The following is a 144,179-nucleotide window of genomic DNA, read 5'->3' as shown; positions in this document are numbered from 1 at the left end:
GGTTTCCTCATTTTCTACTTACTTCTTTATGAGGTGGTTGGGGATGTTTTTGGAGGAGAGAGAGAGCTTTGTTGAAGGAGATAAGGCAAGGAAGGCCACACATATCATTATCCCATATTCTACAAGATTAGAGGAGAGAGAAGAGAGCAAGAAAGGTGTGTTCTTGGAGCTAGAAGAGGGGAGCTCGAAAATGGAGGTCAAGGCTTTGATTCCTCCTTCCTCTAGTGCATCAATGGGTAACTAAACCTCCATCTAGGGAGGTGATGAAGCTCTACCTTGTAAGCATGTCTAGTTTTTGATTTATTTTGGGGAATGAAATGTATATTTGGCTAGTTCCATGGTCTAGAGCATGTTACAAATTGTAATGAAGATTTTGAATGTTTGAATGACTATGTTGATTTACATACTCTTGTCTTAGATTATTTAATCTCATAGTTGTATGACTTATAGTTTCATAGTGACAATGGAACTAAGATTATGGAACGGTTTTAATGGCATGGTTTTGAGTAGCTTGTTAATCCATAGCTTAAGAATTTCTTTTGATGAGTTAATCTTGTGACTTGATATCATGTGCTTCCACCAATTGATTAATTGTTTGACAATCTCTAGCTTAGTGAGCATGTCTAGGGTTGCATCTTAGTTTAGGTAACTCAACCATGTGAAGCTTTGATAGGTTGTTCTTACTCTTTAATTAATTGAATTTCTTGAAGATATTATAGTAGTCATGTATTATTATATATCAAGGTCATTTCTACATTAATTCCCCAAATTAATCATATAATTAGCTTGTGTAGAGGTTTGGAGTGGACTCACTTCCCTAGACTTCCTTCTCTAAATCTTCTCTTTTAATCTCCTTCAATTTATTGTTTTATGCATTCTGAATTTGTAATTTAGTGACAAACAAAACAAACCCTCTATGAACACCCCTTATCACTCTAAAATGACTCTAGACACTTAGGTTGCCATAGATTAGCGCAGTCCCAGTGGTTCGACTTACCCGACCAATAGCCCTATTTTACAATGATTCGTGCTATTGCGAAGGTTGATGTTTAATTGACCAACCGATCAATTTTTGGCGCCGTTGCCGGGGACTGCAAACGGTTTAGCGACCAAAGTTCTAGGGTTAATTTTAGTTTGAGTGTGAATATTGTGTCTTGTGAATACTCCTTGTGTATTTTTGATCATCTTCGTGTTTGTGAGATTCTAGGGACTCGAAACTCGCCGTGGGAACGCTAGCAAATTGTAAGTCTAGAGGCCCCCAGGTAAGTCTCGTGACTTCTAGTTTCGAATTGTGGATATTGTGCATGTGTTAAGCTTAGAAGTAGTTAAATTGTAAGCCCTTGTCGAGGCTATTTCAATTGTTTTATATTTTGTGTTCAAGCATCGGTCCTTGTCGTGGCCATTTACATTTTCTGTCTTGATAATTGAGGAGAAAGGGAACATCGTATGTGGAGTTATGGTTGATGAATTGCTTTGTTGAGTATATGCTTTGTTGTTGATGTTCGGTCGTAGGTCACTTTCCTTACCCACAATCGATTCTCCCATTGATATTAACTCTCTTAAAAGAACTCTTAGACAGAACCTTAGGGAACCCACTCTTATAAGGGACCTTGGAACTGAATTCAATATAATGGGGGATAACGTAGGAAATCCGGGGAATGAAAGGGCTGAAATTCCTAATATCGAGCCAATGACTCTTAGAGATCATTTCATCCCTACCACCTATGCTTCTCCATCTTGCATAGTGATGCCAAACATCGATGCCGCTCAATATGAGATCAAGTCTAGTACCATTCAAATGCTTCCATCATTTCATGGCTTTGATAATGAAGATCCATATAAGCATCTTGATGAGTTCCTTGAAATCTGTTCGACCATCCGGTTGAGAGGTTTTCCGGACAATGCACTTCATCTCCATCTTTTCCCATTCTCCCTAAAGGATAGGGCAAAATATTGGTTGAACTCCCTCGCTCCCAACTCTATTACTTCTTGGGCTCAATTGCAACAAGAATTCCTTAAGAAGTATTATCCGGTGAGTAAAACCAACCAAATGAGGCGTTCAATTCTAAGCTTTTCTCAAATTGATGGAGAACAACTCCATGAGACTTGGGAAAGGCTACAAGATCTTCTTCGGAAATGTCCTCATCATTTGATCCCAAAATGGCAATTAGTGCAAGCTTTCTATGCCGGTTTGACCGACACCCATAGATTTATGGTTGACTCTTCTTGTGGTGGGATGTTCATGTCCAAGAATGCGGATGAGGCTTGGACCTTACTTGAGAATTTGAGTGAAAATTCACTTCAACACAATTCTCGTAGGGCTCCGACCTCAACCACTCCAAAGAACACCAATCCTTGTCAACCAAAGTCAATAAGGGAGGAATCATCTCAAGTGGATGCCATCGCTCATAAATTCTACCAATTGATGGCACCACATCTTCCTCCTTCATTGTCTCAAAATTCGGCAAGTTCGGTTTGTGCCTCATGTAATAGTCCATTTCATCTCTCGGAAGATTGCCCCACACCGGAGCAATTTCCCAATCCCAACCAAGAGCAAGCTAATGCCATGTTCTCACGGCCCGGGAACAATCCATATTCCAACACCTACAATCCGGGTTGGCGAGACCATCCGAATTTTTCGTGGAGGCAACAAGCCCCACAAAATTCCCAACTTCAAAATCAAGGGCCTCAAAATCAGCCCTCTTCTCAATATCAAGGTAGGCCTTTCCAAGCCTCTTCAAGCTACCAACCTCCATACAATCCAAATGTCTCCACTCAACCTCCTGTGAATCCAATTGATGAGATAGTGGCTGCAAACAAGCAAATGATGGAATCATTAAATGTGCAAATGATGGAATCATTAAACAAGCAAATCATAGATTCCAACAAGCATCTCTTGACATCCTTGCAACCTACTCTCCAAATGGTTCACTCCCATACTCAATCCATAGCTAGGCTCGAAAATCAAATGGGACAAATAGCTAACCAAGTGAACCAACTTCTTCAAAAAGACAAGGGTAAGCTTCCCGCTCAACCATTTGAAAATCCTAGAGGAATGCATGTGATTGATGAAACCCCTCCTCCGAGTGGGCCGACTCATGAACAAGTTCAAGCTATCACCACCCTTCGGAGTGGTAGAGTGGTTGACAACAAGGTTGATGGAGACACAAGTGAGAAAAACCCTCCATTGAAAAATCCAAATTCAAGCTCTTCAAGTCCAAATCCAAGTTCTTCTTGTCCAAATACCATTCACGGAAGTCCCACGCATGTCACCCCAAATGTGGAAACTACTTATGAGCCAAAAGCTCCGTTCCCTCAACGTCTTCAAGAGTCGACACATTTTGGGAATAAGAATTGCAAAATTCAAGACATGTGGGAGGTCTTTAGGCAAGTAAAGATCAATCTTCCTCTCTTGGATGCTATCAAGCAAATTCCTCCCTATGCAAAATTCCTTAAGGATTTGTGCACTCAAAAGCGCACTTCCAGAAGTCATTTACCAAAGAAAGTGAGGTTAACCGAAAATGTTAGTGCGATCATTCAGCACAGCACTCCTCCGAAGTATAAGGATCCGGGTGCCCCCACAATCTCTTGTGTCATTGGTGACAACAAAATCGAGAGGGCCCTCCTTGACTTAGGAGCTAGTGTGAATTTGATTCCATATTCGGTTTACCTACAACTTGGTTTGGGAGATCTAAAGCCAACTCCAATAGTGTTGCAATTTGCTGATCGATCTATTAAGCAACCACGGGGAATTATTGAAGATGTGATCATAAAAGTGGACAAATTCTACTTCCCGGTAGACTTCGTGGTTCTTGATACGGAACCAGTCCATGATCCAAGAAAACACATTCCCATAATTCTCGGACGTCCTTTTCTAGCTACAGCTAATGCTTCCATTAACTGTAGATCCGGATTGATGGATATCTCTTTTGGGAATATGAATGTTAAGCTCAATATCTTCAATGCTGTGCAACTTCCTTCAGATGACAATGAGTGTTTTGAAATCACTATTGCTGATGAACACATTCAAAATCCAATCCCACCTCCTTCAACGGAGGATCCCCTACATGCTTGCTTGGTCCCTTTTGATTTTGAGGATTTTGGTGTGGACAAATCCATTCGGGAAGTCAACTCCTTGCTTGATATTCCATCACCATTTTCCTCTCCTTTATGGGAAGCACCAAATCCATCTCTATCGTGGGATTGTCCATCTCCTTCCATTTCTTCACCGGAGTTACCTCAACATTTTGAGGGTGAACCACCGGACAAAGGTAAGGAGAATGTTGACAAGTTGCTGAAAATTCTTCCAATCATTCCAGCCCAATCTAGAATCATTGTCCATGATACTCAACCTGTGAACAAACCATTTGAGTACAATGAGGTATATGACTTGGAGATTGCAAATATGGAAGGTCATGATCCTACCATTGTTAGTCAAAACAATGACATTCAACGAGCCTCCATAATCTCGAACAAGCAACACCTTTGCTTAAATCTGAAAATAAAAGAAGTGAGATTAAAAGCGATGCTCAAATCCTCTAAGGCCAAACTTGTTTCTCTTCGGAAGGATCAATATCCCTCACCATTCATTGATCTAAGTTTGAGACCATATGAAGGAGGCAAGTTGCATACGAAGCGTTAAGGATCCATCTCTCCAATGGATCCTGATCCTGGTTCGTCTAGCTATCGACATTAAATTTAGCAAAGCAAGGGAAGAAATTCTTTCGATGTTCCAAGCTTCCCTACCTTCTCAAATTGCTCGTGCCTTGAAATTTTCTGGGAAATGGTTTAGAAAAGCCAAAAATTTGATTTTTCTGAAATGATCTTCAGTTGCGTTCCGCAATTTTAGACTGGCCTCTTAGACCTTCTCAGCTCTAATTTTCATTCCCGGAAATTTCCATCGCTTTCGAGCAAGTTCATAGGATCTTTGGCATGCAACTCATGTGCACAACCTCTCATTTTCAACGCATTGTTGGATCATGGTTCCCCAAAATTTTCCATGCATTGGAGATGAAATGCAAAGTTTGAAAATTTTTCATCTAGGCATTAGAAATGTTGAGCAATTCGACAATTTTTCCAAAAATTTTCCATCCATGCAGTGGAATGGACTGAATTTGCAAATTTTAAAATTTTTTCCATGCTTTAGAGATAAAGTGCTAAGTTTCAAAAATTTTCCATCCATGCATTGGATTGGAATTCTCTTGCAAGGCTTCAAAAATTTTCCCTACATTAAAATTCATTGCATGCATTCTTTCATTGCATGCATTCATTGCATGCATTCTTTCATCTCCAAGCCACTGAATTTCCATGCATGGACTCCATTTTGAACAACTTCCATTTCCATGTTGCTCACATTCCATATTCCATTGCAACAAATTCAACTTCTATGGTGCTCACTGTCTTGCATGTTTTCCCTTTCACTCATTGCTTCAGTCCTCACAGCCGAGCTCACCCCCTAGCCTACTGAGCCAATTTCGTGCCCTCCAAATCCCATTCAGATTGCTCCAAATTACCACACCAATTTTGCATGCTCACTGCCCAAGTTTGGAGTGCTCTAGCTTCCATTTGGATTGCTCCAAACTTCTCCACCATCATTCCGAGGCTGCTGCTTGTATTTAGAGCACTCTAATTCCATTTTAGAGTGCTCTAAATGTGAACCAATCTCATCCCAAGCTACTGCCTTCATTTAGAGCACTCTAGCTCCCATTTGGAGTGCTCTAAATGTGAGCCACCATCCCTCTCGGCCTCACACCATTCAACCACCATCAACCTCACTTCACCACCCTCATCTCATCCCACCATGCATGCAACCCATAACTCACCACCATCAACCCCCCAACCTTCCTCATCTCTCTCGGCAAACCTCAACCCATCAAACCCACCCTCTCGGCATCTCCATCCACCACCCCAACTCTCACTCAACCTCATCTCCTCTCCTCGGCTGCCAACCCTTCTCCTCCACCAACTTCACAACCCAACCACCCTCAACCTCACCACCCCATGCAAACCCACCTTCACCTCCTCCACCTTTTTCCCCACTCTCCTCTAACCCAAGCACCATCATCAACCTCTCATCCACATCTTCCATTAACCACAAATAATGGGCCTTGTGTTCTCCATTGTTGGGTAAGTGTCTACCCTCTTTTTCTTTCAATTTTTGATCAATGGAGGATGGGATTGCTTGTGTGAAGGATTTGTGATTGTTTGGGAGTTGTGCATTGCATTTGCAGGGCCAAATTTTTGGATTTTCTCATCTCTAATCAACCTTTGGCCCTCTTCCTTTTTGTCTTGCACACCACGTGTTTGACGAATTGCCTAAGCCAACTTTATCTCTCTAAATGCACGGCTTTTGGCATTGTTTTGTTTTCCATTTTACACTTATGACTCATGTGTGCCAATTTGTATTTTGTATGGATTTTTACCTTGCAATCACATTCGTCTTAGTGTTTTCATTTCTGTTTTGATTTTTTTTCTTAAGAGACCTATGCTTTCACCTGTGTACATTAGTTCTGTCTTGATAGGTCTTCATGTCCAAGTTTGGGGGACGCCGTTGCGCACTCACATGGCTGAACATCTACGTCGTCGTCACTCCACTTGGTATTATTGTTCTTTTACCCTCTTTGCGCTTATTTTGATTTACTTGTCTTCTCACATTGAGGACAATGTGACATTCAAGTTTGGGGGTGCATTTATGTATTTTTAGTTTTACATTTTTGCTAAGCAATGATAATGGAATTTGAAACCTGTTGGAGATGAAAGCATATGTTTAAAACTTTGTGTATAGAAGCAGCTGATATTTTTGAAAATAAAGAAAATTTGAGTTGAAATGATCATATAGATTCAAATTAGTCTGTATAAATGTCTTAATTAAATTCTCGCTGGATTTGACACTCTTTTAAGCTTCACAATGCACAGATGCACATTGGAAACTTAACTGTGAGGCATGCAACTTGATTGACCTTGACCTTGCCCTAGTTAATCTGATTTGATGAACCTAATGGATGAATACTTTTGGCATGAATCTAAAAAAAAAAAAAAAAAAAAAAAAAAAAAAAAAACTTAGAAAGAAAGAAAATAATGATCAGTTGACGTTCGTAGCCTTTCCAACTCGAGTTATTAAGCCCTAGGAGTATCTCTGCACTTAGCACCCTAAAACCGTCTGGTTTGGGAGTTGTTGGCCTAACGCTTGCTACAGGGGTTGGTTAGAAAGCTTAAGGGACTTAAACATTGCACGGTCATTCAAAAAAATAAACTGGTAATAAACATGGTTCGTTGGAGTTCGTAGCCTTTCCAACTTGAGCTATTAAGCCCTATGGAGTGTCTCTACACTTAACACCCTAAAGCCATCTGGTTTGGGAGTTGTTGGCCTAACGCTTGCTACAAGGGTTGGTTAGAAAGCTTAAGGGACTTCAGCATTGCACAACCATTCTATGTTTCGCTTGAGTTACAATAAATTGTCAACAAGCAACAAAAGTTGTCTTGTAAATAAAATCATGCCTTAGGGACCTCATTTAAAGGGGAATTCAATGATTTGAAAACTTGCGCTTTGGAATTGGAAAAGAAAGTAAAAGCCGCATGTTGAGAATCTAATTCACTTTCACTGAAGCTAGAGTTGATTTCCATTCAAGAGATGATAATTGAGTTATTTATATAGACTTTGATGTTGATGCATGTATGTGGAAATGTATTTAGCCAATTTTTGTATCAATGCTTCATATATGCAAGGTAGTCTTCCCAATGACCCCATCTCCAGCTCTTTTTCTATTTCAAGTTATTTTTTGAGCAATGTATATATCTTATTTTACCATGGATGATATTTTTGCAGTAGCAAGCCCATGGTTGTCTTTTCATTAAATTTTTCATTGTAGTTTTGCTAAGGGACTAGCAAAATGTAAGTTTGGGGGTGTGATAAGCGCCGAATATTATATATTCAAGCGCCCTAAATTGCATTAGTAAAGTCCGTTGTATGTTAATTTATGTAGATTATCTTCATTTCTATGTTTTTATGCATTTTCAGGTCCATTTGCCAAAAAAGGAGCAAAATCAAGGCTTTGTGGAGTTTTGGCCATCAAAAGGCACAATTCTGAATTTCTGGCAGCAGTGGAGTCAGGACTTTGCTCACCATTTTGACCTTGCAAACTCGAGAACTGGACTTCCATTATAAAATCGCATATTTAGAGCTCTGAATCAGCTTTCCAAATCTTCAAGAAGTTCGTCATTCGGAACTCGGACCAGAGAGTTATGGCCTTGTTACCAGAGGTGCGCAGAACTGCCTGGCAGCAATGAAATTCTGCCTTGATCTTCATTTTCGACCAATCATCCTTGAGAATTGGTTCTCCACCAAAACATGAAGTTTTTAGAGCTCTGAATTAGATTTCCAAATCTTCAAACGGTTCATCATTTGGAGTTTAGAGCACAAAGTTATGGCCATTTTACCAAAGTAGGTCCGGGATGAGCAAACCAAGCATAGGGCATTCTGGCCAATTTTCGAGTGCTCGAGGCCTAATTTCGAGTGCTCGAAATTAGGGCAGATTGCTTCACGAGATCAGCAGTGGAGTTAGGACTTTGCTCGCCATTTTGACCCAGAAAGCTCGAGAACTGGACTTCCATCATAACATAAAAGATTTAGAGCTCTGAATTAGCTTTCTAAATCTTCAAACGGTTCATCATTCGGAGCTCGGAGCAGAGAGTTATGGCCTTGTTACCAGAGGTGCGCAGAACTGCCTGGCAGCACTGAAGTACTGCCTTTCTCCCCATTTTCGACCAACCAGACTTGAGATTTGGGTCTTCATCAAAACATGAAGTTTTTAAAGCTCTGAATCAGCTCTCCAAATCTTTAAACCGTTTGTCATTCGGAGTTCGGAGCGCAAAGTTATGGCTGTTTAACCAAAGTAGGTCTGGGCGGAGCAAGTGAAGCATGGGCATTTTTACACTAAATTCGAGCGCTCGAGGCCTTGCTTAGAGTGCTCGAATTTGGGGCAGAATTACCTTCGGGAATTCTCATTTTGGCAGCCACTTGTGCATTGGTTTCCTCATTTTCTACTTACTTCTTTATGAGGTGGTTGGGGATGTTTTTTGGAGGAGAGAGAGAGCTTTGTTGAAGGAGATAAGGCAAGGAAGGCCACACATATCATTATCCCATATTCTACAAGATTAGAGGAGAGAGAAGAGAGCAAGAAAGGTGTGTTCTTGGAGCTAGAAGAGGGGAGCTCGAAAATGGAGGTCAAGGCTTTGATTCCTCCTTCCTCTAGTGCATCAATGGGTAACTAAACCTCCATCTAGGGAGGTGATGAAGCTCTACCTTGTAAGCATGTCTAGTTTTTGATTTATTTTGGGGAATGAAATGTATATTTGGCTAGTTCCATGGTCTAGAGCATGTTACAAATTGTAATGAAGATTTTGAATGTTTGAATGACTATGTTGATTTACATACTCTTGTCTTAGATTATTTAATCTCATAGTTGTATGACTTATAGTTTCATAGTGACAATGGAACTAAGATTATGGAACGGTTTTAATGGCATGGTTTTGAGTAGCTTGTTAATCCATAGCTTAAGAATTTCTTTTGATGAGTTAATCTTGTGACTTGATATCATGTGCTTCCACCAATTGATTAATTGTTTGACAATCTCTAGCTTAGTGAGCATGTCTAGGGTTGCATCTTAGTTTAGGTAACTCAACCATGTGAAGCTTTGATAGGTTGTTCTTACTCTTTAATTAATTGAATTTCTTGAAGATATTATAGTAGTCATGTATTATTATATATCAAGGTCATTTCTACATTAATTCCCCAAATTAATCATATAATTAGCTTGTGTAGAGGTTTGGAGTGGACTCACTTCCCTAGACTTCCTTCTCTAAATCTTCTCTTTTAATCTCCTTCAATTTATTGTTTTATGCATTCTGAATTTGTAATTTAGTGACAAACAAAACAAACCCTCTATGAACACCCCTTATCACTCTAAAATGACTCTAGACACTTAGGTTGCCATAGATTAGCGCAGTCCCAGTGGTTCGACTTACCCGACCAATAGCCCTATTTTACAATGATTCGTGCTATTGCGAAGGTTGATGTTTAATTGACCAACCGATCACAATGACATCCCCAAGTTTCTAAAATCAACAAATTGTGCAACAACGTATATATCAGCATGTATATACAAGATAATCAACTATCTACCATGCACAACCAAATTTCAAAACCTATACAATACATGCTCTAAGTCCATAACTAATATGATATGATAAATGTCGAATCTTCAGTGTGCGATTCGTTACACGCTATGCTTGAAAGATGTTAAATACGAAGTGTGCAAATCATTACACAAGGCAACAATATATTCAATAAGAAAAACACATTCTCATGAGTATAAACATAGAAATTATGTTATCCAATGCTCAAAATATAACCAAATGAATATACAACAAGTCCATGTCCAGGATTTTGATATAGAAACACCTTTCAAACACAATTAAATCCATGGCTCAATTAGATAGAATTGAATTAAATAAAAATAATTAAATTCCCTAGATTCTAATTCAATTCCAAATAATCTCGAATTAATACATATTAAAGAACATAGCATGGTCATCACCTATATCCATTCTAAAACTCAATTAGGTTATTGGAACAACAAACTAAATCTCTAATTAAATCATGCTAATTTAATTACCAAGGTTCTAAAGCAACTTCAAATGGTCCACAATTAATATATACTAGTAAACAAGTCATGGCCAATACAAATATCAAGTTAAAATCTTAATTAAGCTAATGGGACTACAAAATAGATTTCAATTAATTCTTTTAATTAAAATCTCTAAATTGTCAAACTTAACCAAATGCTCTCAATTTAACATATCTTAGAGAACATGCCAAGGACTAACGTAATATCACATTACAAGCTTATTTCATGCAAGTTACACCTATGTAAATTAAACTTTCACTAAAGTTAAATATAAAATAAAAGTTGCAATTCTCATGCAATTAATCCCAATTTAATATATGTGAACAACCATACCAAAGCTTAAATTTCTAGCATGCCACAATTCAATTCCAAATTGTGTATCACCATGGGGATTAAATCTTAAACAAGGAAATTAATTAAATGAAAGGTTTCAAAACCTAACCGAATATTCTAAATCAAATATATGTGAAACTATATGGCATGTAAGTGAAGAATATCAAGTCGGAATTCAAATAGAGTGAATAGTGCACTCGGGGCAAATTAATTAATCAAATTAATTAAAAATTACTAATTTTCAAAATACCTCCAATTACTTTCAAATTCAACTATGTTGAAGAGCATGCTAGGGCCTAATATAATATGCCATCACATGTTGATTTAAAGCTAGATAAGGCCACATGATTTAATATTTTATTCAAGATAAATATTAATTAAAATCTTCAATATTATTCCAAATAATCTAGATTTAATATATGTCAATCTACATATCAAGGTGTAATATAATGTCAAGTCACAAGTTTAAAACATGCTATAATTCACCGGAAAAATTAAATTTCATACTAGAAAATAAATAATAAAAAATTATAGATTTAATATCCAAGCATGCAATTGAGTTAAATAAGCATCACTAGCATGTAATAGAGCAAGAAAGTAAATTATAACACCCCCTACCTCAATTTGAGATGAAAATCCCAAATCCCCATCGAAAAAAAAGTGTTCCGAATCCGCCGAAATCAAAGGGTTTTGTCGGGGACAACACGATCTATATGAATCCCCAAGAAGCCCCACGAAAATCCAAACTTAGCCTCAAACTCAAACTCAAAAAATGGCCAGAAATGGATTCTAATAAGGGGGAAAGATGAGCATCGCCAAGACGAGCACAAAACGCGAAGGCACTATGACTTTTTAACAAAGGGAAGAAGGTTTACATGAGAGAAGAAGGGTGGCAGCCACCTTGGGCAGCCATGGCAGGTTCAGGTCATGCATGAAGGGAGGAGAAAGTGAAAAATGAAATGTCTCACCCCCCTTTTATAGTAAAACCCTAAAAGTGCCCCGAACGGGCCCCGCCAGGTCTAGAAAAGTGGAATTTAAGCAAACGCGCTCAAACGGTGAAACTCCGTGAACGAAAAAGATTCAAAATGAGAAAATATGAACAATGGAAGAAACTGTGTCAAAAACCAAGTCCAGAGCAGAAAGTTATACCCCGAACAAGTTCGGCGGCAACCGGGTCCCGAAACTCTGAAACTGGAGAAAAATGACTAGAACGGAATTCTAAGAGTCCACGACTCGACGAAATGTGAAAATGAATCCCGTATGAGGATTCAGGCTCCAGACGAGGCATTTTGCAATAACTTTCGTTAATTGCACAAGCCCTTACAAAAAGGTTTAACTACGAAACTGCCCCAGAATGAAAATATCTTCCAAAAGATATTTTCTTAGATACCCCTGAAATAAAATATCTTCAAAATATATTTATAAAAAACACCCAAAGAAATGAAAAAAGATTTTGAAGAATTGTGAATCCATGCCCCTATGGGCACCGGGAACAACCAGAGTACTTTCTTGCAAAAGTAAAGATACGTATTTTGAGAAAACCACTCAAGATGAAGGCATGTGAAGTCAAAAACCAACTCCGAGCATGAGAAGTGAGGTTATGCCAACAATGTGACAAATGGGGAAAAGACAGAATAGGGAAAAAGACGAAACAGGGAAAAAGACGAAAGGCACATAGTGTCGAAAAACGAAAAATGTGAAAATGACTCGGTCCTCAAAGGAAGTTGTCAATCTACGAAAAAGAGTCTAAGGAACCAATTCCGAGCACTCGAGATGACACTAAGCGACACGAAACAGAGCTCAGAAAAGAAAATTAAAAGAAAAAAATTCATTCGTAAAATTTCAGGAAAAAGGAAAGGGAGGCAAATGACTAGGTCGTTATAACTGCTTATAGTTTGTACTCCAAAGCATATTATAGTCATTACTACTATATTGCCAATTCTTGATGCCATCACTTCACTATGCTTAATGATAAATGCTAAATGAAGTTGTTTAGGCCTCTCACCTTTTTTAGATGACAAAGGGGGAGAAATATGTGTGATGTGATTCAAATACTTGATGTTATATATATCATTATCTTATTATGCTTACATGTCAAATAAATGATATATATCTTTTAAATGGAAGCATGTTGACAAGGGGAGATTTATTGAAATCTCTTAGAGCTTAAAATGATCTTATATGCATGTTAATGTCTAAAATTTGTGAAGAATGTACAAGCATGCTATTTTATAACATTATGTTCATTGAATGCACTTTGATAGGGGGAGCATTTTTCAAATGCTACTCCACTTGCTTATGAACACATCAATGTTTTGTCATCATCAAAAAGGGGGAGATTGTTGACCTTAAGAATTTCATCCAATGACAATCTAGAGGTTTTAATGATAACAAACCATTAATGGTGTTTAAGGACTAATGTTTACATTGAGTGTTATAGATTATTCACATTCAAAGGATGACCTCAATGAAGCACGAAAGATCATTCCAAGTATTCCATTATTCAAGATCACATTAAGGAAAACAATGGATACAAAAAAGACATGAAGTTGCAAAGAACTAAATGTAAAGTCCATCCAAAGATAGCTTGGACTACAACAAGCAAGAAAGCAACTCAAAGAAAGGAAGAAAGCATGTCTACCTAAAAGCCTATACGATCATGGACAAAGCGTGAAGAAATGGGTAGATAGGATGGTGAGTGTTTAGGATTCAATGTCAAAGTATTTATGAATCCATTTGAAGCTCATCTCTATAGGACCATGTATATCATATCATCATTTATATACTCCTATATCCATTAGCAATAGACTATGCACTTCATTCAGATACAATTGACATATTGAGTTTTTGCTAAAAAGTGAGTTAGTTCAAGCTTGCATAAGCTTTGAGAGAACTCATCACTTGTGCTAGAATGCTAAGACCATGTACATCAATTATATAATTTATATTGGTCATCAATTAAGGCATGAGAAGCCTTCATTACCATGAGTTGGTAACGGACATTAGAACCCCAGAATGCGCATCATGAAAAACTGTGTTTTTGGCTAAATGTGAAAAATTGATTTTTGAAATAATGATTATTTCAAAATAATTTTTCCCGGTAATAACTCTTTATATTTAAACTAGCCTAAACTAATTTTATCAGAATTTTTGACCAAGTCTACATTGGTCTACATAAGGATTCAATTTTACCAAAACTGTCGGAAACCAAATTTGTACTAAAACTGAACTTCTACATTTTTATTTAGTTGGATTTCAATTTTCTAGTATTTTTTATTGAATCTAAATGGGGGGTACTTCCTTATGTACATTATAAACTTAAAGTAAATGGACATATAAATTAAAGTAAAGACATTTTACTTAAATGTTTTCAATGCAAATAAGATATGTGCAGATGTCCTGTGCATAGACTGTTTCATCTGTTTTCTTAGAACAAAATTTCTGAAACTGAAGTTCCATTTCGGCAGACCGAAATGGAGAGGTAATATGAATCGGACGACCGATTCTCAAAGATAGTTTTGGAGCATAGGAAAAAGGAGTTTCGGTCGACCGAAACAAAAGGAAAATTATTTTGGCCTACCGAAACAGGAATGACAACCAACCTTAAGTCATTTCAAACGACCGAAACATAAGGGTGTTTCATTTTAGTCAACCGAAACTACCCAAATTTGAATCTGAACGGCTATTTTGCCTTGAACCACGTGCCCAATAGCTCTAATTTTGAATTAGGTGTTGAAACTCTATAAATAGAGTAAGGGGACTTTGGGATTGAGTGTTGCTACCATTGAGAAACATTATATAACATCCAAAGAGGTTTTGTTCTTCCATTCATACATCCCATATCATTATAAGAGTATTGTGCTTCATTGTCTTCATATATATACTCTAGAGTGAGCTAAACTTTGTACATCAAATCTATGAGAGATTATTGAGAGCTTTGATTTGCATATCAATCTTTGAGAGATACATTTGTATGCAACAAATTTGATCTTCAATTTGTAAGGGCTGGTGTGGCCCAAGGAAGAAGAAGCAAGCTAGCTTCATATTTGTAAGGGTTAGTGTGACCCAAAGGAAGACTAAGAGAGGTTGTCTCTTAGCAAGAAGAAGCAAGGAGTTGCTTCTAATCAAGGTTTGCTCTCCACCCATAAGGAGGTGCCATAGTGGATTAGGAAGTCTCAAGAGGGGTCTTGAGCCGAGGAGTAGGAGTTTCCGAACCTCGCTAAAATCGCCGTGTGAATGTTTGCAATCTCTCTTCCCTTATCTCCTTTAGATTTATGCTATTAATTGTTTATGTTTATATCTTGATTATATCATAATTGTTAGAAGGGTTTAGTAGAAATTACAAATCCAAAAATTGGCCATTGTTTGCCAAAGACTCTATTCACCCCCCCTCTAGAGTCTATACTTGGACAACAGGGTCCACTAGATGGAAACCTGAGTTGTATTCTTAGAGGTTTTGGGAAGTTTGGATTATTTTAATCTTTAACGTTTAAGGATTTTATATTAATAATTCTTTCAGCTTTATTATTTATTTCTTAAATCTTTTTGTATTCTTGCTTGTTTACATATTAATTGTTTGGTATTCCCTCGAGTTTGGGCTTGGGCCTAATCAAACCATGTCTCGAAGTCGAGGGGTATCACAAGATGGCTTCAATGCCTACTTTTATCATATGGCTTGGCCTGTGATAGGTAGGGATGTGACCAAAGCCATTAGGAATTTCTTTGTTAGTGGCAAATTACTGAGAGAGGTTACTCCTATCTTGCATTGGTACCAAAGACCCCTAACCCTTCATCTATTAATGATTTTCGGCCCATTTCTTGTTATAATACCATCTATAAATGTATCACTAAGGTTCTGGCCAACAAACTAAAGCAAGTACTACCCTCCATCACTGACCCTTGTCAAAATGCTTTTGTGAAGGGCAGACATGTAGGAGACAGTGTGTTCCTAACACAGGAACTTATTCAGGGTTACCACAGACCTCTCTTTCCACCTAGGTGCACAATCAAGATTGACCTCATAAAGGCCTTCGACTCAGTGGGATGGGATTTTCTACTGAATGTCTTAACCTTGCTTGGGTTCCCTCCTCCCTTTATTGAATGGATTCAAGCATGCATTACCTCCCCCTCATTTACAGTATTGCTTAATGGAGAGTTCCAATGGCACTTCCGAAGGGTCAAGGGATTAAGGTAGGAAGACCCAATTTCACCACTTCTCTTTGTTGTAGCCATGGATGTTCTCTCCTTTATCATTAAAAGATTCATTACTAACAGTCCAGATTTCAAGTTCCACTCAAGATGCAAGACCCTAGGCATCTTTCATCTCATCTTTCCGGATGATCTCCTATTATTCTGCCATGGAAACTTATCTTCCATCACCACCCTCAAACAAGCACTTGATCATTTCTCCTGGCTCTCATGACTCTCTATCAGTTACTCAAAAAGCTCATTCTTTGTCTTTGGTGTGGATAGTGCAACAGTTGAAAACATTAAGGTGCTCCTTGGTTTTGACTGTAGCTCTCTACCTATAAGGTATTTGGGCATGGCACTTATTTCTACTAGACTCAATGCTAATGACTGTAGAGGGCTAGTGGAAAAGATCACAAAAAGAATCAACTATTGGTCCATAAATTGCCTCTCATATGCTGGCAGGGCTCAACTAATTCAATCCGTGCTTTATAGCATGGTTAACTATTGGTCTAGCCTCTTTATCCTACCCATGTCATTCATCACTGCAGTTAATAAACTTATATGAAACTTCCTATGGACAGGTACTAACTTTAAACACACGGGTGCTAAGGTCAATTCCATTGCTTGTTGTCAACCTAAAGAGTGTGGAGGACTCGGATTCAGAGGACTTGAAGTTGCTAACAGAACAGTTGCTCTTAGACACATCTGGACTCTCTTATCCAATACAAGGGACAATCTATCGGCTCAATGGGTAAGGGTTCAGCTGGTTAAAAATAGATGTTTCTGGACCATCAATATCCCGCAGTCTTGTTCAAGCAATTGGAAGAGAATCCTTCAACTGAGTGGATTTGCTAGATCTATGATGAAGATGAAGGTTGGAAATGGGGCCTTAACTTTCTTTTGGGAGGATAGCTGGTTGCAGGATAGACCTCTATCCCTAAGAGTTTCAGAGGATTTTATCATTCACTCCCAAATCCCACCAAATGGAAAGCTCTCTCTATTTGTCTAAGATGGGCAATGAACCTTCCCACAAAACCTTTTTAATTACTTCCTCAAGCTTGCCAATATTGAGGCACCATCTGAGTCTGTTAATATTTTCATCCAGACCCCATCTCCCTCAGGAATTTTCTCGTTAAGCCATACAATGGGTTGGCTGGATGTACAGAGACAAGCAAAACCTTGGACTCACCTTATCTGGAATAATTTCTCTGTACCGCGTTGTGATACCCCTCGACTCCGAGATATGGGTTGATCAGGCCCAAGCCCAAACCCAAGGGAATATCAAACAATTAAAGTATTTAACAAACATAGAATACAAAATGAATTAAGAATAAATAATAAAAGCTAACCGAATACTAAGTATAAATCCTTGAATAATTAATTCCATAATAAACCTCCAATAAACTAAATCATCTGATACCAGTAATTAATTAAAATTACAACTTGGGAATCCATCATGTGAATCCCTAATCCATAATCCATCTAAAATAAAATAATATGACTAACACATAAAGAAGGAAATCCTACGTTAAGATAGAGGAGTGAATAGATCGTCTCTGCTTAGCACGAACAATCCTTAAGCCTAGAACTGACGAACACCTGAAAAATAATGGTGGTTCTAATCTACTACATCCCAAACAGAGACTCAGAAGTCATATACATCCTAGTCAATCCAACAATAACTACATAGTCCATATATATATTGATACACACTAAACGAACCTCAATAGACCTACTAGGGTACACAACTACACTATAGTAGACAACATGCAAAACGCACATATAATGGGCATGAGTACCTAGACCTACTATGGTACATAACTACACTATATCTAGCTACACATCCCTTGCAATATACGCACCCTAACCATGATCCTGAGAATCAAAAAATATATACATCAGATTATTTATTAATACAAATGTTACCATAATATTAATTAATACTACTCTCCTTTTAAAAAGGTAATTTAAAATATGTTAGTATATAATCTACGTATATCCTTATTATATAAATATATAAAATATATACATCGGATTATTTATTAATACTAATGTTACCGTAATATTAATTAATAAACTACTTTCCTTATATATATATATATATATACAACTATCTATGGGTAATTATCCATACCTATTAAATCTCCTATCCAAGTAGTCCATGGGACCTAATTGGTTGGCCAGTACTACTAACCATAACCATAAAATAAAATAAAATATTTAATCATTTAATCTATAATTAATTACAATTAATCAAACGCATCATTTAAGCACACAATCTAATTAAACAAATAATACATAGACAAATAACCAATTAATCGAGTAATACTTAATTCAATTAAACACATAAGCAATTAGCAAAATAATCAATTAAACAATTAAAAATGCAACTAAAACAAATAAATAAATACCGAGACAATCCTTTTAAAATTTAGGGGTATTACACGCGTTGTAGGTTTTCCCTCTTGCTTGCAGTGCAAAACAGATTACCTACTCTTGACATAAGTAGTATGAGGTCATTCTCTGGCTCAAGAACATGTTGCCTCTGCAACTTGGTTGATGAATTGCACAGCCATCTATTCTTCGCATGCTCGTTTACCAGACCCATTTGGATCGCTCTCCAGCAGAAATGCAGATTCCACTTGCCCTTTTCTTCTTGGTTCAACTTGGTTGAACGATCATCGCAGCGCTGGTCGAGAAGGGATTTGAGGTCACTGGTGAACAAGCTTATGCTCGCCACAACCATCAACAGGATCTGGCATGAACGCAATTGCAGAATCTTCACAAATCAAATATCAACACAGAACATGTTGTATAAACAAATCACTGACATGGTTCGATTAAAACTACTCACCTTCAAGGTCAAAGACTTTCCCTTTGCTAGGTGGCTGCAATTGGACTAGGAGTTGCCGTCATTTATTAGGCCACCGCCTGAGCCACCGGATCAATTCAATTAGGGTTTCAATTCCTACCCTCTATTCTCACCGGATGCACGTAGAAGTTAGACACACATAGTTTAGGGCTTCTTAGACTAGAAGTGTCTTTTTGATACTGTTTTGGGTTGGCTCAAATTAAGGCTCTGTGCTTTGGCTAATGTCTGTGTTCTTTATTTGCATTTTCATAGTGGTTTGGTTGGGGCAATCCATTTTTCGTGGGCTTCTCGTGGAAGGCCTTGTAACTCATATTTTAATTGAAAATGAATCTTACTTTCTGAAAAAATAAAAAAATAAAATAAAATCAGCTGTTTCTGGTCCACTGAGTGCAACCATGCACCACTGTATCTTTTGTTGTGGAAAATTCCACATAATTATAAAAATATATAAATTACAATAACACCAATAATCAAATAACAATTCTTTCATTAAATTATATAATACATCAATTTAACAATATGGATATAACAGTGAATAAGAACTTAACATAATAAATAGGGTAAAGTGCAATAAACCCCCCTCAACTATACCTTAAGTGCAACTAACCCCTCTCGACTACAAATAATCCCCTTCAACTATGGTCTTGGTGCAGTCTTAGGACAGAGAAGGTTTTTCCGGTCATCTCCTATCACCGAAAATTGGAAAAGTCTATTTTACCCCTCTCATAAAAAGGGTGCCACTTCACAATAAAAATGCCACCGTTTCCTTCAGCTACTTAAATGAAATTCTTCATTCTCTTTCTTTCTTTTTAACGAGAAATTATTGCCCAACTCCTCCAATTTAATCTTCTGATCCTCAGCACCATCACCATCGAGAGAATTATTTGCGCAATCGAGAGAAGAATGTAGAGATCGAGAAGAGTTACCTTAGTCAGGTGACGAGTAATTGTGAGTATCCAAAACAACAGAACCGCAATTGCGTGAACCCTGAGACGATGCAAGCCTAGAAATTTGGTCGTTGTGAATTTTAGAGTTGGGTGAGGGGTAATCCAAAACCCTAGCAGCGGCAACGGTGGCATTCAAGCACTTACTGTCGGATTTATGCAAAGATTCGCGATTGAATCCACCGGATTCCGGTAATGGAAAGTTCAAGAACCTAGAAACATCGGAGCAGTGATCCTGAGAAAATCCTGACGACGGAGAATTAGAAAGATTGAAGGTGGGATCGGCATAAATTGGATGGCCAGGATTGAGGGTAGCGGAGTGATTATTGGAACCCTAGGAAAGGCGTGGCCGGAAAGGGTGGAGATATCTGGCGGTGACCTGGTATATCCCATGGACGGCGACCGTCCTCTACAGCTTGCTGGGTCACTACAGTAGTGACCCCAACATGTAGCAACCCAAAGATCGCTACCATCCACGGCGAGAACCAGGTCACAAAAATGACCTGGTTATATTCTTTCACGGTGACATAAAAATCGCTATGGTGTTCTGATCAAGGCTGTCGCCGAAGTTCATGGTGTAGACGTCGTTTTAAGTTTGGTGTAGAGATGAAGCTCTGCCTTTTGGTCTTCAATGGAGATAGAGAAGAGAGAGAAAATTGGGTGAAGAGGAATTAGGGATAAGGGTTGAATGGTCATTTAATTTAAATATGGTACTCAGGGACTTAATTTAATGGCCAAAAAATTTGCCAGTGGTCGGATTGGGTAAATTGCCACCAAACCCCTAAGTTGAGGGGGTTAAATGCAACTTTAGAAATTCAAGGGGGTTTTGTGCTCATTGGGGTATAATTGAGGGGGGTTTGTTGCACTTTACCCTAATAAATAATTCAGAATAATGTAATATTAATATTAGCTTAAAAATATAAATTAAGAAGTAAAACGATAATAATAAAATAGGTAAGAAAGTGCTGGCTTGATTGTCGAGTCAAGTGTAAACACATAGACCTAAAGTTGATAGTCCTCCTCTTCGTGCGAGTATTGGTGAAACTAGTCAACTCCAAGATACAACCCAATCAGCTCGCAACGGCGTCTCCTCTATATGCACGACCACAGGAAGACTAGGTCCAAGTCTATATAAGTTTAGTTGCTCATAAACTCGATATGTAAAAATTACTGTCAAGGAAATAGGCTGATGGCCTTATACGCAAAAGTCTAACTTGCTCTGATAAATTACCATACGTCTCAGCTCTACCTATGATACCTATGATTCTTTATATAGGAAGTATATATAGAGAGAATAAAGATGTAACGCTTAAGGTAACATAATGATAGACATAATGATTGAAATAATATACCAATAAATATTATTTAAATCATATAATAAATATAAATATTATGTAACTCATATAATAATAATTATTATTATAAATATAACAAATTATATTAATTACTATTTATATTTTTATTAAAATATCCATAACAGTCCCCACCTATTTTAATAAAAATAAGAAAAATAATATTGAGCAACTTTATACTATGCAATCGGTATATGTGCTTTCTGGGCTTAAAACTATACTTAGTGTGATAGTCTCCATTTGAGGAACCCGAATGAACTAAGTCTTGAATTCGGTTCCTTGAGCCAAACTTCAACATACCACACACATAGTATTGACTATAGACTTGGTTTGCGGGTTAGCGCGATTAATGGTCATGTGCTGGTATCTTGATTCTCATGAAAGTTCCTAGGGAACAGCCTAACTCCCACGGTCGCGGCCTCACGACTTTCAGTTAGGTGAATCCTCCAAGGGTATATGTGACCTATACCTTGCGAGAGTATGCTCGCCTTGAATTCATTCAGGGCAAAGCCCTTCCTTAACGTCACATCACAACACGGATGCCATAGGGAAGAGTAGGAAATAATCTCCTCGAGAAACCTCCTAAAAAGAGTGTTGTCAATGAGTCACGCAGTGCAGATTGTTTCTACCCATTGAACCTTTCGTCATGTGATTAAATCGCCAATCAGAAGGTTGGGTTACTTCCGTAGGTAACTCCCCTGGGGCTTAGGCCCATCCCCCTCGACATATATAAGACTATGTCTTAAGAAGATTCTTGGTCTTTTTCATTTTCTTTATTAACAATCCAATAATACATCACTGAATAGTACCTCGTTTGAGAAATTTGAGATTGATAATTTGTTAGCTTGGATTGTTAGTGCATCCGGATGCATTTGTTATTCCTTTATGTTAGTTGCGACATTGCAATTTAGGAATTGAAAATGGTACGAGAGAATTAAAGCAAGACACTTGCATGCGAGCACACACACACCACATGGGATGAGAGAACCCGGGCAAGCCCGTGCGATCTCTCTCTGCAAAATAAAATTGTCAATTTTATTAGGACTGCCCTACCATGCAAGCACATCCGCTATGGTAAGGTCCATGCATATAATTACATATATATATTATTTATCTATTAGTCTCTCTCTCTCTCTCTCTCTCTCTCTCTCTCTATATATATATATAGATATATATATTAACAAAATATTCATCTCAATATTTTTCCACTTAGGTTCAAGCAGCTCTAGAAGGCAGGCTTAATCCTTCGCACGCCGTTGATGTATCCCTTCAGCTTTGACTTCATCCCATATCAGCAGAGCCTTTTCTTTCTTTTTCTCTTTTCTTTTTTGGTAGCCAACTTTTTATTGCATCGTGTAGCTGATTTAATAGTGTCTCATGAAACCACAAATTTACTGTGTCAGTTTACTTGAAACTTGAATTAACTTTCATACATAACAATAACTGCAAACTTTAATAGGCTATTTCTCTCATATTTATACACATTCACACATATCTATATATATCAATGCAAAATAAAGAGTAATTAAAATTTCATCAGTTATATATCATAAGCAATGATGAATACATACTTAAGAGTAGTCATTGTACTAATGTATTAATACTCTTAAAATTTATTATATATTCACAAGTCAATAATCGGAACCAAATAATGTGCTGTCATATATTTATTGGTTTTATCAGTATCAAAAAACCTATTTATATAAATAGTAAATCAATTACATATAAGAGCATTAAAAAAAAAAAAAAAATCATAATTAATTGTGCAAATACAAATGTTTCAATTCACTAAGAGTCATATTATAAATATCATACAGAGGACGCGAACAATAAGGCATACTCCAATGGCTAGTAAATTTCATAACATATATAACTGAATGTGTCTTAATACCACCTCTTAAGACTAATTTGAAGATGCTATATATAAAACATATATATATTTCATGCGTGTCTCAACAGTAAAACAATATGTAATAATTCACTGTTCAAACATGTAATTCAACAAGGAAAGCGTATGTAATGAACATTATGGAGAGTTTAAATATAATTAATTAAATAATTACTACTACAATATTTACGCCCCTTATACAGTAGTTAATAGGAAGTTACCAAAATTTTAAAAATATGAATAAAATTCAATTTAATAATGTTATAATTGACATATCAGTTTGTAGCAAACACTATTCCAGAGATTTTCCCCAAATACAATATTCCAGACATATCCCATTTATGGTAATCAATATAATACAATTATAACAGACTACCGATATAGAAAGTTAACATACCAAACACACACACGTATATATATATGGTCACTTTCTTAAATCCAAAAAACACTCATTAATTAAGTAACTCTTTATTTCCCATTCTATAACTGATACATATATATTCATTCGATACACTTAACAAAGAAATTACTACAACATATATATTCATTCTATAACTGATACACTCACCAAAAAACTATAAGGTTAGCAATTTGTTACCATTATAAATTTCCTATTTAAACATTGCATCAATTTCCCAACAAATCAAGTCAATAAAAAATTATAATTCATCCTTTAATTCCTAATAACAAGTAGCATCTACATAATACACAAATGAAAACTGTCACATAAATAGGAATGCAATCATTTTCAAAAATCTACACCATGGATCAATTAAAGTAATAAATAACTTGCTTAATCCATATCAATTTACTAGAATAAGGTAGGTAACTTCAACCAATTAACATATGGGGATACTCAGATTCATACTAACAAAAAACACCAAAAAGAATAATAATATTTTAGAAAGAATCGATAACATATTAAATCAAATCAAAGAAATACATATCTACTCCATTTTTATATTATTAAGAAAAGTATCAACTTTAGACTGTTGTGGAAAATTCCACATAATTATAGAAAGATATAAATTACAATAACACCAATAATCAAATAACAATTCTTTCATTAAATTGTATAATACATCAATTTAACAATATGGATATAACAGTGAATAAGAACTTAACATAATAAATAATTCAGAATAATATAATATTAATATTAGCTCAAAAATATAAATTAAGAAGTAAAACGATAATAATAAAATAGGTAAGAAAGTACTGACCTGATTGTCGAGTCATGTGTAAACCCATTGACCTAAAGTTGATAGTCCTTTCCTTCGTGCGGGTATTGGTGAAACTAGTCAACTCCAAGATACAACCCAGCTCGCAGCGGCGGCGTCTCTTCCATGTGCACGACCACAAGAAGATTAGGTCTAAGTCTATATAAATCTAGTTGCTTATAAACTCAATATGTAAAAATTACTGTCAAGGAAATAGGCTCACGGCCTTATACACAAAAGCCTAACTTGCTCTAATAAATTACCATACGTCTCAGCTCTACCTATGATACTTTATATAGGAAGTATATATATAGAAAGAATAAAGATGTAACGCTTAAGGTAACATAATGATAGACATAATGATTGAAATAATATACCAATAAATATTATTTAAATCATATAATAAATATAAATATTATGTAACTCATATGATAATTATTATTATTATAAATATAATAAATTATATTAATTACTATTTATATTATTTATATTTTTATTAAAATATCCATAACATCTTTTACCTACACTTCTATATATATATATATATATATATATATATTCCCATCGTCATGACAGTTCAAATATTACACAGAAATTGCTCATGTCATTTATTTACATAAGAATTGAATTGGGAGTTCTGCTCTCTCTCTCTCTACAGAGACAGAGAGAGATAGAGAGATCTAATAATAATTCATAACAAGTGTTGGTGAGTGTTTTTGAGAGGGGTAGGAGGGCAAGCATTGTGGTCTGGTCATCTCTGGTACTTGGAATAAATCTTCAAAAATGAAGAAGCTAATTAAATACTCCCTTATATATATATATATATATATACTACATTAGGCAAGTCCCCACATGGTACCCCTCCCTATACATGTGGATTAAAAATAGTTTGGAAAAATTCTTTAATAAATATCGACACTTTTTATATTACGATGGCTTTATTTACTTTGTATGAATGTAAACTAAAACAGGTAAATTTCCAATAAACCTCCCTTTTCTATTTTTACCAAAGAACCCCGCTCAACTATTCAAGGGAATAAACAAAATATTACAAATAATCTATACACGGAAAGTTTATAAAACAATGATTTCAGAAATATAAGATTTGTTCAACAAAACATCCTACCCATAGAAAAATATACAATCTAAAAATCTACTACAACAATCTTATTTTATTTATGTATATAAAAAAAAACAATACTCTGAGTTATTTGCAAGAAAAAAAATTTCATTTGTCTATGGAGCATAACATAAAATAAAATAAAAAAAAATTAACCCAAGCAGAAACTGAATATTCATTTTGACTTCTTTTTTAATGTTAAATGGTGAGTCTATAAAAAAAATGAAAATACTTTGACACAAAATATGATATCTAATGAAATCGATCTTTGTTTGGCTAATTTTTAATATGTTATGCTCCATGTGTAAATGAATACGTGTGTAGATTTTCTTGCAAATATGCCGAGTATTATATACTTTACCCTTTAAATTATATTCGGGTTTTTTTTTTCTATACTTCACTGTTTAAATTATAATTTGCAGTTAAGATGTTAGTTATATTTTGAATTTTTGGGGCATACTTATTAACTCCCATCTTTTTTAACAGATGTGTCCGAATTTGAGTTCAGCTCTCCCGAAAAAAAAATAAAAAAAAATAAAAAAAAATAATTAATACATTGAAATTTAAAGTGGAGGTGAACGGTGAATGTTTTAGAGTCCACGGCAAGCCTCCAAGTTTGAATCTTTGTTGTCTGGAGAAGTGGATGAACACCCACATAAGTCCAAGCAGACGATGGTGCACGCAAAACCTCCAGAAACCATAATGCATTGTTAAATAAGGACCCCAGAGTCCCACTGTGGGGTGTAAGCTCCTTGTGGAATTATAATATGAGCTCAATCATTCACTGCACAACCAATTTCAATTATTATTGGAGACAATTTCACTTTGAATACTCTCCTTAGTTGCGATTTTCTTCTTCAAAATTACTTAGGACCTAACATTTTCACTAACCTAACTGTTATGGACTTGTGTAGGTTTGCAAGTTTTTAACATTTTTTTTCTTTTCAAAATCAACCTCTTTTGGGACTCAATGTATTCATTGGTCTGACCTTTATGAACTTATACTTACTCTTAAATGACCCATAGGCCCAAGGGCGCAAATCATCTGTTGTGCGATTCCCATGTTGTTTCCCACAGTGAGCGGTAACTGGCCTTGGTTTGGCCACGTTTTACTCCACTTAATAGACACTAAGATTGTGTTTGACAATTGCACCACTATTTATAAGTAACATTTCACCACCATTTATAATAACATCACAGAAGTCTAAAAGTAATATCACATAGTCTAAAAAGTAGCATCACCATTTGTAAGAGAGTAATTGTTGACAGTCATATATCTCATAATCCCCTTCAAAATTCTCTTTAAATTAACATATGACTATTTTTTTTTTGATGTTCTATTTTTATGATAAAATTTAACTTAAAAAATATATAAATAATATGTTGAATTGAGTTATATTTATGTGTGACTATTAGTTTTTTAGCACTATGTAAATACTTTTTTTTATGGTGAAGGTGGTGAGTGTGACAATTAATATTGAACTTTGCCAAATTTTTTTTTTTTGATGGTGAAGGTAGTGTGTGTGATAATTAATATTAAATTTTGCTAAAATTTTTTCAAAGATATGTTAAATAATTTAAAACTAAGTACATGTGTTTTTAATATTTTGAAAAAAAAAAAAAAAAAAAAAAAAGATGTGGCTCTTTTCGTTATTTTTGGAAATAATGAGTGTTTGTTTATGGTCTAAAATTAATCCAAGTAATTTTAATTTTGGTTTAAATTGTTTAAATTAACATGTTAAAGTGTTTTTAAAATACTTTAATTTCAAATTATAACATAAATGATATGTTTGAATTGAGTTACGTTTGTATGTGACATTACTTAGTTTGCATTATGTGCATACCTTATTTTGAGGGTGAAAATACTTATAAATGGTGGTGAATTCAGTTACGTTTGTATGTGACATTACTTAGTTTGTATTATGTCCATACTTTATTTTGAGGGTGAAGATACTTATAGATGGTGGTGATGTTACTTTTTAGACTATGTGATATTACTTTAGACTTCTGTGATGTTACTTATAAATAGTGATGAAATGTTACTTATAAATAGAGGTGCAATTGCCAAACAGAGTCTTAGTGTCTATTAAGTGGAGTAAAATGTGGCCAAACCAAGGCCACTTATCGCTCACTGTAGGAAACAGCATGGGAATCGCACAGCAGATGATTTGCGCCCTAGGCCCAACGTTCTTGTAGGCCTCACCCTTATACACTTATGCAAACTCTCCTCATTTTCAGAGGGATTGTCTCTGACGCCGTTTGTCGCAACTCGTCTATTAACGTATAAGTATTGTTCACTTTCCACGCTCTGCTTTCGATGCTCACGAATTTTGTCAAAATACATCTGCATAGCTAATAGAGATATAGACATATAAACCGCAATAATTTCACTCCTGACGATATGAGCCATCTAAATTTTCTCTAATTTTAATTTCTTGACACCAATCCCATTAAACAGAACATAACATAAAAGTAAAAGAAGTAGAAGTAGAAGTTCAAACATGCATTCATCAAAGTAGACTCATACATGAAAAATGTGTTTATAAGCAAAATTACCTGGCGCACCTTCATAATTAAATTCTAAGAACTTTATGAAATTTGATATTGACCAACTTTTGTGGATCCCTTTTATATTTATAATAGGGAACATAATATTTAGACTTAATCACTAAAATCTATTTTTTTATAATATTAAAAAAATTACTATTTACTTAGAAAAAAAATATATTACTAACTTTCACAAAATTAATAAATAAAAATTAACTCGATCCCGCAAAGCTAATAAATATTTTCAATTTGAAATCTTTTAATTTTTATTTTAGAAATCTATATTTATGCAAATGAGCTAAACTTTCAACGAACAACCTAATTTGTGTTTGTTTGAAAGCTCAAACACCTGTTTGTTTGGTTCGTTAGTTTGTGAACACATTCGTGAATAGGCAAGGCTCATTTTAAGCTCAATATATATACAATGTTGTTGTTGTTTTTTTTTTTTTTTTTTTTTTTTTTTTTTTTTTTTTTTTTTGGATAGTAAAGCAAACACACACACACACTTTTTTGCCCACACCCAGGCTCGAACCCCTCCCCTCTTCTTTGAAGATGAGGAGGTCATACCATTAGGCCAAAGGCCCTTTGGTTATATACAATGTTGTTTAATTGCTCCTCGATGAGCAAGGAATATACTCACTTTTTAATCCTGACCGTAGAATATAATCTACGGCAATTAGTTAATCAATTTTCCTTTTTTATATTTTAAAAAATTTACTTTTGTTTTTCTATTACCATTATATATTATTAACAGAAGATAACAAAACTATACATTAAATCTAAACTAAAATCAATTTTGTTTTTTATTTTATTTTACTTATTGTTACTTCTCGAGGAAAAAAAAAAAAAAAAAAACTTCTTACAATTTGATATTAAAAATCCAAACCCTTTGTAATATTAGAATAACCCACATAAAGAGACCCAATTAACTGTATATATATAACAATCCTTCCAAACAATTAGATATTAAAAATCCAAACATTATCTTACTTAATAATAGGGTTGATCACGGATCGGATCGGTTCGGTTTGGAGGTAAAGTTCAATCCAATCTGGTTCCCACGGATTGGTGAAATTTGAAACCGAACCAATCCGTGGAGACCTTTAATCCGAACCAAACCGATCCGTGAAAATAACGGATCGGATCGGTTCGGTTTCCGCGGATTGGGCTTTTCAAATAGCTCAATATGATTACACTTTATGGCCCATTAAAATCTCAACTTTGTAATTAAAAAAACTATAATGGCTAATGACTTTGGTAACCTAAGGTTAACTTAAAGTCTTAAATAATGAATAAAAAAAATATATAGAAATACAGTAAGTATATATACAGTTATATATATATATAATATAGTAATATATAATTAAGGTAACAGATTGGATCAGTTCAGTAAATGGATCGGATCGATTTTTCAGGGCCCAATCCGTTAACCGAATCGGAAATATCGGATTGCTATTTTTCTAAACCATCACCGAACCATGAGATTTGAAAACCGAACCGAACCACACGGATCGGATTGGTTCAGACTGGATTGACGAATTGACGGATTATTTACTCACTGTGATACCCCTCGGATCCGAGACGCGGGTTGATCAGGTCCGAGCCCAAACACGAGGGATATTAAACAAAGTATTTAAATCAAACACGGAATACAAAGTGAAATAAGAAATAAAATTAAATAGCTGGAAGAAACTAAAAGTAAAATCCTTTATAATTAAATACTTAGAATCTGATAATCCAAAACTCCATCAGTTTAACAACTCGGGAATCCATCTCTAGTGGACCCCTAATAAAAAAAATCCCAAACTGAATGAAAGTAAAAACTGAAAATAAAATCTAAATCTAATATTTGGAAAGAAGTCCTACGTCGTCGGTAGAATGGAAGATGTCTCTGCTCAGCACGAACAAGCTCTAGACTGGAAATATCTGATACCTGAAAAATGATGAGTGGGTCAGGCCCACATGCAAGTTCTATACTACTACTACCCAAGCGGAGACCCGATACGCATGTATATCCTAACCAATCCAACAATAGCTAATAGTCCGTAGATATATATATATATATATATATATATATATATATATATATATATATATATATATATAATCACACTACAGGACTCTCACTGGATTACAGGCCCGTCTCAACCTGATTAGTAGGCACCATGTGAAAACGCACCCAAAGGTGGGCATGACTACCTAGTCCTAGCAGGGTACACATCCAACCATCATAGCCATCTATACATCCCAATGCATATACGCTCCCTACCCAACGACTCTGAGACTCAGGCTCATATCGTGGCATCATAAAAATATATTTAAATTCCATTCCAAACCAAAGTGTCACTCAATTATTTATTGATCTGACACAGAAGACAGGTAGGACTTAACTTTTGTAGTTAATCCATCCCTTATTCCAGAGTAGGTAGGACTTAATATTTTTAAGCTAATCCCCCTAGTATGTCACCGTCCCATACCGGTGCATACAAAACATCCATCCAGAATTGATAATATATATGACAGCATAACATATCAACATCAACATATCCAATCATAAGCATAACAAGAATGTTTAACTAGCAGGCTTGCTCAACACATCCAGTACCTGATTCTCCAACAAATTTTAAATGCAGAGAATAAATATAACCATCCTGTAACTCACCATAAGCATAATAATAACATTAACAGAATTTACATGCTTACTTGTAATTACTCCTCAACATCCCACAAGTTGGCATAAATAATTTTTGGTAATCATCAACCAGTTCCTTATTAAGTATTAACTTCATTTATATTAGTTAATAGGCTTAATCCCATACCACTGATATATGATTTACATATCAAACTCCTAATTCAATTGCTAATTTAAAATTAATCAACTTGAATCATCTATAAAATTTCAACCATGTAAACTTCCTTAAAAGTATCTTGCTGACACTTATAAATAAATATAATCATTCCGTAATCCAATAAACTTAAATTAAATTACAGGAACATGATTTAACAGTATTACCATTCCCAGATAAATTGCAACTCATAGGGTTATGCACTTAAAATCCTCTGCCTCCAAAAACAGTCCACAAGTTCACCTGAAACTATAGCGGTTTAAATCTACCGATTTCTTTGTAATTTATTATGTATCATCACACCCACAGGATTTCTAATAGGACTTAGATGCTACTAAAACATCCCTGCATAGCTCCTAATAGCATCTGAAAACACCAAATTCTGAAACCCGTAGCCAAAACCATCACTGAAAAGGCGAAAAACTGAAACCTGTTGAAGGAGCCGGCTCCACACAAAGTGGAGCCGCCTCCATTCTATGATAGAGCCGGCTCCATCCTTAGATTGAGCCTGCTCAATCTTTTAATGGAGCCTGCTCTATTCCTCCTTCCCCTGTGCGTCTTCTCTCCAGTTCCGGCGGTGTCCGACTTCTGTATTCCTCCAACTAAGTTCATTACTGATTAAAACTAAGTCTTAAGGAGTTCCAAAGTTAATTAAATTCATAACTTATTAACTAAATCATATGGAACAAGAATTACACAAAACAACTTATAAGTGGATTAAAATCCATACAAGAACACATACTGTTTCAGGTATCTAGCCCTGCGTCCCAGATTAATTTTAAGATTTCCCACTATGTTTTAGAACTATTAAAATTCTTAATCCATCAATTGACATCATTAAAATCATGAATTAAGTAAAACAAAACAGTAAAACAAACAATACTGTAAAACAAACAATTTAACAGATCATAAACATATGTTTATTAAACAATGCAAGTATGCGAACCAGATTTGTTTTAATCCTTATTTCATCTTGAGATTGTGTTAGGGATGCAGAGAACACAGGTCAAAGAGGTAGAGCTAGTTATAAAACTTGCCCGTGAGACTCGGTTCAGAAATCTCAGCGTTTTTCTTCTAAGTTTTCCCAGCGCCCCTTTGGTTTTCCTCCTCTCTGTTTCTTCTGTCTCCACAACGTGGTTAGGGTTCTAAACCCTTGACAGCCTTATACAGATATATTTATAGGTTTATAAGTTTACACAAAACCCTAGCTTAATTTAAACCCTAAACTAAATCCTTAGTCGGCCCATATGAAACCTAATTAATGCTTAATTATGTCGGCTACGTGACTTCTAAAACCAAAACCCTTAATTAATCCTACTAACATAAAACTTTATTTATAGAAAATCCATTTATATTAAATTAAATCATTTAACAATTAATTCAATTTCAAGAAAAATAATTAATTCTATTTAAAGAAAACAATTACATCCAATAATTAAAACCCAATTAAATAAAATAATCAAACAAAAACAAGTCATTTAAATAATTCATAATGAAATCAACAAATTCACAACTAAATCAATAAAACACAATTTAAATAATTAAATAAATTCCAGAATTATCCTTGTTAAATTAGGGGTATTACATTCACCCCTACTTAATCACCGTAGCTTTTTCAATGACCCAAGTCCATTTTACCATTTAAACTAATTGTAATTTCATTTCACATCATTTTCCTTCTATTCACGCTAATTACGCTAATGAGAAGATCAAAGAATTGCCGCACACGAACACTATAATCTTGCGAAATTAAACAAACAACAAGAACACACATATTTTTACTTGGTTCACTCAAAATTTAGGATTACGTTTAAGGGTTTTAGGGATATCACTATGATGATCTAAACAATGCCAGGGTTCAGAATAAATAAATACATTCGCACTAGGGCAACATAATAAGTACAGAAATTATCAAAATACCTCCCAAAAATTCCTGAAATTTGGCCTTAGTGTACTATATCAATCAAGCTCCACATTAGCTCCACCAAACAACAACTTGAGGTTCTCTACTCCTCCTCTCTTGTAACATTAGGTTCCACACTCGCAATCTTGTTTTTCACGAGCTCACCAAGCATATAATGGTTGATTGCCATTTTATTCGTGATTTGTTGGTGCGGAAACAAATTGTTACGCCCTATAGTTGTTTTGACGATTAGTTTGGTGATATATTTACGAAGCCTTTAGGTTGTAGTGCATTTCAACTACTGTGTTTCAAGCCCTATGGCTCCGTTTGGATTGAGGGATTCAGAGGGATTTGGAGAGAAAAGAAAGAGAATGATAGTGACTTGTCTGTTTGGATTAAAAGAATATGAGAGAAAAGAAAGGATTCAGAAGGATTTGGAGGGATTTGGAGGGATTGCAATCCCTCCAAATCCCTCATATTGTATCCCGCCAAAATTGACAAAATTTGGAGGAATTTGAAGGGAAAGGAAGACAATGACAGAAGTAGCCTTGTATATTGTAGTTTGCAGTTGCAGAGAGAGAGAGAGAGAGGGCAAGTTCAGAGTTGAGAACGAGAATAGAGGGATGGAGGCGATTGGGGAGGCTGAAATGATTTGCTTTCTTTATATATATATATACCCTAATTTGACAGATAGACATACTGAAATATATGGGTTTTGAACTTCTGATTCTTGTAGATTTTGTAGTTTGCAGTTGGAGAGAGGGAGAGGCCAGGTTCAAAGTTGAGAACGAGAATAGAGATGGAGGCGATTAGGGAGGCTGAAATGATTTGCCCTAAATATATATATATATATATGTGTGTGTGTGTGTGTGTGTGTGTATTTCTGGTGGCTATTAATTACAGCGGGGTTAGTTAATTTAGAAAAAAAAAAAAAAAAAAAATTAAAACAAAACCCCATTACATTCAAGATAGCAGTTGCAGAGAGAGAGGGGGGGGGGGGGGGGGTGATAGAAATGGAGGCATTGCGGAGGCTGAAATGATTTGCCCTAAATATATATATATATATATAGGCCATCATTCATGGGCTTATAAATTACAGACCTTGGTTAGTTGATTTAGAAAGAAAAAAAATTAAAACAAAACCCATTACATACAAGTTAGCAGTTGCAGAGAGAGAGAGAGAGAGAGAGAGAGAGAGAGAGGGGTGGGGAGAGTAACAAGAACAGAGATGGAGGCATTGGGGTGGCTAAAATGATTTCCCCTACTAACCCCACAAAAAAAGGGTAAAACAGTAATTTTAATTATTATTTTCTTTTATTTTCTCTCCCCTTTGTTATCCAAACAAGAATATTACCCATTCCTTTTTTTTTTCTCCTATCTATCCAAATATGAATATAAATTATAGCTTTCATTTTCTTTCATTTCCTTTCTTTTCTTTTCTTTTCTCTTATAATTCTTTCCTTTCTTTTCTCTCCTGTGTATCCAAACGAAGCCTACATGTTCAATCTGTGTGCTCCAACTTGAGGAGGGTGTTAGAGAGTTGGGTTATTAGGCCTTATTGTATTAAAGGCAGTTTTATTTTCTTGCTATTTATATATAATTTTAGAGTGATGTAGAATCTGTCGTAGGTTTTATTCTACCCTACGAGAATAATGTTTCTCCTCTTCTCTCCCTTTTCTTCTCTTTTTATTTACTCACAAACCCTATAACACAATCTCACAAATTTCAACTTAATCTTGATTCATTTATATTGTGTAAAGAGTTTGAAGATGATAGAGATCTGAAATTTATTTAAGTTCAATGGTGATTTCCCCAGGTAGATGGTACCTCTGTGTATATGTATATATTCACGGCCCTATGTAAAATATTACATTACTAATTAAAGGAGTGCTAAGGGCAGTTCTATTTGTTGCATATGATGTATATATCAATCAATGAAAAAACAAACCCACAATGAAAATGATTCATCCAAGTAATTGCCTACAGTTCAAGTTCTAAAGTTTGACCAATGGCCAATAATCTAGCGGTATCAGCCTCTTATCTCTCAAAGAGAGGTCACGAGTTCAAGTCTCAGAAGAAATATATGTATCTAAGTATCAACGAGAAAAAAATAATAATAAATAAATAAATAAAATTAAAAAAAAAAAAATTTTCCTAAAGTGTGCAAGTCAAATGAAAAGTCCATTTGAACTCCGAAATAGGCTCTCATGATGCCACCCACATGTCGGGATGAAATAGGCAAAGAGCGGCGAGGTCCATTGAAAGTGGAGGGCTAATTTGCTCAACTCTTGGGGCTTCGGTCCAGTTCTCGGTTTCGACTTCGCAAGGTTAATTTATTGAATTGAAAGGACGTTCGAATCCACATGCAACAATTAGATGGGCAACAATAAATAACAAGTAAACTTTGGGATGGTCAAATATCAATTTCTTTTTAAACAGTTTTTTAGATTTAATTTGACCAAATGTACATGTTCATTGACAATTTATGTTATCAATCCACACCCAGTTAACTTTAAACATGTCCAATAGACAATATTAAAACAATTTATGTACCTTTAACCCCAATCATTCACAAATGTTTAGCCGATTTGACCCAGATGTCAACACTTTGAAATATAAATAACATGATTAATTTTTTTGTTCAATGGTAAAATTCTAGTGTAATGTACTTATGAGGATTTTTGAATTTTTTTTTTTTTTTTTTTTTTTTCAATAAGTAAAATTGTATTAGAAGGCGTTCAAAAAGGAACGCGTCCCAAGAACAGTACACACTTCTGAGGATAGTTTAAGCACATGTCAGGCATAGAAGACAAACAAGTATGAGAGTCCGTCTCACATTCACGAACTATTAGAGAAAACAAAACAGTCTAAACCTTGGTGACAAAATACCAATGAAACATCAATTGCCACTGATAGTGTTACTAAAACCACTGGAAACACAACTAAATTCTGGCTCACATTCAAGAACTATTAGAGAAAACAAAACAGTCTAAACCATGGTGACAAAATACCAAGGAAACATCAATTGCCACTCACAGTATTACTAAAATCACTGGAAACACAACTAAATTCTGGCTCACATTCAAGAACTATTAGAGAAAACAAAACAGTCTAAACCATGGTGAAAAAATACCAAGGAAACATCAATTACCATGATAGTGTTACTAAAATCACTGGAAACACAACTAAATTCTGGTTTACATTCAAGAACTATTAGAGAAAACAAAACAGTCTAAGCCATGGTGACAAAATACCAAGGAAACATCAATTACCACTGATAGTGTTACTAAAATCACTGAAAACACAACTAAATTCTGGCTAAGTCATGTTATATCACTGTACCTGAGCATATTAAGATTAGAAGCTACATTATCGGATAATCAAACACTTCGATCGAAACCTGGCGTAAGGCAGAGAGAAAGCCTGGAAATATGTGCCCCAACTCCATGGCTACATCTTCTTCAAGATATATCTAATTGAGACAACACAAAAAGTAAAATGGCATACCAGTTCCTTAAATTTCTTTGCATGGTCACAACCATGATGGGTTGTATTATCAACAAAACGAACCAAATCAGACATACAAGATTTGTATTGGTTTACACTTCCAGCCTCATTTTCTTGATACTGTAGAACCTCATGAGGAACACACTCTTGTCGCTTTTTATGAGCCATGCGAACCTTATCTATCCAATTTGCCTTTCCCCATGGATTGATCAACTTTTGATTGATTTTCTGGTCAGTGTTAAAAGTATAATCCATGTGATGATATCCCAAATGATGGCAGAGAGCCACAAAGTATTGAAATCTCTCTTTCTCATTCAATAACAAAGGGTGTTTCAATAGCGGGATGCTCTGTAAAATTAACATGACCAATTACTACTAACTTGAAGCAATAAATGAATCTAAGATTGAAAAAACTAGTATATACTAAGAGAAATAAATGAAAAACTTCGAGCAATAAAAGAATGTAAGGGCAATAATTGAATAGATTAAAAGAAATGTTAATATAAAATTCAAAGAACATACTTAGAGGTCTTGTAATTGTAGAATGGATTCCAATCGTGAGGCCTAGACGGATGATTGTTTAGGCCAATATGACGGAATATGAACTTTTTGAATTTTCCAAGGTCTTCCGTTTTGTTCTGCCTTCATTTCATCCATAGAAGGAATGATGAGATGCATCTTTCCTCCCCGCATAACATATGAGCCATCATGTAGAACATTTCCATGGGCTCTACCCATTTTGCATAGATACCCTATTGCATCTAGAATGTTTATGGAATTGATAATAAAAAATTGTATTATTATAATATACTACTCAAATAAAGAAAGGAGTTTTTTGAAATAAAAAAATATTCTTATCTCATAATCGATTCAATCCAGAACTCCTTGAATTCATAGTCGCCGAATGTGTTTACAAAAAAAGGCTGACTCTCAGCTTCTATGTTGTTTCCAAGCTTCAACCACTCAACAAAATAGGAATCAAATCCTTCATGACTAATCACAATCACTTCTTGGTTGAAGTCCACACCAACATCAGTCTGTCTCAACAGATATGGAGTTCTGAATTCCTTCAACATCAGTATTGAATCAATGGCCACTCTCTCATATCTTCATTTTCTGCGCAAACACCAAAATCGAGCATCTTCTTTCATTCGTCCATGTTTTACTATTACTCCCTTCCACAGTTTTCCCACCCAGGCTTCTTTGCATTCAAATTCAAAATAATAGCTCCTCACACCAGATCTGTAACCTTCTAGTATTGATTCTTTATCCTAAAAATTTCAGCATTATAACAATTAGAACTAAATTTGAATTACAAATTGAAATAACATTAGGCTAGAACTTGAATTATACCTTAGCTTTTCCGACCGAGTCTTAGCCTGTTCTCTCATCTTTATATATGAACGGTCTATTTGGTAATCTTCAAGATCAGGTAAACAATCATACTATTAAAAAATAAAAAATAAAAATAAAATCCTCTAATTGATCACAAATCACAAATCACAGAAGTCAGTAACAATAACACAGAATAACATAATTGCAACCCCTTAAGTAACTAAACAGTGTATGTATATCAGGGTGGAACCCAAAATCACCACTGATTTTGCATTGTTCCTTCATACAATATACATTCACTTGGGTTGCATAATTAATCTCATCAAAATATAACATAAACAAAAAAAAAAATTATCTTTTAACAGTAATCACTAAGGTTACAGAAGTGAAACAATAAGAAAGTAATTAACATTTGATGAAACCCCCAATCTGCAACCAATTTAATGAAACAAGAACAATTTAAAGAAAACCCCCAAACCCCCAATTATGAACCGAAATTATCTACCATGCAAATCACGACACAAACCAGCCAAATGATAAACCCTAACCCCCAAAAAAGAAATGTAACCCTACCGATATATAATATGGTCAAGATTACTTACAAATTGATGACGATCAGCAAACAAGCACAACACAAACCCTAGTTTCTGCAGAAGAAATTGCTGTGATTCAGACTTTCTTGTGATTCAGACCGACCAGGACTTGCCCTAACCTTTTTTTTTTTTTTTCATCCCCTATCGGCCTCAAAATTTGAGGCCCTCAATACCCAAACCAAGACTTGCCCTAACTTAAATTTTTTTATTTTTTTCATATATAAATGTAACTAATGTATCACGTCATAATATTACATTAAAATATTAACGGGTCAGTTACTTAGCGATATCAACCTTTTATTTATCAAGAAATTAAGATTTAAGTTTCAAAATAGACATTTATACGTGAATACTAACTAAAAAAAATAATAACATTATAATAAAATATAATAATAATTTTATTATAATAAAAATACTTAGAGCTATATTTATATTTAGGAATGAATTAAAAATAAAATAAAATAAACAAAATTGTTTTGACCTTAACTTCATGTTTAGAAAAGAGTTAGAAATATAATAAAATAAAAAAAAGTAAAGTTGTTTTAACATTAAAGAATTCTGAGCATAATATAATTTAGGATCAAATATTCTTACACACCCCCCCTCAAAAGGAGGTCAGACGAAACTTACATATTTTTTTTTATAAAGGCACTCCCCCGCTAAAAAGACGAAATTACTCTTAATATTAAATTCAAATTTATTATAAAATATCAAACATATTAAAAGGACACAATTACCCCCAAAAAAACCCAAATTCTCTCACAAGTCTCATCTCTCTGACACCTCTCTCTCTCCTCCTCCTACGCCGCCTCTGTGTGTAAAGTCCTTTTTCATTATATATATGTACCAAAGTGTTTGATAATTATAAAAGGCAGTAATTTCGTGAAGAAGACGAAGTCGAGAACTGGCAATCTGAAAAAGCCAAAGTAACCGATCTCGCCGGGCGGGATTGTGAGTTTCCTCAACTCTCTCTTCACCGCCGGAAACTCATAGAAGGCGAATCCTTCGCCGGAGACTACTATGCGAAACAATTAGACGGTGGATTTTGCGGCGGATCGAAGACAAGCAGATCGGCGACGGATCGAAGATGCCGTCGATGAAGAAGACAAGCAAATCGACGGTGAAGTGTTGTAAAGTCCTCCCGATCCAGGGGTAGGCGCCAGAGTTAGAGATGGTCCGGGAGCCATCGCGTCTAATATAGGCAGAACCAGAGCTGAGCCGGAGCTATGCCATCACGTCTACTATCTGAACGGCAGCAGTGCCGCTCCGGCGGCAAGAACAGATTCGGAATTTGGGGGGGAGTATGGCCGAAGGCCGGAACCGGAAGGACCAGGATACTGCTCTTGGCATGCCCGAAGGTCTGAGTTTGAGCAACCCAATTCGAAGTATGGATCTGAGTATGGTCTAGCACTGTCTGGTCCACCGTATGTCCATTGAGAGAGGAGACTGTCGATATTTTTAAATTTTTTTTTTTTACTTTTTTTTTATGCATAAATTCGTGAGGGTAAATTGGTTCAATTTTTTAAATTGCAAAGTTAAACAGTCCCCTAAACGGTCAAATGGTAATTTGATCAATTTCTCATGTAAAGATTGTCTTTGTTCACTTTTGAACTTTCAAGAGATGTCTTTATCCAAAAAAACAGATAAGTTTCATCTAAGTGTCATTTTGACAAACTTCACAAGGTGTTAATGTACTTTACCCTATAATTTATTTTAATTGATAATTTATAGGATTTATTTTAATTGGTGCCTTATTTTATTATTTGGTAAATTATTTTATTATATTATCTATAAATGATTTGAATCATAACTTGTTTTAGTTGTTCTAATAGTTTTATATAAATTTTTTTATTTTAATTCCTTTTATTTATTTTTTTTTTTTTATTTTAATCAATTATATTAGATATAAAATAAAATAGAAACAGTAAAGTTGTTTTAACCTTTAAAGAATTTCAAGCATAATAGTATTTTTTTTAATTGGTAATTAAGAGGATTTATTTTAATTGTTAACTTATTTTATTATTTGGTAAATTATTTGATAATTTATTTTATTATTTGGCAACTTATTTTATTAAATAATTACTTATTTTATTTTTATAGGTAACTTGTTTTAATTGTTGTAAAATTTTATAAAAACTTTTATTTTAATTCATTTGATTTATAGAAACTCTTTTATTTTAATTCATTTCATATCAATTAATAAATATTTTTGTATATTAATAAATAAATACTAAAATAATGAAAATTTTTACACTTTTAATAATACTAGGAAAAGGCACGTGCAATGCACATGTTGAATGTCTTGTAACTTATACTAATTATGTATTAGATTGAAATTGATATAAAAATTTATCATATAGAGTTTGTGAGTTTTTGGAAGACCCTAGGTTATATTTTATTTTGTTTAAATATATCATTATCTAATGTGATAGACTTTTATATAAAATAAAATAGGTAATTTGTGGTAGAGTTATTTTAGTTTATTTAAATATATCCTTATTTAATTAGATTTTCTTTTATTAAAAAACTCATAATAAATAGATAAATACACGTTATATGTGATAAAGTTTTAAAGAGAATAAAATAGCTAATTTGTGGCGGAGTTTTATCATACCTTTCTCGGCCTTTTGGTTTTGAAACTTTTTAAAAAAAAAAAAAATTCATAATAAATAGATAAATAGGTAATTTAGGTTAAAGTTTAATAGAAATTCTTTTAAAAACTCTTTTTATATTAATTAATAAATATTTTTTTATATTAATAAATAAATACTGAAACACTGAAACTCTTTACACATTTAATAGTAGTATAGATATAGATATAAATATTCAGGAAAAAAAAAATAGATATAGATATAGATATATCGGTTATATGCGATAGAGTTTTATATAAAATAAAATAGGTAATTTATAGTAGAGTTTTATAGAAATTAATTTTCTTTAAATATTTCCTTATCAAATTAGGTTTCCGTTAATTGCTAACTTATAGGATTTATTTTAATTGTTAAATTATTTTATTATTTTATCTATATATGATTTGAAACATCCTGATTGAATTTGAATTAAACAATTACCTATTTAATTTGAATCGGTAATTTATTTAATAATTTGAAGCATCTTGATTGAATTTTAAAAAAATAATTTTCTATTTAAATTTAATTGGTAAGTTATTTCATTATTTGGTAAATTATTTTATCTATTTAATTTTAATTGGTAATATATTTAATAACTTGAAATTAACATCTTGATTGAATTCCAATTAAACAATTACCCATTTAATTTTAATTGATAATTTATTTTATTATTTGGTAAATTATTTTATTTTAAAAATTAACTTGTTTTAATAATGATTTGAAAAACCTATCAATTAAACTATTACCTATTTAATTTTAATTGATAATTTATTTAATGATTTGAAGCATCTTGATTGAATTTTAATTAAACAATTACCTATTTAATTTTAATTGATAATTTATTTTATTATTTTGTAAACTATTTTATTAAATAATTACCTATTTTATTTTAATTTGTAACCTGTTTTAGTTGTTTTAATAATGATTTGAAATATCTTGATTGAATTTTAACTAAATGTTAGCAATTAACGGAAACCTAATTTGGCAAGGAAATATTTAAAGAAAATTAATTTCTATAAAACTCTACCATAAATTACCTATTTAATTTGAATTGATAATTTATTTAACAATTTGAAGCATCTTGATTGAATTTAAAATAAATAATTTTCTATTTAAATTTAATTGGTAAGTTATTTCATTATTTGGTAAATTATTTTAGCTATTTAATTTTAATTGGTAATATATTTAATACTTTGAAATTAACATCTTGATTGAATTTGAATTAAACAATTACCCATTTAATTTTAATTGGTAATTTATTTTATTATTTGGTAAATAATTTTATTTTAAAAATTAACTTGTTTTAATAATGATTTGAAAAACATATCAATTAAACTATTACCTATTTAATTTTAATTGGTAATTTATTTAATGATTTGAAGCATCTTGATTGAATTTTAATTAAATAATTACCTATTTAATTTTAATTGATAATTTATTTTATTATTTTGTAAACTATTTTATTAAATAATTACCTATTTTATTTTAATTCGTAACCTGTTTTAGTTGTTTTAATAATGATTTAAAATATCTTGATTGAATTTTAATTAAACAATTACCTATTTAATTTAATTGTTAACCTATTTTATTATTTGGTAAATTATTTTTATTTTATCTATAAATAATTTGAAATATCTTGATTGAATTTCAATTAAACAATTTGGTAATTTATTTAATGATTTGAAACTAACAATTATTCAATTAAACAATTACCTATTTAATTTTAATTGATAATTTATTTAATGATTTTTATAGTTTTTTTATTTATTTATAAAAACTCTTTTTATATCCATTAATAATTTTTTTAAATTAATAAATATTTTATAAACTCTTTTTGTAAATGTACAAACAAATTTATAAGTATGTACGACAATACTTATTGTTGATATGGAGGGGAACCTGTAAAGTTATTAACAGGGATAATTATTCGATCTCCACTATGAAGTTTGTATATTCATAACAAACTGTAACACACAAGAGTATACATATGGTCCTTTCTTTTATATGTACAAGTTATTAAGAGTACAAGTTATTAAAAAGGATAATAATTCGATGTCCACTGTTCTAAATATTTTAAGCAAACATGAAGTTTGTATATTCAAAAGTCATGCAAAAAATACATAACAAACTATAAGACACAAAAGTATACATATATGTTTTGGATAAAGGTTGATTAGGACACAATAGTATATACCGTCTATATCCATATAATTATACAATTATATAAAACATCAAGCTTCTTTGTTGGTTGGATCCAATGACTATTGGAGCTTGATCTTGAATCGGACTGTTGACAATCGAGGGTTGAGGGCTGAAATGACGAAGCTTGATCTCGAATAATGTAGTTTGGTAATTCTTCAAACTTGTTGAATTTCTCAATTTCTTACCCCCTTGTAGGATGATGACATGTATCTTCTGATAATGACATAATTATATTGTGATAATTTTCAATATGTATATATATATTATATTTTGTGTTAGAGTTTTATAGAAACTCTTTTAATAAAAGTATAGATTTATTAGGTAAAGTATTTTTGTATTTTGAATTTTATTAGGTAATTTGTAATTTGAATTTTATTAGGTAATTTGAAAGTGGTGATTGATTTTATTAGGTAATTTTTAGAGTTTTATATAAACTCCTTTTTATATTTTTATATTAATTAATAAATATTTTTTTTTATAGATAAAAGGTAATTTGAATTTTATTAGGTAATTTTTAGAGTTTTATAGAGGTTTTTTATTTTATTTTTTATAATAACACTTTTTATATCAATTAATAAATATTTTTTTATATTAATAAATAAATACTGAAACGCTAAAACTCTTTACACATTCAATAACAGTATAGAATAGATATAGATATAAATATACAAAGAGATATAGATATAGATATAGATTTATTTTAATCGGTAACTTATACAATTTATTTTATCTATAAATTATTTGAAACATATTGATTTGTCCAATATGTTCTTTGATGATATTTTTATTTATTACTCGGAAGACATACATCATATTGCTCCAAACCTGATATTTATGAATGGAAAATTTTCACGTCAGAACTAAATCGTTTGAACTTCCGAGGGTTTTAATCAGTTATTTTGGAAAGAAATGATGAATTGATTAGGTGGCTACTGTACGGTACTATACAATTAGAGATCCATGATGAGCTGACTTGTCTTTTTTAGATTTTATGGTAATCTGAAACGCTCTTCTTCTTCTTTTTTCTTAAGGATTTATGGAGGAAAGGTGGCAGATGGGTGGCAGATGTATCGCTTTGTTGGTGGTTATTGAAATTGCCAGACTTGGAATGTGCCGAATCTTGATGAATGAGCTTGAAAGGGTACCTGTTGAAAAAAAAAAAGATTAAGCAGTAATACTAACAAATATTATTAGCATATTTGTAATAAATAGAATATTACTCAATGTTATAAATTAAGAAATTATTAATTAGATTAACTAATTATTGTAATCAGTTTTTTGATTTGTACTTATATTTTTTTCTATAGAAAGAATCTTGCAAACTTATGAATGGTGTATTTCTTTTCCTTTCAGGCTTACATGGTATCAGAGTCACCATTCGTGTCAACCTCGCCTGATGCATGATGTATGTATAAATATTGCCTAGTTTCCGTATACCTAATCAGGAAATTTATGTAGTTACCAACAATAATGAGAAATGAGTCAGTTCTTTAAAAAACCAGAACGATGTGACTTCTTGAATTTATTATACTATTGTGGAGGGAAAAAACTCCCTCCAATAAAAAGCGCACACGTCACCACTATCCATATCTATATTCCAAGGACATATAAGGCCCATCATACTCAAACCCAAGTTGAGGGTATTTACAGTCCAAGATCATTGTTATTTGTCCTCCAACTTCCATCAAGGCCGAATCAAGAAGTCATCAGCCCAGCTTATGAGTATTTAACATCCGGCCTGTTACTCAAGCCCAGCCGGATCAAAATATATTCGGCCCAAGAATGCACAAGTCCTACCATTTGAAGGATTTACTGTAGAAGGAAAATTATGATAGGAAGTTCTGTACAAGGCAAGTTCTATGTATGGAAAATCCGACAATAGAAAAAACTCTGTTAGAAAAGAATGGTTCTATAGAAAGAATTGGAGGGCAAGCAACGCGAGTCCTACCATAATCTTGCAATCTTTTGTATATAAATAGAGGCTAAGACCTCCAATAGAGGATCAAGCAATTTACGCTTCTCTATACACTGTTTTTATTTATTTTTATTGTTTTTTGAGTGAGTTGTTTTATTTTTCTCAATCATTATTGGTTGAGCGAAATTTTGCACCTACACTTTGGCGCCGTCTGTGGGAAACGTATAGAAATATACTCCCACTTGTTCTTCAAATTAAATCCTTTAGTCGTGTCTGGAATGTCAAACGGAGAGTCAGCAATGAATCAACAAATAGAATTGATGCAAAAGATGCGAGAAGAGTTCTTGCACCAATTTGAGACACTCCGGCAAGTAAACGATACGAGTGTCGCCCAGATAGCTGAGCTTCAATAGCAGACTCATACGCTGCACACGGCCATGGCCAGGCTAACGCCACAACCACCACCAGGCGATGCTGCGGCACCACCCCCACCCGGAATTTACCTCCGGTTCACGAGCCTCCAGCCAACGAGACACCACCCAACGGGGCTCGACCTAGTGAGGTTCAGCAAAAGTAAGGGACGAGGTCCGAGGCGGTTGCTTCGGATAATCTCCCGCATCGCACACAGGACGAACATGCCGAGTCTAGCCATAGGCTTACGGTATGGTCCAATGGCGTTCCAGATGGCGCACGTGTACAAGATGCCTTCGACAAAAAGAAGCTCTTGAGAGTCCAGACACCAGCCGAGATGGCTAGAGAGCACAAGAACTCCTTGGTCAAGACCCCCTTTACTGACGAGGTGTACCTTGTGGAGAGGCCGAAGAAGTTCACTATGCCATCCTTCACCCAGTTCGATGGGGCAGGAGACCCCTCTCGGCATCTCGATCATTATGCGCAAAAGATGGCACTGGACGATCATAACGATCCGTGGATGTGTAAGGTTTTTCCTACCAGTTTAACCGGAGCAGCGTTAGAATGGTTCAGGAATAGGCCACACAAGTCTATCCCTGACTATGAGACCTTGTGCACTATGTTCTTAGCCCAGTATTGCGGTAATAAGAAGCAGAAGAAAAGTATCGCCAGCCTTTTCACCATAAGGCAAAGGAAAGGAGAAACTTTGTAAGATTTTTTATCCAGGTTTAACATGGAGGCCTCGGAGATAGCAGATTGCCATCCTGCCACGGCAATCGAAACATTTAAGTTGGCAATGATCCAGGGAACCAAGTTTCACACATCCTTGGTCAAATATTCCCCCCCGGATATGCAGACTTTGAACGCTAGGGCACAAATCTACATTCGGTTGGAGGAAAACGTAGCTCACCGTGCACAGCACGCTACCCTCGTCACAGTGGAAAACAAGTCTCGAGAGAAAGCTGTGAGCACAAGGATGCAGAAGGTTCCTCATACCGCCACACAAGTCACCCAAGCGTCTGAGAAAAGGTGAAGGACAGAGGACAGGCTTACCCCTCTCCGTACTACCTTGGCGCGCCTATTCCAAGAGAATAAGACGAGGTTCGCGACTCCTCAGCCCATGAAACAACCCTTGGAGCAGAGGGACAAAAGCAAACATTGTGCCTACCATAGAGATTATGGGCATACCACCAATGACTGCAGGTCCCTACAGCGACAGGTAGAAGCATGATAGCGAGAGGAGAATTGGTGGAGTATCTCGCCACGAAGGAGCACGTAAAACCTCGGGAGGTTAACCCTCGACGGGTAGAGGGCGGTTAGGTAAAGGTTATCCATGCTATACACGGAAGGTCAGAGGATGATGAAGAGTCTGAAGAGTTGTACAGATCCAGGCTGAGAGAGGCTCATAAGTTACGAAGATTGTCTTCGGTAAACACGGTTGCACCAGGCAGCATCAACATTGGATTCGGTAACAATGATCTTTCTAGAGTCCAGCGCCCGCATGAGGACCCCTTGGTCATCAGCCTCCTGGTAGCGAATTACATGATCAGGAGAGTGCTGATAGATCCGGGAAGTAGCGCCAACATCATTACAAAAACAGCTTTTGATTAGTTGGGGGTTTCACCATCGTCCATCAGGCCAACTTCCGGCCCCCTAATGGGATTTGACGGTACTAAGGTGAATCCGCTTGGGGTGATCGATCTATCCGTTAGTGCAGCAAAAAGAACTCTGAAGGAAAACTTCGTCGTGACAGAGATTCATCCATCTTATAACCTCATTATGGGGAGAGGTTGGATCCATCGTATGAACGGAGTCCCCTCTACACTTCATCAAGTAATGAGGTGTTTATCTCCGGATGGCAGGGAGGTAATCGACCTCTGGGGAGACCAGGTTGCTGCCAAAGAATATTACATGCTAACGTTACACGAAGCAAAGAAAGCGTCGAAATCACCTCAGTCAGAGGCGAATCCCAAAGACGCAATCAAATAGCAGTTATAGTATCCTCTGCCCAAGTATCTCAAGGCAGAGGAAGAAGCCGAAGCTGAAGCACCTACCGAGGAGTCCCTCGAAGCTATAGAGGTAGTCCTTGGAGACCCTCAGAAGATCACCTACATTGACTCATCTTGCACAGCCGAAGAGAAGGAAGCATTGATCAGGGTCATTCGGTGCAATTCGGATGTCTTTGCCTGGGATCACTCGGACATGGTGGGGATCAATCCTACAGTCTCATGCCATAGTCTGAGGGTTAACCCAGAGTTCAGGCCAGTCAAGCAGAGGCACCGACGGTTCGCACCTGAACGGAATCGCATAATAGCCGAGGAAGTAAATAAACTATTACAAGCAGGATTCATTCGAGAGGTGCAATACCCACAATGGCTCTCAAATGTAGTAGTCGTTCAAAAGAAGAATGGGAAATGGAGGGTATGCATAGATTATACCAACCTTAACAAAGCTTGCCCAAAAGATAGCTTTTCTCTGCCCAAGATTGATCAAATGGTGGATGCTACGACGGGTTATGAAAAGCTCACATTCCTCGATGCATACTCCGGCTATAATCAGATTCCCATGAATCCTGAAGATGAGGAGTAAACCGCTTTCATCACAGAAACGGGCACTTACTGCTACAAAGTGATGCCCTTCGGTCTAAAGAATGCCGGAGCCACCTACCAGCGACTTGTCAATAAAATTTTCAATAATCTGCTGGGAAATACAGTTGAAGCCTATATCGATGATATGGTGGTCAAAAGTATACGGAAAGAGGACCACCCGAAGCACCTCCAGGAGGTCTTTGATACTCTCAAGAGATACAATATGAAGCTGAACCCCACCAAGTGCTCCTTCGCCGTCTCGTCAGGACAGTTCCTTGGGCACGTCGTAAATAAAAGAGGAATAGAAGTAAGCCCAGCTCAGGCAAAGGCACTCATACAGAACCAGGAGCCGAAAACCCGCAGGGAAGTGCAAGTTCTAACCGGCCGAATTGCGGCTCTCAGCCGGTTCATATCCCAATTATCTGATAAGTATAAACCTTTCTTTGATGCTATTCGATCCAAAAACAAAGATATGTGGGGACCTCAGCAGCAGAAAGCTCTTAATCAATTGAAAAGCTACATGACAAAACCCCCAATCCTTTCTGTTCCAACGCCCGGAGACACTCTCATCCTGTACCTGGCAGTATCAGCTGTAGCAACAAGTGCGGTGTTGATCAAAGAAGGAGGCAAGGTTCAGCACCCAATCTTTTACACAAGCAAAACGATGACGGATGCCGAGACACGGTACAGCAAGACAGAAAAGGTAATCCTGGCGTTAATTTATGCCAAGAGGAAACTTCGACATTACTTCGAGTCTCACAGCATAGTGGTACTTACAAATCACCCTATACGGGCTATCCTAGCTAAACCAGACCTGTCTGGTCGAATTACAAAATGGGCTATTGAACTTAGCTCTTTTGACATCACCTATGCACCGAAGGTATCTCACAAGGGGCAGTCGGTAGCGGATTTCCTACTAGAGTACGAAGATCAACCTGAGGAACCGACACTTCAAGAGCCATACTGGGAGTTACGAGTTGATGGCTCTTCCAACCAGAAAAGGGCCGGGGCCGGGATTGACACCACAACACCCGAGGGTACCAAGCTGCAGCAGTCAATTTTGCTAGATTTCCCATCTACTAATAACGAGGCCGAGTATGAGGCGATGCTCGCCGGATTTCGGCTAGCTAAACAACTACAGGTACGATGTTTAAAAGTTTTTAGTGACTCACAGCTTGTGATCAATCAAGTGACAGGGCAATATTCTCCCAAGGAGGAACGTATGAAGTCGTACAAAGATGCTGTAGAGAGTGCTATCCGGGAGTTTGATCAAATCGAGTTCCATCAGGTAGCACGAGATGAAAATGCCGAAGCAGATCGATTGGCTGCAGCCGCATCATCTTCAGATGAAGAGTTGATTCGGCTTGTTCCAATCGATGTTCTCGAAGAGCCCAGCATTAATCCCCAGCAAGAGGTGATGGTGATCCCGGAAGTACCACGCGAGCCCTGCTGGATTGATCCAATCAAGGCCTACCTCAAGGAAGGGGTTCTCCCGAATCAGAAAGCTGAGGCAAGGAAGCTCAGGCTTACTGCGGCTAAGTACGCAATCATCAATAACCAGTTGTACAGAAGGTCATTCTCCGGTCCCTATCTCAAGTGTTTAACCCCTACTGAGGCTCTCACAATTCTAAGACAAGTTCATGAAGGAGATTGTGGAAACCACTCCGGAGGAAGATCCCTTGCACACAAAATTCTAACCCAGGGGTATTTTTGGCCATACTTAGCTCGGAATGCCGAGGAATACTCAAAAAGATGTGACAAGTGTCAGCGCCATGGTCCAATAAAGCATCAACCTGCCGAAGGTTTGCACGCCATGGCTAATCCATGGCCGTTCGCCCAATGGGGGATTGATATAGTAGGACCGTTACCCAAAACCATGGAAAAAAAAGAGCATGTGCTTCTGGCTACGGATTACTTCACCAAGTGGGTGGAAGCTGAAGCCTTCTCTAGCGTCACCCACGAAGAATTAAAGCATTTCATTTGGAGCAACATTATTTGCCGGTTTGGGGTACCAAAAGTCATCGTAATGGACAATGGTAAGAACCTCGATAACAGAAGTACAAGAAAGTTCTTTAGTGAACATGGAATCCTGCAAAAATTGGCTGCAGTTAGTCATCCATAAGGCAATGGGCAAGCTGAAATAACTAACCGCACGATATTCGGGTGCTTAAAGAAAAAATTGGAGAAATTGAAGACAAAGTGGTACGAGAATCTCCCTCAAGTGCTCTGGGCTTATCGAACCACTCCAAGACGGCCCACGGGAGAAAGCTTATTTGCTATGGCATATGGATCCGAAGCTGTCATTCCTACCGAGTCCATAATCCCAACCCTTCGGACATCCTTGGTACTGGAAGGGAATAATGAGCAACAACTTGAACATAGCCTTGATCTTGTGGACGAAAGGAGAGATGCGGCAGCAATTCGGCTCGCGGCATACCAACAGCAGGTGTGTAACAGTTATAACAAACGCGTCAGATTCAGGAGCTTTGTGGTAGGCGATTGGGTTTTGAAGCAGGAGACAGCTCATGTAAAGAAACTGGAACCTAATTGGACCGGACCCTACAGAGTTACCGAAGTAGTGGGGAAAGGAGCATATCGTTTGGCCGAAGCTGGCGGACGTCCCATTGTGCGTCCTTGGAACGCAATACACCTGAAAAGGTATTTCCATTAGTTAAGATTGTCAATTTTGCTACAAGTTCTTCACAAATAAGGCTGAATATGTCCACAGTCAGCCAAACTTTTCTATATTTATTTCTTTTTATAAAAATGGGGGAGGGGGGGGGGGGGCATACGACTCTATGATTACGCAACTTTTATGCGCATGCCAAGTCGCACTATGCGTTAGAAGTAAGCTGCTAAAAAGCATTTATTACAATGATTTTTACAAAAAAAAAAAAAACAAACAAAAAACAACAAGCACACAAGACACAAAACACATGAATTATGGCCTGTGCTTAAAACTTTCTATCCCACATCGATAAAACAGTATGTGCTACATTCTGTTATATATGGGAATATTCAAATAGTTAATTACGGTGTAAGGAGGGCCCACTGGTATTTAAGGCTGTCAAGCTTAATACCAGAGGCATTCCTTACACCGACTTTTTTGACAAAACTTAGTCTATGTCCCACATCGGATAGAAATAGAAAAGAAATGCGGTTCATATATGCGTGGTCCACAACATTTGGCTGCCAAGAAGGGAGTATCAGTGGAGGCAGGTCTCTAAAGTCAACAAATGGAAAACTTCACAGCCACTGTTACTCGTTTTCTTCGCCTCCTATCATTTTTGAGTTCTCGGCCTCATGATAAGTGGTTTGAGGAAAAATATAAAACAAACCTCCCCTCAGGCTCAGCGCCGGGGAGTAATTCATTCGCCTCGGACCTTAAGTGTCCGGTTCGGCACAACCTCCCCTCAGGCTCAGCGTCGGGGAGTATTTCTCTCGCCTCGGACCCTAAGTGTCCGGCTCGGCAAAACCTCCCCTCTGGCTCAGCGCCGGGGAGTGATTCATTTAAACCTCCCCTCAGGCTCAGCGCCGGAGAGTAGGTCATTCGCTTCAGACCCTAGGTATCTGGCTCGGCAAAAATCTCGCCTCGGACCCTAAGTGTTCGGCTCGGCGAAAATCTCACCTCGAACCCTAAGTGTTCGGCTCGGCGAAACCCCCCTCCGGCTCCACGCCAGGGAATGTATAATTCGCCTCGGATCCTAAGTATCTGAGATAGCTTCAGACCCTAAGTGTCCTATTCAGCATTAGTCCTCCACGACTCAGTATCGAGGGATAATTCGCCTCGAATCCTAAGTATCCGAGACAGAATTGGACCCTAAGTGTCCTATTCAGCAATATCCCTCCACACTCAGTGCCGAGGAGTAATTCGCTTTAGACCTCTGGTACCCGGATCATAACTCTTTCCACCAGACTCCAAGTGTTTAATACCCTGTGGATGCGGATATATCATAAGTTCATCATACTCCACCTCACATCAGGAACACATGAGAAGGAAAGAGTATGTATACGTCTACTACAGTCAAGTAAAAGGCAAGGAGGGTTCATTTAACAGTTAAATCATTGTCCATATGAATCATCCTGCGATATCAACTAAACTGTTAAAAGGATCTCCTTCTTCCCACAATCCTTGCGTTTTCACGGATAGCATAAATCCGAAGCATAAAGACAATGTTTAGTGTTTAAACACATTACCAGACAGAGAAATATGAACAGTATCAAGAGCATATAGCAAAAACAAGTCAGGCAAGCCTAAAACGAAAAATTATATTCATTATCCCAAAACAGGCTGTTCATAAAAACAAAATACATGGCTCTACTTCCTCTTCGGATCGAAGGGAGTAGATTCAAAAACATCCACTACATTAGGATTTGAGGTAGGAGGAGTTGAAGCCGCAGGAGCAGGGGAGCTAGGAGTACCCTTCAGGTGTGCCTTCACCATCTCGGCAAAGCGGATTTCAGCTTCCAAAGCCTCTGGCCCTTCATCGTATGGGAAGTGCACCCCCACTTTCTTGTCAAAGGCGTCCGGATCCATCGTCTTAGGGCCTGAGCCCTGATTATAGCCAGACCGGAACGCTTTAGCACTAGCCAGGTGCGCCAGACAAGAGTAGCGCCCTTGCATTTGCTTCCCCGCCTTGAAGCAAGTAGTAAGAGCCTCGGTCAGGCGTTGAACCTCGGCCTGAAGAGAATCCACCTTAGCCTCAGAGGCTGACAACTGCCTCTTATACGCATCCTTGGCTTCAGAAGTTATCTTCAGATTGGTAGAGGCAGTAGTGGCTCTCTTCTCTGCATTGTCAAGATCCTTTTCCAACTTCTTGATGGAGAGGGATTGAGCTTCAGCAGTGGCGCAGAGGGTCATGGTGTGGTATAGACTCTGTTTAACAGGGAAGCAAATATAAGCATAAATAGAAATATAAGCAAGCAAGAGTAACTTAATGCTGAAGGAGCAATGCGAACCTTTATGGCCCGGACTGGGGCAGAGGGGAGTAGTTGCTCCAACCCCATTTGGCTGATGGCTTCCTCGTCCTTTGGGAGCCACATTCCTCGAGCCACCGCTAGTGCAGCTGAAGGGTCTGTAATCACAGAATCCCCTGAGTGCAGGACTGACCTGTCAGCCCTGGTGAAGGAAGGAGTCCAAGGAGCCCCAGTCTCAGCTAGAACAAAGGCCCTGACTTCATCTTCAGGTTCGGCCTCTCCAGCCTTTTTCCCTCTGCTTTTAGAAGGGACCTTGCCCTTGCCAGAGGATGAGGGGTTGAGGCGAGATTTCTTCAATGGTGGTTCCTCAACCTCCACTTCATCCTCAGTTGATCCAATGACGACCAAGGGTTGGGCATCTTCGGCTTTCTTTTTTAAAGCCTCAGCCCTCTGTATCTCCTCCTCAGTCATGGGGAAACTGTCAAAGGATGGTAGAGACAGATCCATGAGGTCTGCAGCAACGGCACTGGAGGCAATGTCCTTGAGGTTTGAAGAAGTTAGCAGGTCCTCGATAGGTGAGGGGTCACTCCAGACTCGTTCCTCAAGAAAAGAAAGTCTGTTCCTTGCTGCGGAGGATGGGAATGTAGCTGAAAAAACACCAAGAAACTCATAAATACGGCGAAATATTAAGACTTGGCAAGGAAAACAGCCAGAACACTTGGTATGAAGGGAGGTTAAATATTCTATACCTAATTTTCCGAATTTGCGCGGGATAGGGATCGCAATTGATTGGGACACGAACCATCCTTTAACTACAACCATCCTTTCTTTCCATTTCTTTTCAGATGAATGGAGGTTCGTGCAGATCCTCTGATGAAGGGGAGAAGTAAAAAGAAGCGACCAGGCTCGGTCCTATGCTTAGATATATTGTAAGTAAGCAGAAGGTCGGCAAGGGTCAAATCCAGAGCCTCTAATTTCCGGCGCACCAATAGTGCCGAAAGGATGCGAAAGAAATTAGGATTTACCTGAAGAGGGGCAAGACCTAGCTTATTGAAAACTAAATGATAGAAGGGATGAAGAGGGAATCGGAGGGCGTTAAGGTGCCCTACCGAAAGAAGCAACTCATCCTCCTCAATTCCCTCGCCGGAGGTGAAATCGGCACCCTCGGGATATTCTGCAATTTCTACTCCCTCAGGAATATCAAATTCTTCCATTACCGAAGCAATAGAGAACTTGACGCGGTGAATAGAGATGATTGCTTTTTTCTCTTCATGGGTAAGAACATAATCAGAGCCTGAGGTGGATGTTTCGGTTGGAAGAGGGGAAGTACCTAATGGATTCAACGAAGGGCGATCTGTAGAAACCCTAGGAGGGGGAGCCTTAATGCAAACGGGGGAAGATGAAGGTGTGGATTCAGAATCCCCAAGGTCTACACATTCGGGAGTAGATGAAGTACTCATAATGAAAGATTGAAGAGAAAGATGCGAAACTAACCTGACAAAGCGAAGGAAGCGATGGAATGAAGGACGCAGAAGTGCAGCAAGGGCAAATGTAACTCTTACAAAATCTTATGTGATGGAGTAATAATGAAAGACCACGAACCATTTCTGAAGCAAATAAAAACCGGTTTCAATTCCCTCTTTAATAGGAGCCGTCACTCAATTAAAAATGGAATTTGGGGCAAAGTGTGGAGGGAAAAAACTCCCTCCAATAAAAAGCGCACACGTCACCACTACCCATATCTACATTCCAAGGACATATAAGGCCCATCATGCTCAAGCCCAAGTTGAGGGTATTTACAGCCCAAGACCATTGTTATTTGTCCTCCAACTTCCATCAAGGCCGAATCAAGAAGTCATCAGCCCAGCTTATGAGTATTTAACATCCGGCCTGTTACTCAAGCCCAGCCGGATCAAAATATATTCGGCCCAAGAATGCACAAGTCCTACCATTTGAAGGATTTACTGTAGAAGGAAAATTCTGATAGGAAGTTCTGTACAAGGCAAGTTCTATGTATGGAAAATTCGACAATGGAAAAAACTCTATTAGAAAAGAATGGTTATATAGAAAGAATTGGAGGGCAAGCAACGCGAGTCCTACCATAATCTTGCAATCTTTTGTATATAAATAGAGGCTAGGACCTCCAATAGAGGATCAAGCAATTTACGCTTCTCTATACACTGTTCTTATTTATTTTTATTATTTTTTGAGTGAGTTGTTTTATTTTTCTCAATCATTATTGGTTGAGCGAAATTTTGCACCTACAACTATCTAATAAATTGAGGTTCTCAAATGTTTTTAAATAACCAATAGGAGACTTGGTGGGGGTCCACATCCTTAATTTAATGGGATGGAGATGTTAAGAGCTAAAGAGAAATGAAGTCATCATACAAAAACTGCCTCTGATCAAACAAGATTTTCCTATCAACATCAGCTGTTTCTGGTGCACTGAGTGCAACCATGCGGCACCACTGTATCTTTTACCTACACTTATATATATTCCCATCGTCGTGACAGCCCATTCCTTCTTTTCTTTTTCAATCACACAAAATATTACACAGAAATTGTTCATGTCATTTATTTACCTAAGAATTTAATTGGGAGTTCTGCTCTCTCTATATATACACACACACAGATAGAGAGATATCATAATAATTCATAACAACAAGTGTTGGTGCGTGTTTTTGCGAGGGGTAGGAAGGCAGGCATTGTGGCCTGGTCATCTCTGGTACTAGGAATGAATCTTCAAAAATGAAGAAGCTAATTAAATGCTCCCTTATATATATATATATATATATATATATATATATATATATATATCCTACATTAGGCAAGTCCCCACATGGTACCCCACCCTATACACGTGGAGTAAAAATAGTTTGGAAAAATTCTTTAATAAATATCGATACTTTTATATTAGGACGGCTTCATTTACTTTGTATGAATGTAAACTAAAACAGGTAAATTTTAAAACGTTGCAAGACCCTTGAGTGCCTCGTGGAAGGCCGAGAGACTTGTCACTACGTAAGACACCCGATAAAGTTGCAATGTCTAACATTACTCAATTAGGTCGCATTTTTTCAAAGATCAATAAGTTCAATAATTATATACATATATATACGGCCCTCAACCTAGCAACCCCCTTCCTTTCTTTTTTTATTTTTTATTTTTAATCGAAGAAAATCCTTGACTTGTTGACTTTTCCAATAAACCTCTCTTGTCTATTTTTACTAAAGAATTCGCTGAACTATCCAAGGAGATAAACAAAATATTGCAAATAATATATGCGTGAAAAGCTTTTAAAACAAGGATTTCAGAAATATAAGATTTGTTCAACAAAACCTTATACCAATAGAGAAATATACAATCTAAAAATCTACTGCAATAATCTTATTTTATTTTTTTTTTTTAAAAAAACAATACTTTGAATTATTTGTAAGGAAATTTTCAGAATTATTCATTTGTATATGGAGCATAACATATAAAAAAAAATTAACCACAACAGACCGAATATTCATTTTTTTTTTTTTTAAATGGTGAGTCTATAAAAAAAATGAAAATGCTTTAACACAAAATATGATATCGATCTTTGTTGGGTTAATTTTTAATATGTTATGTTCCATATGTAAATGACTAAGTGTGTAGATTTTCTTGCAAATATGCCGAGTATTAAAAAATAAAATAAGATTGCTAAAGCAGGTTTTTATATTGTCTATTTCTCTCTAGTTATGGAGGTTTTTTTGCACAAATTTTATATTTATGGAATCTTTATTTCATAAGCTTTCCGTTCATATATTATTTAAAATTTTTTAATATACAGTTTGTGAGATATGAAATTTTGAAATTCGAAAATATTAAGATTTAAATAAAAGGGGCATTTTAGTTCAAGTATTACCTCTTTTAACCCCATTGGATAATTGATGGGGTCTTTGCTAAAAAAATTAGACAAAGAAAGTTTATTGGAAAAAGCTACAAGTCGGGGGTTTCTGTACTTTACCGTTTAAATTATAATCGGGGGGTTTTTCCTATACTTTACCCTCGGATAGTTGATGGGGTTTGTCGCAACTCATCTATCAACGGGGTTTGTCGCAACTCGTCTACCAAGGTATAAGTATTGTTTACTTTGCACGCTTTGCTTTCAGCGCTCATGAATTTTGTCAAAATACATCTGCACAGCTAATAGAGATATACACAAATAAATCGCAATAACTTCACTCCCGACGATATGAACCATCTAAATTTTCTCTAATTTTAATTTCATAACACCAATTCCATTAAACAAAACATAACATAAAAGTAAAAGAAGTTGAAGTTCACATATGCGTTCATCAAAGTAGCCTCGTACATGAAAATTGTGTTTATAAGCAAAATTACCAAGCGCACCTTCATAATTAAATTCAAGAACTTCTAAAATTTGATATTAACCAACTTTTGTGGGTCCCTTTTATATGTTGTTTTTTACATTTATAATTGGGAACATAATATTTAGACTTAATCACTAAAATCTAATTTTTTATAATATTAAAAAGAATAACTATTTACTTACCAAAAAAAATATCATTAATTTCACAAAATTAATAAATAAAAATTAACTCGATCCCGCAAAGCTAATAAATATTTTCAATTTAGAATCTTTTAAGTTTTATTTTGGAAATCTATATTTATGCAAATGAGCCAAACTTTCAACAAACAACTTAGTTCTATATTCATGCCATTGTTGAAATTGTGATGAGATTGAAATCAATTTAATGAAAGGAGGCATATGTATGACATGACGGGAAGTGAGAATGAGAAAAGGATTTCGAAATGTTTTTTATAAAAATGAACCGAATTTCGCGAGTCCGGTGCAAACTTGACCTAGAGGGAGTGCGGTCCGGTGTAGGACGTGAAAAAGTTGATACTAGGCTCTAAATGATTATCGAATTTGGAACTAGGGATAGTTATCAATTTCGCCTCAGTAAAGTAGGTTAGTGGTTTTCAAAATGTGAGTTTAGGGTCGGTAGAGACCAAGTCTAGGGCTAGTATAGGCCAAGTTGGGATCGGTTGAGACCAAGGTTGGGAGAATGTGGGGCATTACATTACATTTTATGCATATTTGTATTGACATGCCTAAATGCTATTGTGAGGATTGATTTGTAGATTAAATGCTATAAAAATTCTCTAGTATGATCCCAGTTCCCTTTTTATCCCAAATTTGTGGTGTATGGCACAAGGAAGTCAAAAGTTGGCACCTTAGGCATCTTCTATTGAGCCTCTGTGCTCACCCTTTCCTTTAACATTTTTCAGGTTATGAAAGAGACGTGGTTGATGATGGACCTCACTGATAAGAACCGAATATTGCATATTCAAGTGCCCTTAATTGTATTAGTTAAGTTTATTATTTGATCTTTTTATATAAATTATCTTTATTTTTGTGTTTTTGTAGGTTTATATACTAATAAGAAATAAAAGTAAGGTTTTAAGAATTTTTGAAGAATAAGTTATATCGGGCCTAAAAATCAAGTGATTTTTAAGAAGAGATGGTCCAAATATTTAATGGACACATTCAGCATCGTAGAAAAGAAGAAAGAAGCCATACAGTTACCTAGCGTCCGAACGCCACCCTTCGCGTCCGGACGCAATGCAGTCACGTCGCGTCCGGACGCCAACCTACGGGTCCCCACTTTTAATAAGTCAAAGTTTGTTCCCTTTTAAGAGGGAATTTGAATTTCAACGGGCTGGGTTGTTTGGCAACCCATTTTGGGATTAAGAGGGGGTAAAGGCTTGAATTTTTATTAATTAATTTTATTCTAGAAAGATATTGAGAGAGAGGGGATTTTCCTTAGGGTTTTATGCTGAGTTTTGCAACAATGGGGTTGTAGGGGAAATCTTCTTCTTCTTCAATCCTTGAAGCTGCTGCCATATCCATGAGGAACTAACTCCCTTTCTAGAGAGTTGATGTAACTTAGACCAAGTAAATATGTTATAATTGCTATTTCAATTTGGGGATTCATCTTGTATATATTTGGTTTCATAAATTAGAAATTGTTTACATTGAATTAATGTGTGTGATCATCATTTGAATTTATAATTATGTTGATATGTTTATCTTGTCTTAGAAATTATATTGGCACAATTATGCACTTGATTTCCTATAGTGAAAATGGGAATGAATTTATGAAATGGTTATATTGGCATGTTAATTGAGAATTTATATAGATTATACTTAAGGAAGATGGACCATGTTACACCTTTAAATTAATTTAGTTAGGTAAATGGTCTATACCAACTGAAGATAATTTATGATAGATAATTGAATTTCATGTGCTTCAACATACAATTGAAGGACCTTGATAGGCCATGCCTAAGGAAAATGGTTCATACCACAACTTAGTTTAGGTGGATGAATCATTCCAACCAAAGATGGGTTATGCTTAGTCCTGAAATGTATAATTTTCTGGAAGATGTTGTGGTTATTTTATATTTCTACACATCATTTTATATACATAGTTGTTTATCCCCAAGTTGAGTGCAAGTTAGCATTTTTATGAGGTTTTAGTGAAGTTAATTCCCTAGTCTTCTTTTTATAAGTTTAATCCATTTGAGTTCATTTTATTTATTATTTTTATGCAATTTTAATTCATAGTTTAAGTGACAAACCAATCAAACTATCATCTTTTTTTATCAAATTAAAAAGTAATTTTACAATTTTGGTTGCCATAAACTAGCAATCCTTGTGGTTCGACAACCTTTTACTATAGCCTTATTCTACATTGATTTGTGCTATTGCAAGTGGTACTTTTAAGTGGTAACAATTTATGCCCATCAACATTTGGCGCCGTTGCGGGGGATTGCATACGGTTTTGTGATCAAAGTTTAAAATTTGCTTTGTGTTTGATTGTATATATTTTATTTATTTTGGTATGTTTTATGTTTTTAGTGTGTTTTTGTATTACTAGGACTTAAAGACTTTCCAGGTGATCTAATTGCAAAATTTGAAATCTCGAGGAATTTGGGTAAGTTTTTGAAATTTCTAGTTTATTCATTGTTTGGCCCTTGTCGAGGCAAATTTTTCTGTTTTGTTCAAAGCATAGGTCCTTGTCGTGGCCATTTAAATATGTTTTTCATAATTGTTGAATTGAAGAGAAATGGATCAATGTATGTGGATGTATTGGTGAAGTGTTGTTGTGATTGTTGTGTTTGTTAGTTGATGGTAAGTCGTAGGTCATCGTCTCTACCACATCTTGAGGACCAATTGATATTGTTTTACTTGAAAGGACTCTTAGGCAATAAAGAAGGAACCTTAGGGATCCCGAATGTCACGCCCCAATTTCAATAAAGGGTTCATTTACCCAACTCTCAATACATGGCATGACTATATATGTAAATCTCATCTTTCATCAAATAACAATCAAATGACTTTATTAACTGGATTAAAACAACCGTACATATAAGCAAAGTTTAAGGCGTTCGATATGAATAACAAGTAACAAATTCCAATAGATACATTATTCCACTAAAAAATGTCTTGCATACAAAGGAAATTAACTAAAACAATATCAAAGATGCTCATCATAACAACATCAATTCTGCTCAATAAGCGCCTTACCTGAAATGTTAAATAAAGGGTGAGCTTATAGCTCAATAAGTAAACTCTTACTACACCTTAATAACAATTTCACAATATATTATAAGCAAAAGAAAGAATAATATATATATATATATATATATATATATATATATTGTTGTTCACATGTAATAGTAATAACTCTTCCATCATTAATTCTTAAATCATTTAAATTCTGAATTTCTTGCACAAATTCCAGTATTTCATTTAAGGAACGAATTCAGTCCAAAGGTAACGAACGAATCCAACCTTCCAATATGTAATAAGGAATGAATCCAACCATCTTATAATAGGTAAGGAACATATCCAACCTTCAGCATGTGGTAAGGAACGAATCCAACCTAAACCCTAACAGGTAAGGAACGAATCCCACCTTCCAAAACCATATCAATTAAATTAATCACATTATAAAAATACCAAACATATTTATATCATTATTATTCAAATTAATGATATAAATATCATTGCATAATTAACACATTAACTTATTATGTAACCTCAGGTACCTCCTTAAAACTAACAAAAAATAATTACAATTATAATAATAATTAATTACCACTTATAGCCATTCCTCTTAATAAATCAGTAATACCTCTTAGAGTAGATAGTTCTCCAAACGAACCTACATCCACAACTAACCCTTTTGTCTAAAGTAATTCATATGTTTTAATTCATAACCTGAATCCTAGTAATCATAGGAACATTCCAAATATTATTCTTTTTTTTCTTTACACAACATCCAGCACAACCAAAGACAAATTCAATCAATTTACCCCAAACTTCCCAATTCATCACATTCACCCACTAACAATCTGGGTCAGGAAGGACCATTTATCATGACTATCACTTCATTGATCAATTGAAGCCTACTACACTTATGATTTAACTATTTATTTACAAATTAAGAGGTACCAAATTCATAAACTTAAAGTTCTTCCCTGTACCTATTATTTATATAATGATAATAAACCAAGTGTAGTAGTTCATTCATAAACCCACCTTGCATCACATCAGACCATTCAAAATCTCTTAAAAGAAAACAATCATCATGCAAGTTATATTTCTGACATTCATTAAGTTCTACTATAATGTTGAGTTCAAGCTTAAAAATATCTAATTCCATGCGTACCAGTATAATAAATCCATTATACCTTCCCAATTCTATGTAGCTATCAACATACCCACATTTTAACCAATCAAGCACTCATATATATATATATATATATAATTATATGAAACTGGCTACTTGGTAACTAATAGCAGATTCATGTATCTACACATATATAACCATGTTAACAAAAATATTAATCATCTCATTGATCCAAAACTAGAGTCTAGACCAGTACCATACATTCATTCGGATCTAACTCCCACATTCCACAATTTCACAAGTAAAGATGTAATCATCAACTAAACCACTCTCATATAATTTAATTAATTCAATTATTCAATTATATATTGAATAATTGAATTAATTAAATTATATGAGAGTGGTTTAGTTGATGATTACATCTTTACTTGTGAAATTGTGGAATGTGGGAGTTAGATCCGAATGAAAGTATGGTACATATATATATATATATATATATAGGTCCTTATATTGTATAATTGAATTAATTAAATTATATGAGAGTGGTTTAGTTGATGATTACATCTTTACTTGTGAAATTGTGGAATGTGGGAGTTAGATCCGAATGAATGTATGGTACAGGGAGCTACCAATCAAGTAGAACTCTAATTTACTAAGGATGATGTCATTGTCCAAATCACAATTCCCTCCACACACTGGGTACAATTATGATCATGTATGTGTGAGTTAAATCTAACCATATGTAATAAGGAAATAATTTGAACAAGTTAACTATATATATATATATAGATCCATTATCTCTCACACCTCAGTTCTATAACTGTCATGATACCGCATATGGTTATAACAATTAACAGCAAGATATTAGCAAGTTCGATCACCGTACTATTACCGTATCATATCCATAAATAATTCTATTGTTATGCAATGCACTGTCATTACAAATAATTTACTAATATCTATCTCTGGTAATAGATGTAATTATCCTATAATATACTGAACAATGGAAATTAAAATATAGTAGAGATCTACTTGCCTGTTACTTCTTCATATATTGTATATCTTCTTAAAGATCTCCCTTCAAATTCCACTCTCTTCCTGATTAATCACAAACTTCCTTCTCCTCCTCTCCTTAAACTTCCTTCTCTGGCTAAATCTCTTCCTATATAGAAACCTTTATATTATCAGGCAACAGTTTTTCCCCCAAGAAGATATCTCACAACTAATGGTGGTATATAATGGCCGCGTGATTAGTTGGAGATATTTCCGTCAGCGTTGAGAGAAAATCTTGATACGTGGTTAACGACCAAATTTAAAATTAAAACTTATCTGCCTAACAACCCATTATCCAAATATATATATATATATATATATATATATATATATATATATATATATATATTGCATATATATACGTGTAATGCATCATTAATATAATAGGTGATATATAATAAATTAAAAAAAATCATGGACGTTATCCCGAAACTATAAAAGAACTTGAAATCGAAGTAGACAATATGGCTGATGAACAAGATAATCTTGAACAGGCTAATCTCGAAAATCTTAGAGTTGAAAATCCTAGAGCTGAAAATGAAAATTTAGCCCCCAATGACTTTAAGGGATCACTTTGTACCTTCCACATATACATCTCCATCATGTATTGTTATGCCCAATGTCGAGGCTCATCATTATGAGATCAAGTCTACCACAATCCAAATGCTTACAATTTATCATAGGTTTGATAATGAAGATCCTTATAAATATCTTGATGAGTTCTTAGAAATCTGCTCCACCATTAAGATGAGGGACTTCTCCCAAGATGCACTTCATATGCTTCTCTTCCCATTTTCTCTAAAAGAAAGAACCAAGTATTGGTTGAACTCTCTTGTTGCAAATTCCATCACTTTGTGGGTCCAACTGCAACAAGAATTCTTTAAAAAGTGCTATCCGGTGAGTAAGACTAATCAAATGCGTTGATCCATTCTTATTTTTTCCCAAATTGATGAGGAACAATTCTATGATATGTGGGAAAGACTTCAAGATTTTCTAAGGAAGTGTCTGCACCACGAAATTCCAAAGTGGCAATTGGTGAAAGCCTTCTATGATGGTTTAACAGAACCATATAGACAATTAATTGATTCTTCGTGTGGGGGCATGTTCATGTCCAAAAATCCTATTGATGCATGGACTCTACTTGAAAATATAAGTGAAAATTCTATGCAACATAGTTCTTGTAGAGCTTCTACTTTAGATGTTAGGAAACCTCAAATCCGTGCCAACCACGGACTCTTAGGGAAGAAGCCTCTCAGTGGAAGCCATAGCCCACAAAGTTTTTCAGCTTGTGTACCACATCTCTCATCTTCTCAGAATTCTCCATGCAATGCTATGTGTGCATATTGCACAAGCACTTTTCATAATGCAGAAGATTGCCCCACACAGGAGCAATTTTCTGGAGGTATGCCAGAACAGGCCAATGCCATGTTCTCTTGCCCTAGAAATAATCTTTATTCCAATACTTACAATCTGGGTTGGAAAGATCATCCAAATTTCTTGTGGAGGCAATAAGCCCCACAAAATTCATCATTTCAAGATCATGGGCAATCAACTCTGTCTAATTCTCATCCCATGAACCGGCCATTCTAAGCTTCTTCAAGCTACCATCTTCCTTCCTATAATGCAAACTCTTCTAATCAAAATCCTGTTCTTCCTTCCCCGTCCTAATTGGATGAGATATTGAACTCTAATAAGCAGATAATGGCCGCCATTAGTGGTATACAATGAACTATACAATTGGTTAATATTCATTCCCAATCAATAGCTAACATTGAAACCCAACAAGGACAATTGGCTACTTCTGTGAACCAGTTTCACAAGAGGGACACGGGAAAACTTCCAGCTCAACCTGTGGTGAACTCGAAAGGGCAATATATAATTGATGAAATCACTCCTCTGAGTGGTTCAAATCTTGAGCAAGTCCAAGCAATCATAACACTTCGGAGTGGAAGAATTGTACACAATAAGGTTGATGAAAAAATTGAAACTCTTGCCCCCTAAGAATTCAAGTTTTGCACCCAAAAATCTGGAAGTGAGTCAAGAAATTCCAAATTCGCCAATTCCAAATGTTGAGACATCTTATGAGCCCAAGGCTCCTTTTCCTCAACGCCTCAAAGAGTCTACACACTTATGGAAAAAGGGCGATAAAATTCAAGAAATGTTTGAAGTCTTTAAGCTAGTAAAGATTAACATTCCTCTCCTTGATGCCATTAAGAAAATTCCACCTTATGCTAAATTTCTCAAAGATTTGTGTACTAAAAAATGCATTTCTAGGAATAATACTCCAAGAAGGTGAGGTTAACTAAGAAGCAAGTGCTATCATTCAGCATAATACACCTTCGAAGTTTAAGGATCCAGGTGCCCCGACAATCTCGTGTGTTATTGGGGACAATGAGATAGAAAAGGCCTTCCTTGACTTAGGATCAAGTGTAAATCTAATCCCTTACTCAGTATACTTGCAACTTGGCTTAGGAGAACTCAAACCAACCACGGTTGTCTTACAACTTGCAGATAGATCTATCAAACAACCTCGTGGTATCATAGAGGATGTACTCATCCAGGTGGACAAGTTCTAATTTCCAGTAGACTTTTTGGTTCTAGATACTGAACCAGTTCACGATCCCAAAAGACACATTCCCGTGATCCTTGGTCGGCCCTTCTTAGCCATGGCTAATACTTTAATTAATTGCCGAATCAGGGTAATGGATATTTTTTTTGGAAATATGAAGGTAAAGCTCAACATCTTTAGTGCTTTTCATCATCCTCCAGAAGAATATGAGTGTTTCTCTCTTGACATCATAGATGAAATAGTCGAAGAATCTCTCTCATTCATTTTAGGCCAAGATCCTCTTGAAACTTGTTTGGCTCATTTTGGCTTCGAAGATTACGATATTGATCAATCCATTCGTGAAGTTAACTCTTTGTTTGAGGCTAATGCAATCACGAACTTTCCTTCTTGGAAGTTGCCAAAGGAACCTCTTCCATTAATTTTAAGCACTCCTCCTGTTCCTTCGCTGAAATCTCCACCTTAACTTGAGTTAAAGTCATTCCCGGCTAATCTCAAGTACGTATTTCTTGGTACAAACAAAACTCTTCCGGTCATTATTGCATTAGATCTTTCCAAAAACCAAGAAAATAGCCTTTTAGCTGTGCTACAAAAGCACAAAGAAGCTATTGGTTGGTCGGTGGCTGATTTAAAAGTAATTGACCCCTCTATTTGCATACACCGCATTCTTTTGGAGGAAGATGCGACACCTTCCCGAGAGGTACAACGCTGGTTGAATCCTAACATGAAGGAGGTTGTCATGAAAGTGGTAATCAAGCTATTAGATGCGGGAATCATTTATCCCATCTCGGATAGCAAGTGGTTAAGCCCCACTCAAGTTGTTCCAAAGAAATTTGGCCTCACCGTTGTTAAAAATTTAACAAGGGAACTTGTGCCATAACGCACCACCACTGGTTGGCGTGTGTGCATAAATTACCGAAAACTTAACTCTACAACTAGGAAATATCATTTTCCACTTCCATTCATTGATTAAATCCTAGAAAGGCTAGCCGACCAAAGTTATTATTGTTTTCTTGATGGTTATTCCGACTATAACCAAGTGGCTTTAGATCCTCAAGATCAAGAGAAGACCACATTTACTTGTCCTTTTGGAACATTCGCTTATCGTCGCATGCCCTTTGGGTTATGTAATGCACCGGTCACTTTTCAAAGATGCATGATGTCCATATTCTTTGATATGGTTGAAAAATTTCTTGAAGTGTTTATGGACGATTTTTCTGTCTTTGGATCTTCCTTTGACTCTTGTCTCCATAATCTGTCTTTTGTGCTTCAAAGATGTAAGGAGACCAATTTGATCTTAAGTTGGGAAAAGAGTCACTTCATGGTACAAGAAGGGATTGTCTTGGGACATATTATCTCTAAAAGAGGGATTGAGGTTGATAAGGCAAAAGTTGAATTAATTCATAGCCTTCATCCTCTTTCTTCGGTGAGATAAATTTGATCTTTTCTTGGCCATGCTGGCTTTTATTGCCGCTTCATCAAAGACTTTAGCAAGATATCTCGGTCTTTGTGCCATCTTCTTGTCAAAGATACTACTTTCAGCTTTGATGAAGCATGTTTGGAAGCTTTTAGGAAGCTCCGTTCATTACTCTCTTCTGCCCCAATCATGAAACCACCTAATTGGTCTCGACCCTTTAAGATCATATATGATGCATCCGACTATGCATTAGGTACTATTTTGGGCCAGCGTGTGGATAAAGCTCCTCATGCCATTTACTATGCTAGCAAGACCCTCTCAGATGCTCAATTGAATTATACAATAATTGAGAAAAAGTTACTAGCTGTTGTCTATGCCTTGGACAAATTTTGTTCATATCTTCTTGGATCCAAGGTCATTATCTTCACGGATCATGCCGCGTTAAGGCATCTGTTTGCAAAGAAAGAAATCAAACCTTGACTTATTCATTAGATACTTTTACTCCAAAAGTTCAACCTTAAGATTAAGGACAAGAAAGGCACTGGCAATGTTGTAGCAGACCATCTTTCTCGGCTTCTCATTGAGAACACTTATGATTTTTCTCCAGTTCATGATTCCTTTTCAGATGAGCAACTGTTTCAGATTTCTCATGTGTCGCCTCCTTGGTTTGCTGACATTGTCAACTATCTTGCAGTTGGAAAAATTCCATCCCAATGATCTAAGCAAGAGAAAGATCCGTTCTTCGCTCAAATCAAAAATTTCTTTTGGGAAGACCCGGAATTGTTCAAGTATTGCTTGGATCAAATAATCCGGAGATGCATTCCTAAAAATGTTGTCCAAAATATTTTAAAATTCTGCCACTCTCTCAAATGTGGAGGACACTTCAGTGCTAAAAGACTTTATCTAAAGTCCTTCAAAGTGGATTTTATTGGCCTTCATTATTCAGGGATGCTTATAATTTTTGCAAGTCTTGCGAGCGATGTCAAAAGCTTGGGGCCATGTCTAAAAGAGACATGATGCCATTAAACTCAATTTTAATTGTTGAAATCTTTGATGTATGGGGAATAGATTTTATGGGACCATTTCCATCTTCCGATGGCTATTTTTACATTTTCTTGGCGGTGGATTATGTATCTAAATGGATAGAGGCTGAGGCAACCATAACCAATGACCACAATGTAGTAGTCAAGTTCATTCAAACGAACATATTCAGTCGGTTTGGTACACCTAGAGTACTCTTAAGTGACGGAGGATCTCATTTCTGTAATTGCTTTCTTTGATCCATCCTTCTTAAGTACTCTGTCACTCATAAGGTTGCCATGCCTTACCATCCTTAATCGAGTGCTTAAGTGGAAGTTTCAAATCGGGAAATCAAAAATATCTTTGAAAATACGGTTAGACCGAACTGCAAAGATTGGTTATTACGACTAAACGATGTGCTTTGGCCTTACCGAACTGCGTTTAAGACGCCAATTGGCATGTCTCTATACCGGCTCGTTTATGGTAAGGCATGCCACCTCCCTGTTGAATTAGAGCATCGTGCCTTTTGGGCCATAAAAAGGTTCAATTTCAATCTTGATCAGGCTAGCTCTAACCGGAAATTGTAGCTCAATGAGCTAGAGGAAATCCGGAATGACACTTATGAAAATGCCAAAATTTATAAAGCAAAGACTAAAGCATTCCATGATAAGCATATCATTAATAAGTCTTTTGTTTCAGGTCAGAAAGTTTGGCTTTTCAATTCTCGGTTGTAACTCTTTCCTGGGAACTCTGTTCACGGTGCGAAGGTCCTCTTCTTATCATTTCTGTCTTCCCTCATAGTGCAGTTGAGTTGTAAGATTCAAAGAATGGGAATCTTTTTAAGGTCAATGGCTAGTGGCTTAAGCCTTACATTGACAACCTAGTCCCGGTCGGATATGTGGATTGCATCATCTTGACGGATCCAATTTATGAGGACTAGTTAGATTCACATATCGTCTAGCTATCGAAGTTAAATTTAGCACTCTAAGGAAGTAATTTTTTTACTCCAAGATTCCTTATTTTGTTGTTAATGTAAACCAAAAATCTTTGAAAATGACTAAGTACAGACTCCACTTTGCAGTCTTCAAGAATTATCTAGATTTCCATTCCAGTGGTCATTGTGGGTTTTTACAGTCATATTACGGTTTTGGTAACATTTCCAGGAGTTTTCAAGCTTATATCCATAACAAGACCTGGGCACAATTACGTTCGGATGCCATCTTTCGTGTCCAGACACCAATCTCTAGCCAAACCTGCGTCTGGACGCCAATCCCTGGGAGCTCCCGCATCTGGACGCCAATACACGCGTCCGAACGCCATGTCCAAATTGCACTATAGCTATGCGCATAAACCAAACAGCGCGCGCACCATGGCACTCCGTATCCAGACGCCAAGGCCCAGTTGAGGAACACGAGCCCAGTTGAACTTTTATAACTTGCTCCCCTTCTTTATATTTTCACGTCCTTCCATCCATCTTTTCTTTCTACGCCTCCCACCTCCTAACCCTACCTTCCCTACCTTCTCAATCTCTTCTTTCACCCTCTCCATCTCCATTATTCCCCAAATTATTACCTTCCATCATCATCATTCCATTAAAAGGGTAAGGTTTGGATTTTTAAATTGAGGTAAGTTCTTTTCTCTTTCATCTTTCAATTCTTGGGTATTTCATGGAGGTCAGGGCTTGATATTGTAAAGGATTTATATATTGTTTAAGGGATTGTTGTGCTTCTATTACAGGTTCATGAATTTTGGGTTAACATCATTCTAATCTTCATACTTGTTCTCTACTTTTCAGTCTTGCACACCACGTGTTTGACAAAAGTCCTGAACCAAATTCCTTCACTCAAATGGCTTCTAGATCTACTTCCAAGCGTCCTTACACTTCTGAAAGGTTTTCTGAGGAAGCTCCCACTCCGAATTGAAATGAATGGCCCCTTCAATTTGAGACTAGATTCGACATTAGGAATGTTTTCAGAAGGTGTCCCGACACAAAATGGGCAATAAAAAATCTAAAAGAACGTGGCCTTGCACCTATATTTTAGCCATGTCATAACGTGGTTCTTCCTCGCTTAGTCCATCAGTTTTACCAGAATCTTTCATATAAATGTGAGGAACAAACCACAATTTCAACTACAATTGATGGCACCGTGCTTACATTTACATTGGATGATTTTGAAAATGCATGTGGTTGTCCCATCAACTCCCCAGTGGATGTGAACGGTTAGCCTCTCTATGCTCCACTACCGAACATACTTGAATTATTGGATGACATAGCGGAAATTTTGAAAGAAATGGCAAATAGCAATCCCATAAACGTCGAGAGCACCTCGACTAAAAAGTCCTTTTTGCCACCCCGAATTTGGTTCATCGAGGTTGTACTAGCTAAGAATGTTCTTCTAATTGGCAAAACTATGGAACATAACAATGTACTCTTAGATTCTCTCTATTTAACGGAGAATGACTTTTGGTTTTCAGTTCCCACTTTGATTATGAATCAAATTTTGAAGGTCTATAACAAATTGATTGCCAGACAAACCAAAAGCTCATTGACTTGGTCCTTCCCATTCCCCTATCTAATCACAAAGATGATTAAGGACCAAGGGTTTGTTATTCCATGCAATGAACATTGGGCAACCTCGAAAAAGGTCTATAATTTCAAAAATTGGAGGGAGTCACTTATTGCCCGTGATGGTGCAGTCACTGATTGATCGTACTCCTGGAGGAGTAGGCACTTCGTCTTCTACTCCAAGGGTGGACTGATTTTATATTTGCTATTGTTATTTCATGTTATTTATTTCTGTCTTGCATTTCGATACTATTTTGGGCCATGTTTGGCATGACAATTGTGGGTGCACTTTTTTATGTGCATAGATTTTGATTTCTTTCCCAGTTATAATAAAGCATGACATGTTATTTCATATTTATATCTTTATCAATGTCTATGCTTTTATGCTTGGTACCTAGTTTTTGTGATGGCCTGGTTTTTCAAGCCCGTCTTGTGATGACCCGTAAGATGACCTAAAATGGATCTAGAATGCGGAAACAAAAATAGAAACAAGGTCTCTAGGGATATATGACATCCCTAAGACGCCAAGGTGACCTTCCATGAAGTCACAAAACTCAAAAGAATTAAATGCGGAAGCTAAGATTATAAAATGGGAAAGGTATTTGACCAGGGGTAAAATGGTCTTTTAAAACAAAATTGGATGCAACTGAGCTTACTATTAGATAGACAAGGAAAAATTAATAAATCTAGACTTAAGAATCACTTGATTCGTAGTTCAGATGAAGAAGATATGAAACTCCAAAGTTTCATAAAAATAAACTTTTGGGTTTCAAATCAGTGCGGTAAAGGTATTTGACAAGGGGTAAAATGGTTTTTTCAGAAAGAACTGGATGCAACCATGTATACCATTGGATAGATAAGGAAAAATTAATAAATCTAGACTCAAGAATCACTTGATTCAGAGTCTGGATGAAGAAGATATGAAACTCCAAAGCTTCATAAAAATAAACTTTTGGGTTTCAAATTAGTGTGGCAAGGGTATTTGACAAGGGGTAAAATGGTCTTTTTGGAAAGAACTAGATACAACCGTGCATACCATTGGATAGATAAGGAAAAATTTTAAAAATCTAGACTCAAGAATTACTCAATTCGGAGTCCAGATGAAGAAGATATGAAACTTAAAAGTTTCATAAAAACAAACTTTTGGGTTTCAAATCAGTGCGGCAAGGGTTCTTGACAAGTGGTAAAATGGTCTTTTCAGATAGAGTTGGATGCAACCATGCATACCATTAGATATACAAGGAAATATTAATGAACTTAGACTCAAAAATCACTTGATTCGGAGTCCAGACGAAGAAGATATTAGTCTTCAAAGTTTCATAAAAATAAACCTAAAATGGTGCTCAAGTGCTGCTGCCAGGAAATCTGCAGATGCAAAAAAAAAAAAAAAAAAAAAAAAAAAAAATTGCTGTCCAAAACAGAGAGCTGAAACAGGTTAGAAGATGACGTTTTCTAGAAAAACACGAAGAAAAAATCCCCCCTTAAATCGAGTTTTCTATCCGGCCTCATGAACGAAAAAGAAAAAAACTTGCTGTGAAATGCCCAGAATACTCTCAAGAAAATCAAGTCAAGAGGATTAAAAAGTTGATAAAATGCATAACAGAAAACTGAACTTCGCGCGGGATTTCCGGTACCAAGAAAATATTTTCTGGAAAAACACGAACAAAAACCCCCTCCTAAAATCACGTTTTCTACCCGAATATGTCGAAAGAAAAAAAAAATAAAACTACTTTGAAATGTCCAGAATGCCCTTAGATCACATTGTGCATAAAACGTAAAAAAAATGAATTCGTAGAGTGCTCATTTTGTGAAATATGACTCTAAACCTAAAAACGATCATGCACGTAAACGTAAATAGTGATTTTTAACACGCGGAAATGGTCCGCGGTTCCTGAAAACGGCCGATGCAAAATACGAACCCCCAACGGCCAAAAATGGCAAAAATGAACTAGAAATGGAAAATCTGAAAACCAAAATTAACAAATGATTTCAAATTACCGTTTGGCCCTTTGTGACACTTCATACATGATTAATGAGACCCTATGAAAGAATACAAATGGAATTCTCATACCTGATACAAACATGGTGAAGCAATGACTTGTCATTTTTTAATATTTCCATAATATTTCATGAAGTCTAAAGTTACATAGGATACAAAATAATAGTCATTAGCCTCCGGCCTCATCTCATACATGTCAAATACGTTACAAAAGGTGTACTTATGTACACATTACATATATGAAATCGAAGATACGAGTTTCGACATAAAAAGAAATTAAAGAGGCATTTCATGCTAACACTTGCATGAAATGGAAACTTTAAGTCTACAAGTCATCCAAAGAATGATGTGCATCCCAAAACCAAGTCTTCTTGCCTGAAACAGGTCGCATTCAGCGAGGGGTGAGTATCCTGTGGTACTCGTAGGGAATGAACATGCATAGACTTAGCATTTTACAATATTATCACCTTAAGGTGAAACAATTTATAGGGGTCATGCCACCTAACGTCTTTATCAAGAATGAGACTTAGGGATCATCCTAAGTTACTTTAAAGCATTCCTAACATTAACCATAATATTTATGCACGTAAACAACATAGGAGCATATCGTGTAACGCAATAGAACATAGGTATCCAAAATTGTCAAATTGTAACCTAGAATGCGTTAATAACTGAAACAGTTTATGCTACTGAGAATCTAAGTCAAGATGCTTACATAGGATCATTCCTAAGTCATATCAACATGAAACAACATGAATCAAGATATCTATGAAATTGAACAAGGTTAGGACATTCCACATAACACGACAAGATTTAAATCTTCAAGAACTACTACTTGAAATTTAAAGAGTAAAATCAAGGATAAAACATGATGTCTATGTAATTTAAACAAGGTTGGATCATTCTATATAACATGAAAAAGTTTTAAATCTTCAAGGAATGCAACATTTGAAATTTAAAGAGTGAAATTAAGGCAAAACACAATATCTATGCAAATAGACAAGGTTAGCACATTCCATAAAACACGAAAAGGTTCTTAAATCTTCAAGGAATAACTCTTGAAATTTAAGGAGTGAAATCAAACAATGTGGATACTCAGATATCGCCTGGATTAAAACCGTACTCTCGGGATCACTTTTGGGCTATTAACCTATGGGTACCTTCCTCTAGTGCGCACTATAATGTAGGGAGCTCTCTATCTCCCGTACTAGAACCAACTCCTAGCTATGTCAATTCTTAATTGATATCCCAAGTTTTAAAATCAACAAGTTGTAAAAATCGAGATATAATATATATATTCGATGCACTTAGCCAAGTACCATGCACAACAAGTCATGGAGGTCACACAAGGTATGCCCTAGGCATTCAAGCTACGATGGCACATTAAATGTCATATAAGTAAATGTGTATGTTAACAAGTCAAATCATAACCTCAACTCGTAGAATACTATCATGTGATCATATAACAAGTTCCAATTTATAAATTTGGCAAGAATTCAATATCAAAACATAATTAACTCAGTGGGAGCATAAAAGGGAATTTAATCAACTTAAAGGATTAAATTCTCAAGACTACAATGCAACTCTAAATATTCTACGAACAAGATATATCAAAGGTCATGTCAATAACTAGTTTAATATTAAGTTACAAGTTCATTCCATACAAGATATAACCATGTGCATTGAATTCCATACAAAGGAAATAATTAAATAGAAGTCTCAAAACTTATCCGATTATTCTCTATTTGATACACATGAAAGAACTTGTCAAAGTAATCAAGAATATCAAGTTAGAAACTTAATCAAGTCTATGGAACCATTGGATAAAATCTCTAGATTTTGAAACTCATCTAAATGCTCTCAAATTAAAGTATGTTATTGAACATGTCAAGACTTAATTTAATAGCATAATATAAGTGAATTCCATGTAAGATATAACCATGAGGATTAAACCTCCATACAAGAAAATAATTAAATGAAAGGTTTCGAAATCTAATCAAATATTCTCGATTTAATATATATATAAAAGTCTATGGCATGCTCTTCAACAATATCAAGTCAGAAATCCAATGAAGTGAATAGTACACTTGGAATAAAAATAATTAATCTAATTAATTAATTATTACTAAATTTTAAAATATCTTCGAATACTCTCAAATTCACATATGTTAAAGAGTATGCTAGGGCTTATTTTAATATCAAATTACATGTTGATTTTAAGCTAGATACAACCATATGAATTAAATTTTCATTCAAGAAAATAATTAAATAAAAGTTTCAATACTTGTCCAAATGCTTCCAATTTAATATATGTCAATAAACATATCAAGGTCTAATATAATAGCATGCCATAAGTTTAATCCAAGCCAACCGGGAGAATTAAATCTTGCATAAAGAAATAATTAATTAAAGTTTCTAGATTTGATACAAAGGCATGTAAATAGGTTATAAAAGCATGAAATACATTCAATACAACAAACATATGAACCTAAGACATCCCTTACCTCAATTTGAGATGAAAATCTCAATTCCCCACCGAAAGGAAAGTGCTCCAAATCCGACTATACTCTTAGGTTATGTTGGGGACAATGAGGGAAGCAATTTCGACTTTGAGATACCATGAAAATCCAAACCTGAACTCGAAATCGAACTAGAAAATGGTTAGAAATGGATTCTAATAAGGGGGAAAGGTGCGCCTCGCCAAGGCCTTCAATAAACGCTAAGGCTCAAAGCAAATAACCAAGGGAAGAGAGTGGAGGAGAAGAAAGAATGGTGGCAGCCCATGTGACGACCCTGGATTTTTCAACCCAATGTGTCCTGTGATGACCCTGTATGGATCCAGAATGCGGAAGCAAAGGATGAAACAACAATCTCTAGAGATACAACACGTCTCTAAGACACCAATGTGACGCTCAATGAGGTCACTGAACCCAAAGGAAACAAATGCTGAAGCGGCGTTTCAAAAACAGACAAGGATGAACCTAGGGGCAAAATGGTCATTTTTAACATAAAAGTGGGTGCTACCGAGCACACCATTGGAAAGACAACAAAAAATTAATGAACTTAGACTCAAGAATCACTTGATTCGGAGTTCGGATGAAGAGGATATGGCTAACGGAAGAAGAAGGGGCAAAAAGGTCAAAAAGAGCCAACCCTAGAACATCTAACTGGTTACCACACCTTCCTAACTGGTTAGGAGGCTAAAAATCACGACCACAACACTGCCTAAGCACATCTAACCGGTTATGAGACCCCTTCTAACCGGTTATGAAGCAAAAAACAGAAGGGTCAATAAGGAAACCTGGCAGCAGGGGTTTTTCGGCAAAAAAATGGATTTTTGAGGGCCAAGATGACATTTTTTGGAAAAACACAAAGAAGAAACCTTCATCAAAATCGAGTTTTCTACGCGAATATGTGAAAGGAATAAAAAAACTCACTATAATATACCCAAAATGCCCCTCCATTAAATCAGGTCATGAGGATTCAAAAAGCTGTTAAATGCAAAACTGAAAGCTGAACTTTGTGAACGATTTTTGGTACCAAGATGACATTTTCTGGAAAAACAGGAAGAAGAAACCCCCCCTAAAATCACGTTTTCTATTTAATCATATTGAAAGAAGAAAATAAAACTACAGTGAAAAGTCAAGAATACCCCTAGATCAGATTATGCAATAAAGATGCGAAATGAGTCCATAAGAAGCTCAAATCACAAAGGATGGGGTTTTTCCCGGAAACGACCATGCACGCAAACATAACTTACCTAATAGGATGTGTTACAATGTTCCATGGCTTAAAAATACCGCCGATACAAAATCCGACCCCCCAACGGCTAAAATGACAAAAATGGAACTTGGAATGAAAACTCGGAATTCAAAACTATGAAATGGTTTCAATATACCATTTGGCCATTGGCCACACTTCACACATGATTAATGAGACCCTATGGAAGAATCAAAATAGAATTCCCACACCCGATGCAAACATGGTGAAGCAATAACTTAATGTTTTTCAATATTTTCATAATATTCCATGAAGTCAAAAATTACATAGGATACAAATTACATGTCATTGGCCTCCGGCCTCATCTTATAGATGTCAAATACATTATAAAGAGTGTACTCATGTACACATTATATATATGGAATCAACTATACACATTTTGACATGTAAGGCTACAAGTGGCATTTCAAGTCAACCTTTACAAGAATTAAAAACCTTCAAGTCTACAATCATCCAAGCAATGATGAACATCACGAACCAAGTATTTGTACTTGAAACAGCCCCCAGTAACTTCGGGGTGAGTAAACAAGTTTACTCGTAGAGAATGAGCATGCTAGACTCGATTTCTTATAGATTTTTAGACTAACCTAAAATAGTTCAAAAGTATCATGCCATCTAACGTCTATGTCAAAGGTAAGACTCAAGGAGCATCATAAGCTACTCATGCGATTGAAATGAATTACGGCATACAAGTATACATGCTCAAGTATACTAAACAATGTCAAAACATGCTATACAACATTCAAGCATACATTTTCAAGTATACTAAACCATATTAAAATAAGTTATGCAACGTCCAAGCATATCTACTCAAGTACACATTTAATATGGAAAACTCGTAAATCAATTACACAAACACAAGTATACTAAACTAATAGGACTGCGCATGTGACAATTATACATAGCACAAGTATACTAAATGAAATTTAAACTCATGGAGCAAGTATACAAGTTCAGGTATACTAAATAGGATTCAAATACCCAAGTAAGCATTAATTCTCAAGCTACAAGTAATCCATGATTAACAACTTGAAATTAAATGCGAATACAAATAACGGAAAGACTAGGACATGCGGTCGTTAGACCAAGCAAGTATTTTCGGGTAATTATAACCCATAAGGTACCACCTAGTGCACACTTATGACTTAGAAAACTCTTGTCTCCGTACTAGAGCCAAACCCTAGCCATCACATAATTTATGTCCTCACAAGTTTTCCAAAATCAATAAGTTCAAAACTTATACAAAATCAAATGTTAGTTACCACATTCCATGCACAAGTAAGGTTTAATCCACACAATTCATGTCCTAGAATTCAAGTCTAAATGCATATGACAAGTCATATCCTCAATATGCAATTTATATACAAAGCAAGAATATTTTACAACAATTGAGTCACATTACCATCCTAAGCCACAAGTACTAAATAAGCTTCAATTTAGTAACTAGCTTCCAAGGTAAACAATTGTAATATTCTAACAAGCTATATACTTACACAAGACATATATTTAAACAAACTTTATAAGTCAATGATATTCTATATTATTCCAAGTCCAATTACCATTTTAAGGAGCCACAAGTGCTAATTCTACATCAAGTTAGTAGCATGCTCACAAGGTAATTAAATATACTACATTTTAAGAGATTTTCAACCTAATCATGGAAAGTCTCTAGATTTTAAATCAATTCCAAATAATCTCAAATTAATATATGTTAAACAATATAGCATGGTCATTACATATATCAAATCAAAAGTGCAAGATAAGCAAGATATCATCATATAGAATTTAATTAATTTAAATCAATTAAATCTCTAGATTTCAAAAGTTGTTCAAATGATCTCAAATTAATATATATCAAGCACTAAGTCATGGGCATACCATATATCAAGTCAAAAATGGAATACAAGCAAAACACAATTAACTAGAATTTAAATCAATTTAAATTCATTAAATCTCTAGATTTAAAAACTCATTTAAATCATCCCAATTTAATATATAACAAGGATCATGTCATGGCCATGCCATATACCAAATCTCAAATGAGTTATATGCAAGTTACAACAAATCATTAATTTCTCAAATTAACAAAAGACATGCATACAAATTATATATCACTACAAAAGCAAGAAATACCCTTAGGTAATAAATTATAACACCCCTTACCTCATAAGAGGATTGTTCCTCTTGAATCCAAGGCAAATCAACACAAAATGGCAAACCCTTCCAGGGTTATGAAGAGGAGGATGAGAGGAATAAAAAGTATTCCCAATGTTAAGCTTGGAAATCGATGGAAGGCTCTCAAAAATTAAAGTCAAAGCTTAAGGCTTTAAGCTTCATCCATGGAGGCTAGGGTTTATGGTGAGGAAGATAATGAAACAATGAAATGAAGTGTGAGTGGAGGAAATAGAAATCCTCTACTCACTATGTGATCTTACACCATGGTCAACACACACAAGTTTGGTCAATTGCATAAGAAACCCTTCTTTAAAACCATGATCCCAAAGTGGCCCAAAAATAATTGCAAGACTTAATTGTGAACCTACACTTGTCATAAATCCAAGGTTCCTTCATACGCTTAATCTCAAACCTACACTTGTCAACCATCTAAGCCAACAAGTGCACCAATCCTAGGCTAACAAGTGGATGAATCTCCACCCTCCAAATGTCAAGAGATCATACTTCCAAGTCACTCCACCCCAAAGCTAACAAGTGGTACCATGAGAATGTGACACTTGTCACATTTTCCAAAAATTGTACAAAGGTTATTTTCCAAAATATCTTCCAAATTAAACTGCAAAATGGTCCCTAAGACAAAAAATAATTACTTTATTTAATTACATTACCCCCATAAGTTAAGAATAATTACAATAAAGTATATATCCATACCCTTTACAAGAAAAGGAAACACTTAACATGCTTTTCTAAGAAAGTAAAAATACACATGGCATTGAATTTAAATATCATGAATGCATGCAAAACCGGAATCAAATTCGAACACAAAAAGTGAGGTTGTGCAAGGAAAAAGGATAAACGAGAAAAAGATGAAAAGTGAATAGTGTCCGAAAAAATAAAAAAAATGTGAAAATGACACAATCCTCAAAGGAAGTTGTCAACCCAAGGAAAAGAGTCTTGGAAATCATTCCAGAGCACTCATGACGACATCAAGCGACGAAAAGCCAAACACAGAAAAGAAAAGACAGCGGAAAAAAAAAAAATTCGAAAAAATCTGAGAAAAGGAAAGGAAGGAAAATGACCGGGTCATTACAGCCCAAGGGGCTGCCATGGCTGCCGGCCAAAGAGGGAGGAAGTAGGCTGAAATGTTGACTTTTTCATTTAGGGCATCCAATTTATAGTATAAAAGTGCCCCGAACGCGCCCTACCAGGTCCAAAAAAGTGAAATTTGCACAGACGTGCTTAAATGGTAAAACACCGTGAAAAAAAAAAAGAACTGAAATGAAAAAAAAGGAACAACTGAAGAAACAACGTCGAAAATTGAGTCCCGTGCAGAGAGATATGCCCCGAACAAGTTCAGCGGCAACCGGGGTCAGAAATCCCTAAAACTGAGAAAAACGACCGGAAGGGAATTTTAAGAGTACACGACTTGACGAAATGTGAAAATGAATCCTGTATGAGGATTCAGGCTCAAAATGAGGCATTTTGCAATAACTTTCGTTAATTGCATAATGGCCCTTCCAAGAAAAGGTAATTGCAAAATTGGGCCAGAATAAAAATATCTTCCAAAAAATACTTTCTTAGAAGCCCCTGAAATAAAATATCTTCAAAAGATATTTATGAAAAACACCCCGAAAAAGAAGAAAGTTTCTGAGAAAACTTTGCATCCATGCCCTTATGGACACCGAGAGTAACCAGAGTACTTTTCTATAAAAGTAAAGATACGTACTTCAAGGAAACCGCATAGAATGAAGGTACGTGAAGTCAAAAATTAACTCTGAACACAAAAAGTGCGGTTGTGCCAAAAAAGTGACAACGGGGAAAAAGACGAAATGTGAATAGTGTTAAAAAACGAAAGTGTGGAAATGACGCAGTTCTAACAATGAAGTTATCAATCCAAACGAAAGAGTCTCAGAAACTATTTCTGAGCACTCGAGACGACACTATGAGACAAGAAACTGAACTCAGAAAAGAAAGACAAAGAAAAAAAAAATATCCGTAAAATTTCAGAAAAAGGAAAGGAAGGAAAATGACCGGGTCATTACAGTTTTTGTGGACAGATTATCAGGTACAAGTTTAGGGGGGAAGAACTTTGGCATTTTCAATGTGACTGGTTACAATGGAGTTACTGTTTCGCATTCTGTAGTTTATCTCTTTTTACACTTCTATACATATTTAATTTTTATATACTTGTTTTCATACATTGAGGACAGTGTATCATGTAAGTTTGGGGGTGTTGAGAGTTAGCTATTCATATGCATATAGTCATTGTCGGATGTGGTTAAGTTGTATTTCAAAAAAAAAAAAAAAAATTAAAAAAAAATTGTATGTTTAGGCAAATGATTTTTGGTGTTATTGGAACTAAGTTTGGGGAAGGGTTTATGTGATTAATACAACTTGTATGCTTATATAGGATATCAAGGAATGATTGAGAGTTGCTACCATGATTGTTCAAATGAAAAAGGTCCATTGCATGATTTAAATATTTTATTTTGGAGTCTTTCATCTCTAAGTAACTTCATAATGCACATTGAGCACACAGAAAATTGCATTCCCTTATTTGTGGTTTTAGTTAATTAGCTCCCTGAATTAGTAAGTCGGATAAATGAAATGGTCCTTGGCATTGAAAAATAATAATAATAATAATGAAAAAATGAATAAAATTGCATTCCCTTTAACATGTCAACTGATTAAAAAGGAAGACAAAGAAAGAGTGTAAGATGTATGATTAGTTTGACTTTATAACCTAACCATTCCGAGTCATTACGCCCTTAGGAGTGTTTTTACACTTAACGCCCTAAGATTATCTGGTTTGGGAGTCGTTGGTTCAACGCTTGTTACATGGGGTAATTAGAGAGCTTAAGGAACTTAAACAATGGTTAAGCATAATAATAAATAATAATAATAAAAAAACAACACAAAATGTGTTCAAATAAATTCACGCCTTGGATTATGATTTCAAAAGATAAATTAAAGATGTGGAAGACATTGAATGAGCCATAAAAGGGTTAAAAATGCATTTTAAAAGAAAAAGAAATTTCGGTTCACTTCTAAGGAACTTGAGATGAAATTCTATTATAAATGAGATGTTGAGGATCATAAATGTGGACTAATTTGTTGATGCATGAATGCTGTGAATTGAATATTGTTTTGAGATGTCATTGTGTGCATACTTGTTGTAGTCTTCATGATAAAGTTTTTCCCCAAAGTCATATGTTTCATTTTATACTAGAATGAGCTTTGTTGCTAATGTTTGTGGGTATCATTTCTAGTAAACTCTCACGAGATTTCACTCGTCCTGTAGGGATACCTAGGAGTTTAAAAGGCTTGTTGCATATGTTAAATACAATTGTCACTCCTATGAAAGAGGAGAAATGTGGATAGTTCTTTGTGTGTTTCATTTTATTTTTGCTAAGGGACTAGCAAAATGTAAGTTTGAGAGTGTGATAAGTGCCGAGTATTGCATATTCAAGTGCCCTTAATTGCATTAGTTAAGTCCATTATTTGATCTTTTTATATAGATTATCTTCATTTTTGTGTTTTTGTGTTTTTGCAGGTTTATTTACTAAAAAGAAATAAAAATAAGGTTTTAAGGGTTTTTGAAGAACAAGTCATATTGGGCCTAAATATCAAGTGATTTTCAAGAAGAGATGGCCCAAATATTCAATGGACACATTCAGCATTGCAAAAAAGAAGAAAGAAGCCATGCAGTTACCTCGCGTCAGGACGCCAGCCTACGGGTCCCCATTTTTAATAAGTCAAAGTTTGTTCCCTTTTAAGAGGGAATTTAAATTTCAACGGGCTGGGTTGTTTGGCAACCCATTTTGGGATTAAGAGGGGGCAAAGGCTTGAATTTTTATTAATTAATTTTATTCTAGAAATATATTGAGAGAGAGGGGATTTTCCTTAGGGTTTTATGTTGAGTTTTGCAACAATGGGGCTGGAGGGGAAATCTTCTTCTTCTTCAATCCTTGAAGCTGCTACCATGTCCATGAGGAACTATCTCCCTTCATAGGGAGTTGATGTAACCTAGATCAAGTAAATATGTTGTAATTGCTATTTCAATTTGGGAATTCGTCTTGTATATATTTGGTTTCATAAATTAGAAGTTGTTTACATTGAATTAATGTATGTGATCTTCATTTGAATATATAATTATGTTGATATGTTTATCTTGTCTTAGAAATCATATTGGCATAATTATGCACTTGATTTCCTATAGTGACAATAAGAATGAATTTATGAAATGGTTATATCGGCATGTTAATTGAGAATTTGTATAAATTATACTTAAGGAAGATGCACCATACTACACCTTTAGATTAATTTAGTTAGGTAGATGGTCCATACAAACTACAGATAATTTATGATAGATAATTGAATTTCATGTGCTTCAACATACAATTGAAGGACCTTGATAGGCCATACATAGGGAAGATGGTTCATACCACAACCTAGTTTAGGTGGATGAATCATTCCAACCAAAGATGGGTTATGCTTAGTCCTGAAATGTATGATTTTCTGAAAGATGTTGTGGTGTTTTATACTTCTACACATCATTTTATATACATAGTTATTGATCCCCAAATTGAGTGCAAGTTAGCATGTTTATGAGATTTTGGTGAAGTCAATTCCCCAGCCTTCTTTCTATAAGTTTAATCAATTTGAATTCATTTTATTTACTATTTTTATGCAATTTCAATTCATAGTTTAAGTGACAAACCAATCAAACTATTATCAAACTAAAAAGTAATTTTACAATTTTGGTTATCATAAACTAGCAATCCTTGTAGTTCAACAACCCCTTACTATAGCTTTAGTCTACATTGATTTGTACTATTGCACGTGGTACTTTTAAGTGGTAACAATTTATACTATCACTCACAAGTATAGTTAGGATTGACGGATACATTCTGTGATAATTTGTAATTAATGCCTAGTTGGTGTAATTTATTTGTAAAGCGACGATAGTTCGTTCATTTTTGTACAAGGCATTGTAATAAAGACCTTAACGGTCATAAACTAGTAATGTTAATCTTTTGGGCTGTTTGACATGTCCTGGCTATGTATATATAATTATATGGAAATGAGATACATTTATTATTTTGTATCCTAAAATGCATTTTCACATAATATATATATATGTATTGGCATGCACCATTTTATTGTTGTTGGATGGTTGGGTTTTAGACAATTACAATTGTAATTTGATTAGATAAGTTATGAAAAGAGTTGTCTCAAAAGTGGCCAAATGACACTTTCTGGGTTGCTACAACCGGACGTAGCTTTCTACGTCCAGACGTAGATGTTCTGTTTGGGTTTTTCGTGCCATTATTATTGTAGCACAGAAAGTTGGTGTTTCTACGACCAGACGTAGCTCCTTACGTCCGGACGTAGCGCATTGCTTTGGCAATATATATATTTTTATTTTATTATTTATTTTATTTTCGTTGCAAACTGAATCTCAAATAAACATTGCACGTTCGTTTCAAACCTGAATCGAGTTGTTCCTGAGCCGAAATTGTATGTTTTGAGCCCTCTTTCCAATGGTATCGGTCTCGTCCCACATTTTTAACCTGAAATGACTATTTTGCCCTTATGGGGTTTTAAATCATTTTTTGGCCATGAAAGGACTATTTTACCCTTTTGAGTTGTAAATCATTGTTTGACTATGTGAAGTGACCATTATACCCTTATGGACTATAAAAGCCCTATATTGGCATGAAATGACTATAGTACCCCTGTGTGTCCTCGGGGGACCCCGAAATGAAACTAAACTTTAAGATACTCACATGATCTAAAGTGGCTAGAAATGACTAATATGACCTCGACATGACTCATAATGCGTAGTTAGGGTGAAATGACCATTTTACCCTTGGGTGTCCTAGGGTTGGTTTAGGATCCGGTTAATGGTCTGGATCCCCCGAATTTTGGTCGTTACAGATTTTGTCCGCTTTAGGCTTAAACCCGCACGATTTTGTTCTTAAATTTTATCCCAAAAGGCCTTGGAGAGAACACCACCACATAAAAGCACTTCATGCACCTTTCCCTTACCTAGGCTATGTGGAATTGTGCATCTGTAGCTCTCCCAGCATGACAGCTTGTCAATGCCTCTTGCACTTGCCCACGACACACTTACCCACAAGGTTGCAACATTTAAAGTCCCACTTTAACTTTCTTAGGAATAGGAACTGCAACCTTAGTACACCCCCACACTTTTAAGAATTTATAGAAAGGTTTTCAATCTTTCCATAATTCATATGGTGTCACATTAGTTTTCTTTTAACATATTTTATTGAGAAAATAATTTACAGAAATTAAAGTTTTCCCCCAACGAATTTTAAGTTAAACCAGAACTTATCAACATAGCATTCATCATTTCTTATAAAGTACGGTTTTACGTTTAGTAACACCGTTCTGTTGAGGTGTATAAGGAGCAGTAATTTGATGAATGATACCATGTTCTGAACAAATATCAGCACATTATGTTTTGTATTCACCACCTCTATCATTTCTTGACACCTTGATCTTTTTGCCAAGTTGATTCTCAACCTCATGTTTGTAATGTTTAAACATTTTTAAGGCTTTATCTTTGTTTCGTAACAAATATACATAACATCATTTTGTGCAATCATTGATAAAAGTAATAAAATACCTTTTTCCACTTCTAATTGGCTCAAATTTAAGATAATATAATATACTACATAATATAATATTACAAAATTAAAATAATTTAACCAATATTGAATTATATAAATAATTCAATAAATTACTTATATAACATGCTTCAATTTCACATAATATTAAACACATCATTATTTAGCATATTATCATATAATAATATGTATAACATTATTTTATTATATCTCAATTTTTAGTTCAATCTTTACTTGTTTATATTTTAAATAGAAGCATATAATAAAATTTACAGAAGGAATAAATTGTCTTAAGATTGTTGAAAAATATATGCTTCAAATGACATTTACAATATAACTAACCTTATACTAATATGCTATGAGCTAAGTTACATAATGCGGGAGCGGGAGCGAGAGCGCGAAAGCGACAAAATATAAAATTAGTTAAGAGCGGGAGTGTCTTGAGAGCGCCGGTATATTATATATTTTATATTTATATAATTATTTTATTTGAAATATAAGTATATTAAGGGCTGCAAATTAAGCCCATGCTACTTATTATACTATTGGCCTAATTAATAATTTAATGTTTAGAAGTTCATCTTATTAACTAAAGAGCCCAATAGCCCAAGTCATAGTTTAATCACAACCATTGGATTAATTTCCTACTTAACAATTATAGAAAACCCTAAAATCCCATGCCTCAAGAAGTTACACCCTTTTCAACTGTCTGAAGCCACCTTAAATGGCCAAAGAAAGGGTCGAGCCTCATCTGAGAACATCCCACTGCTAACACCTTTCCTTCGACAACCAATTTGATACAAAATCCTTAAACTCCATCTTCAACAACAAGATCCACAACCGCTGTAACTCCTTTTCTGAGGCTATCACTCTGCAATGGAAACCTTAAACTCCATATGCAAAGAGAATGCTACCTTGCTCTTTTTCTTACATGATAATTGAGGGAACTATAGATCGATGGTCATCTCTATGAAGAAAAAGGTATGCGAATTCTGTGATTTTGTATGGATTAGCGAATTTTGAAAATGATTTCGCGAATTCTCAAAACCGAGTTTGCGAATTTATGCCCTTTTTGCTCCCAATTCGCAAATATGCGTACAGAGCGCTGATTTGTCACCCAATTGAACGAATCCTGTGACTTAGGCAATGAGATAATTAATAATATGTTTAAAATAATTAATTAAATATTCAACTCGATATTTAATTAAACATGCAAATTAAAGTAATAAAATAATAATAATAATAAATAAAGAACATGGACGGAGACTAGTACTGAATACTATGTCTTTAAGACAATTTAAGCCCCACATTGTACTGACGGACTTTGTGGCACTTGTCTCCCAGGATACAACGGTCTATATCCACCAGTAACAGCACTACAAACTTGTGGATACGGCGAACATCTTCTTGTGTAATACTCTCTAAGATTCAAAAATGCATCTCTACTATATAAATGCTGAATTGGGTGCAATCCGAACCAAATGGTTCAGACCAATCTTAATATGGCTCGATGAAATTGGATTAGGGTCTAAGTGACTCGGACCACTTGACCTATTATTTGAACCAACTTGGGTTGGGATCAAGTCTAAAGAGGGAGAGAGAAGAAAATGAATTCAACAAACTACAAATGGCAGCCTGATGAGCGCTGAATATTGCATATTCGAGCCCCTTAATATACGTATGTTAAGATCTAAAGTGATACATCTATCTTGTTTTATACTGATTTATATTTATTTCATGTGTTTTAGGTGTTTTCCCAAAGAAGCAATTAAAATCGGACTTTTATTATGAAAAGAATGATAATGAAGTTTACCGTGTCGTTGTCGATCATCCGAAGCAATTGAGAGTCAAAATAGTGAATTATGGAAGAGTTCAAGTTTAGAAGCTTGAGCCTCAGTTCTATGGCTCGAGCATAACAGATAAAAACAAGAAATTCCACCAAGGCAAGAAAAATCGAGCATTGAACTCCAGACCTTGAGCCCAACCACAGGATGCTCGAGCCTTTGCCTAAGAGCTCAAACACATGATGCTTCGGAATTGAAAAGCTCCCAAGACCTCGTACCAAGCCTTAGGGATCGAGTACTAACACCTAGAGCTCGAGCCCACAGACCCAGAGCTCGAGCCCAACACTTTGGGATCGAGCACCATGAAGAGAGGATCGAGCACCATTAATAAAAAGACGTTTTGGACAAATTTTGCTCCTAGAGCTCGAGACTAAGCTTCAAAGCACGAGCCTAACTTAAAAAGCTCGAGCACAACCACTCAAGGTTCAAGCATTACTGAAAACTCTGGGTCTGCTTTAGTATTTTGGGCATGACTTTTGACTCGAAACTTCAAATTGAGCAACTCAGATGCTTTGGAAAGAAGACTCGAAGCCCGATGTTTTTGTCTATAATAGCCATATCGAGATTCGTACCCTAAATGTGTCAAAATCGCGTTACAATGTCAGAATAAGTTGCCGATAGGTTAAGCTCAAGCCCTGACTCCAAAGCTTGAGCTCTGACATCCTGGAGGTTAAAAAAACATACGAAAATTATATATTTTGACTCCTCTTTATTTCCTTATGGGCTCAATTGTTACCAAAAGTTATAAAACCAATCCAAAGGGGATTGAGACTTGTTCTCCACTATAAAAGAAGAGGAGAAGACACATTAAGGGATAATCCAAAAAGTCTCTCTCATATTTCTCTCTCACGGAGGCTTTTAGGGTTTTGAAGAAGACGATTCAAAAAGGAGTTTTGGCAGTCCATGGCGATGAAGACCACAACAACATAGATGATACCTTGCGTTATGACGGCCCTGGTTTTTCAACCTGGTGCGTCAGTGATGAACCGAAAGTTAACCCGATAACAGGTCCGAAATGCGAAAATGAAACCAGAAATAAGGTCTATCAAGATATCAATCATCCTGAAGACACCCAAGTGACTTTCTATAAAGTCATGAAACTCAAGGAGAACGAAAGCAGAAACAAAGGTCAAAACGGGCAAAATCCATTAACTAAGGGGCAAAATGGTCAATTCATAAATGAGAAGGGAGATTTGACTCCAAGCAAGTCCAATGAGGTCCACACAACCTAAACTAATAATTTCATAACATTCCAAGAGGTTCTAAGAACTTTGGCTAAGAATCCCACAAGACTCCCATTCTCAGTTCAAGCAAAATTTGACATTGTCTCACTAAAATATGAGTAACTCCCATTGTGATTTGAATCTGAGAATGGCATTGGTACCATTGGAAAGCTGACTCAAAATCCTTAAATTTAGGCTCAAGAACCACCCCATTTGGATTAGAAATGAAGGAGTTATGACTATTTGAAGTCGGAACAATAGTGTTGAAACAAAATCTGAAAGACTGATGTGTGTGAGCTATTTAGGTCGACCGGAATGAACAGAGAATCACCCAAAAGCTGATTTTTTAGGGAAGGTCACTTCGGTAGGCTGAAATAAGGCATCAGTCGATCGAAATGAACCCAAACAGTGATTTTGGCTATTGGAATGTGTGTTTTTCTATGCAATTGAATTGAACAAAGAATTGGTCGGCCGAAATAAGCCACCGGTCGACCGAAACAAGTCGAAAATGTGAAAATCGGGCCTATTATGCACCAAGGCTGAAAAAAGTTCTTAAATCTCATTTGCATCCCCCATTGCATGATCAATTTACATTATACTGTATTATGTGATGATGTGAACATGCATGCAAGTGTAATATGGTATTTTAGACACATTACAATGGCCTACGGCCTCATTACATTTCATTTACAAGATTTTACATGTCAAACCTCCAAAGTTGATAAAAATATATTTTTAAACAAAATATGGCACCCAATGAGTACAAATGTAAATATAAACATGCTTGGCCTTTGGCCACATGTCATACACATCAAATAGGTTCCAAATAGTGTATCTAAGTACACTTTACATATCACAAGGCAAAAACAAAATTGAACCTAACTAAGTATTACAACGCTATAAGCAAAACTTAAACATGCTAACACTTACATGTGAACAAGAATACATTTAAAAGAACTTCAATTCTACATATCACCCAAGGCAATTGCAAATCCCCAAATCTTAAATCATGTACTTGAAAAATGACCCCGGTAACTTTGGGGTGAGTAACATAAAGTTACTCGTAGAAAATGAGCATGCATAGACCTAGCATTTTACAATATTATCACCTTAATGTGAAACAAGTCAAAGGGGCTCATGCCACCTAATGTCTATGTCAAAATGAGACTCAGGGAGCATCCTAAGCTACCTTAGAGCATGAATCAACATGAATCATGATATATACATATATGAAATGAATCAAGGTTAGAATAATCCAAAGAACACGACAAGTTTACAATTTAACATGAGTCACATTATCAATGTAATTGAACAAGGTTGGAATAATCCATACAACACGATGAGAAGGATACTTGAATAAAGATCAACATGAATCGCATTATCAATCCAATGAAGCAAGGTAGAATAATCCATACAACATGACAAGAAAGATGCTTAAATACAAGGATCACATTATCAATGCAATTAACATGATTGGAACATTCCAATTAACACAACAAGAAGAATACTCAGATATAAATTAACAAGAATTACATTATCAATGTAATTAATATGATTGGAACATTCCAATTAACAAGACAAGAATAATATATGAAATCAAGGATAATGCATAATATCTATGCAATTAACAAGATTGGAACATTTCATATAACATAAGAGGTTCTTAAGTCTTCAAGGAATGGACACTTAAAACTTAAGGATGAAATCAATGATACAAAAAAGGTCTTAAGTCTTCAAGGAATGGACACTTAAAAGTTAAGGATGAAATAAATGACACGAAAAGATTCTTAAGTCTTCAAAGAATGGACACTTGAAACTTAAGGATGAAATCAAACAATGTGGATACTCGGATATCGCCCGGATAAAACCGTACTCTTGGGATTACTTTGGGATACTAACCCATGGGTACCTTCCCTTAGTGCGCATTATAATATAGGGAGCTCTCTATCTCCCGTACTAGAACCAAGTCCTAGCCATGTCAATTCTTGATTGATATCACTGAGTTCCAAAATTAACAAGTTCTGCAAACCAAGAGTGTATCAAGATACAAATAATGCATTAAACTAGATTCCACACACAACCAAGATTTTGGAACACACAAGTCATGCCCTAAGTCCTCAACTATAATGGCATGTGAAATGTCAAGAAGTCATAGTATGTAGATAACATGGACTACAAACTAGGATTTGGAATACAAGAAATCCATTTATGTAAATATACCACAAGTATAAGATTAATGATTTAATTATTTACTAAGCAATACATGGATAATTAAATTATTCCAAGACAATTGTGCAAGTTAATTAAGTACATTAACGAAACCAAGATACAAGGGGTCATGATGCTTGATAAAAAGATAAAAGTCCATGAAATACAAGTCTGGTTCATAAGTTTGACAAGAGTTCAATATCAAGCATGATTAACTCGATGGAAGCATAAAAGGGAATTTAATCTACTTAAAGGATTAAATTATCAAGATTACAAGGTAAGTCCAATATTCTACGAACAAGATATGTAAAGGATCATGTCAAGGATAAGTTCAATATCAAGTTACAAATTCATTTCACACAAGACACAACCATGTGAATTAAATTCCACATAAAGGAAATAAATAAATGTAAGTCTCAAAACTTATCCGATTACTCTCAATTTGATACATGTGAAGGAACTTGTCAAGGAAATCATAAATACCAAGTTAGAAACTTAATCAAGCTCATGGAACCATTGAATAGGTTTTAACTAATTTTTTTAATTAAAATCTCTAGATTTTAAAACTCATCCAAATACTCTCAAATTAAAGTATGTTATAAAACATGCCAATACTTGATTTAATAGGCAAATACAAGTGATTTTCATACAAGATACAACCATGATAATTAAACCTTCATACAAGAAAAATAATAAATGAAAGGTTTCAAAACCTAATCAAATATTTTTGATTTAATATATGTGAAAGTATATGGGTGCACATTAACAATATCAAGTCAAAATTCCAATGAAGTGAATAGTGCACTTGGAAAAAAAATTAATTAATCAAATTAATTAATTATCTCTAGATTTTAAAACATCTCTGATTACTCTTATATTCACATATGTTGAAGAGTATGCTAGGGCCTAATATAATATGATATCACATATTGATTTCAAGCTAGATACGGCCACATGAATTAAATTTTCATTCAAGAAAAATATTAAATAAAAACTTTAATACTTGTCCAAATGTTCTCAATTTAATATATATCAATGATCATATCAAGGTGTAATTTAATATCATACCACATGTTTAAACCAAGTTATAATCAACCGAGAAAATCAAATCTCATACAAGAAAAATAAATAATAAAGTTTCTAGATTTGATATCAAAACATGTAAATAAGTTGTATAAGCATCAATAGCATGCAATACATCAAGAATATAAACCTATAACATCCCCTACCTCAATTTGAGATGAAATTCCACCGAAAGAAAAGTGCTCCAAATTCGACGATACTCCTAGGTTATGTCGGGGACAATGAGAGGAACAACTTTAACCTTTGAGGTACCATGAAAATCCAAACCCAAACTCGAAACCCGAACTCAAAAATGGTCGAAAATGGATTCTAATAAGGGGGAAAAGTAGAGCACGACGAGGCCTACGATAAGCGTTAAGGCGGAAGAGAAATAACAAAAGAATGCAAGTGGAGAAGAAGGAGAAAAGGTGGAAACCCAAGGGGCTGCCATGGCTACCGGCCAAAGAGGGGAGGAAGATGGTGAAAAAGTGATTTTTCACTTTAAGACATTCTATTTATAGCAAAACCCTAAAAGTGCCCTGAACGGGCCCCGCCGGATCCGAAAAAAGTAGAATTTGAGCAGACGAGCTCAAACAGCAAAACTCCGTGAACGAAAAGCGAACTAAAATGAGAAAATATGAATAAGGGAAGAAACGACATCAAAAACCGAGTCCCAAGTAGAGAGATATGCTCCGAATAAGTTCGACGGTAACCGAGGTCAGAAATCCCTAAAACTGGGGAAAACGACTAAGAGGAAATTCTAAGAGTATACGTCTCAACGAAAAGTGAAAATGAATCTCGTACAAGGATCCAGACTCGAAATAAGGTATTTTGCAATAACTTTCGTTAATTGCACAATAGCCCATTCAAAAAGGGTTAACTACACTAATGACCAAAAATGAAAATATCTTCAAAAAATATTTTCTTAAAAACCCCTGAAATAAAATATTTTAAAAAGATATTTATGAAAAATACCCTAAGAAAAGAAAATGATTTTGAAAAACTATGCATCCATGCCCCTATGGACACCGGAAGCAACCAAAATACTTTTCTACAAAAGTAAAGACACGTATTCGTGAAAACCACTTAGGATGAAGGTATGTGAAGTCAAAAACCAACTCTGAGTATGAAAAGTGAGGTTGTGCTAAAAAGTGACAAACAGGGAAAAAGACGAAAAGTGAATAGTGTCCAAAAAGTGAAAATGTGGAAATGACTCGGTCCTTAAAGGAAGTTATCAATTCAAATGAAAGAGTCTCGGAAAACATTTCCAAGCACTCGAGACGACACCAAGTGACGAGAAACAGAGCTCAGAAAAGAAAATTAAACGGAAAAAATTTATCCGTAAAATTTAAGGAAAAAGGAAAGGAAGGAAAATGACCGAGTCATTACATGCATCGTCATGAGTAGCTAATTCCTCTCTTAGGGCATTCATGTAGCCCAAATCCGAATGTTATGGTTTGATTGTTCTGTACTTTGGGAATTTAATATATTATGTATTTTGATTGCATGATTATGGGCAATTGACTTAATTCAATTGGATTTTAATTATTAAATAGTTTTTAAATGATTGATACTTTGACTTAGATTTAATTGTTCTTAAATTATGCTCAATCCATTCTTATTGGACGGTATTTGGTGGAGGCCTATCAGACATAAGAATGGAGATTATGCAATAGTGTTTAAACGTTTTTCATGAATGAATATTTTCATAGTTTATGCTTAGAAAAGATGAGTTATACGGCAAAATTAGTTAGAAGTAGGTAGGTAGATAATTCGTACCAACCGAAAATAGGTTATTATTAACTGAAATTCATGGAACATTTTTCTTTAAATCTGAATTAAACGAATGTTATTGAGTTTAATTTCATATGATACATAATTATTGAAAACATCAAGGTTGAACAGTTAACCATAGTATGAGGTTCGTGGTGAAGTCAATTCCTAAGTATTTCTTCTCTTAATCTCAATCCTTTTATTCTGTTTATTTTCTTTTATGTTATTGAATTACATCACAATACAACAAATCAAATTCTCTTTCTAAATTAAAATAGTGATTAATTGAAGACTCAATAAACCACCACAGTCATTGAGGTTCGACACCCTCAACATAGCCATATCCTATAAAGATTCGTTCTATTGCGAGTGGTATTTTATTATTGATGAATAAAAATATACATCACAGCCCAAGGGGGTATTTATAGAAATAAAAGTGTCTTTTCGGATTGGGTGTGTCTCTTTATCATTGGACACAACCATTTATATGTCTCTTCATGATTGGACACACCCATTTATATATGTCTCTTCATCACTGAACACAACCATTTATACGTGTCTATTCATCATTGGACATACCCACTGCAATAGGTTGCAATGGTTCACATTGAATATGTTATGTTTGTTGGTTTTGAGTTGCATCTTTTCATCCCATAACCAATCAGTGATCACACATGTTTAGTCAAAAACATCTGTTGATGATTGATGAAACAATTTTCATTCAAAAAATTCTAACAACACTTTGAAGGGATCAATGCACTTGTGGAGTGCTGTTGATCTACCAGCAATCCTTCTACGAGGTTCGAGCTATAAGTTTAAAGTTGAGAATTGTTGGACGGGAAGTCAGAAAGGCAAGAGCGTTCAGCGGATTAGGTCTTGGTAGAGTGAAGGGGTGTGAGTCTGAGTCAAAGTTCAATGTACTTTGCTTCATACATAGTGGATCGTTTGTGCTTGTGATAGCATACAAAATCCCGAGGTTTTCCAATTGGTTTCCTCGCTAAAAATCATGGAGTCATATCTCTTACTTTACTTGTTTTACATTTCAATATTTATCTTTGTGGTTGTGAATGTTTAATTGATCGCATTCATGTATAAATTAATTAATCACAAAAATTGGGCAAGTTAACCTAATAACATCATCTAGGTTATTTCGAGGGTTAATCACAACTTAATCAACTAATACCTTCTGCACCACGTAACTCACAACTTTTACACTTAAAATATTGCATTAATACTCAAGAGTGAGGCCTTTAATATAGATGGGAGTTGTTTAAAGCAGTAACAGGGAAAAAAATTAGCATGGTTGTAAATTTCGCAAAACATCAAGCAAGTATTATATTTATAATGTCACATATTTAGAACTTGACTTGCTATCTGTGATTTTTGGAGCTCATTGATAAAATTATAGACTTTATTCCCCAACTGAGTTGATTTGGTGGACTTATCAATGAAAACGATCAAGTTGATTCAAAAAGATCTTTTTGAGATTCAACTGTGAATACTTGAATTGTCAGGTGTGGTAATATGCATTAATAGAGGGCATTCACTTTGTTCTCCAAAGACCAACAATTAGTTCTTTCTCCTTTTTATTTTGGGTTCCGTCTGATTCTTTTGGTTTTTTTTTTGCCCAAAAACTAAATAAATCTAAACTCCAAAGAGCTTCCTCTACCTCTTTGGTTGGGCTAAAGGGCCTTTCATGAGTTCATATAGATATTTATTTGTAGGTTGTTTTCCTATTAATTCATCTCGTGTTATATATATATATATATATAACCACGCATACTCAAACTTCAGGTCTCTTCTAATGCTTTAAATAGATGGGAATACGGGATACTTTTAACATTTTCAATTCCATCTTAGAAACTAACCGTCTTTTCTTTCTCAAGGTTTCAGGTGCTGCGGGATGGTGGCTTGCACCATATTCTTGGTGTGGTCCTTTTTAATGATCAAGGTATCTGCAGCAAGCACATAAAACCCTGTTCGACATCACCTTGGGATAGGGTTTATTGCTTTTAGTATTGGTAGCGTATCGGAAAGTGTTATGAGAGGGATCAATTTCTTCCTCCTATCCACTGGCCTATATGAAGCCATCAAACATATCTCAGATTATCATGTTAGTACATCACAATCAACCAATGAAGAAATCCGATCTTCAGTGCAAGGCAACACTTTTATTAGAGGGTCAATAAGTGTTGCAGATCCACTTCCCACTACTCCATCACCAAATTTGATTTCATATAATTCTGTGTTGTGTGACCCCAGTGATGATCTATATAATTTTCATTAGGACAAAGAAGTCCTACTTTTGAGATTCATTTTCAATAAGTAAAAATTTATTATATTACCAATCTTCTTCTTTATCTTTTCCTTTATTTCTCACGCACAGGTAAGCTAGAATCCTCTTTAACCACTTCCATTGCTATTCCCTCTCCTTTCCTATCCTTCTACCTTTTCCATTACCAATCCCCCACACCTTAGCATGTGCACCTCATACAAGAGATGCACCCAAGCACCAATGAATTTATTCAACATAAGCAAACATGCGATCATGGGAATGAAAGATAAGCATGACAAGGGCAAACCTGTGATCATTAATTCATTGGGAATGTAAAATAAGTATGATGAGGGCAAACCTGTGATCATGAACTCATGGGGAATGGAAGAGAAACATAATGCACTATAACATTATATATTGTAGGATGGTATATGTCATAACATTATATATCATATATCAATCTGAATTAAACACTTCAAATCCCCGTACACATGCAAGGAATTTAAAACATTATCCAAATTCATTCCCACTTTCATAAGCTAGCAAGTATGAAAACTTAAATTCAAGGTTGTTTCATTCTCTCAATCTAGCTATAAACCATTCATTTAATTAGGTCCACCGTATATACCCAGTTTTCAACAAGGTGGAAAACTAAAATACAAAAAAATGCAACCAACAATCCATCATGCCAAAACGTCTGCTTCTAGATGTGATGCAGGAATTTTCACCAAAACTTCAACCCTCCAAGACAAAAATCAATCCACCTACATACCAATATAAATGAGAATATTTGCATGATATAATGTTGTCGACATGATATAACAATATCAAAATGGTTATAGTTATAAAATTCAGGCGTCCTAAGTTTGATTTTCAAAGACGTAAAAAAACACTTAAATTTAAAAATGATACGAGTAGTTTGTGAGTTTGTACCAAAAGTCGCCAGGTTTAGAAGTTTCTCATTTTCGGTGTTGGTGTGGGCTGGGGTGGGGGCGGAAATTGCTTTTAAGTGAGAATAAAGTCAATAAATGATAAATGGTAAAGTATTATTTGAATTTACCAATTGAAATGCCTAAAATATCATTATTAAAAAATAAAATAATTTTTTTAAAAAAATCGATCAAAAAGCATAATGTCCAAAAAGGACACTCCTTCGATTACACTCTCTCGTCTTTGTTTCAATGTCAGTCATACAAACAGTACGAAGACACACTAAAGAAATCCAATTACGTCAATTTAAGCTTGAGCCATTGCTTGACCCATGCAGAAGAACTATATGCACACAATTGAAAAACTTCAAAGTATTTCACAATAAAATTGAATGAAATGGTCATTTGATTATACTAATAAGGTTATTTAAGTCATTTTAACTCGCATAATTTCGTCATTTAGAAAGTATTTCACCAGTAGACTTAAATCCAACTTACAACCGGAGTACTTTAAATAAACTTAAAAAAGCCTCAAGGAAGGAAAGGGCTTTTTCATCATTCCAATTACATTATATAAATAATTTTAAATCACAAAGGGTCTGCTTGGCATCCGAAAATGTTTTGTGCTTCTACTTCGATCCGAAACATAAATAACATCTTTGTTGTGGAGTGTGTTCAATAGTATCTAGAAACATGGTTTTTTTTTTTTGGTGAGTATTCTTCTTCGCTACAGTATTTTTTACAGAAAGAAAATACCAACCCTATTTGGTGTTTCCTGCTTTTCGCCTCTTTTACCTTGATTGAGATAATTTCATTCAAAGATTCAATTTTACGAATTGAAACACTCTTGGAAACAAAGACGATATTATTCTAACTGCAACAAAAGGTACTAAACACGTTTTCACATTCCAGAACCAAAAAAAAAAAAAAAGAAGCAAAAGCGGTTGTCAAACAAGGTCAAAATGAGTGTTCAAACATACCTCATTGTTTATTGGGGCAATTTTGGTATTTGACAATGAAAGAGAGCTGTTTTCAGTCTCCAATGCCAAAAGTATCGTCTTTCTTGGACCCTGAAAGAGGCAAAGTAAACATAAAATGAGCAAGAGACTAAAATTTTGGAGGGTGGGAGTCATTCTTTTACTGATATTATCAAAAACGAAAGAAAAAATAGAAAAAAAAAAAAAACAGGACGACTTCCTAAATCATGACCCGTGAATCAAATGATCCACATATATAGAGACACTGCCAACTAGCTGCTTAGAGAGGTTGAATCCAATAAAGCCAGTATTAACTTCATCTAAAAGCATACTTCATTATATTGTTGACACCACTTGCTGTAGGGGAAAGCTGTGATACCAAATAAATGCAGAACAAGAGAGGAAAGATAGGAGAGAGGGAGAATATAGAAACAAAATCACTAAAACAACATGCTCATTATTCAACCACCATCATATAGTGTCCAAATCAAAAGTACCAAAGCCTACACATAGCTATATTGGCAATGAAATAAAATCCTAACCAAACGCAACTACCAGATAAAATCTTAAAATAAGAAAACTCTACAATGGCCCTAATCTTATCTCAATATATACATAGATATAACTAATTTTATCAAATTTCTTATTTTATATACTTTTGCTCCTTCAAAAGTAGATGCCAATGATGTACGACTCAATTGATCTGGTTGGAGGAAAGAGCTGTTACTATTTTGAGTAAAGACAACACAAACTGTTACGACAAACACAGCGAACCCAAGAAACAACGGAAAACAAACACGCCATACAAAACAAATACCACAAAGATTTACTGTGGTTCCGCAAAACCTACACGGTGTAGATCCGGCAAAAGAACTCGCTAGGCGAAAATCTGGAGAGTACAAGTTTCAGTCCATAGTTGTTAAAGGCTCAAGGCGCACAAAAGCGCAAATGCCTCCTGAAGCCTGAGGCGCAAGGCGAGGAGCGCGCCCGACTGAAGCAAAGCGCACGTTGGAAAAAAAAAAAAAACAAAACCCACCTAATAAAGTATTAAAGATGCAATAGTATATAAAAAGATGTAAAAGTTAAGTTCAATATTCAACATAAAGATGTCAAAGCCAACTAAAAAATACAGAGCTTCAAAGAAATATTAACATTTCAATTTAAAAAGGCAAAAAGCAGAATATTATTTCATGCAAAAAACACATGGATTCAGACTATTCAGTGTTAAGTTTGATGTTAATTTGACTTCAATTTGGTGTTACAATTTGATGTTAAAAATGCATTTCCTCAAGCAGTCAAACCAATAACATTCTAAGAATGGAACAAATACAGGCATACAATTTGGTTGCATGATTTCATGAGATCCGAAAAAATTTGACTAATACAAAAAATTTCACCATTTGCACCATCGTATATGGGTGTTGTCATGAGACATTTGAGGGAAAAATTAATTATTGAAATTTAAAGCATATTAGTAGTAAAACTGAAACACTACATGATAGTAGAAACCAAAGACTAAACAAACCAGTTTAATTAATTCTTGGACAAAGATTAGGACAAATAAGTACTTACAGCTCTAATCTTGATCAATCTAGCAATTTAAGCATATGTATGGTATTGTATCAAATATATATATAAAAGTAAAAAGTAAATGCATCCATTTGGATAACTTTATGTATTTGGTTCATAATAAAATAAAAAATAAAAAATAAATAGCAACTGTTATTTTAAGATTAATAAAAAATAAAAATAAAAATAAAAAAAATTCTGCCAAACTCGACTGGGCCGAGAGAAGAAAAGAAGAAAGAAGAAAGAAGAAAAGAAGAAAAGAAGAAGAATAGAGGAAAAAAAAAACTGAAGAAGAAAAATAAAAAATAAAAAATAAAAAGAAGAAGAAGAAAAATAAAAAAAAACTGTGCCAAACTCGACTGGGCCGAGAGAAGAAAAGAAGAAGAAAAGAAGAAAGAAGAAAAGAAGAAGAAAAGAAGAAAGAAGAAAAGAAGAAGAAGAAGAAAAGAAGAATAGAGGAAAAAAAAAAAAAACTGAGTCGCCGACGAAGAGAAGAGAAGGAAGACTGGAAGAGAGAAGAAGAGGAGGAGGAGAGAAGAAGAAGAGAAGGAGGAGGAGAAGTTGGAGAACTTACCGGCAACGCAGATCTGGCAAATCCAACGCAGATCCGAGACCAAGTCATCCTCGTCAGTCGTCGCTCTCGCTGCCTGCCTATGTCTTTGCTTTGCTTTATTTTTTTGTTATCTTTTTTTCTTCTTTTTATGTTGTAAGTTGTAACATTTTAACTAATAAAATAATAATATAATAAAAACAATAACAATATAAGAAATAAACAAAGAAATAAACAATTAAAAATCCAGCATATTGTGGAGAAAGACTTAATAAACAATCAGGCGCGCCTTTAAAGAGCCTTTCGCCTTGCGCCTGTGTAGAAAAGGCGCGTGCCTTATATAACACCTGCGCCTTAAGTCCCTAAAGGCGATGCAATGGCGCCTGGAGGTGCCTTGCGCCTCAGGTGCCTTTTACAACTATGTTTCAGTCCCCAAACCCTAACTCTCACTCTTACTCTCACTCTCATTCTCTTTTCTACGATTTTCAGTATCTCTCTATTAATCCGCTCCAAACGCTATATATTGGGCTACAATAGAGTACTAAGGGTCTACGACCTGCAAGCAAAAAACGGGATTGTTGCTACCAGACACCAAATTCGGGGCACATCACACATACAATAAATATAAATCAATAATAAAGGGTCCAGGGCTCACAACAAAGAATGTTGTGATGAAATGATAAAACTAGTAAAGAATGGCAAATGTAATAGTTTGTAAGTATTACCATTTCGATAAAAGTCAACTCAGATGGTTTCACACATGATGATCATAGAAGTTTGAACTAATAATAAGGAGCCATGTGATTTTAAATTCCAGCTGGAAAGCTAGAGGACCTTAAGGTTGATATAGAGAGGAAAAAGTGTGAAAAAGAGACTCCAAACAGAACAGAAGAGAAAAAATCCCCTATTACATAGAACCCTAAATAATTTGTTCTTCAATCAAAGATAAATATTTTATGTTAGTTTAAAAAAAATCCGGGGATAGATTTTCAATTCAAATGTAGGAAAGTCCTAGTTAATCAGTGAAATAAAATAGTCTAGCTTACACTTTAAAACAAATCAAAACTATTGTATCTGACATTGTTATTTCAACATAAGCACCCAAAGGAAAAGAATGCAGCCACCAAATGTGCTAAAATAAAGTAAAACAAAAAAAAAAGAAAAGAAAAGAAAAAGAAATATTGATTCACAACAAAGTCAGTCAAAACAGTCTGATTTCACAATTTCGAAAACTCAATTTTACATATAAAAGAAAAGGAAAGCATAATAGCAAGTGCTAAAATTTTGTCGCCCCAACTAAATAAATCACCCCAACCTCATGAGCAAACCCAATAAATGGTGTGAAGATTCAAAATCAAGGTTTAATAGTATATATGAGTATGAGCATGTTTGCATGGAGCTGAATTTGTTTCGGATTTCAAATTGCTGAAACTAAAAAACAATGTACACTTTGGTTTTTATTTGTAAAATTGAGGTATACGAATAAGCCCCCAATACCATGCCTATTAGTGTTTACATCAATAAAATTGTACACTAAGATTTGAATTAGAACTTCATATTCCAGTCCCAATTCAAAGTCCGTAGCAAAAATCGGTATCTTCATTTGACTCCAAACAGACAATATGTCCGAGAGAGAGAGAGTAGGGGGGAGGGGAAAAGGTAGGAACCTATAAAAGACCCTTTTACAAGAGTAATCTCTCCTCTTCAGAAGTTCCCATTACCCCAAATCACCAATCTTTGTATGCTAAGACTAGAGGCCTCATGAGAGAGGATGGTGGTGGTAGTTTGGTGAGAAAGCTGTGGAGAGAGAGAGGCGGTTATAGGGTGAGTACTGGTGGAAGTAGTAAAGAGAAATGTGTGTGTGTGTGTGTTTGTATATATATATATGAATGCATGCATGTGTGATTTAGTTAAAATTTTCATTTCATAAAGTTAATAAGGTCGTACCAATGAGCCAGTGGCCCAGCGGTATGAATGCATCCATGTGTGATACAATGCAGCTTGTTTAGGGTTCTCAAAAGTGGCTCAAATGCTGTCAACTTTTGGCCACCGCTATAACAGCCTATATATATACCTTGAGCTCAAATCCTACCCTAAGAAGGAAATGCAATCAACCAATCATTGGAGAGGAGAATATTCTGACATTCCCTCAGTGAAAGGACCACAAAACCCTTGCCAACTCAGCTGTTTTGTCCTTTAGTGTACCAGCAATTCAACAGTTCACTTGTAGTGCACATTCATCACCCTTATCCAGACTTGGAGCCTAAGAATTGCTTAACTGTAAACACACTCTCACTCTAGGACCACTGGACACATGTCAAGCAAGTGTTCATCACATACAATGACTGAAATACCCCTGAGGTGGGCACATGTCACAAAATACAGAAAACTGTTGCTGCAGCTGCGTAAATACAAATGCATTGGATTTCTGAGCTGTAAAATGCAATGTAGTATCCGAAGCAAGTGTAAAAACATCAAATCATGTGTGAAAAGACTTAAATGCTCCTGAAGGACTCTGTAACCAAATGTCACATGCTGGACCAGAAATTTAAGCAGATTTGGCCTGTAAAGTGACTCCACAGCACAATGTACCTTCCTCAACTTATTTTAAATGAGCTCTCATGTTTGTAAAATGACTATACTACCCCTGTATGTATCAGATATGCCCTGAGCACACCAGAATTGGTGAAATATCTCAGTAGCAGCCCTGGAAGCCTACATGTGACATTAAAAGTGCAAACAAATGTGAACAATGGGACCAACAATCTCCCCCTTTTGCCTTTTAATGTCAAAACCTCACAGCAGTAATAAAGATAAAGAACTGATGCCAAATCAACAAGTAAAGATAGATACCAGAAGATAGAAACAGATAACAAAAGGATAAAAGCTATCCTTATTTCAGTCATTTTCTCCCCCTTTTTGGCATTGAAATCAGAAGGTGAGAATGACCAACAATGTAAGCTCAAAAAGGGTAAGGAACAACCCAGAGAAGATCTCTAAGGGCTGAAAATCTTTAAGGAAGAAGAGGTGTGGTCATAATATCTGCAATTTTGTGTTTAGTAGGCAGATAAGTGATATCAATGAGGCCTTGTTGAACCTTGTCTCTGAGAAAGTGGTACATGATATCAATATGCTTGCTTCTACAATGAAGAGTATGGTTCTTACCGATAGCTATAGCACTTTGGTTGCAGTAAACAAACGAAACTAGAGAGTTCGATCAAAATGAATTTTTGTTTTGACTAAACAATTATGGATAACTTGACAATTTCAATTTGAATCGACTATTTCGGTATATTTTCCACATTCATAGGAGTGCATCTATGTTTCTGCTTTACGAATATGATATTTTTTGGGCATTTCTAATAATATCAAGTATTATTCCTATCTTGGCATTTTTCATGTCACAGAGGAGCTTTGGAGGGCCTGAAAACTGGAGACCAAGGTTTGAAAGTGTAGTCATCCACAACAATTGGGAACAAGTTTGGGAAGCTGCAATATACTCAGCTTTAGAGGTTGAAAGTGAGATTGTGTCTTGCTTCTTGCTAAGCCAAGAGACTACATTGGTGCCAAGGAGGTAACAACAACCTGAAGTACTCTTCCTATTTGGTAGAGAACCACCCCAATCAGTATCTGAGTAGTTTGTAATAGGCATGGAAGGGGAATGCAGGTAATGAAGAGCATAGGAGAGAGTCCCTTTGACATATTTGAGGATCCTTTTAGCAGCTTGTAGGTGAGAAGCCCCTAGATCACTTTGAAATCTGGCCACTAAACCCACTAAATACATAATGCCAGGCCTAGAAGCTGTGAGATACAACAAATTTCCAATAATAGACCTGTAAAGAGTTGGGGGAACATATTATGTGGTACAATCAAGTGTGAGCTTCGTATTAGGGCACATTGGTGTGGATACAACCTTACTTTCAGCCATATTGAACTTCTTGAGCAAGTCATACTTCTCTGGAGAAATGAAGATATCAGTTGATGAATTTGAAGACCTAGAAAGTATCTCAGAGGTCCAAGCATATACATTTCAAACCTTGTCTTCACGAGGTTAGCAAATTCAAAGGTCAAAGATGAGTTGGAGTAACAAAACATGATATCATCGACATATATCTGAAGGATAAGGAAGTGATTTTGAGAAGACCTGACATATAAAATGTTGTCCACCTTGCCTCTATGAAAGCATTGTTCAATTAGAAAGCTATGAAGCTTCTCGTACCAGGCTGTGGGGGCTTATTTGAGACCATACAAGACTTTACTATGCTTGTACACATAGGAAGGATTGGTTGAGTCTTCAAAGCCTTCAGGTTGCTCTATGTATACTTCTTCATTGAGATTACATTTAGAAAGACATATTTCATATCCATTTGATAAACCATGACCTGTTTGTGACAGGCAAAGGACAGAAGCATTCTAATGGGCTCCATTCTGGCCACTGGAGCAAAGGTTTCATCATAATCTATTCTAGCTTGTTGAGCATACCCTTTGCAAACCAGTCTGGCCTTGTTCTTGATTACAGACCCCTTTTCATTCATCTTGTTTATGAAGATCCACTTAGAGCCAATCACATTTTTGTCATCATGCTTGGGAACATGTATCCAAGTGTCATTCTTCTGAATTTGATCAAGCTCCTCCTTCATAAGAGCTATCCAATCTTCATCATTATTACGCTTATTGAAGGTTTTTGGTTCAATGGAGGACAGCATGGCAAAGTGACTGTATTCTTCATCATCTTCAAGAACTAGTACACTGAGTTTCTTCTTGGCTCAGGTTTGAACCTACATGGACTCTTCAAAAGTAATGAAATACCCGTGTCAGACACCTATTGCTTGGACATGGGTATGGGATACGTGTCTGACATTTTTGATTGGACATGTACTTAAAAAGCATATCCAATCATTTAAATATATTATATTATTACTTTAAAATGAGTTAAATGTCTATATTGAACATATTATTAGATAAAAACATTACTTTACTCTAGAAAATAAAATAATTAATAAAATGCATATTTAACAGTGTCCGTGTGTCCTTCTGTTTGGAGATTTGACACATTCGACACATGGATACATACCCGTGTCCGACACACGTACCCGAGTCCATGTAACATAGGTTCGAACACCCTCTTTAGGGTTTCCAATGATATTCTCATGCTATACATGCTTCTTTAGAGTGGGATGTGCATTCTCTTTGAGCTAAACAAGTACTGAGTGTGAGAAGCTGGCCTCATTAGACCCTAGAAGTGGATTGTTTTCATCTGTGACAGCAGGTTGGGGACTTTCATCAAACTTCACATGTATTGACTCAACATCTTGGAGGTTCTAATGTTGTAGCATCTGTAGGCCTTGCTTTTGGTAAAATACACCAGAAAAATACCTTCACCAGACTTTGAATCAAACTTCCCTAAGCTGTTAAATGTGATTGAGGATTTAACACTTGCTTCCAAACACCTTGAAATAGTGGACTGTTGCAGGTCTTCCATACCAAAGTTCAAATGGAATTTTGGTTGAGTTAGGCCTACGGAGCACCCTGTTGATGATGTATACAACTGTATTCACAGCTTCAGCCCAAAACCTTGGCCAAACCCTTCTCAAGTAGCATTGTTCTCCCCATTTCTTGAACTGTTCTATTCTCTCTCCACAACACCATTCCGTTGAGGTGTGGCCACAACTGAGAATTCCTTCTTGATTCCTCTCACATTACAGAAACTTTCAAACTCCCTCATTGTGAATTCTGTGCCAAAGTCTGATCTGAGCTTCTTCAGAGTGCATCCCCTCTCATTTTAAACAAGATTTACAAACTTGATAAAGTGAGTAATAGCTTCAGACTACTCCTTCAGAAAGTAAACCTAAGTCATCCTACTAAAATCATCAATCACGAGCATGAAATACTTGCTTCCACCAATGTTTGTGGTTCTGGTAGGGCCACAAAGGTCCATATGAATCAATTCCACTCTAAACTTGAAAAAGAAAGGAACTCTTCTGTATATAGGGCATTTAGGTTGGGGCCTCCCTCTTATTATAAGGGGACTAAGGTGTTTTGAAAGAAAAGTCCAACAGACTCGCCGCTTCGCTTTCAGATCAGGATACTATATAAATAAAGATGTACCGAGGTTTGTAGAACCTTTTCCAATATCCTTGGTTGGTGGGATGACTTTAGATAAAATCTGTTCTTTTCAAAATCCTTTCAAAAGTCGAGTAAACATAGCCTCTCCCAACAAGTAGGTTTTAAGAATTATGAAACCTCTGTATTTTTGGCTTTAAACTGGGTGCTACTGCCTATGTTCTCTCGATTCTTCCATAGGGGAATGACTATAAGAGTAGTGAGTGAGGAATTGGAAGTGCTTCACCGAATACACAAATAGATTCCTACCCCCCACCCCCCCCCCCCCCCTCCCTCTCTCTCTCTCTCTCTCTCTCTCTCTCTCTCTCTCCTTATTGGCAGGCGGATGAGAGAGAATATTTTCATATGCAAAAATCAGATTCTTAGGCCATAAGAGCATGTCTGCCTGGCTCTACTTTAGATAGTCTTGTGCTATTGTGTGAACAAGACCGGGCTGACTGGCTCCCTGACTTCATAAGTCAGTTCAACGTCTGCACCAGATTAGACATCTCAGAGATGAATTAAGAAAAACAACCCTTTATTGATGCAGAATCCAGACCAGACGAATGGACTAACCCCCTACGACTTGCTTGTGTTAAGAATCTGCTAATCAAGTGCCTTGGAGGTGTTTACTTCTTTTCTTGGGAATGAAACTCTGGCGTGTTTCCGTTGTTGACAAGCTCTGCAGGTGTGATCCTCCTTAAACTTCAATTCTGGTAAGCCTTAAACTGCCTAGAACCTCAGAATCTTTGAAATATTCTTGGGGTAAACTTGTCCAAGCCTCTTGTGCCACATAATACTTTCATCAACAGCTTAAAAGTTGCATTGAGCTGGAGTAACTTCTTCAGAGATGGTATAAACATTCCCTAAGGACCTAGTAGCTGAGAAGAGGATCTTTTCTGATTTTTGGTCTATTACTATGCACTAGTCTTTATCAAAACAGACCCTGTTACCTGAATCACACAGTTGACTCACACTGAGAAGATTGTGTTTGTCCTTTAACATACAACACTTCAGTGATTTCTGGTAGTTCCTCAGACTTAGATATAGTGCCAATAACAATAATTTTTGCCTTTTGATCGTCTCCAAACACCACATTACCTCCATAAAACTTCTTCAATAAAAGGAACTTTGAGGTGTCTCCTGTCATGTCCTTTGAACAACCACTGTCAACATACCATCCGTCTTTAGCATTGCAGGCTTTGAAAGTTGTATAAACAAGCATACTCACTGAATTTAACTTCTTAGGGATCCACATCATCTTGGTCTTGATAAAAGACCCTTTGTCCTTGGCCATTTGAGACTGAAGTAGGTCAAATTACTTCACATAGATTGGTGTGAGCCTTGCATTTCTCATGGTTGAGGTCTATGTTACCTAGACTCGCCTGTTCAGGCCGAAGTGTCCGTTTCGACGTGACATGATATGGACACTGACACTAGATCCGAGTCGGATCCTTCATGGTGTCTACTGGACACGACAGATGGATGATGAAAACTCAAAAAAAGTTCAAGATTGACTGATATATAATACTTAAATAAAATAATACAGCTGTAAATTGTTCATAGCCTTAGATAGTGTTTTACAGCTGTAAAACATTATCCTTGTTAAAAGACCAAAATCTCCAATATTTTTACATCCAAATCGACATATGGCATGATCATTACCGTTGAAGGGTATTAAAAGCCTACTTTTGAACCAAACCGCCATTGTTGTACCAATAAGTTTTCCGATCTCGTTAATGGCAGCCTACTTGACAAATAAAACATGAAGAAAGTTCGTAATCCTTCACAAGTACCTCATCAAAAAAGGAAACGGTACAAGGAAAGACCTAGCCCAAAGGTAGCCCATAAAAACAAAACAAAAACTGGCCCACACAGCAGCACATTACAGTTGCATCCACAAGTTTAAGAACAGTTGCAAGTGCAACAACAGAGCAAAAAAAGAAAAACTGCATCACAGAAAAACCGAGCTTGGAAGGATCCACGCTGCTATCTTTACATTTATATATTTATTCAATTTTTCATTTAAAAAACTGACGTCTATCATAAAAAAAGGGTACATTTTTTTCTTTTCCTACAAGTGTCCATGTACAACTTTTGGATACTTTTATTCCGTGTCCCCGTGTCCTATAATTTCATAGATGGATGGATCCGACATTTAGACACACGCTCGCGTCCGACACCCGTACCCAAATCCAGGTAACATAGGCTGAGGTAATAAAGTCACCTTTATTCAGCTTCAGAGTTATGTAAGTTCTGTCAAGTAACTCATATTTAGGCCTACTTGACCATACAATGAGAAACTTAGCATATACTTCACAAAGATTAAGTGAGTCTGATTCACCTTCCCTGTAGTGTCACACTTGTAGCCATAACCAATTTTGCCAACTTGTTTTGTGGAATTCTTCCAGATTTTTGTCATCTTTAGTGACCTCTCCTTAATGGCTTGAGATAATTCTACCTTACACCTTTTAGAACTCCACACTTTGTCCTAATTCTTGAGTTTCAACAGACAATATACAGTCAAAGAAATGGAATACAAGGTTCAAAGCTTCACCTTGACATGCTTAATGAGTAAGTCTTTGGATTTCTGTAATTCATAACTGAACTTTTTGATTTAAGACTTCTGTTGATCACATTTCACAGCTGGATCCCTTCTACCTCAGTATCATTTTCTTCCTCTTCTTTCTAAGCTTCAGGTGATTCAAGCAATGCCATGAACAAGCAATCATCTTCTTGATTCTCTTCTGTTTTTTCTTCTTCTAGAGTTGTATCCCAGCCAGAGACCAAGGCTTTTCTTCCAAATCTTCCTCTGTTGTTGAATAAGTCAGGCTTCTTTTGGTTTTGACCTTTGCTGTGGGACAATTAGCCACATAGCGACCTATTTTACCACAAACATAGCAGGTTTGGTTCTGAGACTATGTTTTCTTCTTGAATCTAAATTTTCTGAACTTCTTAGCTAGATAGGTTACTTCATCTTCTTCAAGATCATCATCATCAGACTTTTGTTCAGTTTCTTCAACCCCTTCCTTGGCCTTAAGAGCTGCTTCTCTTCTGTGTAGATTAGGAACCCCAATTCTCATCTCATAAGCTGTGAGTAAGGCTTGTAGATCATCAATCTTGAAACTTCAACTTAGTGGAAATACCAGGGCAGAATACACTTCTGCTCACAAGATTAACTTAAAATCTCTCAGGAACTAACTAAAGTTCCTGAGACTTCAACTCACAAGATTGACTCAAAATTAGTCACTCTTTTCGAACCAATCAAAAATAGAATTATGCGATATTTGTCGATTTGAAGATTATGTGAAGTTATTTAAAAAATACTTCTTTCACCCACCACCTACTAGTACAGAACATTGGTTAGGACAATTCTTTGTTAAACTCCCAAGTCCATGGGATGAAATAGCTACAAAAGGCTACCCAGAATTTCTTGTCAGAATAAACAAAACTGACAATCTTGGGTTCAGAATCAACAACGTTCTTTGACTAATAAACAAAAAATGTTTAGAAGCCAAAGCCAAGAAGCATTGTTGAGAATCGAATCAGCAACAATGCTTATGGTAAAAAATGTTGTGATAAGATTCTTAAAGAAAATTGGAAAATAGGATGCGGAACTGACCGACCCTATCCAAGAAAATCATTTCGTAAGAAAAGGTTCAAATGGAAAAAATGAAAACCTGGAAAAAAACCAGTTCAAAATAAAGAGAAGTATATCAAAAAGAAATACTTCAAAATCAAAAAACCCTTCAAAAAGGAAAGGTAGCAAATGCTATATTTGCAATGAAGAAGGTCATATTGCACCTAATTGCCCAAAAAAGGGCAAAGGAACAACCAAGATGATAAAAATGATTGAAGAAGAAGATCTTTGTGTTTAAAAAAACACAAAGATTTCAACAATTTAGTGAAAATACCAGAGCAGAATACACTTATCATGGTATGGCAGATTTCAACATCTTTAGCAAAGAAAAAGTTGCAAGATGGATATCTCAGTATCTAGAAGCCCGGTATATCCATATAGGAATGGTTCAAATCAAAATAACCCCTCTTCAGAAATGGAACTGATCAACCAATCCTAGTCTTGGTTATGGATAACAGACTTCAAAATCCAATTGAAGCTCTAATTGGAGGTGTTCAATCCAATTTAGTCAACAATGTTATTTGGTTTAAACTAAAACCAAACTATTTTGTTTCAATTGATCATGATTCCCTTAGTTTAGGAATTCAGTGGAAAGTTCTTCATGAACTAACTAAAGATTTCAACTCACAAGATTGACTCAAAATCAGTCACTCCTTTCAAACCAATCTTCATCTGTAGTATGTCCTTGTCATGCTTCAAATCGACAAACCAATCGAGATACCTCTGTAGATCATCAATCTTCATCTGCAGCATGTCTTTGTCCCTCCAGAATTGTGACCTTGGCATTGAATCTGGGAATTAAGGACCTGAGAATCTTCTTATAAACATCATAATCCTTTACATCTTCACCAAGGGCCTTGATATTGTTGACAATTTCATTGATTCTGAACAAGTAATTTGAGACAGCCTCCCTTTCATCCATTTTACAGCTCTCATATTGAACTTTGAGGAGCTGAATCTTGTTCTCCTTGATCACATTGTTTCCCTCATGAGCAACCTTGAGAGAGTCCCACATTTCCTTAGCTGTTTTACAGTGTTGTTTGAGCACACAGAAGAGAGCATGCTTTGCCCTTCCATCATTGGCTAAAGTTGTCTTATCATTTGCCGAGGGATGGTCAGGGTTCAGAACTACAATTCTAGCTATTGTAGTATGCCACACATCATGACATCAGGAAGGACTCAATTCTTGTCTTCCATGAATCATAATTGGAACCATCAGATCCTAGAGCTTTGTTGGTAACTTGACCTTCATCCATTGCACAAGATCCTCTGTAGGTTGGTTAAACCTCTATAAGAGGACCAAAGCACTCATACCAATTGATGAACCAGAAATTTAAGCAGATTTGGCCTGTAAAGTGACTCCACAACACAATATACCTTCCTCAACTTATTTTAAATGAGTTCTCATGATTGTAAAATGACTATACTACCCCTGTATGTATCAGATATGACCTGAGCACACCAGAATTGGTGAAATATCTCAGTAGCAGCCCTAGAAGCATACATTTGACATTAAAAGTGCAAACAACTATGGACCAACAGAGGTATTTTTGAAACTTAAAATCTATCCCTTTAAATGACCTAGTTGATTGACAACGGGTGGTTAGGGTAATTTTGTAAAACCTCAACGGAGGTTGACCACAAACTTTCAACTAGTTTCTTCTGAAGAAAATTTTGAAAAACCTCTTGAGGGTACTTTACACTAAATTCTTATTTCTAAAGGTGCAATGGTATACAGAGAAAAACTAAATATAGTACTCATAAAATATTTATAAAAAAATTAAAAAATTAAAACGCTACATATGGTAGGGTTAGCCTAGTTGCGTTCACCTCTGGTAATCCTAAATCCTCGAAATCATCAACAGTTAGGCGTCCAAAAGTGGCCATATCCATCTGCAAAAAAAGTACAAGGCATCAAAATAGTGAAGGAATTTCTTATGGTAATGGTAAAACCAAAGCCAGTACATAAAATTGCAATAAACAAAGGAAAGTTATACAATTCACGCACGTCCTCATATTCGAACATCGTTGAATAATTTTCAAGACCCAACTTCTGCAGGAAACCATCCACTGACTGAACCTGCACAAAATATGTACCCCTTGTAAGTACAAAAACACACCTCATATTCTGTATCTAATCCCCACTATCTATATTTAATTTTTATTATTAAAATTCATTAGCTAAGATGATGTTTAAGATTCACCCTGCAAACCCCAACCCCCAAATAAAAAGGGGAAAAGAATTTGCAGCTTCACCGCCAAGTTCAACCCTTCAGGGCGAACAACCAACATAAGAATAGGCAATTGGTATGAGAAGTGTTAATAAATTGACTATTTACAGAGAGAGAAGTTTCATGGGAAAGAAATAGCCTGCACTGCATGATCAACATATAATAACTATACAAGGAAAGTCAACTATTAAATACCTACCGGTCCTACCCAAACAGTTCGAAATCAGTAAAAAAAAAAAAAAGAAGAATGAAATTCACTATGAGTCACACCATAAGTACCAAAGGCAGTAACCTAGTAACATCTCCTCTACCTCCCGAAGTGAAAGGTGGGGGTTCAAAGTCCCCAAAGGGACAAATGGGTATGTTAGTTTCTTGCTAAGGAATAAATAGCGCCAGAAGTGAAAATAAAAATTACTAAATTCATTAACTTGAGTGGCATTTCTTGCCACTCCCCAAAGGGAATGTGAGGTCGCAATTCCCGTTGGGACACTTATGTTTGTCTTACCCAGAAGTGAAAAGGAAATAATAAAGATTTACTTAATTGCAAAACACCCTAAAAAATTAAGAACTCATTCTTCGAAAAGTAGTAAAATACAACAGAAGAAATATTTTGAAAAATGGAAAACAGTATGATTTGGATATTTCTAAAAACTGAGGCTAAGCAGACGACTTGTTTTATAGCAGCTTGACTGACCTCAGGTACTGACTCCGGCTTTGGTGGATCAGTGTTCACTGGCTGCATAAGCGTGTCAACATCGAGATCCTCAAACTCCTCAGCCCAAACAATAGGACCGCCTGTAATAAAACCCTTTCCACTTTGAGTTCTTTGCTGATCAGAATCCTATGTACAAAAGGTTGCTATATATTATGATTGTTATTTTATTTTTATTTTTTTGATAAGTATATATTATGATTGTTATTTACAATGAACATATATATATATAAGTAAAATACAATCATAGCTGCAGCCTTTAGATGAATGCAACTGTATGTCAAACAATTCATACTTGTCCAGAATTCAGACTTGTAGGCATATCTACTCTGCCTGCAAAACAAAAGACCTTCAGTCAAAAAAAAAAAAAAACCAAAAAGATAGAAATCTTTGTGCCTCAACTTAATATAATGGCAGTCCATCTTACAAAATACTAAGAAACAAAATGTAGGAAAAGCGAAGTGCATCTAAGAGATTTTATTACTTAATGGCTCACAACCGTAGAACAGGCATAAATTGTATACATATTACTCAATTATATAGATCCATATGCCTCAAATAAAAATGTCATGCTCATTAGTGTTCCAGAAGCAATAAGTATGATGCATAAATGAGAACACACCAGACAAACAGCAATTGTTACGACAAACACGACGAACCAAGAACAAATCACGAATCACGATAGAAAAGTAAGCACACCACTCACAAAAAACATAAGGATTTATGTGGTTTGGCACAAATTATGCCTCGAAAGATTTCACTATGGGAAAATCAGAAAATTACAAGATTCAACCCCCAAACTCTCACTCACTCTCTTTCCTAAGACTTTCAGTGTCTCACCCTAACCCACTCCAAATAGGGGTGGCAATTTCCTCCGGCCCGGGGGGTTTCTGCCCTGCCCCGCCCCTCCCCTAATAGGACAGATTTCAGTAAGCCTCGTTTAGGAGAAGGGGTGAGGATGGTATTTTGTTTTTAAACCCCGGACGGGGCGGGTTTAGATTTATAAATACATATTTACCAATTTTTATTATAGCACTCCAGTATGTCAAGGTTTTGTCTTTTGTCTTTAGTTGATTTCTCCTTAGACCACCAGCTGCGCCAAACGCAATAGAGCCCTAGAGAGAACGTGTTTGGTGTTTCCCTCTTTCTTTCTCTAAAATCACCATTGAAGCTCCTAATAACACAAGTAATTGATTCATAATTTTCGCAACTTAGGTTTGTATTCAAATTCCTTCTTCTCTCTCTCTGCATTTTTTTTCTAGTTCTCTCTATGATTATATATATATATGTATATATATATTGATAAGGATAAATATAACAAACACAAGATAACAAACTGTTTAAATGAGCATGCAATTCAAATTCAAATTCAAATTAGATAGGGATCATGTAATCCTCTCCCAAAAGATCTCACTCAAATCTCCAAAAGTTATCGCTCGGCATTATAATGCGCCACAATGGTTACCTTCTCCTATAAGAAGGTAATCAATCCACTTGAAAGGTACAAGAAATTAAATATAGAATTTATTTTCTTTTACATACAAACTCCCAAAACTGACTTGATCGCCAGGCCGGCACCTGCTGGTGCCAGGCCTCGGTCACCATCCCTTTTCTTTTGCAGGAAGCAGTGCTAATCCGGGTCGTGCAGAATTTCGCTTCAACATATATATATAATTCTTTATATTTCCATAAACGAAAATCTTCATATTGAACTTTTCTCTAAGCTTTTTTAATAAGAAATATTCCAGTTTTGGTGACTAAAAGGCATAGATCTTGTGCGTTTTGTGATTAGCAAATCGATTTGATGTTTGTCATTGCATTGATGGTGGATTGCTAAATGCATAATCTGGTTTTGAAAATTTTGGGCCTTTAAACAGAGAAGGGCGGGGATGGTATTCTTACCAACAACCCGTCCTTGGATCTTAACGGATATGGTATAAAGGATTTCTTAAAAGGGTGAGGTAGGGCGAACTCAAACCCATACCGAACCCACCCCGTTGCCATCCCTAACTCCAAACACTATACGCCCTTATATACCAAGCTACAAGAGAGTACTAAATAGGGTCCACGACCCGCAAGCAAAAAACGGGTCACAATTTTTTTAGTCCCACACAACTCACTGTTCAGGTCTAAACAGAGTCGCAATGCAACCCAGGCCGAAACAAAATTCAGGCCACAATATCACAGCAGCAATATTTCACCATTTGCTAATAAAATTAAATTTCTTTGAATGAAAAATATTATTGGAATAACACAGCTTAATAAGGATTCATGGGAGAAAAGGTATCACGGGTTTGTGGTTGCATATCTTTTAGTAATTCTTGAACTTTATTCGTGTTTTCATTTCATAATTATACCCCCCGACAACCATATATATATGAGTGTGTGTGTGTAAAGATATATATAACATTATCACTTTCCCTGTTTCTTATTTTGCATTACAATAAAACACAAACTGAATGCAGGACATTTCCCTTCATACTTGGATAATATAAATTTAGGATCATCTCAACAAAGCATACAACTTACTAATTTTTGTCAAGGCTGGTAATTGCAACAAACAAAAACTCTCAATACACAGATATAATCAACAATCAAACACACCCTTCCAATATAATAAGTACTTATCACAATTATATTATTTTTTAAATTATTTGGTAACAATTTTTTTGAAACACTTCTATTGCTGAATTTACAAAAATATCCTTTAATATGACAATACCATATTTGATAATAGCAACTTTATTAAGAAATGGGTGTAATTGTCGTTATAAAAAATTAAATGGACAATATTAGGGATGTGTTCCCCTTTTGAACGTTTTTCTAATATATTTTTACTTATCAAAAAAAAAAAAAAATTAAATGGACAAAATTGTCTAATAAAAAAGAGTAACTAAAATATTCAAACGCAAATGGTAACTTTTAAGGAGTAGAGAAGCAAAAGCCATGAAAATAAGGAAAGGGTATACAATTACAACAACAAGAATACAAATAGAAATGCAAATACTTACTGGGAGTCCAAAAAAAGTGATGTTAAATTTGCGGGGGCGAGGTTCTCTATATTCAAGGCGCAGAGACCTGACCACGTCGTTGAAAGGTGCATGTCATCAGAAACTTGGACGATCAAGATGGAAACATATTGAAAGTTGGAGGGGTCAACATTGATACCAGTCTTCATCATACAAAATCTTTTGTTTCCCAAATGAACAAAGCAACCAGAGAATGCAGGATCACAATCCACTGGTAGATCTTTAAAGTCCAGTCCTCTAAAATACACTGGAACACCAATAGATTGAATGATACCATCATTCTCAACGACTTGATATGCAATCAAGTTATAATTACAGCAGAAAGTGTATAAATAACCATCAACATATTCAGCCTTTCCAAAGATCGGGTAATATAACCCATTCTCCTTTTCCTTCTTGATGACCTGCCAGTTCTTCATTTCACTCCCGATTCTGTAATAATAGAATTCTGAATTACCATGAAGAAAATCATGGACTGAAATGAGAATACAGTACTGGATGACTGCGTAACCAGAGATAATTCTGGGTAATTTTTTGTCCAAAGGATACTCAGGTAGGGAACAATCATTATAATCCGAATCATGCCATCCATCCAAAGGATCTAAACGTTCGAAACATGGAGAGCGTATTTTGTAGGATGAATACAAAGTAGCCCCAGCAAGCACAAAAAAACCATAATCAGGGTCAACCATCACTAGGGGATAAGGTTTTTCTGCTTCTGGCAACGGCAATTCAAAACCCTTTTTGGTAATTGTATTGAAACAAATGGGTTTAAACTGGAAAAACTTGTCATGCAGATCCCAATATGAAGCCATCAAGACCATTTTCAATCCTGTGTAATCACAACCAACCGGTGAATATATTCTTTCTTCATCTAAGCAACGAAACGCTTTCTGCAGAGGACAAACTCTTGCAATTTTAGAACCAATTTCTCCTCCTACTACAACAAATTTGATTTCATAAATTGCAGCACAATATGGCCCACCACCAAAACTAGCAACCAAATACAATGATACTCCCACATCATCCATCTTTAATTGCCTTCCTCCTCCTTCGCCGGAGATGCAAGAGACTCTACCTGAGGGTTCTGAAGGTTGCAGAAGAGACTCTCTGTGCGCTTTAGCTAGGTCTGAAAAAAGGGCGGAACCAGGATTTCTCAATGGGGTGGGCTAAATCAAAATATATCAACCAAAATCAACTGTTGTTTAATTCAATTTTAGTTAATTAATAATGTTTCTTTAGACAATTGACTGATTAAGGCATAGAAAATCCTATTTGGGTAATTAATAAAAAAATTAACAATTTATTTCTGAACAATTCACCACTCAGTACCCTCTCTCCTCTTTTGACCAATTTACTAATCCTATTTGAGAATCTACTAGTGGAAGCAGAGTGTGAAGTAGTTCTTGGCAAGCCCCTTCCAACACTATGGAATTCACTCAAAAGCATGTTTTTTGTAAGTATTTTAATTTTCAAGAAGTAACTTTAGAGATTTACCCTATATTAAGTGCTTTTGCTTGTCAAAGTTCTTGTTATGATTTTTTTTTTGTTTTGAAAAGATTTCCATCTTCAAAAAGCTTGGCATGTTGATAAAAATTGTTTCAGATTGAATCTCTGCAGACTCTTGATAGATCAGTTTAGTTGCTTTAGTATACATTTGACTTTAAAAAAAAAAAAATCACATCAAACATAGAATCGTGAACGGCGGCGACTCGGAAATTTGAAGGGCTTCGTTCCATTCCCAATTTCCCAAACTGGTAAATCGTAATGACTGATCAAAAACCTAAATTTACCAACTACCAAGTCTGTCAGAATTAGAAATCAATTCAGTTTTGAGTTCACTAACCTTAATGATGCACTGAAGACCTTAGAAATCAATGAAGGCCTTTGAAATCGAGGCTTCAACTCGTACCAAGGGCGGATCTCGGCAGCTACTCGGCACGCAGAGGCCAGGGGAGGCCAGTGGTGACCGGTGGTTCTGGTGGAGTTGTGGAGATGAGGACAGAGGACCGAGTCGTCTGCGAATTGCAATTCGCGAATGATATTAGGGCTAGGAGATGGCACTAGTTCATGTATTAGGGTTTGTTAGGCTTGGGCGGTTTGGATTGGGCCTTGATTTTAGTATTGTGGCTTAATTAACTTGGGCTTGTTCGGTGAACTACTAATAGTAAATTTTTACTTTTTAATTGGGGTAAATTTACCAATAGCAATAAAAATATAAAAAAAATTTGGTGGGCGGGAACTCAACCCTACCCTACCCTGCCCTGGATCCGCCATTATTCATGGACTCATCATCCTTGCATATTAATATCTACAAATTGTTGATGCTGTATCATGGAAACAGGTCCAATGTTTGTTTGGCTTAAAACAATTAAATTATTTGGCGTTGGAATAGCATCTCTCCTTCTACTATGAGTTGCATAATTTTCAATAGAATGAAAACACCCACTAGCTGCTAGCTTAGGTGTGCTACGTTTTGCTATCAAGCTTATGTCTTCACACTCGTCCCCTTCTTTGGGATTATGCTTCCTCAAGTGGGGATGTCTGGTTGTTAAGTGGAGATCATGCTAGCTTAGGTGCGCTATATTAGGTTTTGTAAGTTGGCAAAATATGCGGAAAGGAAAAAAAAAAAAAAAAAAAAAAAAATTGGTTCTTACACGCACAGTCAAAATTTATATTAAAATTGAAAATTTATTAGTACTAGCTCATTTATATATTTATTTATTTATTGTTCTTTATGATTTTTGGTTAAAATTTTGTCAGCACTGGAGAAGAACCTGTTGAAGTTACAGTAACTGAAACACCTGTTGAAGTGTCAAATTATCCATTAAAAGTGTTTCAATATGTTTTTTTGTATTCCTTACTGTGCCTTTATAAAATTTTAATTGTAATAGAAAGAAAATGGTATGCTTGATTAAGTGACCAAGGGTTTTGTGGCCCAATAGTATCTCATCTACCTTTCAAAATGGATGGTGAGGGTTTGAGTCTCCAAAGGAGCAAAGTGGATGTGTGAATTTCTTGTCAATGACCGGGAAAAAAAAAAAAAGGAGTAATATGTGGTTGTTTTACTTTCTTTTTTTTTTTTTTTCAAAAATTGAAGGAAACTTTATATATAAGGTAAGAGATTATAAGTAAAAGGCCTTGGGCCACAAAAACAATCCCAAATAAGCTTAGGAGAATAGAGCTAGAAGCCCAAGACAAAGTTGAAAGCCCAAACTAAAACCCCCAATGTCATCACCCAACCCAAACAGAGAGCCAAAAATAACAATTTGGCCCTGCTGCGGTTGTAGATGTTCTACCTTTGCATTGCCAAAGAAATAGGGAAAAGTTTTAATAAATCAAAAAATAAAATTTCCTTAAAAATTTTGATGTTTTTAAACTAGGAAAGTATAATATGCATATTTGTGTTTTTAAAAAAAATGATATGTGAAACACGCTTTACCCGTCCAAATGTTCGGGTTCAAGCTATGCCTAGTTCTGGGTTGACCTCGGGTTAGCCCAACCCAACCCGATTTTGGGTTGCACTGGCCAATTGATTAGCATAATATATTGACAATAAATATGTTTATACATAATCAATATAGGGTGGTAATATCTTTAAAACATTCACATTACCTAATTTACTATCTTATTGGTCCAAAGGCAAATGTGTTGTTAATAAACTCTTCAATTGTTGTTTTGAAGTATAAGTGTAGCATGTGATGAGGAGAAGAAAAGGTCATACAAGAGGAGAATATGATAAATGTTATTTTGATGATATCTTCTTCCTTTTTTTTTTACCTGGGTAAAGATGGAAAAATTTATAAATATAACAAAAATAGTACAGAAAACCAACAAGGGCATCGCCTTGGTCATGGAACAAGCTGCAACCACAGCAAAATTAAGACATGACTAAACTTAAACTAGCCATGCAAAGAGGAGGAACCAAGTCCCCCTATATCCATATCTAATAGAATTAGAGCTTCTCCACAAATAGCTTGACCAATGTGTACAGCATCTCTATGTTGTCCTTGATGAAGTTTGTTATTCCTCTCATCCCAAAAAAACCATATAGTTGTAGCACAAATCCTCTTCTGAACTTTATGCGAGATCTTTTGGTGCACAAACCATGCAACAAGTTGATTCAAAGTCTCAAACTGAGGCATGCTCCAGTTAAATAAGGATGACAACCAAAACCAAACTGCTTTAGCAAAGTTACAAGTAACAAACACATGGTCCAAGTTATCCTCAGCCCGCATACAATTATGACAAATGGCCACTAGAGGTAAACCCCTCCTTTTCAGATTTACGAAGCATAGTAATTTATTTTGGACTGCTAGAGCACAGACCAAAGAAGCCCTAGGTCTTGAACCACACCAACAAACTGTAACCCAGTCCACAGTTGGATAATGAGTCCTCTATCTATCCCACACAGCTTTGAGCGAAAACTTATCATTTCTCCACACAAACTGGTCACTGTCCTGCGTAATTGACAAGGACAAGGCAAAATTTCTAAACTGTTGCACTGCTCTGAAATTCCTAACAGGAAGCTGCCACTGTCCATCATGGATTAATGAAGATAAAGATGATTGTTTAGGGAGGCCAAAATCTTTATACACTCTGTCCCCTAACCTATTCAACATACAATCTCCTTGTAACCAAGGATCAGTAAAGAGGAATATAGAACTGCCATCACCAATCTGAAAATCAACATTTGCAAGCATAAACTCCTTAACTTCCAACATCCTCCTCCACAGCATAGAGTCAATGGACTTGACATAATAGTTCCAATATGACACTACCCGGGTATATTTCCATTTGAACCAAGCCACCCAAAGACAGTATTTGGATTGAAGAAAGTTCCAAACAGATACACATGTGGCTGCCATATTAATGTCCTCTATCCGTCGCACCCCGAAACCAGCCTCATTCTTAGGTCTTGTAACTCCATTCCACCGCAAAGCATGTAGCTTCCTATGCTCAGAACTGGATCCCCACAAGAAATCCCTCATTTTTTTCTCCATATACTTGATCACAGCCTTTGGTAAAGTAAAGACAGAGCACCAATAATACACAAAAGAGGTAAGAACTGTTGGAAATAGTGGCCTAGTTACACACACAACACTATACTATTTGGAAGAGAATAGAAATGGAGGAAAATACTTTTTTATTTCACTTAATCTATTATTTGACTAGAGTACATGAATATATAGGCCTCACATATGTATGTGTAACCATTACATTTAAATGTCCATAACTCTCCTATCTCCTACTAACATAATCTTCAATATGCATAACTCCCACTAACATAGTATTTGTTAGGCTTAACTCTCATGAACTCTCATGACTCTTTATTTTACATAACCTTAACTCCCACTAAGACAATTTACTACCCACTAACATGCTAAATTAACACATGCATCATGGATACAAAAATACTTGAAATTACTAAATACTAAAATCAAGTTTATTTTCAACACCCCCCTTTAAACTTGATTTTGTAACTTGAAAAAAACCTTCTTATTAATCTTGGGGGCTTGATCAAAGTTCGATAGTTGATCTTCAATTCCTCCTCCTTCAATAGCTTCAATCTTCTTGGCCATTTCCATTGATGTGTAGGGCTTGTGAAACTTCTTCAAATGCTTGTTTGATGTCTTCACATAATCATATATCATCCTCTTTATACAAGCACACCATCGATCTTTTTTCTTCTTAAATTTTTTATGGATCTTCAACTTCACATATACTTCTTCTTTAGAGCCAAAAAATAATTCCATATTCACCCAACCTGTATCAATTACAAAATTCTCTAAACTATTTTTAAAAAAATAATATGAGTCTGATCATCCTGGTCTTCAATCTCATACTTCTTTGGAACAACTTTCTTTAAGAGAAGTTCATAATTCTCCACAAAATAAGCATTATTTGATGAATATGAAGAAATAATAATTTCATCAAATAAGTCAAATATAACTTCTTTCAAGGTGGAATTTGTAACCATACCTGAAGATGTTAATTCACCAACTTGAACTTTTGCCTCTTTTTTAGCACTTCCTTCTTCTAAATCTTCTATTTTCACTTCATCCTCCTTCACTTTTTCAATCTCTTCTTTAACACCTTTTCTTACCTCTTCCTTATTCACCATTTCAAATTCTCCTTCAACTTTTGAATCTCCAAAATCTTCAACTTCTTTTGCACGATACACCTCTTCATTCTCCACAACTTTGTTTTCAAGACTTTCATAATCATCTTTCGTAAACTCATCATTCTTAAAGCATTGTACCCAATACTCCATGGGTAGTGATTCACCTCTATGATTGGAAACGATGATCTCGAGCATCTTCCAAATACAACTTGGAGTTTTGGACTCTCCAAAATACTCCCAAACTTCTTGATGTATTGCCTTTTGCAACACTACCAATGCCTTATCTTCTTTCTTTTCATGAAGCTTGTTAGACATGCCATTCTTTGGCTCTTCTCCAACAACATCCCACAAATCGCATGCTTTGAGGTATGAAGTCATGATGATTCTCATTCTCTTGTAATTAGAGAACATCATCTTTTCACTAAGAAAATACATTTTCTCCCCTTCATCATCATCAAGGAGAAACATGTTTTTCTCAAATGTTGAACCTTCTAGGATCAACTTCGTCTGGCCTTCAGGATCGTCTAGGCTCTGAACATGAAATCTGGCTTTGAACATGAAATCTGGCTCTGATACCAATTTGTTGGAAATAGTGGCCTAGTTACACACACAACACTATACTATTTGGAAGAGAATAGAAATGGAGGAAAATACTTTTTTATTTCACTTAATCTATTATTTGACTATAGTACATGAATATATAGGCCTCACATATGTATGTGTAACCATTACATTTAAATGTCCATAACTCTCCTATCTCCTACTAACATAATCTTCAATATGCATAACTCCCACTAACATAGTATTTGTTAGGCTTAACTCTCATGATTCTTTATTTTACATAACCTTAACTCCCACTAAGACAATTTACTACCCACTAACATGCTAAATTAACACATGCATCATGGATACAAAAATACTTGAAAATACTAAATACTAAAATCAAGTTTATTTTCAACACCGAATCAATTCCACCCTTCCATCCATAGATAAACTTCTGCCATTCCAAAGATTTATTCTATTTTCTTCACCAAATCTGTCAGGAGGAGACGAAGGTTGAGGAGGTTGTTTCACTGCACTATGGGGACGTTTCCTATCACTTATTTGGGCCTTCCTTTGTTACCTACTGGCCTGAGGAAAATCCATTGTAGTACATTTTGATGATATCATATTAAACCAAAACCTTTTGGGAGCCATTCACTTCAAGAAATTAATTTAAAGATGAATTTTTGTAAGAATTTGATGTTGAAGGTTCTTGTGTACCTGTTGTATTTTGGTCATAAGTCCTTGCTCAAAATTCCAATGAAGACGCGGTTTGATGATTTAGAAAAGGACTCATACATCTAAGTTTTTCATGTTTTGTCCAAAGTCAAATTTCAACATTTGTTCAGTCAAAATGGTGTCACAAAATCAAACCAGTGGGCTGTCAAAACGCCAGCCTGTCAAATGCCAAAAGCCAACTTGCACGCCTATGGCATTTTGATCATAATTCTCAGCACAAAACTCCAATGAAGACACGGTTTGATGATTTGAAAAGAAGACTCGGAGATCCAAGTCTTATACGTTTTGGATACAGTGTAATTCTAACATTTGGCCTGTCAAAAGGGTGTCACAAAATTAAACCAGTGGACTGTGAAATGCCAGCCTGTCGCAGTTGGAAATTTAATCCGAAAGTGATGATTTAATTTGTATTTTTGGACCTGAATTTCTTCCTTTTCTCATTTATATAAGGAGGCTTTAGCTACTTTATTTGCGGTATTTAGAATTTGGATTTTAGAAACATTTGAAAGACTCTTATAAGAGCAACTTTTGTAAACATTTTTAGATTTCAAATAAAGAGTTATGTCTTCCACTTTGAATGTTTTATTTATGTTCCTAATGAGTTTGCTAGGGAATAAGTCAAGGCTAGGGAATGAGTTTGCAATGAAGAACCAAGTATCCACTTATCCGAATATTTAATGCTTTAAGGTTAATATTATTAATTGCATGTGAATCTATCATTTTTTTTTTAAGCCACAAGTTTCAATGATTTATTGTATCTTGAAGTGTGGTAATCTTATTCATTGATATTTTGCCTCTCTATGGCATGTATATTGAGTTCTTTGATTCAATGGATATATGTAATTGTATCCTTAATTCTTTATGCCATACAACGATATAGTAAATACTTAACCCACTTTACGTGGAGTTCTTGATTTTCTATCTTCAATTCAAGGTATATTGAATTCTTTGATACAATTACATCATTATGCTTCAATAAGATTAAGATTTTATATGTACTTGATAATCACAAGTCTATACCGGAGGGCTATGCCACCATCAAGACATTCATGCTTATTCCAAGCATAAGCAAGACCTTTGATTAAGCAATGTTGTTAGGTTGTACCAACTGTGACGGCCCAAATTTCAAAAACTCGGTGCGTCAACGAGTAACCCGGAACCTGATCCAATATCGAGTCTGAAATGTGGAACAAGAAAAGAAATGAGGTCTCTAGAGATGGACACTACCTTTAAGACAACAAAGTGACCTTCTAAAAAGTCACGAGCCTCAAATAGAAAATAAATGCGGAAGCTAAGATTGAAAAGAAGCAAAAACAATAATAGGGGTAAAATGTTATTTTACCCAAAGAGGAAGAATTTTGACTCTGCACAAGTCAAATGAAGTCCAATTAGTCCATATTAACCATATCATGAAATAAAAATAGGTTCTAAAGACTTAAACTGGGCAAAAAAAAAAAATGGATATCAGAAGACTGAAAAGCAAAAAGGCCAAGAAGCAGGGGTAAGTCGGCTCAGTCCTGTGAGCAAGGTGAAAATGCTGCAAAAAATGCAAACTGATCTTAGTCCATTTTTAGCCCTATACATGCATTCTAAGTGATCTAAAATGGTTCCATTGGCACCCTAAAATGATATACGAGCTACCCAAACATGCATAATCATATGAAAAGTGAGTGGGACATGCATAAGTGTGCACTTTAGCTAAAAAGGGTTCAATTTACGAAAGATATCTATATGGCCTCATTACATTACATCGAATAAATTATAAGATACAATTGCACAAAAGAAGATTTCATCCACATATAAAAGATGCATTACACCTAAAGCTATCCAATACATGAGGATAGGTTCAAATAGAAACTAATAAAAATACATCAAAGCTAGAAAAAGCTACATCTATGCCAAACATTCCTTGTCTTGAAAAATGTTTATCAACGGGTGTGAGTAATTTAAATTACTCCGTAGGAAAGTGCATTATGCGGATAACCTAAGGTTTTAATGGCCTTGCAAATATAACATAAATCATAACATGTGGATCATGCCTCCTAACGTCAAGTTCAAAGCTAAAGCTAAGAGGTCATCCTAGAACTAACATTGAAGCATTTTAAACGAAATCCATAACATGAAAGTATGCTTATCCAAATTGGAATATCCAATACCATATGAAAATACACTTAACCAAATTGGAACATCCAATGCCAAAAACACAAGTTACAAGTATACAAAATTGTTAACTTGGAATCGAAATGCAAAATCACACAATAGCAATATCTTGGACACGAAAATCTAGTTATAAACATCACAACCAAGACAATTAGCTATTTTGGGCTATTAACCCGCAAGGAGTTACCTAAGTGGCCACTATATTGGGGAGAACTCGTACCTCCCGCACTAGAGACGAACTCTAGCTATGTCAACGAAACTGATGAGCGCTGAAAAGTGCGCATTTAAACGCCTTAAGCTTGAATGTTCTAGCACCTTATCCTATCTTATTTTCCCGTTTTAGTCTAATTTCATGTTATTTTTCTTTTCAGGCACTTATCCCCAAAATAAGTCAATTCAGCCAAATTAGAGCATAGAAGATGGAATTCAAGCTCAATGGAAGAAAGGAGCAAAGTGGAAGCAAGTTGGTGAAATGAAGCTTTTTTGATCGATCGAACAAAACTTAGATCGATCTCACAATGATCGTTTCAACAATACCAAGATGGATCGAGCCTTTTGTCCTTATCCTCAACAAAATACCTTCTTCGATCGTTCCAACATTTCTTTGATCAATCGAACTTCTTTAATCTTATCCCCACCTACCACTTTTGTCCTTTTCCCAAAATATCCTAAAAATATCTCAGCCTTGTCTTTATTCCAAAAAAGCGCCGCCAAGATTCGATCGATCGAATCAACCTTGAGATTGAATGAACCTCCTTAAGTGCGTGAAAAAGTTGATTTCAAGCCAAATTAAATGTGTGCTCGTGGTGCAATCATTCGGAGCCCTAGTGCACGAGGTTTAACCATTAGGTATGACATTTGAGCTAACTATAAAAGGATTTTGGCTATTTTTAGAAAGGAGGTTGATTATTTAGTAAGAGGCTTGGCTAGAGATTAGAGAGAGCATATACAAAAGGGGAAAGTTTTTCCTCTCTTCTAGGGTTTTCACCAAGGAGGAAGGAGATCATTTCTAACATGGAGATAGGCTTTGAGGGTTGGAAAACAACATCAATGAGTGGCTAAACATCTTTTTGGGGCTAGAGTTAGCCCTAAGCATGCCTCTTAGACCTTGATGTTTTGTAATCGATGGGGATTAGTGTTGTAATGACTGTCTTAACCTTTGATATATATAAAATTTGTTTCTACCTTGATTTGTGTAGTTTAATACTTTCAATTGATGATTTAATTCTATTCATATGTCTATGTATACTAGAATGAATGTTCATGTGTTTATTTCTAGATTTTGTTACATTGATGCATGTTTATGTGTGTTAATATCATGAATCTAATGATGGTCAAGGTATAATGCTTAAATGGAATACTCTTGTGGTTTATCTGATGGTTCATACTCATTTGTTGATGGATTGTGCCACAACCTTAGTTTAATTAGTTTAATTTTCATGTCACTAGCTTAGTTGTAGTGTAGTTGCTTTACTTACTTAGATAGGTGGACAATCCATTCTTGTTGTTTGATGTTCCATGCTTATGAATGCAAGTAGTATATTTCTCTAATTTGATGATGTGCATTGATTATGAGCTTATGGAAGGATTAATGGCTTAATTTGATATGTTGTGCTATTTACTAGATTGGCTTAATTTGATATGTTGTGCTATTCACTAGATTAGCCTTATGGAAGGATTAAAAGCTTAATTTAATATGTTGTGCTATTCACTAGATTGGCTAGACAATGTATACTTACTTGGCCATCCATGCTAATGTTTCAATCAATGGCACACACTCTTACTTACAACACAATTTCCCCCTTAATCCATTAAAAGTTAAATGTCTAGGAAAGTGGTGCTTAGTGGTGAACTCTATGACACAAGACTCTTCTCTCCTATTCTCTACCCTTTACTTACTTTAGTTGTTCTATATTGCACTTGTTTAATTTAATTTTTAGTTTAACTCAATCAACAACCCACCTTTTGATCACTCGACCTACTAATCCAATGTTGTTTCCATATCAATACTGCTTCTTTTCGCTTGGGACGATCCCTACTCACCCTAGCTATATTAGTAGTTAGAGGTAGTAGTGGCACTTTACAAATTCAAACTTAGCCACACTACGCACATTTTAGCTTGTTGCATTCGGCACACACCAGAAACAAATGCCCCAAGTATTTCCAAAATCAACAATAGTGTCAAAACATATACATATGTATACAATGCACAAAATTCACCTTCCATCCACAAGTAAAATGTGGAGGTCAAGCACTTCATGTCTTAAGTTTTCAATACTAATATGGCATTATAATATCAAGTCCTCAATATGTATGCACTTGTGCTAGCATTATGATATCAACATAAAGATTAAGTCATGCTAATAATGAAAACCTTAAACCAGTAATTACACAACCACATGATATTATACAGGCCTCTAGTAATTTAAATGGTAAGAAAAGCACAAGGATACAACAATCACATTTCAATGAAGTCATTAGTAATATAGTCTTCTACCAAATTAAATAACAAGATTAACAAGATACAATTATATTCCAATGAAATAATTAGTAAAATGATCTTTTACCAATTAAATAACAATCTTCACAAGATAATAATTAAAGACATGCTTTAAACCATATGAAAGCTGTCAAAAATATACAATCACAAACACACACACATATATATACCTACAACTCCCACAACATGCATATAACATATGACAAACCCCAAACCACAAGAAAATTCAAAGGTTACAAATATACTACACCCCCTACCTCAAAATGCACCCAAAAAGTATCCCTTGCCAGAAAGTCAACACGGGTCAATTCCAGTCAACGTTGGCCAAATGAAAAACGATTCAGTGGGAATGTAGCTGACGCTGAGGAGGTCATACTGCCCTAAAGGAACAACCCTAAAATCCAGCTTGAAATGGGTCAAAACCTCCCTTAAAGTTCTAAATTTAAAACTTTCAAAAATTCGTAAAATATTCAATACACAACCGAAAATTAAACCCTTTGACTATGTAGTAGAGAATGATATGCGGAACGTTTTTCGTCAAGAACCGTGCTCGGAAGACAACTCGATCGGCCGAAAAATGGAAGAGAAGGTTTTTTTTGGGAGAGAGAGATGTCACGGTTGAAGAGAGAGAGACGGAAAAATTAGAAGTTTATTTTTTAAATTTTGGTCTTATATATAATCCCAATTTTTAGTAATTGTGAACTCGGCCCACAACTTTGCAAAAAGGCCCCCAAACGCCTCGAAAAGTGAAAATTGCTAAAATACACTTCGACGGAATAAGACCATAAATGTAAAAGCACCAATATCAAAAATGATGAACAACGAAACAAACGGCGTTGAAAAATGAGTCATGTGCAGGAAAATAAGTCCCGAGCAAAAACGACGACTCCCGGGTCAGAAAATCCAAAAATTTGGAAAATGTCCGAAATACATTTCTATTAGTCTAGGACTCAACAAAATTCTAAAATGAATCCCGTATAAGAATCCTAGCCCAAAACAAGAAACTTTGCATTAACTTTTGTTAATTGTACAACGACTCCTCTACTAAAATATCTCAAAAGATAATCACACTAATGACCCAAAATAAAAATATCTTTCGAAATTTACTTTCTTAAAAACCCCTCAAATAAAATATCTTCAAAAGATATTCTCACAAAACCCCCCAACAAATGAAACTGGTCTATAAACTTAATTGCACAAATACCCCTAAATAATAAAAGATTAACAGAAGTAGGGACAATACAAATATAAAATAAAAGAAATGTCAGGAACTATTCCCAAGCAATCGACTCAACCCAATACAACAAAACCCGAACTCGAAAAAATAACGAAAAAAGAAAATCCATAAAAAATAGAAAAAAGAACCGGTCTTTACAACCTACCCTCCTTAAATAGATTTCGTCCCCGAAATCAGGGCATATCCCAAGGAGATAAAACCAAGACCAGACACATGGTCATATCCAGAAACACATCATTAAGCATCAATGGACAACTCCCAAAACCTCGAAATCAAATGAAAGAATAAGGAACCAGTGAACCGTGAAACACATCTCCAAATGAATCAAAATACAAATCCAATGACAATCACTGAAAGAACTGTAAAACAACAACACATCGAATCAAGGTACCTAACTAAGGACAACATGGCAGCATGAATAATGACTAGAACTCGCTCACAACGTACTCAAATGTATGGTAGCATTAACAGTGTCTAGAGCCCGCCCACATATACTAGTCAGTAAGGTAGCATTGTCGGCAACTAACACCCGCCCACAATACACAATTTCGTACGATAGCTTGACAGTATATAGCACTAGTTGATAATATACCCCCACCTAATCTAACCATGAGTTCTCTCAATACAAATGACATCAATGTCATAAATAATCATTACCAAAAGCACTGTGGTATTCTGACATTCTGTGAAAGTTGGGATATGGTCCAAAGACATCCGGCCGGACCATCTTGGTCAATCCCAAAACTCTGATAATAATGTCATAGGAACAGTCACACTTAAGGCCCCAAATCCTCAATACAAAGAAAACCATCAACTCCCACGTCTCTAAACACCTAATCAAATCACGCAATCAAATCAAGGACTCCTCGAAACACCACTATCAAATAGCTCCTAATCACGAATCCAAAGCCTGACAAGTCTATGCCCTCAAGGGAAAATGGATCGTACACTACAAAATCAGAAAAGGCTACTTATCGAAATCACAATACTGGATCAACATCCCCATCATGGACAACCAAATCCTCAAAACACAAGTCTACTACGTAACTCACACACTACAATCCCGACAACCAAGGTCACAAAACCCAATGCATCAGTGCATGAATGACAATATGGCATGAACACCATGAAATATATAGTTATGAACCCATGTCATGATGAACCACGTAAATGAAATGCCGAAAAAAATTACCAATAGGGGACTATGTCCCTGCTTATAAAATAACCATATATATAGTGACCATGTCACAAATCCAAAAATAAATGCACACCATGTATGCAACTACAATGCAACACAATGTACCCATGTATGTACTTGACACTCACGTAGCACATACTCACATAACATAACACCTGACCCAAATAATACTCTACAAATAACCCACATAGCCTACATAAGGCAACCAAATAGACCATGTGATACTCTCGAATCTCCAGATGTGGGTTGGCCAGGCCCATGCCCGAATACCCGAGGATATAAAAAATAATATGTCAATAATCTAACACAAAATAAAAAATAGATAACAAGAATAAATAAAATTGTTGAAAGAAAACTAAAACGATAATCCAATAATGAAATCCTCAGAATAAATTTTTATAAATAAGAAAATATTCTGATACATCCAATCCTCTATTACTAATACAACTCGAGAATCCATACTATATGGATCCCTAGAAAATCCCAACTGAATAAGCGACTACATCAGAATGCTGAAACATAAAGAAACTCCTAAATAACATAATCCGGAAGAATGAAGTAAGGGATCCCTGCTCAGTACGAACAATCCCTACTCCTGACGAATACTTGAAAAATGAAGGTGGGTTAGGCCCACATGCAGGTTCTACTCTACTACAGTCCAAGCAGAGGCCTGATACGCAGATACATCCCAGATAACTTAATAATAACTATTTAGTCCATAAATATATATATAACCACACTAAGGGACATTCACTGGACTACAAAGAGGGTTTCAACTTGAATAGAAGGTAACATGTAAATCGCACATCACGGTGCCCATGTATACCTAGACCTAACAGGGTATACCTCAGCCTATCATAGCCAGCTATGCATCCAACTGCATATACGCGTCCTAACTATCGACTCTGAGACTCAAGCTCATATCGCGGTACCATAAATATATATATATATATATATATATAAATCCTTCCTAATAGAGAATATAAAACAAATATCTAATATGTCGTTCAACTATTTTAGTTGACAAGACATAAATCCATGTAGGATTTAAATATTTTAGTTAATTAATTCCGTATGTATGAATAGGTAGGAATTAGCGTTTTGATCTAATCCATCCCGTATATGCTACCATCTCATACCGGTGCATATAATGCATATGATCCATAAATGATGCAATACTTAAAACAATACATCAAATAAAATCCACATAATCCATATAGTTGATAGAATATAATTTAATAATTCTTCAATTAAAACCCAGACTCACATCCATGTAATTGGCAGAATATAATTTAATAATTCTTCAATTAAAACCCACACTAAGCATAATAAGATCTAAGAAATATATATGACCTTAATATGCATCTAAACCAAGTCTTAAAACCATGCTACAACATGTTGTATTGTTAAATTAAAATTAGGCAATTTTATCCCTTTTTCCGTTAACAGCATGCCAATTTGTTTAAACTTTCCTACTGTTAAATCCATTAGCATATAGACAGTAATTATGTAATATGGGTTTTAATATAACATGAAATAATTTTAGAATCCTCCATAATAATCCAGAACATCAAAAATACCAAAATAGTGCTTTAAAAACATTCCCGCAAGTCACTATGCACAAGAGCTTGCTCTCAAAGTTTGAGAGCCAGCTTTCAGCCAATGGGAGCCGGCTCCCCTACCGTGGGAGCTGGCTCTGTGACTTAGGGAGCCGGCTCCCTTAACCCATGGAGTCGGCTCTCTCTCTCACAGAGGGCCGTGGTCTAAAATCTTATGCAGGCGGTTCCATTCCCTTGGGAGCCGGCTCTGTCCCTACTTTCTATCATTGTCCTCGCCTCCGACAATGCTATGAACACTCTGTAATGTCTTATTTAGGTTCCCAGAAATCCGTTTATGTCCCAAAGTTACCCAGAAAATATTTAAAACATAGTATGCATTTTTACAAGATTTAAAACCGTACATGAAACAATTTATTCAACGATTAAATTTAAATCAATTAACACATATAATACAGTTTAAAATCAAATTTATCATGCATACATAGTCAATTTTAATGTCCGTTAGGTTCCTAGAGATTATCTAGGCATGCACAGAACACAGGTCAAATAGAGAGAGTAAAAATAAAACTTGCCTCTAGGTTTCGAATTGAAACCTTTAACTTCTTCTTCCTAGTTTCTTTCCGGTGATCCTTGGCTGCCGTCCAAGCCTCCTATTACTTTGGTTCTAACCCTCGAACAACCATCGACCTTCCTCCTTGGTTCGGCCTTCAATCTATGGCCAAAACTCCCAACTGTTCCTTTCAAACCCCTCTGTATTTTCCCCTGTCTCCACTCCTACTTGACTAGGGTTCTCAACCCTTGGCAGATACATAAGGTTATATATATAGGCAACTCTAATTAACCTAATTTTAATTATACTTTGAGAAGGAAAAAGAAAAATAAAATAAAACTAGCTAAGTCGGCTACCTTAATCCAACATGAAAATAAACAAAACCCTAGAATTATATCATACATTAAATAATGATTAATAATACAAATAATTAAACTAAAAATTATATAGGGTTAGTTTAATAAATACTAATAATTAAACTAACCCTATATACATATATACCCATATATACATGTATATACTTCCATAGGTAAAAACTGTACCCATTTACACTATCCAAATAGTCCATTGATCCTATCCAAGCCCAACTCCGTTCACAAATAAAAATAATACATTTAATTAAACATTCAATTTCGACATAAGTATATAATTTAATTAAAACAAATAAATCAAGTTAAAAAAATAATTATAATCCACATAAGCAATTTAAACAATAAGTAATTTAAACAATTAAACAATTAACAATTAGCCAAATAATTAAACAATTAATTCATTTAAATACATAACATGAATCCACATATACACATAGCCACGTAAACACTAAAAATGCACAAGAAATAAAAAAATTTAAATTTCAATTATATCCTTTTGAAAACTAGGGGTATTACATTTTTCTCCCCTAACAAAAGGAATTCCATCATCGAAATTCATGAAATTTTTAATTATTTTTATAAAAATTCATTTCCGTTCCATTGTGGATTATGTCTTTATGTATGGGCTCCACTAAATTCCAAATCCTCAAAGAAAATTTATGGGTTCTTTATTTAGGAAACATAAGAATTATACTACATATAGGTTGTATTTAACAACAACTCCTATTTACCCAATTTTTTTTATAAGGGTATAGATCCACATTCCTCCAAGTTCCATAGCATAGATTTGCAAAACTTCTATGCATCCAATCCTAACGTTTTAGTAACGCTAATCTATAGGCTACCGCCTCAATGGAGAAACACCATCCATGAAAAGTCAATTTAATACATAAAAACTGACCTTCCTAAAAAATGCACCTTGTTTCCGATATGGAAGACATCCTAATCAACTATTTCCTGATAGAAAACTTTAGTGTATGAGTGTTACGATTTACAAAATCGTACTACCGCCACCAAACCGCGCGCAATCCATTACAAAGGAGAGTATTTCTCTCCGATGTATCTTTTAATGAAGCCAAGGTATTATTGTACAACCCTCGCTGCCATTTCAAACCAACAGGTAAGAGGTTTACACTATATAATATACAAAACCTCAAACGTTGTCATACTAACCTCCTTGTGCCAACAAGATGAGAAGTGAAGTAAACAATTCCAATTTTCCATAAAAACCTAGGATATATATCCCAAGTATCTCCTCCATGATTAAATGTACATTCTCGATCAAATCCTCCATCTAGAGATGTGAAGCACAGCTGCTGCTCCAATATCTTCAGAAAGTTCCTTCGTCAGAGCATTTTTTTTTTTTTTATCTACCATCATAGATAACCACATGCTATAACTCCGTTATCAGTGCAATGTAGAACTGATATGAAGTTCTAAAGTGAACATTATGAGAATTAATGTCCATCAGCAAACTTGCTCAATCCACCACTCTTAATCCATATGGAATTAAAATTCCAATAAATGTCGATATTTTCTACCAACCATCCACTCTTGATTAGTCCTACTCCCATTTTGATTTAGGAAGTGGCAAAAATCTCCAATGATATCCGGTTATCCATCGTCCACCTTTCTAGCAGGTGTTACTCTTATAGACACTTATATACATGTCTCTTCCTAAACTTGTTTACTAGAACTGACATTTGATGTCCTGATGTTCCTTATAATCGTCTGAGTGCATCGAGAAAAATTTACAGATTTGACATCTCAGTCACTCCGACATCAATCACAGAATCAACGAATCCTCCTCCAGTACCTTAAACTCTTTCTGAGTAAGGTAACACTGCCTTCAGGGTCAGCTCCAATATTTGAAGTTGACCTCCTTAATTTCCTTGGTAATAACAAGTGTTATTATTACACAAGCTAAAAAAAACTTCAACTGGTAACTCAAGAACTAACCGAAAGATTTAAATATCATATCAGTTGTTGAGAGCGTCCACTTCTATATTCTCGTCCACCAGACAGAACTTAATTCAAAGTGTGAATCACCACTTATATCCATTTAAGTTGTGTCGTGATCCTTTCTATTTGTATGAACTGATACCTTACCAGTTCTAAATAGACAAAATTAAGCTGATTTAATTGACTAGTCAACCATATTCCAACCAGAATCCTGACCCTTATGAAAAGTCAGCAATCCCTCAACTAAATTCGTGAAACTGCTCTATCATTTTCACCTCAGTATAGAAAATGGCTACAAAGATCTAGTGATCTCTGATGGTCCAGCTCAATTATCTAATAAATATTAGAAATGGTGTCAAAATCTCCCTTCTTCTGCCTATCCTCTAAACATCTGCTTCATACCGTGAAGCATTTTGTTTCCACTAGGATGAATAAAGAATTAAGAGTTGTGAACCTCAGTCCTTACATCCTCCTTCCCATTTGTCTACCAAAAGTACCATTAGTCTAGTACCACCAGCTTTGGTCTGCACCCATTGTTTAAATTGGAACATCGTCAAAAACTAACTCTACAACTGAATCCATGCACCGCTGATCCATGATAAACTTACCGATAATGAAAATTAACCGGTAATTCTATTCACCAAAAGTCAACTAGCTATGACTTTTCCACACACACCGCGCACCTCTTCTTTATATGGGTGTTTGGTCTCCCGGTCCTATCTTTGACATACCCTGTTTCTTTAACACAAGTAAGTGTCTAGCAGACTTCTTATTTAACTTCAAATGAATATGAAACTTTTCCATCCTCCAGACAAGTCATCAATTTCCTAGCAACAACTAATTGTTGTGAAATATGACTTTTAAAAAAAAAAATTCCATATTTTATAGTGTAGCGACTTTGATTCCTCTTCCAATTGTAACACCGGCAACCCCTCCAAATGACACACTCATGAATAGTGTCCTGGTTAAGAATAGACTGACGAAGATTTAGTCAGTCTATTATCCTCTCTTGTCATCAACCCAATAAGTACCTAAACCAACACGAAATCCTCCTTTCATCTTGGTGACCCCTTCTAAAATTTCCAAGAAGATGTTCTGTACCTCCGACACCTATAATAAACCATCGTAGTGTTACAGTGGTCTTTATTTACCACAACCTCACGAATACCAAAGTATCAACAACCACCATTATCTAGGCGTTGTATAAAGATATGAATCCAGACCTAGCGTAAAGTACGTTAAACTAATCGTACTAGATTATTTTACTCTTATTGATGGTTTAACTATCCCATCACAAATAACATACCATAATGACGAATGTCCAGGTCAAATAGATTGGCTAGAATTATGTATTTGTACCACATCCTATGACCACATACTCACAATCCTAGCATAAATAGCGCTATTACTCCATGTTATTAAAAATGGTAGTTAGCTGATCACATAATTGTGTCCCCAACTAAACCATATTCTCAATCCTGAATAATTGACGAAAAATAAACACGTATGACATACATAAAGAATAAAAATACAATCCTACTCACGACAGTATTCTTTCTAGAAAAGAAAGTCTCCTTTGATCTTAACTTGCAAAAATTATTTCACAAAAGTTCCTTTTATAGTTTCATAGGTACCCATCCAACCTCAAAACACATCCTCTTTAAACATAGCTTAAAAACAATATATGTTTGCCTAAGCAAAAACCAAGGGCTTAATCCCTCATCCTCCTTATACACGGAATACAAACCGTCTGACATGGTTTTAATAAGCAACTTAGAATGTCATAACCTAATCCCCATACTCTCTGGAACGTGATATAAAATCAAGTATTTCGTTCTGCGAAGAACTCTATCCGATCCCTAAACTCCTGAAGAGTACCTCTTACATATCTCTCTTAGAGATGTTACGTAAATTTAACTATATGTAGATTGGTCCACACCAACTATACTTGTATCATTCATTACACTACGAGCGAATAAAATTCATCCTCGCGCAATCATTCATCTTCAAGATTTAGTATCCTTTTTATTGGATATGCTGAAATCTCCTCCATTAGGATCCTTTTCGGACAATACCCCTCAATTATCTCCTTTTTGAGATCAATTGAAGTCGTGTTGGCCCTGATATGCGGTGACCTAACACATACACCTTAATTCTTCCTTGGCTTAGACTTTCTAAGTAATGCCAATCCCCAGAACTAAACCTTCAATCCCCAATCCTGCCTTCTGGCAAAGAAATTGAGAACGTACTCTTTTATTCCTTTGGGTCTTTATCGCTTTCACCTTGGACCCAATCCTCCTCTTAGTGTCAACAATTCTGTATCTACAGAATTTAATTGACATCAGCTCTTCCTAACAAACCATAAACAGAATACAACGAATCCTAATATGGCTCTAAGTTTTAAGAAACGTAACGTGGAAGTCCTATAATGAAAGACACTCTTAAGGACACTCGAACCTGGAGTGCTCTGATACCAACTGTAAAACCCTCGGATCTTTATATACGGGTTGGCCAGGTTCACGCCTGAATACCCGAGGATATAAAAAACAATATGGCAATAATCTAACACAGAATACAAAATAGATAACAAGAATAAATAAAATTGCTGAAAGAAAACTAAAACGATAATCCATTAATGAAATCCTCAGAATAAATTTTTATAAATAAGAAAATATTCTGATACATCCAATCCTCCATTACTAATACAACTCGGGAATCCATACTATGTGGACCCCTAGAAAATCCCAACTGAATAAATGACTACATTAGAACGCTGAAACATAAAGAAACTCCTAAATAACATAATCCGGAAGAATGAAGTAGGCGATCCCTGCTCAGCACGAACAATCCCTACTCCTGACGAATACCTGAAAAATGAAGGTGAGTCAGGCCCACATGCAAATGCTACTCTACTACAGTCCAAGTAGAGACCCGATACATAAATACATCCTAAATAACTCAACAATAACTATTTAGTCCATAAATATATATATATAACTATACTAAGGGACATTCACTGGACTATAAAGAGGGTCTCAACTTGAATAGAAGGTAACATGTAAATCGCACATCACGGTGCCCATGTATACTTAGATCTAACAGGGTATACCTTAACCTATCATAGTCAGCTACGCATCCAATTGCTTATACGCGCCCTAACCATCGACTCTGAGACTCAAGCTCATATCGCGGTACCATAAATATATATATAAATCCTTCATAATACAGAATATAAAACAAACATGGGTTAAGTGCAAAAACCCCCCCCCCCCCTCTACTATCCAAATAGTGCATATCAGTCCCTGTGTGGTAAAAAAACCCCCTTATACTATCAATTTGGTGCGAGTGGGCCCCTGGTCATGTAAAATGACGATAATACCCTCTCTAATAGAAATGAAATATTATTAAAAAAAATTAGACAATGTAAAATTACCATTTTAGGTCCTTTACCATTTTACGTCGTCTCTCTCGGTAAACTTCAGTTCATTCAAGCATATTTTCTCTGTTTGGCTGCTTAGAAAACAGAGGAAATAATAGAAGGAAAAAGAAAGTTTAATTCTATGGTGCATGTTTGTTTTGGTCTGCTGAGTAACAGAGTTTCTTTTAATTTAGTACTGCTCTGATATTCCTATTTCTTCTCTCTCTCTATCGATTGTGAATTCTAATTTTGGAGGAAATTTGTTAACTCTCTGTTTGTTTGTCAATGCAGAGATGAATCTGAAGAACAATGCGTCGACAGTAGGGAATTCTAGGCAATGCTAGATGGTTTAGATGACGAAGATTATCTAGAAGAAAAAATTACCGAGAAGAAAAGGTGGTTGAGTTCTGGTCAAGTGAAGGCATTGGAGAAGATTTTTGAGGTAGATAACAAGCTTGAGCCAGATAGGAAAGCAAAATTAGCAGCTGAACTCGGTCTCCAACCGCGACAGGTTGCTATTTGGTTCCAAAACCGACGTGCTCGTTGGAAGACAAAGCTATTAGAGAAAGATTACAGTTTCCTCAAGTTCGCATAGAGTAGTCCACACTTGAAGATATAAAGCTGCAATTTACATGGCTTTTTGGTTACAAATAGGTAGAGAATTTCATGGTTTGATATGAGAGTGTTTAGAAGAGATCAGTTCAGAAAAAGAACTGAAACTTTCTGAGTGTTTTTATTAATCCTTTTAAATTTTAGTTCACAGATAAGATTAATGGGAATAATAACTTCTTCCTTTGGCAACGGAGAATAAAGGATCTCCTCGTACAAAGAGGATTACACAAGGCGTTGCAAGGAAAAGAGAAAATGCCTGAACAGATGAGCGAATAAGATTGGAAGGAAATGGACGAAAAAGCTGCAAGTGCCATTCGACTCAATCTCTCAGACGAGGTCATATACAATGTGATTGACAAGAGATGTTTGGAAGAAACTCGAAAGCTTATACATGGTGAAATCTTTGACGAACAAGTTATATTTCATGAAACAACTCTGCCGGCTTCAGATGGAAGAGGGTCTGGATACCCCATGAGCAAGTGCCTATTATAGTGAGCTTTCAGCTAATAAGTAGGAACTCAGCGAGGAACGCCGGTAAGATCAGAGCACCGCCGTCCTTGCCCGTCGTTCCGTCCTACATCATTGCCGATTAGAATCCTTGCTCGCTGATGTTGCACATTGCCGGAGGGATTTTGGATCAAACCCAGTTTCACTCTCTCTCCCTTTATTTTTGTTTTTATTTTTTTATTTATTTTTGGATAAGTAGAAATGCAACCTGTGATGGCTTGGGTATGGGGGTAGTGGAGCAGTGATGTGGCGGCCGGTAGGCATAATGGGTTTGTGAGTGAGTCAACTCAATAAATTTGGGTTTGTGATGTGGCTTTGATGACACACTGAGTCAACTCAACAAAAGGGTAGAGTCGGAAGATAAAAGGGCAAATTAGGGTTTTTAAATTTATTTTATGTCAGAGGGACTAGTTTTGCACCTTTTTTGAATTATGGGGACTTGCATGCACCTTTTTTGAATTCTGTGGACTTGCATACACATTTTCAAAAAGTAGGGACTAGTTTGGCACAAAGTCTATATATCAGGGGGGTTTTTTGCACTTAACCCAACAAACATCCAATATGTCGTTCAACTGTTTTAGTTGACAAGACAAGAATCCATATAGGATTTAACTATTTTAGTTAATCCATTCCGTATGTATGAATAGGTAGGAATTAACGTTTTGATCTAATCTATCCCTAATATACCACCGTCCCATACCGGTGCATATAATGCATATGATTCATAAATGATGCAACACTTAAAACAGTACATCAAATAAAATCCACATAATCCATATAGTTGATAAAATATAATTAAATAATACTGCAATTAAAACCCAAACTCACATCCATGCAATTGACAGAATATAATTTAATAATTCTTCAATTAAAACCCAGACTCAACATAATAAGATCTAATAAATATAAATGACCCTAATATGCATCCAAACCAAGTCTTAAAACCATGCTACAGCCGTCTGGTTTGGGAATTATTGGCCTAACACTTGCTACATGGGTTAGTTAGAAAGCTTAAGGGACTTAGGCATTGCACGGTCATTCATGAAATAAAAATAAATAAATATGATTCGTTGGAGTTCATAACCTTGCCAATTCAAGTTATTAAGCCCTAGGAGTGTCTTTACACTCAGCACCCTAAAGCCATCTGGTTTGGGAGTTGCTAGCCTAACGCTTGTTACATGGGTTGGTTAGAAAGCTTAAGGGACTTCGGTATTGCACGACCATAATATGTATCATATATAAAATAAATAAAAAAAGCAACAAAAGTTGTGTTCTAAATAAATTCTTACCTTAGAGACCCAATCAAAAGGGAAATTCAATGATTTGAAGCTTTGTGTTTGGAAATTGGAAAAAGAAGGTAAAAGCCACATATTGGGAATCCGGTTCACTTTCACTGAAGCTATAGTTAATTTCTTCTAAAGAGATGACAATTGAAGTATTTATATAGACTATAATGTTGATGCATGAGATTTGAAATATGTTTAGTCATTTTTCTTTATCAAGGCTTCATATATGCTAGGTAGTCTGCTTAATGATCCCGTTTCCAATATTCTGTCTGTTCCAGGTTACATTTGAGCTATGCATATATTTTCTTGCACCATGAATGACGCATGTTGATAGCATTGCAAATGTTGTCATTTTTGTTAAGAGTTTCATTTTTGGTTTTGCTATGGGACTAGCAAAATGTAAGTTTGGGGGTGTGATAAGCGCCGAATATTGCATATTCAAATGCCTTTTTTTGCATTGGTTAAGTCCTTTAGTTGTCTATGCTGAATATATTAGTCTTAATTGCATTCTTTTGTCTATTTTTAGGTTGGCTCCCCAAAGAGAGTTAAAAGTGACGCTTTGATAAGTTTTTAAAAGATCAGAGTACGCTGTTGCCGGGGACTGTAGTTTTGGCCAAGTGAAGTGATCCATGGAACTCATAATGCTCGTTACTCAAAGCTCTAGGAAAAAGTCTTCCGTTGTTAGCCTACGAAAAAGGGGTTCAAAAGCAGCAAATTTAGTTTAGGAGCCCAAGCTCCGTGGGCACCCGCCAAGGAACCGCAGGCGCACGCCAATCAAGGCAGAGAGTTTGCCTTCCGCGGGCACCCGTCCAATCGTCCAGTAACTTTGTTCACTGTGGGTGGCCGCCCAAGAAGCCGCGGGCTCCCGCCATTTCGCAGAAAAGTGGGTATAGGTCTGCATTATTTCCTTCAAGGCTGTCCCTTTGACCCATTTTGTGGTTTTGATTTCTCTTAGGGTTGTAAGGGCTAAAAAATGGAGGGAAATTAAAGATATTTTTGGCTAAATAAGGGTGGAGGAGGCTTGAATAAGATATCTCATATATTTTTGTAACTTTTAGAGAGGGAAATATTGGAAGGTGAGGGTTTGGTGTGTTCTTGAGCTCAAAGTGCGAAAATGGAAGGGCTCTTCACCATTTCTTCATGAACAACTAACCCCCTATCTAGGGAGGTGATGAAGCCCTATATAGGGAGGTGATGAAGCTCTCTAGTAAGCATGTTCTAGCCTTGATTTATTTGGGGAAAATGATGTATACATGTGGTTATTCCATAATCTAGAGGCTACACTTGATGTAATGAACCTTAATTCTTATAAATGATTATGTTGAATCTATTATCTTGTCTTAGATTATATTTTCTCATGATTGTATGGCTTGCATTTTCATAGTGACAATGGAAATGAGATTGTGGAATGGTTTTAATGGCATGTTGTTGGAAAACCTTGATATTCCATAGCTTAGGTCCTTCATTTGATGGTCTATGCTTGATTTCTAGCTCCATGTGCTTTCATCATTTAATTAGGGGCTTGATAATCTCTAGCTTAGTGAGCATGTCTAAGGCTACATCCTAGTTTAGGTAGTTCAAGTATGTGAAACTTTAATAGGTTATTCTTGCCTTTGATTTAATTAACTTCTTGAAAATAATGTAGCAACCATGTGTTGCTACATATCATGACCACTATTTATATTGTTTTCCCATGTAAATCATATTCTAGCATGTTTATAGGGTAGGTGGTGGATTCACTTCCCTAGTCCTCTCTATATTAGTTTTCTCCTTTCAATTCCTTGCAATTATTATTTTATGCAATTTTAATTCCTAATTCTAGTGACAAATCAAACAAAACTTTATCCCCCTTTCATTAGACTAAAAGTGAATTTAAAAACCTTGGTTGCCAAAAACTAGCAATCCAAGTGGTTCGACTTACCCGTCCAATAACCCTATTTTACAATAATTTGTGCTATTGCAAAAGGTTGATTTATAATTGATCATTGCAAGGAAACATCAATTTTTGGCACCGTTGCCGAGGATTGCAAACGGTTTTGTAATCGAGGTTTTAGGATTAACTTTGGTTTGATTGTGAATATTGTGTTCTTGTGAATATTTTCTTGTTGGTTACGATAATTTGTGTTTTAAGTGTTCCCGTGAGATTCTAGGGATTCAAGGCATGCGGAAGGACAGCTAGTAAATTTATAAGTCTAGACGACTTCAGGTAAGTTTTCGAAACTCTAGTTTCAAAGTTGTGAATATCTTGCATGTGTTTAGATTAGAGGATTTAGCTTGTGGAGCCTTTGTCAAGGCTATTATTGTTTTATTGTGTTACAAAACATAGGTCCTTGTCATGGTCACTTAATTTCTGTCTTTTTTATAATTGAGGAGAAATGAAGCATCGTATGTGGAGGTTATAGTGATGAATTGTTGTGTTGATTATGTTGTGTATTGTTGATGTTGGGCTGTAGGTCACTATCCTTGCCTACTCTTGAAGTACTAATTGATATAAATTCACTTGAAAGAACTATTAGAAGAAACCTTAGGGAATCAGAAAATTTAAGAGGAATTGAACTTGAATTTAATACAATGGCCAACAATGAGGGAAATGTTGGGAATGAAGGAATCCATAATGATAGGGCAAAAATTCTAAATGTTCCTATGACTCTTAGGGACCATTTCATCCCTACAACTTATGCCTCTCCTTCTTGCATAGTGATGCCAAACATCGAGGCAGCCCAATATGAGATCAAATCTAGCTCCATTCAAATGCTTCCATCCTTCCATGGCTTTGAAAATGAGGACCCCTATATGCACCTTGATGAATTCCTTGAAATATGTTTTACCATCAAGTTGAGGGGCTTCCCTGACAATGCTCTCAATTTGCATCTCTTCCCATTTGCCTTAAAAGAAAGGGCAAAATATTGGTTGAACTCCCTTGCTGCAAATTCCATCACTACATGGGCTCAATTGCAGCAAGAATTATTAAAGAAATATTATCCAGTGAGTAAAACCAACCTATTGAGGCGTTCCATTCTCAGTTTTTCACAAAGCGATGGGGAACAACTCCATAAGACTTGGGAAAGACTTCAAGACCTCTTAAGGAAATGTCTGCACCATCTAATTCCAAAATGGCAATTAGTGCAAGCTTTCTATGCTGGGTTAATCAACCCATATAGATTCATGGTTGAATCATCTTGTGGAGGGATGTTCATGTCTAAAAGTGCGGATGAGGCATGGACTTTACTTGAGAATTTGAGTGAAAACTCATTGCAGCATAATTCTCGTAGTGCTCCAACCTCAACCAATATAAAGAACACTAACCCTTGTCAACCAAGAACCATGAGGGAAGAATCTTCTCAAGTGGATGCCATAGCGTATAAATTCTATCAATTGATGGCACGACAACTCTCTCCTTCCTTGTCTCAAAATTCAGCTAGTGTGGTGTGTGCATCATGCACTAGTCCTTTCCATCTTTCGGAAGATTGCCCCACGCCGAAGCAATTTCCTAGTCCCAATCAAGAGCAAGCAAATGCGATGTTTTCCAGGCTCGGAAACAATCCTTATTCTAATACCTATAATCCGGGATAGAGAGATCATCCGAATTTTTTGTGGAGGCAACCCGCCCCTCAAAATTCAAAATTTCAGAATTAAGGGCATCAAAATCAGCCCCCTTCTCAATTTCAAACTAGGCAATTTCAGGCCTCTTCAAATTACCGTCCACCTTATAATCCAAATGTTTCTACTCCATCTTCTGCATTTCCAACGGATGAAATTCTCGCTGTAAACAAGCAAATGATGGAATCTCTAAACAAGTAAATGTTAGAATCCAACAAGCAACTCTTGACATCATTGTAGCCCATTTTCCAAATGGTTCATTCTCATACTCAGTCTATTGCTAAACTTGAAAATTAAGAAGGACAAATAGCTACTTCAATGAACCAACTTCTTCAAAGAGATAAGGGAAAGCTTCCCGCTCAACCATTTGAAAATCCTAGAGGGATCCATGTGATTGACGAGGCCCCTCATCCAAGTGGGCCTACTCATGAGCAAGTCCAAGCAATCACTACCCTTCGGAGTGGTCGAGTTTTGGACAACAAGGTTGATGGAAGAAACAAAGAAAAAGTTTTTCCTCCCAAAAATCTAAATCCTAGCTCTTCTAATCCAAAGTTCACTCCTGAAGATCCAAATTCTAGCACTAAAAATTCCAAGCTTGTCAACCCAAATATGGGGACGTCTTACGAGCCTAAGGCTTCGTTCCCTCAACGTCTCCAAGAGTCAACACATTTTGGGAACAAAAATTGTAAAATTCAAGACATGTGGGAAGTTTTCAAGCAAGTAAAAAATAACTTGCCTCTATTGGATGTTATCAAGCAAATCATTTC

At 35.6% G+C, this 144,179-nt stretch overlaps 2 protein-coding genes and 1 long non-coding RNA gene across 6 annotated transcripts; 1 reads left to right on the top strand and 2 right to left on the bottom strand.

Annotated features, from left to right (window-relative positions):
- Positions 1-35,578: 35,578 nt before the first annotated feature.
- On the bottom strand, positions 35,579-38,559 carry LOC132269334 (uncharacterized). Of its 3 annotated transcripts, XR_009469467.1 has the most exons (5): positions 38,345-38,549; positions 37,761-37,827; positions 36,930-37,678; positions 36,408-36,755; positions 35,579-36,372 (listed from the first exon to the last, which is right to left on the bottom strand). It is a non-coding gene; the product is annotated as an uncharacterized LOC132269334 (long non-coding RNA). The 3 variants fall into 3 exon arrangements; XR_009469468.1 differs by having other exon boundaries at positions 35,579-36,755; positions 37,761-37,852; positions 38,345-38,559; XR_009469466.1 differs by having other exon boundaries at positions 35,579-36,755; positions 38,345-38,554.
- Positions 38,560-72,458: 33,899 nt separating this feature from the next.
- LOC132269333 (uncharacterized) lies at positions 72,459-117,115 on the bottom strand. 2 transcript variants are annotated; one of them, XM_059770486.1, is made up of 8 exons: positions 116,894-117,115; positions 115,030-116,176; positions 112,314-112,351; positions 112,001-112,101; positions 111,084-111,155; positions 110,906-110,968; positions 97,218-97,307; positions 72,459-72,690 (listed from the first exon to the last, which is right to left on the bottom strand). In XM_059770486.1, the coding sequence occupies exons 2-8, from the start codon at positions 116,076-116,078 to the stop codon at positions 72,610-72,612; spliced, it is 1,494 nt and encodes a 497-aa protein (XP_059626469.1). In that variant the 5' UTR covers positions 116,079-116,176; positions 116,894-117,115; the 3' UTR covers positions 72,459-72,609. The 2 variants fall into 2 exon arrangements, with proteins under 2 accessions (XP_059626469.1, XP_059626470.1); XM_059770487.1 differs by lacking the exon at positions 72,459-72,690 and adding an exon at positions 95,741-96,072 and having other exon boundaries at positions 116,894-117,111.
- Positions 117,116-137,744: 20,629 nt separating this feature from the next.
- Positions 137,745-138,295, top strand: LOC132269712 (homeobox-leucine zipper protein ATHB-6-like). Its single transcript, XM_059770968.1, has 2 exons — positions 137,745-137,918; positions 138,164-138,295. The coding sequence occupies exons 1-2, from the start codon at positions 137,745-137,747 to the stop codon at positions 138,293-138,295; spliced, it is 306 nt and encodes a 101-aa protein (XP_059626951.1).
- The last annotated feature ends 5,884 nt before the right edge of the window (positions 138,296-144,179 follow it).

The sequence above is a fragment of the Cornus florida genome, unplaced genomic scaffold, assembly GCF_030987335.1.
Source record: "Cornus florida cultivar Cherokee Brave unplaced genomic scaffold, ASM3098733v1 CherokeeBrave_3.0.0_Hap2_Chr08, whole genome shotgun sequence".
Lineage (NCBI taxonomy): Eukaryota > Viridiplantae > Streptophyta > Magnoliopsida > Cornales > Cornaceae > Cornus > Cornus florida.
This window is presented reverse-complemented; position numbering and strand designations above follow the sequence as displayed.

What these genes read in the sequence shown, in the direction of transcription:
- LOC132269333 (XM_059770486.1), bottom strand. Translation starts at nt 116,078, where the DNA reads ATGGATGATGTGGGAGTATCATTGTATTTGGTTGCTAGTTTTGGTGGT. An exon ending in CAAGTCTGAATTCTGGACAA is followed by an intron (nt 112,102 to 112,313) that starts GTATGAATTGTT and finishes GTTTTATTACAG; the next exon opens with GCGGTCCTATTGTTTGGGCT. An exon ending in AGGATTTAGGATTACCAGAG is followed by an intron (nt 97,308 to 110,905) that starts GTGAACGCAACT and finishes TGCCTCTTTCAG; the next exon opens with GGTCCAAGAAAGACGATACT.
- LOC132269712 (XM_059770968.1), top strand. Translation starts at nt 137,745, where the DNA reads ATGCTAGATGGTTTAGATGACGAAGATTATCTAGAAGAAAAAATTACC. An exon ending in TCGGTCTCCAACCGCGACAG is followed by an intron (nt 137,919 to 138,163) that starts GTTGCTATTTGG and finishes TTTAAATTTTAG; the next exon opens with TTCACAGATAAGATTAATGG.